Here is a 144,179-nt window from a genome sequence, read left to right on the forward strand (position 1 = left end):
GATATATAAAAGTAAACGAAAATAATGTTGAATCCATAGTTGTCGGGATAGCTGAGATGAATGGTGAGGCCCCGGATATTTTACAAGTCCAAGTTCATCCCCCTTTCTGGTGGGGGTGAGGGAATTCAGATTTAAAATAATCGAAAATAGTGTCGAAGCCATAGTTTTCGGGGTCGCTGAGATGAATAGTAACACTCCCGATTTTTTAAAACTCAAAGTTTACCCCCTTTAGGGGGAGGGGGAGTGAGATATAATAATAATAATCGAATATACTGCCTAATCGATAGTTTTCCGGGTCGCTGAGATGAATAGTAACATCCCAGATTTTTAAAGTCCATCTCCAGCCCTCTTTGGCATAGAGGGTGAGAAAGGGTGAAAAAATAAATTGTCAAAAATGCCCCCGTTTGGCATAGAGGGTGAGAAAGGGTGAAGAAATAAATTGTCAAGAATGCCGTGTGTATGTTCCAGTATGACATTCAAGTATGACTTACTACCTGGAAAACATACTGTGGGAGTAAGACGCCCCTAGAACCACTTCGGAAGCGGGTGAAATATATAATCCATGTTAATAAATAGAAGTCATTTTTGCGCGGCCTATATATACTGTACTATACATATATAAATTAGGGCATAAAAATGAAAACAGACGTGAAATAATGAGACCATTCTAGGCATCCTAGAAACTTAAAACTTGGTACCAGACAACCTGATGACTTCAGGATCCCTAGAAAAATCTAAAATTCTCAAAATTCTCTGAGAGGGACACGTTGGGAGTTTCAAATATGCATAAGAACACATTCGGTGATATTTATCCTGAACGATAACCTATAGGTTTCATGGGCTTAAATATTTCCTGAAACTCCTAATATTTAACCCACTCCCCCATATCAAGATGGCAGCACAATTTCCCAGACGAGTTAGAAAATTGAAATTTGGCTAAATTATAGCTTTTTGCCTGTAACCGATGGAAAATTTACGAGATGTTTAAAAATTTATTTTTTACCCCCCAAAAATATCGAAATATGGAGGCAATTCTAATGACGGTGCAGACCTTCCTTTCGAGGTATTTGGTGGCTAAACGGTAAGTCATATCACAAAAGGGATGGCACAATCTCCGTTCAATTTGTAGTGATCTATGACTTTTTGTCGTATCTCTATCCCTTATGTTAAATTTGGCTCTATTTCTGGATTTACCTGAATTTTGCACTTTGTACACGTATAATTGATGGTTTGATGCACTAATAGGAAAGATGGGATCATCAAATTCTACACGAATATTGGCCCACCCAGCCAAATTCTATGTTTGAAGCTGTCGCATAAGTATCTGAAAAGTAATTCACTGTGTGAAAAGCTTACACAAATTTCACCCTATTCAACGTTTCTAAAACAATCTTGCCTTTAAATAGATGAGATACGAGGAAATATCATAGGGCCAGCCATTTAGATAGCTAAATGAGGCCAGAGTCGTCTTTTTATACAATCCGTTTTTCAATATGAATGCACCGTTTAGCAGCAGTTATTCTGTAAATGAAGGTGAACATGCATATACTTCCGTATGTCGATCTACATTTATTAATTTAAGTCGATTTGTAGCGATCTAGAAAGGGGTGTTTCTTACATTGTAATTAATGCTTTACAAATCAAAATCAAATCAAATCAAATCAAATCAAATCAAAATCTCTTTATTTGCAAATGAGGTGTCTACCTCGGTGGCAAATGGTAAACTAAAATACATTATTATCAAGCACTAAATTTTAAATTAACAGGAGACGAAGAAATTTTTCCTAGAATACAATATTATACAATTTACGCTAATAATTTTTTCTATTAAACACACACATCATCCTTAATAAATTTATATTGTTTACAAAATTCTACTTATAATATCTTACAAACACAGTCAACTCATATACAGTACGGTATGTGAAATTACTTCTAATAATACTATACAACTGGTATAAGATTAAAATTAACACTGAATTTATTTACATATTTATATTTTACCCATTTTGGAACCTAAGTAGCATAACGACCTGCTGCGTCTTAACCAGAGCCCCTTTTGCCACCACTTTTCAGGGTTCCTGAAGGGCCTTCACAGCTACCGTAGCGGTCCCAGGGCCCTCGAAGTCCCCACTGTACTTCACCCCTACAGGCAGTCCCCTACTTGGGCTGTCCAAACTCCTTAGACCAGGGGATGGAATTAATTTAATCACACACATTTATTATTTACAATATCCTGCACTGGTCGAATGCCCTCTAACATTTTATTTATTATCTCTGTTGTTGTTTATTCTCTTCTTGAATATCTGTACAGATTTTGGAAAAGGATCAAACACTACCCTTGGTAAACTGTTCCACTCCTTCATGCCCTTCCCAATGAAAGAAAATTTACCCCAATCGCTTCTGCTAAAATTCCTTCTAATTTTGTACTTGTGGTCAGTTCTACCAATATAATTATTTTCCAACCGAAGCCTCTCACGGATATCTCCCCATGCTTCTTCTCCTGTATAGGCTCTATATAATCCTATAAGTCTAGTTTTCTCCCTTCTCTTACTTAAAGTCTCCCACCCAAGTTCCTTTAACATTTCTGATACACTACTCTTTCTCCTCAAATCCCCTGTTACAAAACTTGCTGCTTTCCTCTGCACACCATCTAGTTCTTTTATTAGGTATTCTTGGTGAGGATCCCAAACACAGTTTGCATATTCCAATAATGGACAAACCATACTTAAGTAACTTTTTTCTTTTAATTCTTTCTTGCATCCTTTAAGTAGTCTCATTATGACATGTAACGATCTGTATGCTTTCCCAACAATGTCATCAACATGACCCTTCCAGTGCAAATTACTTTCAAATCTCACACCTAAGTATTTGCACTTGCCATCTCTTGGGATAACTACCTCATCCAAAGTATATTCAAATTCAGTTTTAAAGCTCCTGTTTGTAAATGTTGTAACAGTTGATTTGCCTCCATTAATCTTCATATTATTTTCTTCAACCCATTCTTGGATACTTTCAAGGTCCCTTTGTAATTCTGAACAATCCTCAATGTTATTTATTTCCCTATAAACAATTATGTCATCTGCATACAATCTTATTTTCGATGTTATATTGTTCCCTAAATCATTTGCGTATATTAAGAAAAGTAACGGACCGATTATACTACCCTGTGCAATTCCCTTCCAGACTTTCTCTTCCTGTGATATATTATTTCCTACTTTGACTTTCTGAACCCTTGGATTTAGAAATGTTCTTATCCAACGTATAACCCTTACATCCAATCCTATTCCCTCCAATTTCTTTAATAATATTCCGTGTTCCACTCTATCAAAGGCTTTGGAAAGATCTATGGCTATGCAATCTAACTGGCCTCCTGAATCTAACTGATCTGATATGTCCTGCTGAAATCCCACCAGTTGTGCCTCGCGAGAAAATTTCTTTCTAAATCCATACTGGCTCCTCATGAACCAATTTTTATCATCACATATCCCTCTGATGTACTTTGCTATTAAACTCTCCAGTATTTTACAAACTATACTGGTCAGGCTGATTGGTCTGTAGTTCTCTGGTTTCCTTTTATCACCCTTTCCTTTATAAATTGGTATTATTATAGATTCCTTCCATTCCTTTGGTATCACACTATTATTTATGACATAGTCAAAGAGAAATTTTAAATAAGGCACTATATACCACCCCATTGTCTTTAATACCTCCCCAGTAATTTGATCACTTCCTGCTGCTTTTCCTTGCTGAAGCAGTTGGGATTTCTCTGAAAATATCTTCATTTGTGAATGAGAAGCTTCTTGTTTCCCTCTGTGTCTCTCCCTCTCTATCTTCTGTTACGGTTTCCAAGTCCTGACAATCTTCTACTGAATCTCGGAATTCCCTACTAAAGAGGTTTGCTTTCTCATTATCTGTTAAATAGTGTTCACCCCCTTCTCCCACCATTGTAGTAATTTGGATTCCTTTTCCTTTTTGATTCCTAATATATGAATACAGCTTTTTCCATTTCTCTTTGTGGTCATTACCCTCTTAAAGAATGCCATTCATATAATTCTCTTTTGCTTCCTTTTTCACTCTATTCAGTTCCCTCATTAGCTGTTTTCTACTTTCTCTACTCTTCCGACCTTCTTTGATTTTCCTGTTTACTATTCTACATTTTCTTTTTAATTTTCTTATTTCCCTTGTGTAATAAACAGGGTCTGAGGTCATTTTACCCTTCTTAACAGGTACAAATCTCTTCTCTCCTTCCCAAATGATTCCTTTAAATTTAGCCCAAAGTGTATCCACATTATTCCCTTCACTTATCCAACAACTGAATTGTGATTTAAGTTAAGTCCCAAATTCATCAACTTTAGTTTTTCTGTATAATTTCTTGTCTTTTGTGACCCTCTTATTAAGCATTTTTGGTACAAGTCCTACATCCATTATTACAGCCTTATGGTCACCTATTCCTTCAATTACCTCAGTTTTATCAACAATTTCCCATGGTTTAACCAAGAATACATCTAGCAAGTTATTGAGACGAGTTGGTTCTTGTACTACTTGTGTAAAACCTCCCTCCCAAATTAACATATTTGCCTGTTTCTGTTCATGGGCTTCACTTGCAGCTCCATTCCATTCAACTTCAGGCAAGTTTAGATCTCCCCCAATTATTACCGTATCATTGTTGTTTTTATGAGTATAATCTATTATTTTCTCAAATATTTCCATGTCTCTTTCCTCTCTTCCAGGCCTATATGTTCCTATAATTCCCACCTCCTTCATATTATCACAAACTAATTTTATCCCTAATATTTCATCCCTTTCATCAGTAAACCATTCATGCGAACAATAAGTTTCCTTCACCAGAATAAATACCACTCCTCCCTTTTTATCTCCTCGGTCTCTACGATAGACTGTATACCCTTCTGGAAATACTTCTGTATTACCCACCCCTTCTCTCAACCACGATTCCACTCCTATCACCACATCCGTCTCATAAGATTCCATCAATGTACCGAATTTTAATTGTTTATTTACTACACTCTGACAGTTTACCAAGAGCAATCTCAGACCTCCTTCCTCCCTAAAACTTGACTGTTGCAATTGAGTAACGTTTGACTCATGAGTTGAGAACTTCCCTGGAACCCAGATCCTTGTACATAGATCTTGATTTAAGGGTCTGGGTTTTCTGGCAAGTTTCCCTGTATGTGCCAATTTAGTGGTATGGGTTTCCTTAAGTACAGATTAGTTTGCAAATCTCTGTTGATAATTGTAGCAATTTGTCTACAGAGAGTTGCTTTTCCATTACCATTTAGATGTAACCCATGTCTAGTGAACATTTGCCTGCCAAGACCTAAAGTATCTACTACATAGACATTTCTAAAACTCTTACTTAATCTCTTGATTTTGATATTTACATCATGTACAGCTTTGTTCACAAATGAGTCCTCTAAAATGTCAAATTTCTAAACCTCAAATCAATAGTGACTCTCAGCAGGAGGGCGTCTGCAGTTATAATCAGTACTCTCCACATTGACTTTAACTACCAATAGGAATGTGGTAGTTCTCCAACGCCTGTGTCTCATTGTAATGCATAATTCCCTTCTTGATTTGACTTGCAGAAGGCTAGGGAACGTGCATTTCTTTTAAACTCTTTTACCTGATTCTCTTTATCATTAGGTATAGGTACCCCCGATTATAAACAAATTTACCCATCAAAATGTGACTGACGTTACGCATAGTGAATCGCGGCAGACAAGTGGACCTGCCGTTAACATCACAACTCTGCAACTCACACTCCACATTGGAAACAACGTCTGCGGACCTTCCTATGCTTTTTTTCGGATAACGCCAAGAGACATGCAATTACAAATTTTTTATTCACTTTATGTACAGCAATTTACTTCAATATCCGTATACATTGTAGAATATCGTAGCGAAGGACGGGTACATTTGCTAGTACTGTATAAAGAAGGAAAATTAACGCATGTCCAGTAATTACAAAGGAAATCACAACACACTGCCATTAAATATTTAGCCCTACTTACAGAGAATGAAAATATAGAACAGAAAACCTTGAACAAAATGATATAACAATATCGAGAAATAATTCATATAACTTTAATAATAATAATAATAATAATAATAATAATAATAATAATAATAATAATAATAATAATAATAATAATAATAATAATAATAATAATAATAATATACAATTCCTGGTCTCATTCCAGTTTACTGGATTTGGCATTTTGTATGGATTCAACCCAATTTTACAGCCGGATTTCCTTCCTAACACCAACCCTATGTGGAGTGATGTATTTACTACTGCGTGTTTCTGTGGTAGCTTGTAGTGTGTTCTGTTGTGTGTAGATGAAGAAGATGATCCAGTCCCCGATTCACAGGAATTAACTGTCGACTAACCAGTTAAAATCCTCAACCCGTTTAAATCCGAGGCCTTCTGAACCGAATGCCAGCACGCTGATCATTCAGCCAAGGAGTCGGGTGCTAAGCAACTTGGCACGTTCGATCCTGGCTCAGTGCGAAGGTATTTGAACGTGCCCAAATCCGTCAACCTCGTGTCTGTAGATTTACCAGCACGTACAAGATCTCCTGCGGACAACATTCCGGCACCTCTGCGTATCCCCAAAAGTAGTAAGTCGGACGTAAAGCTAATAACAATTTACGAAAAAAGGATATTCTAGAGCCATGGAGTAGAAGGTTTGAAGTGAACAATAGTGTAATAAAATAGCCCATATTAATAATAATAATAATAATAATAATAATAATAATAATAATAATAATAATAATAATAATAATAATAATAATAAAATTTAAATCAGAACAGGAAGTTGTAGGATAAACATTTGGAACAATTAAAAAAATTGGACAATCCTTCTTGTGCTAATGATCTTAAAACATGTAAGTTTACTTTCCTGAATAATTCACTTTTTTGGACGAAGGTTTTTTATCCTCCATACAGCTGAGAGTAAATCCTTTCTCATCATCAGTAGGTAGCTTCTGGATAATTCCTGGATACTCTTCTTCCTTGTGACGAACAATTGTAAGGTCTCTTTTCTTCAACTCTTTCTTCTGTTTGAATGTCAAGGATGATGTACTGGTAGTTGAATGATTGAAGTCTTGATTCTGTTAATCACTGCAGGTCTCGCTCAAATGGTCGGATCTCAGGTCCATTTCTAAGGATTCATTTGAATCATCATTTTTATTAAGATCTACTGCTTATTTGGGACGTCCAGGTTTTCTCTTTGGCTTTTCTTTTTCAGACTCAGTTCTCAAATCTTCAAATGTAATACTCTGCCCAGCAGTCACTCTTAGTTTTTTTCTTTCTTTGCTAATTTTGACTCCTTCAATGTCTTTACGTTTCTCCAGTAGGTGTTTTAGAAAAGCATCCCCTATGATATTCATGTCAAATTCCTCGAGCCTTTGAAATCTGTCGAAAAGTTCTTGTTTGTTCAGTGGATAGATACTGCATTTCCTGAAGCCTGAAATCAAATTTTGCTTCACGTTGAGAGAGATTGCTTCAATTAACTTCTTTATAAGAGAAGGAAAAATATATTTCTGGATAACGGACACTCTGCTACCATTTTCGGTTTCTCTCCATTCTGAGAGAATTCTTCGCCATGCCATTTTCATTGGTCTAAATACTGCAACATCTAATGGCTGTGTTAAATTAGTAGAATTGGGTGGCAGGCATGTGAAGTGAATATTAAAATCTGCACACGCTTTAAGAACTGTCTTACTGATATGGGAAGCAAGATTATCACCAATTATTACTTTTTGACCATCTAGTCTTTTAAAACTTCGCAACATCAGGTTCATAAACGAGTCCTCAAATATGGAATTGTCGAACCAGCCACCGCTCGTTCTGTTGTAGTGGCAATGTTTGGGCCCATTCAGTGTCCTAGTCTCCCAAGTATGCTCTCCCTTATATACAACATAGGGAGACATCAGTTCCCACTAGCACTGCCTGCAAATATCACTGATGTAGATGTTTCTGTTGTATTACAGACCTACTCTAAATACTTAGTCCCTCTGCGACAAATTACATGTTTTTGACCCGGATCATATCGCAGGTTCATTTCATCGTAGTTCCAGATGTGTTTTGTTGGAGTATTTTCGATCTCTTTCGCCAAATTGTCTTTGTATCCCTCAATCATATTTTTCTGCTGACAGCAGCTAATAATCTTTTTGTGTTTGAAGAAAAGCGAGTTGTTAGAATGGGATGACGTTCTAAAAATATTTTCCCCAATCAGGCCCTGGCATATTATTTTTAAATTTGGAGACAAATCTACCAGTCTTGACAAAGTAAATTCTTGATGGAGAACCGTAAGTCTATTTCAGTAACAGGATATCCAAATTCTGCAAGTTTCAACAGATGGCTCTTGAAACCCTCCTCTTCCTGTGAAATGAACACTGTTGGCCCTCCAATAACTGAGCTGCGCACACCTTTCAACTTTTTTATTATTGTACTGCGGGGAATACGATACTGGTCTGCAGCTTCACGTTGAGAGGGCGCTTATATCTGATGTCTTCTAGGCATTTGTTTAATGCTTCAGCTGAATGTCTAATATAGGGACGAGATCCAACCACACGTTTGTACTTTCTAGGCATGATGAGCTGAAAGTAGGAAAACGTTCACTCTACTTTTGAACCTTGGTTTGGTAAACTCAAATAACATCATTTGATTCAATTCATCAACTCCAATGTATCAAATTTCTTTCCTTCAAGTAGTTAACCTAAAATGGGGTGACATTGTTCCAAGACCAAAGTCGCCCCTTTCTAACCTCAAAATTCTCTTCTTAACTAATTTTTTAGTTATTGCAGGATATATACATTTATTCTTTAAAATGTTGGCTGCTTCTTGATCAGCATAATATTCAACACTAAATGTATACCGGTACTTACCAAATTTTTGCCACTTTTCTTGCCAACCACATATGTGAACATTATCAATCAATCAATCAATCAATCAATCAATCAATCAATCAATCAATCAATCAATCAATCAATCAATCAATCAATCAATCAATCAATCACACTACTGATCTGCATTTAGGGCAGTCGCCCAGGTGGAAGATTCCCTATCTGTTGTTTCCCTAGCCTTTTCTTTAATGATCGCAAAGAAATAGGAAAATTATTGAACATCTCCCTTGGTAAGTTATTCCAATCCCTAACTCTCCTTCCTATAAACGAATATTTGCCCAACTTGTCCTCTTGAATTCCAACTTTATCTTCATATTGTGATAATTCCTACTTTTAAGGATACTACTCAAACTTATTCGTCTACTGATGTCCTCCCACGCCATCTCTTCACTGACAGCTCGGAACATACCACTTAATCGTGCAGCTCGTTTCCTTTCTCCCAAGTCTTCGCAGCCCAAACTTTGCAACATTTTTGTAACGCTACTCTTTTGTCGGAAATCACCCAGAACAAATCGAGATGCTTTTCTTTGGATTTTTCCCAGTTCTTGAATCAAGTAATCCTGGTGAGGGTCCCATACATTGGATCCATACTCTAGTTGGGGTCTTACCAGAGACTTATACGCCCTCTCCTTTACATCCTTACTACAACCCCTAAATACCCATCATAACAATGTGCAGAGATATGTACCCTTTATTAACAATCATATTTATGTGATTACCCCAATGAAGGTCTTTTCTTATATTAATACCTAGGTACTTACAATGATCCCCAAAAGGAACTTTCACCCCATCAACGCAGTAAGTTAATTAAAACTGAGAGGACTTTTCCTATTTGTGAAACTCACAACCTGACTTTTAACCCCGTTTACCATCATACCATTGACCACCGTCCATCTCACAACACTATCGAGGTCACCCTGCAGCCGCTCACAATCTTGTAAATTGTTTATTACTCTGTACAGAATAGCATCATCTGCAAACGGCCTTATCTCTGATTCCACTTCTTTACACATATCATTGATATATATATATAATAAGAAAACATAAAGGTCCAATAATACTGCCTTGAGGAATTCCCCTCTTAATTATTACAGGGTCAGATAAAGCTTCGTCTAATTCTCTGAGTTCTATCTTCTAGAAATATAGCCACCCATTCAGTCACTCTTTTTTCTAGTCCAATAGCAAGCATTTTTGCCAGTAGTCTTCCATGATCTATCCTATCAAATCAGATGTTGTCTCCGCCAATAAAATATTAAGGGGAAACAAGCTAGTGCTGCCTCAATGGGAATTTTCCTGAAACTTAAACAGTAGTTTCAGTATGGCCAACATATGTCCTTAAAAACATGAGAGGCCTCAGAATCCACATTTCCCCCACCGACTGCAAAGGTAAAAAATATATTAAAAATTTCCCCGAGAGGAACCTCACCCTGTAGGACCAATCTCACCCCGGTTGAATAAGCACTTGAGCACACCAATATCCCACACCCTATCATTATAAATCCCATCAACAATGATGTCAACCAGCAAATCATTCTTCCAGCTGAAACTGTACATCAATCAACTCAAACTGAAACCTTCTCCACCACCACATCTCAAATGAAGCTCCAAAGAAGCCCAAGATGCCAACTACACAACAAGAAAACCGAAGACAAAATGTACCCAAACCGACCCATTTCACCTCACTGCAAGTACCATGTCACAAACCACTCCGTCCACCCAGCAGCAAGAATCTCAAACAACCACAGACACCCAAGACAAATCTTACCAAGCCTATCCCGTAGCCTCCGACATTCACACCCAAACCATACCTGTCCCTTCTCCCTTCCTCCCCCCCCATAGAACCAACAAATCAACCCAATCAGTCCATACCACCACCCAACCACAAACTTCGCAAACCACCGCCACAGCACATCCGTCCTCAAACCAAAACCAACCAAAACAGCCTTACCGCACCAAAACACATCTTTACCCACACCACATTACAAAGCCAAACTTCAATCTCGCCCACCACACCCTTCCTTAACCATACTCCGCTATAACTGTCTAAAACTCAACCATCATAGTGCCACGTGCAAAAATAAGACTAGATGCAACCGCTGTGATGGTTGATACCACCACCGCGACTGTACAGTACCACGCGTCCAGGCGACCTGCGCAAATTGGCATGGAAATCACGCAGCGACATTCCGTGGTTGCCCATACTTCAAAACTGTCATAAAACAGAAATATCGTACAAACTCACTCCAAAAATCACAGCCAGCCACACAAAAACAACAAACCACACCCCCACCTTTACTTGCTACTACCGGGCGAGTTGGCCGTGCGCGTAGAGACGCGCGGCTGTGAGCTTGCATCTGGGAGATAGTAGGTTCGAATCCCACTATCGGCAGCCCTGAAAATGGTTTTCCGTGGTTTCCCATTTTCACACCAGGCAAATGCTGGGGCTGTACCATAATTAAGGCCACGGCCGCTTCCTTCCAACTCCTAGGCCTTTCCTATCCCATCGTCGCCATAAGACCTATCTGTATCGGTGCGACGTAAAACCCCTAGCAAAAAAAATTACTTGCTACCACTACCTCCCTCACCAATAAACCAAACAACAACCTACTCCTCCTAATCCTCAATCTACTTCAAAACCAAATCCAGTGAAGTTCAGGGCCCCCTCGGTGGATCGAGTAGCCGAGACCCTGAAGAACCTAATCAGCCCCACCCTCCCCCCACTACGAATAATCCCGCAAATCCCAGCCAAGATGCAAGATCTTCCAAGCTATTGTCCTTACTTCCATAAAATAACCCAACCTTCTAAGCAATACTAACATCTAAAAAGATGAAGTACTGGCTTCGGAACGAGGCTCGGTGCACCGCTAATGCCGAAAATTTGCTGTTAAATGCTGCAATCATTAATGCTGTTTTCAAAATTAACACCGCACCCTCACATTAAATGTATAACGCAACAGGTTACTGAATGTGTAGTCACTGCACAATTATCAGAGAAATGCCCATTACCTCATCAAAGGAAAATTTCGGGCGTGGTTAGTGTTTGGATGGGTGACCATTCCAGCACGATCGCGTATCTGAAACATTAATTACTGCGTCAGCCGTACACTAAGTGAATAATCATACGTGTCCTATTCAACTGCCATTAAAAACTCTTCAATTATAATAAACATTTCACTAAGCCACGGTTAAGCAACATAGGACGTGGTCACCTATTGGATGGTTGACCAATGACCTAATTTTATTATTCACTAATTATCAACTTTCTCTAATAACTACTATAACACTCACTAAGACAATCACTGAATTATATATGGGCCCTAAATTCTACATTTCACTAAACAGCTGGGTGAGGAGCGTTTACTCGCACCGGTACCAGCAAAACTAACCAAACACCTCCTCCCGACGGGTGGAGAGGGCTTAAATTCGGATGATGGACACCCCGGTTGAAGGTATATCCTTTGTGTTTCCTCTAAAAATTTATGCAGTTTCATGCAGCACACGTATAATAGAGAGCTTAATTTATTGGATCTAATCTGTTGAAAGTGACGCGGAAGACGGCACTTAATTTATGGCGTCGCTGTTTCACCTTGACATCATCACCCAGAGCACTGTAGCAGGCATGTTGAGCTGTCCGGTATTGGTGTATTAAAGTATTTGGTCATACACCCTGCGATATGTAACGACCAACGAGCTGGTAACGACACACTATACATCAATGTGTCCGAGATTCGAGAGATAGAGCTAATTTTTGTCAGAGAGAATGTACTGTTTACTCCCTGAGAGATTTTTTTTCTTTTATTAGTTGTTCTTGCCTTATGTTTTCGTATGGTAAGTGTGGTACCCTTGTAAGATTTTATTTTATTTCCATGTTATTCTGCTCTTGCTGTGGTTTGTATATAAACTGTGCGGAAAAGTATGCTAACCTATGCGGTGTTAAGTTCTTTTTAATGTCCTTTTGGTGCTAACTTTAGGAAGGAAACTGTCTCCGTAGTAGAGGACATGTGTTTACGATCTTTTATGTGAAACTAACAGAGAATTACGAACATAAACATTTGTCTTTTTTTATTTTGACGGATGTCATCGTGTACAAACGGGAAGGAATGGCGGAGAAGTTTAGTCTAGTGACTTCGTTTGTTTGTTTCTGACAGTGATTTTGTTTCAGAAATCGTAAGTAAGGGATAATAACGATAGTCGGAATCCTAATCTGTACGTACATTTGTGTTGTACCGATATTTGAACCTGTTTTCAGAAGCAGGTCGCTAAATGTCAGGAGGAGGAACAGGCCAGGGAGCCTTATATTCTCCCCTTCCACAATCGATCAGTGATACTGATTCATCTGAAGAGGAATTGATAAGTGTAGTTCATCACAATGACAACAGGAAATTCGTAGTGTCTGGCAAGGAATCTGTAGATAAGAGGAACGGTACGACATTTTTTTATATATTTGTTGGTTTCATTTGAGAGCTATACAACTATTTTTAGAAATACTTTGTTTGTTCCTATTAGGTCAGAAAATGGGTGACTACAGGCCATTAGGACATGACACCGAGCATGATGTTGCTATCAATGGTTTTCCTGCTCGTGGACCAATCACTGCTGATGATGTTCCAATCATTAAATCGGAGGCTTCAGTTCCAAGACACTTGGAGCCAATGTCGGCTCTGAGGAAAATCTTCTTCGTTCTGTCAATCTTACTTTGCGGCTTAACAATTGTTATATTTTTATGGGTACTCCCATGTGACTGGGCAACCTGTCCATCTGCACCTGTGAAGTCTAGTTCCAGATCATGGGAGAAAACACTTACTGGAATAGGTATAGTGCTCTTCATTACCAGATAGATTGATGTGCTTAGTGTTTTCAGTAAGCCTAGACTGCATGAGAGATTCAGTTGCAGGTAATAAACTTTTGAGTGTGATTCAAGAAAAATATTAAGAGAAAGGAGAACTTTACCTTGATAAGTTTGGTATTTATTTTTCATAGTCTGTATGTGGCCTTTATAACAGCAATGGCATATGCACCAAAATCACTTCGAGTAGCATGCTTTAAAATTTAGGAATCCTACATTCCTTCTGCATGCCGTAGCCACTATTGCATGAAAGAAAGAGAAAGTAGGACATTAATATTTATCCACTTTAAAAAGAAAGAAGAAAAAGATTAGGGTTTCTATGCTGTGTAACAAATTGCTGTGTATAAAAATATCATAAATGGTAAATTTGTCATATATTTATAAATATTATTGCTAAATAAGTCAATTTTAAGAAGTCAAAATTCTAATATTAACAACTAGTAAAAATTAAATGGTGCTGTCGAATGTATAGTGGCGGTGTCAAATGGTTAGTGCATCATTATTCTGGCATGTAAAAAGAGCAGGAATGATGTGCTGAGTTACTTTCACCCCATACAGATTCCGGTTCTTTCCTGGTAGGCTACGTCTTCGATGACCGCTTTGTCAGTGTCTAAGGGCCGAATTCATAGACAATACTTATACATAAGTGCCCCTTATAAGCCAGGTTTCATTTCATATTACCTGCTTAAGTGTCCCACTTATTGCTGTAAGTGGACCTCTCACGCACATTTTAGTGACTCACTCACGTTGCAGCAAGATGAAGGATAATGATTTTGCTGAATATGTTGCATTTCATTCACAGAATGCTTTCCGTGCACACAGTAGAGATGGAAAATCCTCTCAAAATGTAATGTGACCAACAATTTGAAGGTGGTTTCGTTTTAGTAAAGTGACAGTTATGAATATTCTTGTTCCTTTGTGTGAGACGGTGAACATAACTTCTAGAGGACTCACTATCTCACCATTAATGAAGATATTGTTTTGAGATTTTATGCCACTGCTTAATTTCAGGTTATTGTTATTATCACCACCATCATCATTACTGGTATTTTGCTTAATTAATTGGAAACATGTTACAAGTTGATAAGTAATCAAGACTGTAGGCCTATGGAATAGTAAAGAACTATACTGAGTTACAAGAAAAATTAACGTGGTGCACTACCACCATTTATTTTAAGGTTGATTTGTGCTAATTATATCAGGTTAGTCAACCAGTCGTTTGCCGGATTAGGCCCTATATCAGAAGTTTCTGAAATTATGGCATCGCACATCAGAACATACTATTTACATTTTATTGGGGAAGTAATTAGGCCTATTACAATGTAACAGCTATGGATATATTTGTCAAATCATTAAAAGCGTTGTAAGGCTAGATATTCTACATTTGGATAAATATTTGTATAGGTTTGAGTACCTGGATAATTATAAACATATTATATTAAGAAAAAAATTATATTCTGGGCATTTTCGTAGTTTGCATTGTCCACAACAAGTTTTTCCCACGTCATTCATATTCTGATGAGAAACTGCATCGGTCTGTTTGTTCTATATTATGTATATGTAGGTAATTCGACACAAGTTCTTGCAGGTGCCGTCTCAGCTCGCTGTTTTGTTATCCATTCTGATAACCAAATACAATATAGATGATCTTTTAACCTCAAAAATGTCACGCGCGATATCCTTCGATAAACAAAACACAATAGATCATCCCACTATTCGGCAAAGAGACGGTAGCCAGAACTACACGATCCAGGAAGCATGGGCATAATATACAGCATTGCCACATCTCCAGTGATACTTACTGTATCACTGAGTGTGCTCTTCAAGTGCTGTCTATGAAATGTAAACTCATATAAGTGAATACTTATTATAAGTGATCCCTTATTGCACTTATGTATAAGTGCTGACTATGAATTCGGCCCTGAGACGCCTGATATTCCAACTTTATTGCCCGCAGTACCTATGCAATCTTCTTTGACTTAGGCCTTGAATATTTCTAAATGCAACAGCACAAACTCTGTTAGAGACACCGTGCTAAATGGCTTATATTATACAGGTTGAAGTCTTCGCGAAGGTCTGTTCTTCACCAATGTTCTTTTGACACCAACACTTTTTATTAGATTGTTTAAAGGATTATTTTGCAGTTCATAATCTTCAATTTCCCCCAAATCACTAAATATCTGTTATATCCTTAGCATCTTTTTGAAAACAGCCACAATGACAAGGGGGACCAACAGTTTTTGGTTTTACCATTTTCTTTGTTTTCAAACCAACGTTCTCATTGCTGGTATTTCAAAAATTTATGGGTACATTTATGTTCCAGTTGTTTTGTCGACATGATACTTCCTAGAACTATTAGGCCACAAACCTACTACGCTGGCGTAGCAGGGGGAGAGGTGATACTCCCACGTGGCGCATCCCAGATGGCGGGTAGTGCGGTCCTAACCGGCTGCCGGCAGACTTGAGGGAAATAAAATACCTCTCGCGGACCAAACACACTACCCCTGCGAGTGGGGGACGCACACATAGAATACACCCGCGGTATCCCCTGCCTGTCGTAAGTGGCGACTAGAAGGGGCCCAAGGGACTCTCAACTTGGTAGTGTGGATTGGTGACCACGGGGCCCTTAGCTGAGTCTTGGCATTGCTTCCACTTACTTGTGTCAGGCTCCTCACTTTCGTCTGTCCTGTCCAACCTCCCTTGGTCAACTCTTGTTCTTTTCCAACCCCGACGGTATTAGAGCATTCGAGGCCTAGGGAGTCTTTCATTTTCACGCCCTTCGTGGCCTTTACCTTTCTTCATCTGTTACTTCATGTTTCGAAGTGACGGATCCCTTCTTTCTTCTTCCTTTTTCTCTCTCTTTACTCCCTGTGGGTGGGGGACGCAGACAAATATTACGCCCATGGTATCCCCTGCCTGTCATGGGAGGCAACTAAAAGGGGCGACCAAGGGATTATTGTCTTAGAACCATGAAACTACTTTTGATTAGTACCATCACGCGGGGAACACCATGGGTCGCCTTTACTTGCGAGTAGTACCACTCTATTAGGTACAAAATAGGTTTGTGATTAGTATAAGCAGTGAGTTGGTTCTCCGGTGGATTTCCAGTACCCTGAGTCATACCCATGTGAGCAACACCGCGGGTCTGGGCATTGCCTGCGAGTTGTACCACTATATAAGCGACACCGTGGGTCTGTGTTGCCTGTGATTAGTACCCACTATGTGAGGAACACCACGGGATAGTACGAGTCCCTGTGGTTAGTACACCTAGGTGAGGAACCTCATCGGTTTGCGTTGGCTATGAGTGGCGCCATTGTGTGAGAAACACCATAGGTCTGCATTACCTGTACGACGTATAATACTTGTGAGCAGTACCATCATGTGTGGAACACCATGGGTCTTCGCTCCTTTTGATTAGTACCCCAACATGACAAATACCATGGTTCTACTTTACTAACGATAAGTACCATTCTGAGGGGCCTTGACCTGGATCTTGGACCCCTTTAGACATCAGGCATCCTCGATTCAGAATTATCTTTACAAGTGGTCCCTGGGTCAGTAATAGTTTTATTTATGACCTTTTTGAGTCGCATCCACTGGTTTTTGTTTGTTTTTTGTTTTGTTTTCTGGATTCATGTCCATCCATTCATTCTTCATGACATTTTTTTATTTTGGTCAGTGGATGATTTTGAACTTTTTGTTATTTCATTTCGTACCATTAGGGGCTGAAGACCTCGATGTTAGGCCCAGTTAAACAACCAGCATCATCATCATCATCATCATCATCATAACTATTAGGGCTCTTCTGCAGCGATTCATTACTATTATTACAGTATAGTAACACCATACTAAAGTGACTTTATCACTAATGAAACTCTTGTACAATAATATAGGTTTTAATGCAGTCCTCTTATTCAGTACAATGCTACTTCTTCTATGAGGGAGTCAAATTTTCATTATTGACCATTAATGTTTCAACACTTGGTATGGGCCATCTTCAGTGGATTTGACTTTTTTTTTTTTTTTTTTTTTGCTATTTTATGTTGCACCGACGCAGATAGGTCATGGTGACGATGGGATAGGAAATGCCTAGGAATAGAAGGAAGCGGCCATGGCCTTTAAGGTACAGCCTGGTGTGAAATGGGAAACCATGGAAAACCATCTTCAGGGCTGCTAAAAATGGAGTTCGAACCCACTCTCTCCTGGATGCAAGCTCACAGATATGCGCCCCAAACCGCACGGCCAACTCACTTTGAATTTTGGAGAACCCGGAACGTCATGTCAGGATGATGTTAAGAATATATGCAATATATCAAGTAAATGATATTACATCGGTCTTGGTACTAGTTTGTCACTTAGTAGCCATCTTCAGCCAAATAAAAATTAAACAGATTATGTGATAACTAAAACATATGTATACCAGATAAAGACAATGTTGCAGGAATATTTATAACATTAAAATACACATAATAACAAAAATTATGGTTATGATCTTCTTGTCATAATATGATGTCTTTGACTTAGGACTTCAGGCAAGGAAGTAAATCTGGAAATGATAGCATTAGGAATGAATAAACATACAGACAAGAAATTAAAAGGGAGAGAAATTATTTATGAGACTGACCTCTAATGTCTGATGTAGAACAAGCACTGACTTTCTGGAGGAAGCAGGCAGGCCATGTAAACAAAAGAGTGGATAGGGAACAAGCACTGACTTCTTGTAGGAAGCAGATGATGTAAACAAAGGAGGAAATGAGGGTGGAGGGGGGGAAGAAGGGAGCAGTGGGGGAGGTAGGGGCAAAGGAGAGAAGGGGTGTGTAAGGTGGGGCTGAAGGATGCAGAAAGAAAGACTGCTGCTGAAAGCGGAATTTAAAAACATTATAAAAGAAAGAATTCTTTTTATGTGAGACATGATTACCGGTACTAAAGATAGAAATTAAAAATCATATAAAATGCTTGATTTCTCTGAAATTCCATTTTGATTGAAGTTAGGATTGAAAAATAGTTCCAGATGGATAAAACAATTTTCCATAATATTGAGCAGGGGGCCTTTTTGTATAACTTTGAGAATTTGCATGTCTTGGACAAGATATGTGGATGACACTATTGTGAAATTGCAGCTGATGCCATCACTACACTATCCAATCTTAATCACATTGACCCACATATCAGGTTTTATACTAGAATCAGAGAACAATAGAAAACTCAATTAGTTACATCTAACGATCATCAGACAACCTGGTTCATTGAGCTACAAAATTTTTAGAAAACCAACGCAAACCGCTAACACAATTCATTAAGATTCCACCTGCCCATAAATGTGCAGCATACCATACTATGGTACACCACGCTTTTAGCATGCCGCTGTCTAAGAAAAGAACTTAAAACGAATTAAACACCATTCACAGTATAGCTAAATTTAATGGCTACAACAGCTCCTTTGTGGAGAAAATCATTAATAAACAGCAACTTTCAACCACCTTAACAAAAGAAAAACTCAAATAAGTTTAATAATAAACAAGTCTGCCAAATCAGAAACGTATTTAAAAAGCATGACATCAGAATAGCCTTCAAAACTTGTAACAGAAACAGATATTTTACACAATACCAATCCTATTAATCATAGCAATAAGTTCACCAAGTCAGGTGTTTATAGACTCAATTGTAACACATCTTATGTCAGTCAAACGACTAGGAGCTTCCATACAAGGTACTCAGATCATGTTAATGTCCTGAAATATTACAGATTTTCAGCCATGGGCCAGTATGTTCTAGCCAGCGTCTTGGAAGGTGTGCTTGGTACCAACTGATGAGCCCAACCTAGCACACGAGGGCGAAACGCTGGCAACCAGGAATGAGTTAGCTGGAAAATTTATAATGTCCAATAATGGGCCATTTATATTGGAATTATCAATTTACTCATTCGGGACAAATATTTCAGATTCTCTATGGGAATCAACATCTATATCATCTGATGGCCAAGCAGGCATCAATTTTTGGTAATGAGACAAAGTCTCTTGTAGTGCATTGGCACTGCCGGTGGCTCCAAGTGGTCTACGCAGCGGCCTCCACAGTATGCTCTAGCCAGCGTCTTGGTAGATGTGCTAGGTACCAACTGATGAGCCCAACCTAGCACACGAGGGTGAAACGCTGGCAACCAGGAATGAGTTAGCTGAAAAATTTATAATGTCCAATAACTGACCATTTATATTGGAATTATCAATTTACTCATTCGGGACAAATATTTCAGATTCCCTATGGGAATCAACATCTATATCATTTGAGCTTGCATCCGGGAGATAGTGGGTTCGAATCCCACTGTCGGCAGCCCTGAAGATGGTTTTCCATGGTGTCCCATTTTTACACCAGGCAAATGCTGGGGCTGTACCTTACTTAAGGCCACGACCGCTTCCTTCCAACTCCTAGGCCTTTCTTACCCTGTTGTCGCCATAAGACCTCTCTGTGTCGGTGCGATGTAAAGCCAGTAGCAAAAAAAGTACAAGACAGAACAACTTTCAGAAGATCGATACAAAATTTCAAGAGGAAAGGTAGTAACATCTGGACACAAGAGAGGAGGAAACAGCAAAGTGAAAGGATGAAGAACTATTGGAAGTTATAAAGAAGGATTAAGATGAATGGATAGGGTTACTTTCCGTGGTCCTTAGATGGCCAAAATCGAAGAAAGAAGAAAAACACAATTACAATTTATTTTTCCACATAGTTTCTTGCTTTGGAAATGTTTTTGTTCCAGCGTTTTGCTGCCCTCATCGTAAAAAGAACAGGGTCATGTCAACAGCCAGTTGCGCACAAAGTCTTTCACACTCTCGTCATCTTCAAATCGTTGCCCTCCTAGAGCTTCTTTAAGCGGTCCGAACAAATGGAAATCGCAGGGCGATAAGTCCGAGATGTAAGGAGGGTAATCAAGTGTAGTCCAGTGCATTTCTTGTAGCTTGGAGACAGAGCTGCAGTATGGGGCCGCGCATTGTCGTGGAGTAGCATAACCTACACTAAATTTTACACTATTGAGATTCTTCCACCGTTTTGATGCTTTATAAATACTTTTTTAATAAAGTATCAGAACGGTGGAAGAATCTCAGTAGTGTAAAATTTAGTGATTAAATTTTGATACGGAAAATGAAGCTGATTACTTGTAGCATAACCTGTCGAATAGGTTGATCTCGTGTTTTGCGGAGATGTGCAACGCTCGCCTTGTTCAACAGCTCACAGTAGTAAGCAGCATTGATTGTGCGTCACTCATGCAAAAAGTCAATCAGCAAAATGCCTCGCTGATCGAAAAAAACGGTTGCAAGAACCTTGCCAGCTGACAGTTAAGTCTTGGCTTTCACTGGTGCTGCCTTCCCTTTTTTCCGCCACTCCTTACTGGCTTGTTTGGATTAGGGAGTGTAGTGGTGGACCCACGTTTTGTCGCTGGTGACGATCTGACTCAAAAATGCATCACCTTCTTCCGCAAAACTTGCTGTAAGCCTGACAGACCTCCAAACATCTCAACTTCATATTTTCGGTCAAAAGGCGAAGGACCCATCTGGAACACATTTTACAGAACTGTAGGTTTTTTTGATGATCGCTTGACAGCTCCCATAATTGATTCAGACTTGTTCTGCAATTTCTGATACTGTCGCCCATCGATCGTCGTCAATAATGTCTTTAACCGCACAAATGTTTTCGTCTGTAATGTTGGTCCGAGGACGGTGATCGTGTTGTTGATTTTCCACACGTTCTCATCCTTCCTTGAACTTTTTATGCCAGGCAAACACACGCGTCCTTGACAATGTTTGATTATCGAAATGTGCAGTCAATCTCTGGCAAATTTCCGCCACTGTAACTCCTTACACGAACAAGAAATTTTATAATTATGCGTTGCGCAGTGGAGGGGTGCACATGTTGCTCCGGCATCTTGAGCGTTACTGATGAAATGGTGGGAAATATCTAACAGCATGTTCTCCCCACTCCTGACAGTCCCGCCTAAGCATACCAGAAGCGCGGGACCAGTCCTACCAACTGTTGATATTCAGGAACAAGAATCCTGTTTATATTTGATCAACCTTCGTATTTTATCTTGCTTGCTTTATTGTCATGAAATCTTTGTGTAGTATACTGTGTTTTGTTTCTCTGCTTGTTTATTTATTTATTTATTTATAGAATATGTTAATTTATTTCTGTTGATATTTTCATATCATTTGTGTGTCTGTGAAGAAGATAAAATAATGGCTTCGGGAGGCAGGTGTAGAGATTATGGATGTGATGGGACATTAAGGAATATGAGGGAAGGGATAGCAATTTTGAAGGACATAATTATGCTCTTCATGGAGGACAGCAATAAACGTAGGTCTTCCTCAATCGATGTAGAGCATATGGTTGGTAGACAAGAGGGATTGGTAGGAAGGGGAGAACTTGTGGAAATCAGGTGGGGTAATGTTTTAAGGGAAAGAAAATGAGGGCTAAGGGTTGTCATTGCGGTTTGAGTTCAGGAGAGGTATTGGTGGGGAATGAACGAGTCACTGGAGGTAGCACAGCAAAAGGAAGATCGGGAAGAGTGTTACGGAGAAAGAGCAAGGGAAGGGAAACAGAGTTGAGGATAGGAATAATAAGGTGCAACATGGTCGTGAGAGGGAGAGCAAAGAGAGGAGGAAAGATTCTACAGCTGCCAGGGAAGTAAAGTAGAACAGGACAGGAGGGGATCTAATGTGGTGGATAGGGTTGAGACTGTGGTCATGGGAAATGCTCTTGTTGTTAGGTATGTGGGGAAAGTGTCTGGAAGAAATGAAAGTAGGATAGATCATTATCCAGAAATTAGGTTAAAGCAGATGTTGAGGAAAGTAGAAGTGGAGGAGAATGGTAAGGAGATGGTGTTAATTGTCCACAGTGCTACCAAGAATGTAAGGCAAACAGGAATAGGTACTGACATAGTTGGGGATGTGTGGGATCTGTTAGGACAGCGCAGGAGTAGTTTAAGGGAATGGACATTGTTATCAGTGGGATAATATGCAGGGGAGGTACTGACTGGAGTGTGTTCTGGGATTTAAATGAATCTATGAAGTGGGTATGTGGGAAAATTTGAAGTGAGATTTGTAGATCCTAATAAGTGGGTATGAGGTAGGGATCTGTGCTGAGATGGCCTTCACTTGAACTGCAATGTATGTATAAGTTAACCCTTCACGGGTGGGGCTGTAGGAAGTGAAAAATTTGAAAACTAAAAAAAGTAATGCAAAATTTCTGGAAATTTACTAAAAACATTAAAGTATACCCAAATTATCCACATACCTTATTTAAGAGAGGAAACCAACCTCTGAAGTGGTCTGAAGACAAAATAAATATCGTCTCATAATTCTTTTAAAGTAATAAACTTCATGGTTGGGTTCCGTATTGAGTTAAGACTTAACTTAAAATGAATACAAGATTTATTGCTCCACCTTCTCAATAATTAAAATTATTTAACGTTTATCAAAACATTACAATATGATAGTGTCGAGTACTAGTTTCAGTCCGTTTTTTGGACCATCATCAGCCTAGCCAAAATTACAAGCAAAAGACATAATCTAAAAATGAAGTAATATGGATAAACAAGAGGATGGATGGTGATGGAATGACATACAAGTAAAAACCTTATACATAAGTTACAATGAGTATAACCGAAATATGTTAAACTTAACAGATGAATAAAATCATTGTGATGTCGCTTAAAATTTCTTGATGCCAAAGTCTTAAGTTGACGGTTGAACTCATGTTGCACATTAAATTCAAGTGAAATCTTAAGTTTCTGGAAAGTTCTGAGAGCTAGTTCCACAATGGCACAGAGGGAATTATTCAATATGACCAATATAGACTTGACGAATTGAGAAAGCTGGACTTGTTCTATATAGCATGAACAGTTGCTGTGTTTAAAGAAAGTCTCAATTCAGTCGGAACCCAAAGAACCTGAAGAACAAAATTAGAATTAACTCGAAAAATCTGATAAAGTACTAAGGGAGGGGGTGGGGGGTGAAATAACGAGTACTCACCTTGCGCTTTTTTGGAACGAGCTGCTGGAAGGAGTGCAACAGACAGAGTGAGCATCACGCACCGTAGAAAAGCAAGAGAGGAGAAGGGATACGGAGGGAAGGATGACATGAGTGTGGAAGGAGACGGGAGGGAAGGGGAAATGGTTCAGGACGGGTTAGGAGAGAGGGAAGTTAATGGAATTTGAGGTGGAAGGGGACCCTTAATTGATTTAAAGAAAGGGTTATGAACAGCTGATTTCTTTTTCCTATAATAGGAAATGAAAAGGTCGAATAAAATGTTGGTTTTCTCGGTAATTTAGTTAAGATTGTAGTTGGCATTAAAATATTGATCCAAATGTATGTAAAAGCTCTCAATTATGTTGAGTAGAGGTCCCTTTTTAAGTATTTTGAGTATGTCCATGTCTGTTTCAATGTTCGTGAAACTATGGTTATAATCGACCATATGTTGGCCGATGGCTGAAAATTTGTTGTATTTAGCTGCGTTAAAATGCTCAGAGTATCTGATGTTGAAACTCCTACCGGTCTGCCCTATGTAAGAAATATTTGAACATGTGTTACTTCTAATTCTGTAGACACCTGATTTTGAGTATCTGTTTATTTTATTAATATGTGAAGTGTTATGTAAGATATGCATGTTGTTGTTGCCTTGTTGTAGCCTTCAAAACCAGCAACAACAACATGCAAATCTTTGAAGGCTATTTTCATGCCGGGCGAATTATCCGTGCGGTTAGGGTCGCGCAGCTGTGAGCTTGCATCCGGGAGATAGTGGGTTCGATCCCCACTGTCGGCAGCCGTGAAGATGGTTTTCCATGGTTTCCCATTTTCACACCAGACAATTGCTGGGGCTGTACCTTAATTAAGGCCACGGCCGCTTTCTTCCCACTCCTAAGCCTTTCCTATCTCATCGTCGCCATAAAACCATCCTGTGTCGGTGGGACATAAAGCAGATTAAAAAAAAAAAAGATATCCACATGAGCTATTGGTAATGATGATAGATGATAATTTTGAAGAGTGCACATGTAGTAAATGACTTATCACTTATCTTATTCCTGACATATCCATAAAAATCTGTTCCAGAATGATAAATGATCCTTATCCTCGATATATTTGATATGTCCGATATTACTGATGTGATTGATATCCTTGATATTATTGACAATACGGAAATGTGAGGACATAAATATTTAAGATTAGGCTATTTAATTCAAGGCAACGAATTGATGCTTAGTAATTTTTCCAGATAGATCTGTAAATTTTACAACGAGAATTAATGTAGGAATAGTATTTCATTAATTTTTTTTTTTTTTTAAGTGAATCAGAGATGTGATTTTAATTTATAGGAACAGAATTTACAAAATAATTTCAGGCTTATTTTCCACTTTTCAGTGTACATAATTGTAAATATTTCTTTTTTTAGACAATCGAAGATCTTTGATTAATCGATTCAACATAATTTTAACTGAAGATAGATATTTTCTTTCCAAAGATACTTCATTTTCTTTTCTTTACTAGATTTTCTATAATAAATGAGAATAATCAAAAGTTATTGGCATTTTATATTATACTAATATAAGCAGATATTAATATAATCTACCTTAGGTTAAGTACTGCGAATTATACTACACGAGATTGATTGGCGCGGTGGAAACGTCCATCAACTTTATTGAAAAGAAATCAGCCGTCAAATACAACTGTCTAGTGATCTCTGCGAATCCACGACTTCAGAACAAAATGGAAATTGGAAATTAATCGTTAATGAGCTAGTCTGGATTTCTTCGCGACCCGCCCTGGACGCAGGAACGGCGCAATATGCTATTCCAAAAAAAAAAATCTGACAATATAAAGGTATAAATAAAACTTATTACAATCTTGTCAATCCTAGAAAACTAATCAAAATAACTGTTTATGTTATTAATCTTTATGGGATTAGTGCTTTACATTCAACTTCATTTATTTCCTTTCTGGTGTAAATCATAGTGCTCATATTGGAGAAAAAGTAGAATGCACTTTCAAGTTTTATTTTGCCCAGATAATGTTAATTTAGTTTGTGTTTGTAAAAACAGTAATATTTAAGATGATGACATTATGAGGAGGGTTTTATATCTTAAATTATAACATTCTTTCTTAAGCCTAAACTACTCAGAGAAAATCAAACTAACCCTAGACATTCATTACATTTTAAGAAATACACATTGGGTGGTGTGAATAAAAAGGAGTCTAAGCGAGTGAGCGTGTACTCGCTGAGTGTCTGAGTGTCTTCCAGTTGATGAGCTTCCACTCCACATTTGCAGTGATTAAAAATATAGAGCGGAAGCACAGCGTACACTCGAGTGTCTGGAGCAGCCACTCAGTGTCACTGATCAAGGTCGTGTACGTGCCATGTATATAACACCTTAGACTGTGATAAAACTTCGATGACTTCCGGGTAGTTCAATGCCTAGCATGGCAGACGACAGTGTGGAATTCCAGTCCGTTTTTATCTCCATTTTAAAGGAACATATAATTATGTTTTCAAAGTCACTGTTACCGGATAAGAAGCACAAGAAAACAAGTGCAATAAATGCAGTTCTGTGTGAACTACTCGCTAAATTTAACTTAGGGCCTGTACTACGACAACCAGATAAAAGTTCGGTTTAAATTCATTTGTCAGTTAGCAGCACATTTATCTGGAAGTTCGGTTGAAAATGCGTACTACGACTTTCGTTTATGTGCAATCTGGGAGAATGTTCTCAAGGTTAGCTATGCCGAAGTTGCAGAGGCAGTTACGCTCTTATCTGGGACTTCGCTCCTATCGGGGACGCTACTGTAAGAATCAAGATGGCTACACATAAAGATAAATTTACATCTGCATGATGTTGTACGAAATTTAAGTTGTTGCAATGTAATCTATGTATATATTTATAAAGTATGGCATGCTTCCGGTCCAGCTATCACAATATTCTTAAAAGATTTCCCAATCTAGCAAGTTGTTACTACTGACTATATGAGTAGCACACAAGCAAGTCAACAGCAGGCTTCATGGTTAGCTGTGGTCGTTTGGGCATTTTTTCTTGGGTTCGAGTCCCAGTAGTTTAACATTTTTTTTTTACCTTCTAAATGTTAGTTGCTAGTGTACTAGAGGTGATAGTACACATTTCCTAATAATTAGAATGCGTGTCAAAAGCGTGGGTTCTATTCCAAATCTATCCGCAACACACATATGGAGTAAAGGTATACGACATTCTTGGCGATTCGTCCGTCGAGTGAGGATGTTAAGGAGGTTATATTTCTTCGACTTCATAACAACTTGCTATTAAGTATTTACACTAACGTGAGATAAATGCTTGCTAATAACTATTCTCACATTGTATTGAAAAGAAAGAAACTGACACTTATTCAATGAGCAAACAAGAAGTTGAATTAATAATCAAATCTTCCTGACACCAACCCTAGATGGAGGGATGTAATAATCACAATTGCGTGTTTCTGTGATGGTTGGTAGCGTAGTGTGTTGTGCAAATATGAAGAGGAAAGTGTTGGGACAAACACAAACACCCAGTCTCCGGGCCAGAAGAATTAATCAGATGCAATTAAAATCCCCAACCCAGCCGGGACCCTCTGAACCGAAGGCCTCAATGCTGACCATTCAGCCAATCAGACAGTTGTTGGACGGAAATGTTTAAGGGCCTGTACTACGACTGTCAGGTAAACAGCCAGATACGTAGGCTGCAGTTTTGCAAACTAGAAGTTAAATATTTTCTTGCGTACTACCAACGGATTTTAACGGCCGTAAAACAGGGCCAAATCCACATGTGCTACACAATTCACACACAGGACCCCACAGAGGTGGGAAAAGCGGTAGAAGGAGAAGAAGAATTTCTGTCCAACAACTGTTGGTAAAAAATTACGAAACATGAAAACAATACTGAAATATAAAGTAGAATTAAAGCGTACGGGAAACAAATGCATATCGTTAAAATAATGGGAAAAGCGGCTGATGAATCTGATACAGGGGGAGAGTAACACTACCATCGGCCATCTGAATATTACGACATTAATAAATTGAGGAAGATGGTAGGCCTATAACGTAAATAACAAACATTAATTATGATGAAAATAATATATTGCCAATTGAATTAAATTTTTAAGGAGCCAGATCTGCAGGACCGGATGAGTTGGGTGTGCGGTTAAGGGTGTGCAGCTGTGAGCTTGTATCCGGGAGATAGTGGGTTCGATCCCCAGTGTCAGCAGCCTTGAAGATGGTTTTCCGTGATTTCCCATTTTCACTAGGCAAATGCTGGGGTTGTACCTTAATTAAGGCCACGGCCGCTCCCTTCCTACTCCTACGCCATTCCTATCCCATCATCGCCATAAGACCTATCTATGTTGGTGTGACGTAAGCAAGTTGTAAGATCTGCAGAAATTGTCATCCCTTCGACTTCCTACGGAGGTGTCATAACTCTGCAGACACCGGAGTTTCTCCAAATTCGGGAGTCATAGACAGAGTCAGGCCGTGATACATCTACACTGGTTGAATTCTTCCTTTCCATTGCAAGTGGCCTGCACATTAATGCTAGGGACGTCTTTTCTGTAAATGTAGTCATTCCCATGAACATGTGGCTTCTGAATTTGTACGAGAGTACAGTCTACAGTTCGGACAGCATAAGGGAAGCTCAAACATTCTTGCCTCTTAGCCCGTGCTCCCTGCATCTAGGCAACATTTGTTGGAATTTTATCTAATAATCTGCTTTCATTTCTGTTCATGTCAAAACCTGCGAAAATGTTTTTGACACAGTTCTCCGAGATGTCTTCACCAACTCCACTCTGTAACCCAGGGTCACCAACATAACGCAAGATGATTTACATTTTTTCTTCATTTGTTAGTGTACCACCTCTTGTTTCTTTGGAGTGCCCAAGGAAATGCTCCGCTAACCATTCAGCATGCTCCTTGAAAATCCACAGCCTGTTTCCAGTCATGTGACCGGGTCAGGAATTGAATGAATGAAGCGTTGAGGATAGGAATCGTGCCAGCTGCCAAAACCTGTCGCACTCCTCTGGGGCAATGATTAATGACTGACAGATGAAATATAATGATATTTTATTGGAGAGTGCTGCTGGAATGAAAGATGACAGGAAAAACTAGAGTACCCGGAGAAAAACCTGTCCCTTCTCCACTTTGTCCAGCACAACTCCCACATGGAGTGGCTGAGATTTGAACCTTGGAACCCAATGGTGAAAGGCCGGCGCGCTGCCGTCTGAGGCACGGAGGATCTTCAGCATGCTCCTTACTGGACCTTTATAACACTCTGTAATCAAGTTGAGATGATTCTCTGCGAAGTTTATATAATTTCCTTTTCCGATTAACCACCACCATTACCTCTGCCATGCTATTGAACTTGACACTATCATTTGGAGTCACCTACTGAGTTAGCTCAAGGAAACATGAGCAGGCGCTTACCGGAAAGAGTGCCTGCTTTATCTTTATTCACCAGAAATCTAGAGCGCCCACTCTGCTACTCAAGCGACTGGAGTGTGTGCTCAAGGTCACAGGTCTGCTGTGAGTGACTGCTTGCGACATGCAGTTTTTATTCACCTCATTGCGAGTGCATGCTCTAAATTCGCAAGTAAAGAGTGCGTGCTCATTTTAATTCCCACCACCCATTAGAGGCAGGCTAGCTCCAGTGTAACGAATGTCAGGCAGCATTTACCTAAGTCCAAATCACACAGATATGATCATTTAAGTTCTACTCATTCACTTATGTTATTTCATATCCAAACCAAACTACATGGCACAACAGGCCTGAAAGGCCGTAGCCTACGAAGCGATCGCTGCTCAGCCTGAAGACCTGCAGATTACAAGGTGTCACATGGTCAGCACGACAAATCCTCTCGGCCATTAACGCACTGTCAGATAGCTCTGAAATTATATTAGCATATGATGTGTACATGACAATCAAAATATACAAACATAATACAAAATATTCAAGTTGGTGACAGCATCAGGACTTCACTTTTATATTTTAATGTCCAAATTTTTTATCCATGTAATCACTTCTGGTGTTACTTCAAAAAATTCCTCCACAGAGCCAGGAAATGCACGTAGGAGGCCCTCTTGAACTATGTGCTTGATAGACTGCACTTGAGCACCACAGTCACAGCAGGGAGAATCTACGCATCCCCACAGATGTAAGGCTGCGCCAGTCCTACCGACACAACATCGGATCCTGTTCAGGGTTGACCAAACAGCACGGGGCAGACTAAAGCCAGCCAGTTTCATGCTGGGGTCGGAGATATCACATAAGCCACTGGGTGATGACATCCTCCACTCTTCTCTCCAGGCATTCCTGGGATTGAACCGAAGACATGAGAGGTCCAAAGCTGTCTTCCACGCTGGTTTTCTTGATTTCAGCCTAGTTTTAGTGTGCTGCTTTATATCCTGATGTATACGAAGGGCCTCATTCTTCACTATTCTGCACCATAAGCTATTAAGTGCTTGTTGTCTCCTTATATGAGGGGGAGAGATGTTGCAAAGGACAGGTAACCATTGCACTGGAGTTGAGTACAGCGTGCCGGATACAATACGCATTTGCCTGGCGAAGTTGGATGTCAATTAGATTGAGTGAGAGCTATTTAACCATATTCCGGCACAATACTCAGCTGTAGAATATACCATGGCCAAGGTGGTAGTTTGCAAAGTATTGTCATCAGCTCCCCATGAAGTTCCAGCTAACTTGCTCAGCAGGTTATTCTGAGTCTTAAGTTTGGCGGCTGTTTTTTCTATGTGACTTCGGTATGTCGGTGATCTGTCTAATATTACGCCTAGGTATTTTGGTGTACTATTGTATTTCAAAAGTTGATTCCTGGTAAGTAGCCTCTAAGTTGTTGAGATGGAATGCGGCTACTTCTGTCTTCGACGGACTTGGCTGAAGTCTCCACTTCCTAAAGTATTCATCCATCACCCGTAGATCTTCAGGCAGTATATCCTCAGCCTCCTTGAAAGTAGATCTCTGTACTGTTAGGTTTATATCGTCGGCATAAATGAATTTCCGAGCTGCAGTTTCTGAGATATCATGGATGTACAAATTGAACAGTATAGGGGCTATGACCGAACCTTGCGGTAAGCCGTTATTCAATTTGTGAAATCTACTCCTGGAATTTTCAGAGAATACCTGGAATAATCGATTACTCAATACATTATCAATGAAAGTAATCACCTTAAGACAAGGTACAATCTTGATGAGCTTCAGGAGGAGACCCTCTCTCCAGACAGTATCATAGGCCGCTGACAGATCAAGGCAGAAACATTTTTAAATTTCTTCTCAAAACCAGTCTCCAGATATGATGTTAAGGCAAGGACTTGGTCACTACAGTCTCGCTTGGGGCGGAACGCAGCTTGCTCTATTGGGATCAGGTGTTCAATTGCAGGAGCTATCCTGTTCAGAATTAGCCTTTCCAGTAGTTTATATGTAACACACAATAGAGAAATTGGCCTGTAGCTCTGGGGTAGAGAAGGGTCCTTTCCTGGCTTCAGTATCGAGATGATTTTGGTTCTCTTAAATACTGGGGGTACACATCCAGTGTGCAGTATGCTGCTAAAGAAGGACGCCAGCCAGCGTACAGTTGCGGGGCCACAGTTCTTCAGTAGCTCTGGATATACACCATCAAATCCAGCTGCTCTACCATTCTGAAGGGACTTCAGGCCATGTTGTACTTCCTCTGGAGAAAATGGTCGAGAGTAGATGGTATGATGTTCAGCTTCTTGTCTTAACCGCTTGAGCTCAGATCAAATTTTTCTGCTGTATTTCTTATCTTTCATGGGCCTGGATGAGGAGACAATGTAGTTGGCAATGTTCTCGAAATTTATAGATGATCGTTTTCTTGCTGGCTTGTTTGAAGAGTCCAATTTTCGGATAAGAGACCAAGCTTTCCGGCTTGAGTGAGTAAAACTGAGCCCTTCAACAGTTTTGTTCCACTTTTCTTTCCTGCCACTGTCCAAGGATGCCAGCAGTTCGGTAGCTTTCTCATGACTGTTGTCTTGTTCGTACTCTTTGTATATACGGCTAGTTTCCTCACTCCACCCAGGTATGTAATCTTTACGGAATCCTCTCGGAATACTTCGCTTAGCAGCAGCCTTGATTAGTCCCACGAAACGGACGTAGTTCTCAGGAGATGGTTTTACCCATCGTATGTTAGCATCAGTGTACGAGGAGTACAGTTTCCAGTCAGCTTTCTGAAAGGACCCTTCTCTACCCCAGAACTACAGGCCAATTTCGCTATTGTGTGTTATATATAAACTACTGGAAAGGCTAATTCTGAACAGGATAGCTCCTGCAATTGAACATCTGATCCCAATAGAGCAAGCTGCGTTCTGTCCCATGCGAGACTGTAGTGACCAAGTCCTTGCCTTAACATCATATCTAATCATGTAGGCTGAGTGGACCTCGAACCAGCCCTCAGATCCAGGTAAAGATTTCTGACCTGGTCGCGATTGAACCCGGGGCCTCCATGTAAGAGGCACGCATGCTACCCCTGCACCGCGGGGCCAGCATTTCATACCCATAAAATGGTAAAAAATGTATGTGGTTTTTTAGAAAGATTTCTGCAGTCATGCAATTTTTAAATGATCTGTTCACAGATTTGAGTAAAATTTGCTCTAATGATTTATGAGAGAGGAATGACGAAGACATGTTCAAGTGATAAAAGTCTACAACTTAAGTATGATTCTAGATCTTGGGATAAAAGTACCTATCAGCGGACTGGAGAACACAATTAATTAAATACTGTATTTACAAACTTCTGTACTGATGGCAAGAATTTTCAAAATCAACAAAGAGAAAACCTGTGAAATAAAATCTTTTCATGACTTTCAATAAAGCTAAAATGTAGAGTCTACGTTTCAGTTACATGTATCTGTTCGGAATGTTCAAGCATTCAGTTACAGACATGACCCTTATAATAAAGTGAGCAACATGATCATTTTTGAGGTACCACTGGGCCTATATTCTGCCTTTTCCTGTTTTCTGGGATGGAATTTCAAATATTTATTTATTTATATATATTTTTTGTTATTAGTGTATTTTTCAGTCTTCTTATTAAGTCTGCTAACGTGATTTTTTTTATGGCTATCCAAAGGTTTTGTGTCGATTGTTCAGTACAGTGCAAAACGTGTTCAGTTTTCACACATAAGTACCTTTTGATCTTACCACATACTTGATATTATGTATATTTATTGCGTGTGTACACAGTAGTCTGTGTATTCTGCCATTAATTTACTAGGGCGGGTGTTTTCATATGTGCGAAGTGTAAGTTAATGCATGAATTCCATACTACGATCTCCTCGTCAAGCTGAGGAGCACCCACAACATGGCGGTACGCGCATGGACTTATCTTCCCTAGTCACACACTTCTGCACAGCCAGTGGCGTGGGCCCTTGTATCTATTAAATTACTTTTCCATCAAATACCAAACTAATAATCTGGAAACAATTATGAAGCCCTTAAACACCTTCTTATTTACAGGTTAGCACTTCCAGCAGGACATCATTCCTGCCGGAGGGAGTGACAACACAATGCTGGCGGTAGTTAAATTTGCCAGAGTTAATTGCCTTTCTTGGTTGGTCGTTGGGAAACCCCTATCTTAATTCATTGGATTATCACATGTGGAATGTTTTGGAGGGGAAGACCTGCTGTAAACTCTGTGGAAGCATAGAGTCCTGAAAAAAATAGAAATGTAGTGAAGGTAGAACCCTTAATACTATTAGAAGTGTGGCAATAGGATGCATGAATAAGTGTCTTAAGGCAGAGGTCAGACATTTTCAGTTATATATGTGCATTATACTGTGTAGTCAGTAAAATAACAGCTACTTTTTGTAGTTGTTATTTCTCTGTACTCTAGCTGACTATAAATGGACAGATGTGACTGTTTATTTGGTAATCTATTATGTGTTCATTTTCTGTTTATATCATTGTTTTGAAACCTCTTGTTAATGTTCTTTATATCTGGTATGAATTTTATATTAATTAATCTCTCTTTTCTGACTCAGAACTTAAAGGCAGGATAAGCGTGGTGTCTGGTGTTGCTGGCCGTAGTCACAATCTAGTCTTCTTATTACGAGGAGATATTCTGAGTTCATTGCTGGGACAACCAAAGCCAAATGAAGAAGTTGCAGAGACCTTTCCAACCAAAGGTGGTGGGCTGTTGTCGCTGATTGGATCAACTGGTGAAGTGGCTTGGTGGAAACGACTGTATCACCTTCCTCATGATATTGACTGCTCCCTCATGGATGTCAGTGATGATGGGATCAATGACTGTATTGTTGTTGGCGCTGAAAGCTTGTTGGTGACTGTAGATCCTCTTTCAGGTACCAGACTTTTTACTTTGTATAAAAAATCTATATATATAAAGTAGCTTGTCCTGACTGACTGACTGACTGACTGACTGACTGACTGACTGACTGACTGACTCATCATCGCCGAGCCAAAACTACCGGACATAAAGAAATGAAAATTTGGGGATATATTCATATTAAGATGTAGGTGCTCGCTAAGAGAGGATTTTTGGATATTCCGTCGCTAAGGGGGTGAAAAGGGTGGTGAAATTTTAAAATGAGTGTGTCTATATCTCAAAACTTTAAATTGGTATTTAGAATCTTCATTAAAAATAAGGAAACACGTATTTTTTTGTTTTCAGACAATCCCAATAGGAGGGGTGAAAAGGGGTGAAAAATGGGTTGAATGCCTTTAGAGAATACTTATATCTTAGAAACTGAATATATTACAGACCTGAAAATTGGTATTTGGGATCTACTTTAAAAATAAAGAAACAGGTATTTTTTCGTTTTGGGAAAATCCAAATAATGGGGGGTGAAAAGGGGGATGAAATTTTTAAAATGAGTGTATCTATATCTCAAAACTTTTAAAGTTTATAGATGTAAAATTTGGTATTTAGAAATCTCCTTTAAAAGTAAAGAAACGCGTACTTTTTTGTTTTCGGACAATCCTAATAGCAAGGGTGAAAAAGGGTGAAAAATAGGTTGAATGCCTTTAATGAGGCTACTTATATTTCAGAACCTGAAGATATTACAGACCTGAAAATTATTATTTGGGATCTACTTTAAAAATAAAGAAACAGGTATTTTTTCGTTTTTGGAAAATCCAAATAATGGGGGGTGAAAAGGGGGGTGAATTTTTAAAATGAGTGTGTCTACATCTTAAAACTTTAAACGTTTACAGATGTAAAAATTGGTGTTTAGAATCACCCTTAAAAATAAAGGAACACGTATTTCTTTGTTTTCTCTAAATCCCAATAGGAGGGGTGTAAAAGGGTGAATAATGGGTTGAATGCCTTTAATGAGGATACATATATCCCAGAAACTGAAGATATTGCAGAACTGAAAATTTGTAAATGGGATCTCCTTTAAAAATATAGAAACACGTATATTTTTGCTTTTGGAAAATTCAATTAATGGCGGTTAAACAGGAGTGGCAAATTGGGGTGAATTTTTTGAAAGATTATATCTACAGAATATCTGAGAAGCGTAAAATGTTAGAGACGTAAATAGTGGGTATTTGGAATCTCCTGTAAGTGAAAAGAAACATAGGTGACTTGTCTTTGGAAACTCCACTTAAGGGGAACAAAAATGGGGTGAAATTTTAAAATGAGAATTTCTACAGTATATCTCCAAAAACTTAACATGTTACAGAAGTGAAAAATGATCATTTCTTTATTCTATTAAAAATAAAGAAAAGTGTATTTTTAGTTTTCGGAAATACAACTTGGGTAGTGGGGGGTGGGGGTAAAAGTGACTGAAAATGGTGTTGAATTCTTTTAATTAGGCTACTGATATCTCAAAAATGAGGATGTTACACACGTGAAATTTTATTTTTGGAATCTGCTTTAAAAGTAAACAAACACGTATTCTCGGAAAATCCAATGAAGGGGATTTGGGGTGTTAAAGGATAGAAAAAATTAATTGACTTAATTGTATGAGAATACATACAACTAATAAAAACTAAAGTTGTTACAGACGTGAAAATTGGTATTTTGATCTCCTTTAAAAACAAAGAAAAGCGCGTTTTGGGGGGGAAACAATCTTGGGGGGGGGGGAGTGAAAAGGACTTGAATTCCTTTCATGAGGACACATAAATCAAAAACTGAAGAGGTTAGAGTGGTGATAATTGGTATTTAGAAGATCCTTTACTATTAAAGGAACAAGTATTTTTTGCTTTAATATCACTTTGTGAGGGGGGGGGGAGAGTGTGGAAGGAAGTTAAAAAAGTGAATTATTTTTAAGGAGATACTTATATCTCAAAACTGAAGGTAATAAACGTGAGCATTTGTATTTGGAATCTCCTCTAAACATAAAGAAACACGCCTTCTTTTAATTTTTTGGAGGGTGGGGGTAAATAAACTTAACGGCGGTGGGGTGTAAAAGGAGGTGAGACCAATTGATTTTACTGTTCGTAATGTACTTATAAGGAGCCTCCGTTGCTCAGGCGGCAGCGCGCCGGCCTCTCACAGCTGGGTTCCGTGTTTCAAATCCCGGTCACTCCATGTGACATTCGTGCTGGACAAAATGGAGGCGGGACAGGTGTTTCTCCGGATACTCCGGCTTTCCTGTCATCATTCATTCCAGCAACACTGTCCAATATATCATTTCATTTGTCACTCATCGATCATTGCCCCAGAGGGGAGCTTCGGCAGCCGGCACAATTCCTATTGTCGCCACTAGATGGGGCTTTATTCATTCCATCCCTGATCCTGTCGAATGATAGGAAACAGGCTGTAGACTTGCGATGTACTTATTCTGATCATAAACCGATCATTTTTAATCTTTCCTGGGTTCTTTTTCAACAGCCATATTTTCCTTCGGAGAACGTTCTTAGATTAGAGTAGATTCTCCTGGCATATAAATAAAAATTTAAACACATTTGAAATAAACGATAGGAATGAGATTGGCTGTCAAATTGTTCACCTCTATAATAAGGTCAATAATACACGGAGGTATGTCATTCGTATCGCCAGAAATTCCGCACACTTGCCTACGCGCAACAATGGTGCTGGTCACATTGTTAGCAATGCCAATGGCAGCAGATGTATTTTACCGCCAAGTAGCGGTCTTGCATATTGCTGTGGGTTCCAGAACAAATAATAATAATAATAATAATAATAATAATGTTCTGGACCGTCGTCATATGTGCGGACCACGCTGGAAACGGGTCCTGGACGGCTAATGACGAAGAATGCAGTCCGGCCGCGGGTTCAGTAGGCTAACGCCAAGGCACCCAAGACGACACCACGACAGATCCCCTGAAGGAGTTGAACCATATTAAAAATGCTTATAGGAAAAGATGGCAAAGATTTAGGGACCAAACTAACTGGGTGGAATACCTGGACCTAGCCCGGGAAGTACGAAATCGATTGCTGGAAAGAAAGATTGAAAAATGGGACGAAACTTGCCGTAATCTATTAGAAAACGAGTCAGATCGCGAATTTTGGCGGATTCTCGCAGAAAACGAGTCAGATCGCGAATTTCGGCGGATTATATATCTAAAACAATAAGCATTCAATTATAAATTTCAGTATAATACCGTAGCGAAGCACGGGTATCTTGCTAGTATAGGAATATAGCTCTATTATAAGAAACAAATAAGGTGATTATTAAGAACAGTAGCATGATATATTGGTAGACTAGCTGATGTGCCCGTGCTTCGCTGTGGAATTTTACATTGTATACAGAATTCTAGGTTACCCTAGAAACGCGACGGGGAAGTCACCAAACGTCTTTTCTCATATGGAGACTGAGTTACGGAATTTTCATTCTAAGGGTAGGCAGTCACAATTAGGTTGGGGAGTTGTCATTATAATGGTAGACACTCACTCTCCACCTGCCTTTTTACATCCTCAGAAGGACTATTTTAGTGGTTTTCCCAAGTGAAATGAACATACGTCATTACAAAGAAGTCAGTAGGAATGGCACGATTAAATGCAATGCCTTCGTATGAAATACTCGATCAAATGAAAAACCACACATTTTCTCACTTTTAACGAACAGGACTACACTGCCGATCTAACAGTCCAAAGTTCCAGAGCTGGAATGATGAAAGCCGCAGACAGTCGTGATCCGTGAACACACTTCGTCTTTTTTCGGCAGGGAGAGGTTCGAATAGTGGCACTTCCTAGGGCATAAACTATGCCCTTTTACTAATCTGTTTCCTAGGAGTACCCGATGAGTTGGAAAATCTACTACACTGGCACCGGAAAAATCTATCTGTGGAGGCAAATTTTTCCTCCAAGCCAGAGGAGAAACCCCCTCCTCCCTGCTAATTTGGAATAAAATGAATGTAGAATGTAATAAAAAAGAGGAAGGACCTTTTCTTAAGAAACAGCTCTTCTCAGAGTTGAATTTTGAATTATTCAGTGAATTGTGGTGCTATAATTTGGAATAGGCCTAAATTGTTATTCTAGACCAGGCCATACTACTACTACTACTACTACTACTGCTACTACTACTAAGTGAGCCTCTGCCTTAAGTATGAACACTGCTCATTCAAAACAGCGCGTCAGAGTAGGGATTGAATAGCTGGAATACTATGATGAACCAGTGTGTTTCGTACCAGCTGTATCACAAAATGTATGAACCAGAGGAATGGCATGCTAAAGAAGAAATTTTTCTAACTCCCCAGCTATTTCCCGTCAATATTCAGTCAGACTGTTAAACTCGTACGCAGCAGTAATCCCATCTATCGGAGTTGAGAGGCTGCATAAGAGACAAAGAACATCACAGAAAACAATGGTCAATGTAATGTTATTGTTGATCAAAGTTATGCGCTTTCGATATTGTAGCCCTTCGCATTTACTTTTCTTCCGACTCTGAAATACCACTCTTATCATAGTCGGTACGGTAAAACTGAATAAAACATAAATGATCGGAAATTGTATTCTCTACAACTTTTGTTATGTAATACTTTTCGATAGGACCAATAACATAGGTATTTAAAAATTGCATTTTAGACGCCTTCCCCTAAACTACAATTTCATCCAGGGTGAATAAATTTGTTTATAGCTTAGACTTGTTTCTCTCCCCGACTCTGTATACCAATTTTCATTAAATTCTGTTAAACCATTTTCTCGTTGCTCAGCGCTGATATAGACTTGGCAGCAAAATTACAAATTCATGAATATCTGTGTTGTCACACCCCGAATGGTAAAAATGTTTAAGACATAAATGGTCGGAAATTTAATTCTATATAACTTTGGTTATGTAGTATTTGTCGATACGGCCACTAATAATATAAATATTTGAGAATTAACTTTTAGGCCTTCCTCTAAACTACCATTTCACTCAGCGTGAATAAAATGATTAATAGCCTAGATTATAGTGGCTCATTCTCAGACTATGCATACCAATATTAATTGAGATAGGACCACTCATAACTGAAATATTTAAGAATAAAATTTTTGTCCTTCCCCTAAACTACCATTTTACTCAGCGTGAATAAAATTATTTATAGCCTAGATTGCAGCGACTTATTCCCCAAGTTTGAATACCAATTTCCATTAAGATAGGACCACTAATAACACAAATATTTGAAAATAAATTTTAGGCCTTCCCCTAAACTACTATTTCTATCAGCGTAAATAAAATTATTTATGGCCTAAATTGTAGCGACTTATTCCCCGACTTTGTATACCGATTTTCATTAAGTTCTCTTTAGTCGTTTTCTAATGATGCGTGTACATACAGACAGACAGAAATTATCTATCAGAGTTGAGGGCACCATAAGAGGAAAAGAACATCACAACAAACAATGGTCAATGTAATGTTATTGTTGATCAAAGTTATGCGCTTTCGATATTGTAGCCCTTTGCATTTGCATTTCGATTCTGAAATACTACTCTTATCATAGTCGGTACAGTAAAACTGAATAAAACATAAATGATCAGAAATTGTATTCTCTATAACTTTTGTTATGTAGTACTTTTCTATGGGACCAATAACATAGATATATAAAAATTAAATTTTTGCGCCTACCCCTAAACTACCATTTCATCCCGGAGGTCATTAACATTATTTATAGCTTAGACTGTAGTTTCTTCTTCCCCGACTCTATATACTGAATTTCATTACATTCTGTTCATCCATTTTCTCGTGGTTCGGCGTTGATATGGACTTAGCAAGAAAAATCGAAATTCATGAATATCTCTGTTATCATAGCCGGTACGGTAAAAATGTATAAGACATAAATGATCGAAAATTTAATTCTATGTAAATTTAGTTAAGTGGTATTTATCAATAGGATCACTAATAATATAAATATTTGAGAATTGAATTTTAGGCCTTCCCCTAAACTACCATTTCACTCAGCGTGAATAAAATGATTTATAGCCTAGATTGTAGTGGCTCATCCCCCGACTTCACATACCGATTTTCATGAAATTCTCTTCAGCCGTTTTCTTGTGATGCATGTACATTCATACAAACAGATAGACAGACAGGCAGATACAAATTACAGAAAAGTAAAAAGATCATTTCCTTGTTACTGTGGACATGACCGATACAGAAATACCATTATTTTCAAATTCTGAGCAATGTACAGACAAAACTCTTATTTTATATATATAGATGGCTTATGATCATTAGTTAGGCTTATATCAAGAACAAAATTAAGCTTCTTGATGAGCTTGTAAATTGGATTTCCTTTTCAGTATACAAAGTATTCATGGCTTACTAGATTCATTTCATTTAGGAACTTCGTTTTGGAAGTTTTACCTATAATTTTCCACAACTTCCATCTGATTTTCTATGCCAAATTGTAATGTCCTGCAAATTCAGTATAGCATTACATATACGTCCATAGTCTTGCCTTGAATATTGTAACAGGATTGCCAGTGAATGAATTTTCTTTTCCTGTAACAGAGCACAGCTCAAATTCCAACAGATTTTGAAATTACAATGAATTTTATGCCCATAAATCCAAATAATTTTCAAAGTAAAAAATCAAGAATAGGAAAAGAAGAGAAAATATCCAAACAAACCTATCAAATTTATAAAACTGAAACATTTAAAAATTTAAATAAAAATAATTTTTAAAAATATGAAATAACATGAACTAAAGAATAATCTCCACCAATAGGCTATATTGATATACAGTACATTAATAAAATATGACTAAATAATACCTATACAATCTGGTTGATTCTTCATCAGCAAAGTCCACTTAAAACAAAGCATTGCGATGGCCCAAGCGGGTGTTGACGCAATGTGCAGCTTCGTAGATGATGCTAACCTGTTATAAGTCTCACACATTCTTGTTAAACTCAGAATGTGCCAATGTGCATGGGCAAAGTGGTTGACACACACGTGGAGTGAACACTTTGATGCTGAAATTTATGCTTTTCAGATATTCTGCATTGTTGATAACACCATACATTGTGTAAAAAAAGAAACTGCATTTATTCCTTCTGCATACTTAAGGACTTCCTGTAACCACTTATGTGACCTTTAGTCCTGGCATGAAGAGAATGCTGGTATTTAAAAAATAAAGATAACACAAACTTATTTGGAACCCTTAAAAGTTTATTTATATGTGACTGATATTAAGGTGTCCATATTAAACAAGCATATTCAAGTTTACTTCTAATCAGCAAACTGAGCAATAGAAGTAATGTATTTAACCCTCATTGGTGACGTGGTGTCTGACAGGTTCCTTGAAGGAGATATATGTTCACCCCTCAGCACACAACGTGAACTGACACTTTTTGTTTGCAGTACCGTCTTATCCCAATGTCAAAAAACATTTCATCATCAGAGATCCGTCCTCAGTATTATCGTTCACTTCTCAGTGTGTAGACAAGTTTTCGATTAGCTTCGTAGACACCACGTCATTTTTTTAAATGTGTGGTTTCTTAAGTTGTAGGAGGTGAACTCATAGCTTTTAAAATTTTGTTCGTAATTCAACAATGGCAGACCGCGGTAGTCCATCTCGAGCTATAAGGCCAGAAGGTCCTGGGTACAAAAATAAAGTAACAGAATGGTTAGGTACAGAATTCATTGATGTGGACAGTGACTTTGCTATTGAAAGTGATCATAATACTGACTCGGAAAAAGGAGGCACAGGTTGTGAATGTGAAGATCAGGGATCCACAGAACAGCATTATTACTATGGTAAAAACTGTTAAATGGCCCGCTAAAGAACCTACTAGAAATGTGCGCAACCCGAGCCACAACATAATTCGCTTACTTGCGTTACGTGCTCAAGCAAGAATTGGCAATCAAATTGACTGTAGAAGTGCTTGCAATTTTATATTTGCCAGGGAAAATAATCTGTTATATGTCAAAAAACATAAGGTTTAGTGCCCTAATGTCAAAATGCAGAATATGAGAGAGAAATACAAGCGGATGGACCATCCCGAGATTCAGGACACTGATAATATAGAAATTGAAGCTTTTCTAGGATTACTTCTCTGCACTGCTTTCAGATAAAACAGTGAAGATATTTCTGCAATGTTTGCTGCAGATGGAACCGGCAGAGAAATTTTTCGCTTCATCATGTCTGCAGTTTGACAATCCTGAAGATAGGACGCAAGGACGTACGCCAGACCCTACAGTCGCAGTGTCTGAACTTCTAGAATTGTTTACAGAAAATTCACAGAAATCGTGACAATGTCAACGGTACTCCTGTTTTTCATATTGATAAAGACAATGGTGTGTGAAGTGTGTTAGGCAGTTTCTCTTTCATTTCCACAAGATATGTATAGCATGTATATGATCGCTTCTTATTTTGGACACTTAGGGCCGAATTCATAGACTGCACTTATATATAAGTGCCCCTTATAAGCCAGGTTTCATTTCATATTACCTACTTAAGTGTCCCACTTATTGCTATAAGTGGACCTCCCACACACACTTAAGTGTCTCACTTATGTTGCAGCAAGATGGAGGATAATGATTTTGCTGAATATGTTGCATTTCATTCACAGAATGCTTTCCGTGCACACAGTAGAGATGGAAAATCCTCTCAAAATGTAATGTGACCAACAATTTGAAGGTGGTTTCGTTTTAGTAAAGTGACAGTTATGAATATTCTTGTTCCTTTGTGTGAGACAGTGAACATAACTTCTAGAGGACTCACTATCTCACCATTAATGAAGATATTGTTTTGAGATTTTATGCCACCTCTTAATTTCAGGTTATTATTATCATCACCATCATCATTACCGGTATTTTGCTTAATTAATTGGAAACGTGTTACAAGTTGATAAGTTATCAAGACTGTAGGCCTACGGAATAGTAAAGAACTGTACCGAGTTATAAGAAAAATGAACGTGTTGCACTACCACCATTTATTTTAAGGTTGAATACTTATTGTAAGTGATCCCTTATTACTTAAGGGTTCCACTTATGTATAAGTGCTGACTATGAATTCGGCCCTTAGGCCGCTTTTGTTCCAAAATATGCAGAAAGGGATATATGTGGGAAGTAAAAACTTTGCCTCGATTAGTGAAAACATGCAAACAAGTATAATACGTGATTCGAGTGTGTATTGGACGAAAAATAAAGTAAATAAGACAAATTACGAATATTTTGAATATTTCTGAATATTTTGTATGTGTAAATTAGTCCATTGCAGGTTTTTGTAGTTCCGTGAATGTGTGATAAATTTATGTTTTCTCAAATAATTTTGTTTCAGTCTGTATAAGAAAATAGTTTTAGAGCCATTCAGAGGCATATGAGGAATGCTGATGCACTTTTAGTTCAAACGTAGATTTCTTCTTCATAAAGTGACGTATACTTGGATTCAGATTTTTTTTTTTTTAATTTGGTGCAAGGGAGTTGGTAATAAAATGTGTTAAGACATTCCTTAAAATATGCCTTTTCGATATAAAATGAATAAACCTTGCCTTGATGAAATTTAATTCCATTAAAAATGCTCAGATTATAGACGTCTCTCAGGCACCATATCACCAGTTATGTTCCTTCAGAATATGTCACTAGTAGATGGTTAACATCGTATCGTTCAATTCTTCACATCTTTAATGATAAATCCATATGTCCTATATACTTCCCTCATCATTGTTTCAGTGTGGATATTAAAACAGAAACTCCCATTGTTAAAATAGGAAATTCGCACTCGCTCAACTGTATGCGAGCTCGAAGAAAAGTAGTACGTCACATTATTTTTATTTTATTACGTTTAGAGAGTTTGGAAGAGAACGTAATCAAATTAAAATATGGTTATCATACATACCAGTGTATGTATTTATATATATGCTTGTTTATAACATAGTGATTAAATAACGAGAAATAAAGGCACATGGTGTGGTGTAATACAGGAAGTCTTCTCATAGTGGGAGAAAGTCCCAAGCTGTACAGCGTGGAGATGAGGTGTTGCATCTTGCAGCTGTCATTGAGTCAGTATTAATAGTGAGAGAACTGGAGCAAGAGGTAGGACCATCGCGTGTAATGAAGCACAAAAGAGGAAAGCCGCTCAGAAGTGATCATTGGCAGTGCATTGTGAATGTGTTCAATAAACTAAGTGAACAGAATCCCGGTTTATTCGTGTATTCAGAAGTTCAGATCTTCACACTGTTGTCGTATACAATGCGCAGCACTGTACGTCCGAACACAAGACGTTGACGGGGTGGATGTTGGTACTACACGCTCAGCAAATCACAACTCTTTCTTTTGGGGGAGGCGTAGACATACCATGTTTACATCTGGATTAAACAAAGGTTTTTTTTTTTTTTTTTTTTTTCCAAGAAAATGATACAACAAAACATTTCTGATAGTGAAATGCAGGTTATGTTAAACTCCTTGAGTGCCACGTTGATTATATCAACTCTTGAAAATTATGCAGGAAGTGCCGGCGTTGATATAATCAATGCTTTGTTAAACTTGACATAGTTCCTTCTGTAATCGCTAGATGGCACTAACGCCATGCTTTCTCAATAGTAGGGTCCTTTAGCTTCCTCATTTGGCCACTTGGAAGAGTCTGTAGTTATTTTGCTTTTGAAATATTAAATTGCAAAAGAACGTAATAAAATGGCTGAAAGAAACACAATAGATGATTAGTGGACAGTCGTGAAGAATGACATCAGTAGGGCTGCTGAAGAAAGGCTTGGATGAAAGGTAAGATCAAGTAAGAATTGGTGGGTAACTCGGGATATATTACACTTGATTGATGAACAGCTACAATACAAGACTGCAAAAAATGAGGAGAGCAGAAAAGAATACAGTGAGGAGAGCGGAAAAGAATACAGGTGATTAAAGAATGAAGTAGATAGAAAGTGCAGGTCAAATAAGAAAGATTGGCTGAAAGAGAAGTGCAAGGATGTTGAAGGTTGTATGTTTGTAGGAAAGGTACATGCTGCATACAGGAAAGTCAAAGAAACCTTCGGAGAACAGAAAACTAGTGTATGAATATTAACGGCTCAGATGGAAAACCACTTCTAGGGAAAGAAAACAAGGCACAAACATGGTAGGAACATATTAAACAATTGTATTAATAGAAAGAAGTATATGGTAAGGTTCTGGTACAAGAAGAGGCTGTTCATGGCTGATGAAACGGGAGACCCATTGTTGAGGTCAGAATTCGACAGACCTATGAGAGACCTAAATGTGAACAAGGCACCTGGATTGATGACATACCCACAGAATTACTGACTCCCTTAGGAGAAACCAGCATAGTGAGGTTATTCCTTTTAGTGTGTAAGATATATGGTACAGGAGAAGTGCTGTCTGATTTAGGGCTGGTTCTAACATCTGCTGGTAAAGTGGCTGGCAGCTGCCCAGGAGGTAAACTACCTGGGAGTGTAAATCAGCTGGTATTTTGCCTTGCGTGCAACCACCTCCGCGCAAGCGCTGGGTAGCTACCCGGAGCTAGACACCGATATACGGAGTTGGCTACACTGATTTTCAGTGACTTCTCGCCTTCGAGTGTTGTGCTATCTATCGTCAGATGTATGAAGCTCATTTAGATTGTCTTATTTTCTTGTGCTTGCATCTGTTGATTATCACCAAAAAGCCTAATAGGGGGAGTCTTGAGAGTTATGGACAACGATTAATGTCAAGCTTTCGTGATTTTAATCTATGAGCTTCAAAATCAATACCTAATTGGGATTAAAATCTCGAGAATACATTTTCTTACACCTGTTATAACCTGTCATGTAAGGCAGCGTTTTTGGAAAGTATTCTCGTACTAGATTGGTCAAGCCGCTCGCTCCATAATAGAAGGTACACCGGTTTTCATCGTCTTTCTAATTTACATTTTAAAATTTATTTTCGTTCCCTGCCGTTCTTCTTAACTCTCTTTTACGCGCTTCCATATACGTATATACACTCACATCTTCCTTACGGACTTACTGCCTTTCAGCATTCTATCTGCAGGCTTCTGTGAATTAAGTATCTCCAGGATGCTCTATTTGCAACTAGCTCTGTGACCTCGTTTAGTTCCACATGCTTCCATTTATTGATAATGCATTTCATTCTAATGTTTACTTTATGAAGATAAAGTTGGAAGGTCCTGTTAGAGAACTAATAGGGGTAAATATCCATTCATAGGAAGAGGAATTCGGGAATGGAATAGTTTCCAATTTCATCGAAATCATTTACAAGAAGATTATGTAAACAACTGGTAGGTAATTTGCTACCTGGGCGACAGTCCTCTATGCTGTATTATTCGTAACATCACTTTCTATAAGTAGCACACATATAAAGCATTTTCCTAGTAGACATAATATTGTGATTAAACATTTCAACATTAACAAAAGAACATATGAAAAGAGGCATACAGATTAACACAACGCTGGTAATGAAAATGAAAAGGATTCATCATAATGAAGACTCGAACCTGCATACCTCGTATTATGAACTGAGTGCATTAGGAAGCTTTGAATAATTGGGATACATACACTGAGTTATACCTTGTGTCTGAAAAAAGAAGTAGAAAATTAAATCCCATTTGAAATTATTTCCAAATAGGTTTTGATTTTATATCCTTTTAGAGTTTCGCTGCGAAAGCTTGACGTGTAAAATGAGTTCCCTGCGCTACCAGTGCGAGAGGCTGGTGTGACCATTGCAACTGAAGGGAAGCATTAATGTTCAAAATCCTGCAATAAAGTATTGATCACTGTTACAGTATAATGCTTTTTTTCAGTATACTAAGCTAATTTGAGTTGTATGTCACCAGAAATACAGCTAATAAATGATGTTCAGCTCTCAAAACTTGCCTGGCAGGTAAAGTCTTATCGGGCCCTCGAAGTGGCCGATAAATTATGCGCCGGGTAACTACGATTTATGCTGCCGATAGCACTACCTGGGAGTGGTTGAACGGAAACATCCCTTTATGCGGAGGGCAAGTTACGCGCTACTTTACCAGTAGGTGGTAGAATCGGCCCTTAGACAGAATGTTATACGTAATGCCAAGGAAGCAGGTGTTGATAAGTTTGAAAACTACTGCGCTATTAGTTTAGTATCTCATGCTTGCAAAATTTTAACATGTGTTATTTACAGAAGAATTGAAAGACAAATTGAAGCAGAGTTGGGAGAAGATCAGTTTAGCTTCAGAAGAAATGTAGAAACATGTGAAGCAATCCAGACTTTACGTCTGATTGTAGAAGATCAAATTAAGGAAGACTAGCCCACGAATATTGTAGTTGTAGATCCAGAGAAGGCATTTCATAATGTTGATTGGACCAAGCTATTTGAAATTCTGAAGTATAGTTGGCAAAAGTTGCAGTGGTAGACCAAGGTATGAATATAACAAACAGATTAGAGTAGATGTAGTAGTTATGTAGAAATGAAAAGGTTAGCACAGGATTGGGTGGCTTGGAGTGCTGCATTAGACCAGTCTATGGACTGACGACACAAACAGCAACATTATTATCATCATCATCATCATCATTATTATTATTATTATTATTATTATTATTATTATTATTATTATAATAAAGGATAAAGGTTGAGTTTGTGAATATGTTGGATGGGACAACAATATGCGCTATGAATAGGGGTATATGGTGGCTGTAGTTCATTCACAGGTACTTGCAGATTATATGTTGGAAGGCATCTCTAGTAAAAATGAGAGAGAGGTGTGATGATGTATTTGATAATAACCTCACAACTTATGTTAAAATGTCAGAATTTCAGTGTAAAATTAGGATTGATGCTAGCCTTTGTTTTATTGCACCAATTTATATGTGTAATCTTTGGTTTTGCTATTCCAGGTGCCATTATCTGGCATGTTCACAACCACACTCTTGAAGATATGAATGCTGTGAATATCTCCTTTCCTTTGGTCCTGCCTGATTTGGATGGAGATTCATTGTATGAGTTACTTGCTACATGCAGTTTATCAGAGAAGAATAGTTCTGGATACAGTTTGGTATCAGAACCCAAAGTGTCGCTGCACAATTATATGATATTAATATCAGGAAAGACTGGCAGGGTACTTGGCCATCCCCTTGAAATGAAACATTGCTTTAAAATAAGTAGCTTAGTTCTAGAGAGCGATGGAAATGTTTCTTACACCTGTCAGGACTTCAAAGGAAAAGGTAAGTTTTTCAGTTACTGTTTTTATCTTTAGTTGTAAGAATTGTGGCACCGGGCAAGTTGGCCGTGTGGTTAGGGGTGCGCAGCTGTAAGCTTGCATCCTGGAGATAGTGGGTTCAAACCCCAATGTTGGCAGCCCTGAGGATGGTTTTCCATGGTTTCCCATTTTCACACCAGGCAAATACTGGGGCTGTACCTTAATTAAGGCCACGGCCGCTTCCTTCCCACTCCTAGGCCTTTCCTATCCCATCGTCGCCATAAGACCTTTGTGTGTTGGTGCGACATGAAGCAAATTATTTAAAAAAGGGAATTGTGGTAAAATTCCCCGTCTGTAGAGACTCTTAAAGCACAGTGAAATAAGGCAGTGGTTCCAAAACTAATTGTGATTACTTCTATGGTGCCCTAGATGAAAAATGCTGGTGTGATTACAGAAGTTACATAAAAGTACCTGAAACAATTATTATTGAACTCCATAAAAAAGTAATAAACAGACAGTGAACAATCGCATGATTGAATAAATTAAAATCATAATTTGTGAATGGGTAAGCCTTTTTCTAATTGCCAATTTTATCAAAATCTCAGAATTGGACAGTACACTGCCATCCTTGTTTTCTTCTCTACGTTGATTTTCACCCAGTACTTACTCTTAATATGTCCGGCCGGTCCAGTCCACTATGGTAATAGAGTAGACCATACAGCCAACGACTCTACACCGAGTATCAGGTGGCGAGAAATAACTCAACCCGCTAATGATGACCAACCCAATGGCTTCAGGCAGATGAGTTTTCTTAGGTGGGGTGATCGTTCCCGCAGTGTAGGAAATGACACGAGAACCCATCAAGCAGCATCTGTCCCCAGTGTAGGGGGACTGCAGAAGGCATCTGTACTCGATGTTAGCAGTGACCTCATTACTTGCTGGCAGGAGCTCTAAAATGCCTTTGGGAGTGGCGAAACCATCATTATAACAGCTTAAAATTAGTGCAAATATTGTGAGGCCTGGGAAAATGGAATAGATGTACCAGTGGAAGTTAAAGAAGTAATGTATGACGGATATTACTTATCTGTGGTGACATATGCAGCTGAAACGAAATTCCTGAGAAGTATGGTACAAAAGACAAGGAGGGATAGGGTGAGAAATGAAGACGTAGTAAAAGAGCTAAAATGCAGAAACTAAATGACAAACTGGAACAGAACAGATTGAGGTGGTTTGGACTTTTCAAGCAAATGAAAGAAGAAAGACTGCCTAGACAATACTGGAAAAACAGATGACAGGGAAGAGAGGACAAGGAAACCAAGATTATGATGGGTGGACTCTGTGAAGAAGTATTTGACAACGCAAGCTGGACTGGAACACTGTTTTGGATTAGGAATGATGGAGAGACGGGACGAAGTGGAGAAGAACCATATTTACCCCTACTCAGTGTCACCTGGAAAAGGGGAATTGATGATGATGATGATGATGAAGAACCATACCTGGATAAGGCAACCTGGATGGTCAATTTCTCCTCTTGACTTCCTTTTTTTCGGATAATTTTAGGTTTTTCTGTCACTCAAAAGCACACATTTTGTTTATTTACAGCCTTATCAATGTAAAAATATGTTTCATGAGAGATTAAAAAGTTATTTGCTTTATAAATGCGGTGTGTCAGTTGTTGAAAAACAACCTATATTCATATCTGCACACACACACACACAAATAACTTTCTAAACTCTTTAGTGAAATTGAAGCAGCAACATGTTCTTTTGTTGATGACCTTCATACAGAACATTTCCTAAATTATTAAAATACACCACAATTAAATTGTTCTAATTTTCTCTCTCTTTTTTATGACAAAACAAGAAACTTTGCTAACTGAACAGTTCATTATATTTCTACACCCACTTAACCATGTATTTCTGTATACTTGGGAATGTAAAAAATATGTTTTACAGTTTTGCCACCGGTTTTATGAAACTGAATGCTATTGGGTAACAATACCATATATTATTAATATTAATAATAATGGTTCATGGTGTGGGTTACTGTAGTCACTTCCTAGTTCGTGAACTATGGGCGACGGCTGAGTGGCCGAGTAAGTGGTCCTGAGAGTCGGGATACCAGTTGCTGCGGAATGGGAGTGGGCATCTTGGACATAATCTGAGTCATGGCCCTCCTTGTGCTCAGGTGGCTAGGACTGTACGATCCACCGGTGGTCCATAATCCGTTAGAGGAGTGATCCTCACTTGGACTATGTGTAAGTAAGGTAGCGTCCTTCTTTATGAATTTACCGAGCTCAGAACATTTTAAGCAAGTCTCGGACCTATGGGAGTAACGGAGTCCCACTTCCATTTGACAGGCGAGGGACTCCTTGGAAACAACTTTGCGAACGAAACGGAATTTGATGGGGAGTTATCAATATTAATGGAGCTTTTGGAAGAAAGAAAGTAGAACTGGCTGAATCAGCTAAGAGGATGAATCTGGATTTGCTAGGTGTAAGTGATATTCGGGTAAGGGGAGATAACGAGGAAGAGATAGGAGATTATAAAGTGTACTTGAGGGGTGTTAGAAAAGGAGGGGCAGAGTATGGGGTAGGGCTTTTTTATCAGGAATACCATTGCACGCAACATAGTTTCTGTTAGGCACGTAAATGAGCGAATGATATGGGTAGATTTGTCGTTTGGAGGAATTTGGACGAGAATTGTGTCCGTGTATTCACCGTGTGAGGGTGCAGATGACGATGAAGTTGACAAATTTTGTGAAGCATTGAGTGACATCGTGGTCAGGGTCAGCAGCAAGGATAGAATAGTGCTAATGGGCGATTTCAGTGCAAGAGTTGGAAATAGAACTGAAGGATACGAAAGGGTGATGGGTAAATGTGGGAAAGATATGGAAGCTAATGGGAATGGGAAGCATTTGATGGATTTCTGTGCTAGTATGGGTTTAACAGTTACGAATACATTCTTCAAGCATAAGGCTATTCACCGCTACACATGGGAGGCTAGGGGTACCAGATCCATAATAGACTATATCTTAACCGGCTTCGAATTTAGGAAATCTGTTAGGAATGTACAAGTTTTCCGGGGATTTTTTGATGATACAGACCACTATCTGATCTGTGGTGAACCAAATATCTCCAGGCCTAGGGTAGAGAAAGTGAAGTCTGTCCGCAAACGAATAAGGCTAGAAAATCTCCAGGATGAGGAAATTAGACAGAAGTACATGGATATGATTAGTGAGAAGTTTCAGACAGTAGGCAGGTTCAGGGTATAGAAAGAGAATGAGTGGCATACAAGGATGCTGTTGTAGAAACAGCAAGGGAATGCCTAGGAACAACTATGTGTAAAGATGGGAAAAGGTGAACATCTTGGTGGAACGATGAAGTGAGAGCAGCTTGTAAACGTAAAAAGAAGGCTTATCAGAAATTGCTCGAACAAAGGCCGAGGTAGACAGAGATTTGTATGTAGATGAAAGAAACAGAGTGAAGCAAATAGTTGTTGAATCCAAAAAGAAGTCGTGGGAATATTTTGGTAATAACCTGGAAAGGCTAGGACAAGCAGCAGAGAAACCTTTCTGGACAGTAATAAAGAATCTTAGGAAGGGAGGGAAAAAGGAAATGAACAGTGTTTTGAGTAATTCAGGTGAACTCATAATAGATCCCAGGGAATCACTGGAGAGGTGGAGGGAATATTTTGAACATCTTCTCAATGTAAAAGGAAATCATAATGGTCGTGTTGCAAACAGCCAAGCTCATGGGGAGCAGGAAAATGATGTTGGTGAAATTATGCTTGAGGAAGTGGAAAGGATAGTAAATAAACTCCATTGTCATAAGGCAGCAGGAATAGATGAAATTAGACCTGAAATGGTGAAGTATAGTGGGAAGGCAGGGAAAAATAGCTTCATAGAGTAGTAAGATTAGCATGGAGTGTTGGTAAGGTACCTTCAGATTGGGCAAAAGCAATAATTGCACCTATCTATAAGCAAGGGAACAGGAAGGATTGCAACAACTATCGAGGTATCTCGCAAAAGCAGTTTTCACCTGTCACCCACCCTTCTCTGCGCAACCCCCTTTTGCGTGTCAGTTGTCAGAACGAAGCAAGCTCATTCTTTGAGTTATAGTCATTGGCATGTAAGCGAATATACTAAAGAGCAAATATCGCCGCTCTATTCTCTTTTTTAATGGATCATCACTGCTACCAACTTGCTAGTTACATATTAAAATCAACAGACATAAGATCAATAATGGAGATTCCCTTACCCAAGTAAATGATAAAAGTCAAGATGAAATAAATCAAGATATTCATAATCAAGTCCATTTTCAAGCTCAGGGAAGAATTAAGTAAGGAAACACCCTCTGTCACCCTCACTCACTTTAAGGTTGTCGCTTAAGTGGGGCCAGTATCCAGTAATCAGGAGATAGTGGGTTCGAGCCCCACTGTCGGCAGCCCTGAAGATGGTTTTCCGTGGTTTCCCATTTTCATATGAGGCAAATGCCGGGGCTGTACCTTAATTAAGGCCACGGCCGCTTCCTTCCAATTCCTAGGCCTTTCCTATCCCATCGTCGCCATAAGACCTATCGGTGTCGGTGCGACGTAAAGCAAATAGCAATTTAAGGTTATATATTTTAGCCTTTATTTTGATATACGCAGTACTGTAGCCGTATTCTTGAATAGACAGATACGTTTTGAACAACACTACCTGTGTTTGGTGTAAATAATTCAGCTCCGCCATTGAAATTTGCTATTTCTTGTTGGACCGAGGTGAAATCACGCTTTAATAATACACATAAGCAAAAATATAAGAATGCACAAGGACTATGTCTGCAAACAGTACCAGTCAAGACAAGGTTACATTGATAAGGAAACTTCCACCCATTTCAACTGATTCTCATTATGTCAAAAACTTATCATAGAAACAAGATAAAAACAAATTCTTACCCTTGAAAATGTTGCAAGTCATATTATCATCATCATATCACTGCGGTATACTGTATTTACTCACGTATTAGACCCCCTTTTTTCCCCCCACTTTTGCAGCCAAGAAAAGTAAAGGGGAGTCCAATATGCGATAACCTCAAATTGTATGCAGTGAACACAACTTCTAGGCTATAAAGAGCTATAAATTGTATATGTAAACATTCTACACTATTCTTTAACAAACTTTTTTTTTTTTTTTTTTTTTTTTTTTTTTGCTAGGGGCTTTACGTCGCACCGACACAGATAGGTCTTATGGCGACGATGGGATAGGAAAGGCCTAGGAGCTGGAAGGAAGCGGCCGTGGCCTTAATTAAGGTACAGCCCCAGCATTTGCCTGGTGTGAAAATGGGAAACCACGGAAAACCATCTTCAGGGCTGCCGATAGTGGGATTCGAACCTACTATCTCCCGGATGCAAGCTCACAGCCGTGCGCCTCTACACGCACGGCCAACTCGCCCGGTCTTTAACAAACTTGAATGTATTTAAGTTATATTGGCTATTTTTTTGACGGAAGGCAGTATTTCTAAATGTAAAGACAATACATGGTTAGCACGACTTTTAGGCCTACATATAAAAGTAAATACAGTCAGTTTTAATTACTGTTATATCACATTATTCGTTACATCTCATTAATTCCTCTGATGAGGTTGACATCAGAAAGGGCATACGGTCGTAAAAACTCGCTACAAAGATTCGTCTCGCGTCATACTCGATCCCATAAAGAAAAGGGACATGGGTATCCTATTATTATATTTTGCAAAATTGATACAAAATAACTTAATAGCCAGTCATGTGTCCCTGTCATTTGAGCAGTAGGCCTACCACACAGTAAACCTTATCACTGCTTTCATTCTAATTATCGTCCCGCGCTGCCAACTTCTCTGCTACCGGCGTGTCACCATTCCAAGTGACGTCATCTTCACTGCCATCTCATCTGCTATGCACTGCAATCGAGAGCATTCAAGGTTCCGTCGTTTTTAACCTTTTAAAAATAGTTTTATTCCCGACTATAGAGTCCAGATGATGTGAATCTAATCCCAAATGGTTTCTGGAGATGGTCTCTGATATTCCCAGCTGGTGTGTGTATAGCAAAAGCCACTCCTTCTGAATAAAGCCTGTAAAAAGCGTGCCAAAGCACCAGTTGATAACTAGCGTATGTTAAAAGTTGTACTTCCGAATGTAATGCATAATGACTGGAAGCATTCTTTTGATAACTGCAGCTGTTAAAAGCAGACACTTAATTTTTAGGATCCGTTTTATCATCATGATGTTTAATTTTGTACGTTCGTTGTCTCAATTGTTTTATTAATGCATACCCTTGTATGTTTTGTTTGGTATCTACAAAAATCGTAAAATTGAGCGGGAACATAAAATTATTATTATTATTAATTGTTAAGTACGTTGGCGAACAATCATTATGATTGTGTAGTTACGTTTTAAATCTACTTCTCTCCATAAAGTACATATATTGGCCCGAGTTACGAGATATTAAACGATCACTTTGTTAATGATCTTGCCTGCTATATTAATAGCAACAACCATGAATATTTCTCAACTAAAGTAAACTCGTTTCCTCATCCCAAAGTGGTGCAGCTCTTTTTAGACGCTCCGAGGGGAGGAGAGTTACACGTACCATTTTTACCGCATATCAACCTTCCTGCCATTCGTACGGTACAGTACCGTGAATCGAACTCAGACTCCTAAGAACGGCAGCAAATTGTGCTAACCATTACGCTGTCGGACATTCTTAACTACAATACACAGACATATAGCATGACTGATGCATGCTTGCAATACGCGGGTCGGACACGAAACTATTCACCTATTTGTGCGACGTCATCAGAGCTGCAATAAGCCTATGCTACGGAGACGGTCATTTCTTAACTATGAAACACAGATGTACTGCATAACTTTGACGCGTGTTTTCATTGTGTGGGTTGTACGGACGAAACTATTCACAAATTTGTGTGATGTCATCAGAGCTACAATAAGACTTGTACCCGCTTTGGAGCGGAATCGTTGTTCTTCTCTGGCGAGTTAAGTTGGGGTTTCTTGTATGCAAGATTTATTTTTTCATTTTCTTTGTCTCGGAAATCCAAGGGGGGAGGGATCTAATACACAAGTAAATATGGTATATATAGATACTGCCTGCTATGTCTTCCTATTCCAGTTCCTTGTAGATGTTTATAATAGCCTTCTGAAGAGAACATCGTAGAAGAGATGACATTGCTTCCCTTTTTGGAGGAGTTCTTGCAGATTTTCCTTGCTTCTTACACACTGTAATTAAATTCTACATGGGAATTGGATGAAATAAGGCCGTATTAATAAAATGCTGTGTTTGTCATATTACAACAACTATGTTATTAAATACATTATTCGAACATGCCACACTTACCTGGTATTATCCAGATTGATTTACAATCTTACAGAAAAGTGTATGGTTAGCAACACTGAATCAAACCCATCAGTTAAGAAAATAAATATAAATCACTTACCTTCAATATTATTAGGGGAGAAAGAGTAAGGTTGTTCCCTTAGTGTACTTGCGTACATGCTGAGTAGTATACCAACTGGATCTTAATATCGCTGTTAACTCCCTTCCCTGCATGCATTTCAACAATGCTAAATTGTCCTTTTTTTTTTCACAGTGAATGTTAATAAACATTTATGTAGATAAATTATGAAGTGCAGGATGATCCTCACATGGAATAATCACCACTGCACCATGAAGCAACAACCAGTAATGAAGTACAAAGAAACAGGCAGTCCTTCCTCCAGAAGTCCAATCGCAGTTACGGGATAATGCCATCTAAAAAACCTGTTATTACTCTTTACACATCAAGAAATATACATTGATGCTTTATGAAAATTTAACTTTAAACATATTACTTAAAGGCATATGGGACTTTTCACCTAAAATGAGACAAAATGCGTTTTGTATATTTTTTGTTAGGACTACAGGACACTTTAGTGAAATAAATGACAATCCCATTAAACGGGGATATCTTCTCACTCTATGCTAGGTATCTTCATTTTTTTCGTTTTTCTCTTCTGGTCAGAGTTTTTTGCTTTACGTCGCACCCCGGACACAGATAGGTGTTATGGCGACTGCAACGATGGGACAGGCAAGGGCTAGAAGTGGGAAGGAAGCGGTCATGGCTTTAATTAAGGTACAGCCCCAGCATTTGCCTGGTGTAAAAATGGGAAACCACAGAAAACCATTTTCAGGGCTGCCGACAGTGGAGTTCAAACCTACTATGTCCCAAATACTGGATACTGCCCGCACTTAAGCGACTGCAGCTATCGAGCTCGGTAGGTCAGAGTTTAGAAGGATGGTTATTTAGTTGTACTTCCTCATAAATAAATAAATAAATAATCACCACCATCTTACGTGTTTTCTCATTTCATTGATCTTGAGCAGGGTCCTCATCTCACCCTTCTCTGTTCCATTAGTGTTGTGTTTTGGGACATAGGGTTTATTTCTTTCTCCCTTTTACATTTAATCATAGCCATCTACTCTAGTTTGCAGAGTATCTAAGAATGTTGCAAATGATGAAGAAAACATAAGTTGAAGTGATAACAGTAATGATTACAATAGCACTTCTTGTCTCGTGTGTCCTCCTTGGCTGGACTCTAAGCTCGCTGTTACTAACAATATTTTTCCTTACATCTTTCAACTTGCATTCATGGAAATATTCAATAAAATGACTAGTTTATTGTTTTGTGTCCAGTTGTTTCATGAAGTGAGGAAAAGCTTTTTGTTTTAAGAAGTTGAATACTTTTCACAATATATAAAAATCTGAGATTCTCTGTATATAAGACGACCGGGCGAGTTGGCCGTGTGCGTAGAGGCGCGCGGCTGTGAGCTTGCATCCGGGAGATAGTAGGTTCGAATCCCACTATCGGCAGCCCTGAAGATGGTTTTCCGTGGTTTCCCATTTTCACACCAGGCAAATGCTGGGGCTGTACCTTAATTAAGGCCACGGCCACTTCCTTCCAATTCCTAGGCCTTTCCTATCCCATCGTCGCCATAAGACCTATCTGTGTCGGTGCGACGTAAAGCCCCTAGCAAAAATGTATATAAGACGTAATGATATTGTTTAAACATAGGGATCTTACAAGAAGAACCAAAATTTAGTTCAAAATGACACTGCCTGCTCTTCTACGCTTCTGCTAAAGATAACTATGGTAGTACTCCCACAACCATTTCGTAATTGTAAGTCTACTGTTGATCCTTTCTTGAAACTTGTAAGGTGATCCCAGATAATGTCTTAAAATAAATGAAATTATCAATATGTATTTTACTAATAATTAACCTTTCCCGGGTGCAAACCCACATATGGGTTACCTGTCCGTATCCTCGCAGGCGGAAACCCATATATGAGCTTGTACAACACTTCAAAATTTTACCGGCTTTCTGAGTTCAAATAGTAATACGAATAGTCAACAGATTACATAAGCTTGCACTTACAAACATTTTAAAGCCGAATTGTGGCGTTACAATTATATTACGCACATTTCTTTGTGAGTTATCAGCTGAGTTTGTTGATCGTGCATAATTGCAGAATACTGTGGTTCGTATTTTCCAGTTTTTTTCCACGTTTTTGGCTAAATAGTTCAAAGGAATCTAATCACAATTGATGAGATAGTTGATGAAAAGTGGCAGTGGAGTGTCAGAATTGTCATTTAGCAACAGTGAAGGTCGTCTCCCAAGATTTCTTGCGGCAGCGGTAGTGAATGCAAGGGTGGCACAAGTGATCATACAGGCAATAGTGCACGTGCACTCAGTGCTTCCTGGGCTGACGTGAGTAATTTTGATCTGTCCCATCAACTACGATTCCAATATATAACATTCAGCGGGAGACTATAATACCATCATATTTTGATCAAGATTCTGATCCACTAGAGTATTTTTATCTTTTCTTTTGATGATGAAATTTTTGAGCTAATTACGAATGAAACTTGTATTCAGGGAAACACAAATAAGAAGAAAGCAACATCCCAGACTAAAAGGGCAAGAATTGCATCATGGTTTCCCCGAGTGTTTCAGACATGGAAGCCTTTATTGGTGCGGTGACTAGGGTTCTTCTTCTTCTTCTTCTTCTTCTTCTTCTTAGTGTGCTGTCTCTTTTGTATGGTATTTATTCAGTATACATTTATTATTACAGTATCAGCATTATTTTTAGGATTTTTTTTTTTGTTGTTGTTCGTCTCTCTTGTTGTATTTTGTCAGTGAATTGTGATTACAGTAATAGAATAACAATTTTTACAAAGTTCATTATACTGGAAAAAAATTTTGGTGACACTTGTGCAGTTTTTGCAGTAACAAATTCTCGTAAAATAATAAAAATTTGTTTCTGGAGCACATCAGTGCTGAAATTCAGTGAAACCTGAAATATATGTTGTTCTTATAAACTAATGCATACTTTAGGATACTTTTAGCAGTATTTACATCACATTATTGTTTTCCAAAAGTACCCTTAGCCCACGGTCGCAAAACATTGCCGCCCACGAAGGGTTAAGTTGTATACAAAAAGAAGGAACTTCAATAGGGGCAAATATTAGAATAAACACAATGAATAAATGAGGAGACAGTTCAGTACCTTGTTGTACACCTTATCTTGGCTCAGACCATTCTGTGTACGCATTAGAGATGAGGGAAGAAGATTCTTGGCCCAGCTTGAGCTGAGTTTGCTTCAGTGGCTCAGCTCTTTTCGAGTTTTATGTTTAGCAGGGGTTGCTTTGTGGCAGGCATTATTCTTGAGAATGATTTCCAATACACTGACTCTGTCACAGTGAAACAAAGAAAGAAAAGAACAGCCTTAAACTATACTGAGAGTAGTACTTTCAAAAGACAGCAGTTCAATCAGTCAGCAATGATCTGCATTTAGGGCTGTTGCCCAGGTGGCAGATTTAAACATTTTCAAAGAACTTGGAAATTTATCGAACATGATATGTTCTTGATCATGATCTTTAAACCTTTTAATATTTTACATATAAGCAAATTATATGATGGAACATATGAAGAAGTCAGCATTTATTTGAAAAGAGGGTGCCACATTTGATGCAACAATTTCACATATACCCACTGCATTCTTCTTGGCAAGATTATTACATGATGCCCTGCAGCATCATACAACCTTCAAGGATGGACTTTTCCTTTATAATGTTCTTTGATGTCTTTGAACTTCATAATACATATTTGGCCATATTGTGGTGATTCTACAAACTTTTCATAAATGAACTCTTATATTTTGTTTTGATTTTTCTTAAATATCATTATTGCTTCCATACCTCTTCTTCTCAATTGTATTAATGTTAAAATCGTTCCTCACATCTTTATTTTAAAGGTCTTATAATCTTATTTAAGTGTTTTTTGTTGTTTTTTTTTGCTAGGGGCTTTACGTCGCACCGACACAGATAGGTCTTATGGCGACGATGGGATAGGAAAGGCCTAGGAGTTGGAAGGAAGCGGCCGTGGCCTTAACTAAGGTACAGCCCCAGCATTTGCCTGGTGTGAAAATGGGAAACCACGGAAAACCATCTTCAGGGCTGCCGATAGTGGGATTCGAACCTACTATCTCCCGGATGCAAGCTCACAGCCGCGCGCCTCTACACGCACGGCCAACTCGCCCGGTATATTTAAGTGTTTGTAGTGTTTATGTGTTGATGATTGCTCCAAGTGCCAAAACATGTCCACTATTTTTTCATAAATAATCTTTTGAGATTATAATGACGTGTATTGATTAGGTGGTTAAAACTATTGTTCTAAAGTTTCCTATTAAATTTAAAAAGAAAGCTTGATGCAATCTTTATCATTACGAAGGAATATTTCACCATGTGTGTGACAGTAAATAACTTGGTACAGTAGATATCCGCACAAGAACTATATTATCGATTCCTTCAGGTTGCTATGAAAGAAAAGTAAATCATCTGCATTATCAAGGTGCTGTTTTGATGAATGTTTCTCATTAACTACAAATCCTGCTATACTGAATGCACATTCACTGTATGAACTTGTGATTGGAACACAGAATTTTCTTTGTTACACATTCTAGTTTGGGAAGTGCAGTTTCATAAGCCTTTCACCAGGCAGTGATACTATCTTTGTGTAACAGCTCATCCACATTTGCAGTTACCAAACGGTAAACTATAATTTCTCTGTCTTTGCTGGAGGATGTTTCTTTGCCTTTTTAAGAGAAATTTACCCATTTAGAGAATGGCCCCTTTTCGTAAGGTGTAAGAAACATTTTTATCCATGATGCCTTCATCCTCTCTGCCTGTGGGCAGATAACAAGTAATTAGCTGTGTGCAGAAGAAAATTCATACAAATTTTATATTTGACTCATTCTTACCTGTGTTGGGGCAGGTTGGAGACCCCTTTTATTGAATAGGAAGTTATAGATCTGGTGGGTTTTTTGTGTGTGTGTGTGTGTGTGTGTGCGCGCGCGCGCGTGTGTGTGTGGTTGTTGTTGTTGTTGTTGTTGTTGTTGTTTTTTTTTTTTTTTTTTTTTAATAATATATATAAAAGCAGTTCACAGAACTCTGGTCAGAGGAACAATTAGGTGATAATAATCATCCATAACAAATTTCTCGTTCAGAACCTGTAATGCTTGTGCCTTTGTGGCTTGCAATTCAGTGAATTCTGTGTCGCAGACATTCACATGATCCTCAAGAGTTTTTGCTCAAAGAAGTACTTCATGAATTGTTGGATGCTGATCTCCATCAAGATAGTCAGCGGCTGTTTTAAGAGGCTCAAGTAAACCTGTAAGTTTTTGGAGGTGATTTCTATCAATAATTGAAATATCTCCAGAGCTGTAGATTTGCTCTTGTTTCTGTCGTACAAAGATGATAAAGCTTCTCTTAGTCCATTATTTATTTCTATTGACATCAGAGAAATTAATTTTGAACAACACTAACATCCACTAGTAGATTTTAAACACCTCAACTGGGTGAATTGGTCATGCGGTTAGGGGTGTGCAGCTGTGAGCTTGAATCCGGGAAATAGTGGGTTTGAATCCCACTGTCAGCAGCCCTGAAGATGGTTTTCCATGGTTTCCCATTTTCACTCTAGGCAAATCCTGGGGCTGTACCTTAAGACCACGGCCACTTCCTTCCCACTCCTAGCCCTTTCCTATCCCATCGTCGTCATAAGACCTATCTGTGTCGGTGCGATGTAAAACGAATTTAGCACCTTGATCAGTAGCAAATGTTGCTTTCTAATTCTCAGAGCTGCTGCTGCTGCTATCTATCTATCTATCTATTTACCTATTTTATTTATTTAATCTGACCCAAATTGGGTTTGCCTAAGGAGTAGAATTTTTTTCTTTCTTTTTACATACAGTACAATATTTAATGTCTATTCTAGCCTATGTGTCATGACATAATTCATACAGATAATTTTGGAGAATAGCTACTGAATATTGGTTACAATATTTTCTTGGGCTCTCGTTTCCAAGTTGTAATACACACCTTAATTTCAGCTGTAATATTCAGTCCCGTTTTTGGGACAGCTGAGGATGTTCCTAAGGAACGAAACATATACTATTAGTTAACTTGTTTTAAGCAAATATACAGTATCAAAAAGGTGGAAATTCTCTCTTTTATTGTATTCTTGTGGTCCCTTTGGAATAGCCGAACAGACATTTGATCTTGTAATCCTGCTCTTTTCTTACCTAACCTGACAATTATGCTTTTGTAATGTGAAATGGCTCAAGTTTGATTTTGAAGAAAGGAACCCCTTTCCATAGTTCCTCCACTTCATATACAAGGCAGCAGATTGAGTACTGGAATGCCTCATCTGCTAGTTGTACTATTCTGAAGGTCTCTTTCTCCACCAAAGCTGCTGTTAAGGACTTCCCCATAACTCTGGCAAGAGGCCCCAACAAAGTGCTGTTAGCTAGACCAAAGTTTTTTAAAGAGGTTTTACTCCTCTATTACTCGCCCTTTGTCCTGGTTTGTGACAGGCAGAGTTTGGCCTGTGATATACTGGGCTCAGGTTGTCAGGCTTATGACTAATTTACGAAGGTATAAATTGTAACAGCACGCCATGAATGATCTAACTGCTTGTCAGTCTTTTGGGTGAGTGGTGATATCATTTGTAAGTCTTGGTGCCATCTTTTTGATCCCTGTCCATAATATTTAAAGAAAATTTAATCATCATCATCATCATCATCATCATCATTTCCCTTTATCCAGCTGTAGCCGGGTAGGGGCAAATATGGTTCCTCTCCACTTTCTTCGGTCTTTCCACCACTCCTCCTCCAACACTGTGTCCCAGTCCAGGTTTCTTTCTATAATGCTGCGTTGGATGGTATCCTTCCATCTCAATCGTGGTCATCCACGGCCTCTCCTTCCTTGGATTTGCATTTCCATCACCTTTTTTGGCATTCTTTCGTCGCTATTCGCTTTATGTGCCCAAACCATCTTAGTCGGCTCTTCTCTATTCTGTCATTCATTTTTTCCACTCCAATTTCTTCCCGGATTTTCTCATTCCTTATTTTGTCTCTTCTACTCTTCTGTATCATACTCCTCAAGAATTTCATTTCGGCTGCCTGTATTCGACTCTCATCCTTCTTTGTCATTGTCCAAGTTTCTGCTCCGTAAGTTGTTATGGGTACGTAATACATCTTGTACATAGTATCCTTTGCTTCCACTGGCACATCTTTGTCCCATAACATATTTCTTACACTATGATAGAAACAACTTCCAGCTTGAATCCTTTTACTAATCTCAGCATCCAGTCGAGCATTATCCATTAATTCGCTCCCCAGGTATTTAAACCTTTTTTCCACTACTTCCAGGGGCTTGTCTGCAAGTCTAATCTGACCTTTCCCTTCTTTCTCCCCTCTAGTCATAACAAGAGTTTTACTCTTTTCTACACTTATTTTCAATCCACATTCTTCAATCTTCCCATTCACCACATTTAACTGTTCTTGAACCTTCCTGTTGTCTTCTCCCCAAATCACAATATCATTTGCAAATATCATGTTCATTTCTCTTCCTCCATATGCTGCTTTTGCTGTTCTCATGATGTCATCCATTACTATTGTAAACAGGATTGGTGATAGAACACTTCCCTGTCTCAGCCCACTAGTTATTTTGAACCAACTTGTCCTGCCAACTTGTGTTTGCACGCAACTACAACATTCCTTATACAATGCCATTATCATTTTTATTAATCCCTGTCCAATTCCTTTTTGCACCAGACTGTCCCAAACTTTCGTCCTAGGGACACTGTCATATGCCTTTTCAATATCAATGAATGTCATCACCATATCATTCCCGTACTCCCAATGCTTTTCCATTAGTTGTCTCATAATGAAAATGGGTTCTATTGTTGACCTTCCACTTCTGAAACCAAACTGATTTTCCTCTATCTGGTTCTCAACCCTCAACCTTATTCTACTTTCCAGTATCCTTTCCATTATCTTAGCAACATGGGATATTAGAGTAATTCCCCTGTAGTTCTTCAAAACTTTATCACCTTTCTTGAAAATTGGGATGATTATTCCTTTTTGCCAATCCTCAGGGACCTCCTTTTCTCCCAGACATTCCTGAGAACCCGATATGTCCACTGCAGGCCTACAGCTCCAGCTGCCTTTATCATCTCTACTGAAATTTCATCTATTCCAGCAGTTTTTCCATTCTTCATCTTTCTTACTGCCATTTCAATTTCATTCATTGTAATTTCTTTATCCATTTCTTCGTCAACTAATTGCCTTTCCTGGTTGTCCATTGAATGACTGTCATCCGTTCTTATGTTCAGCAGCTTCTGAAAATACTCTCTCCATCTATTTCTTATTTCTTCTGGCTTTGTTAAAATTATGCCACCTTCATCCTTCACAAATCTGGTGTTTACTTGATCTCTCTTTTTGTTTCTTAAGATACCATACAGTAATTTCTTGCTGCCCTGCGTATCATCTCTCAATGTCTGTGTGAATAAGGCCCAGCTTTTCCTCTTTTCTTCCTCCACTACTTTCTTGGCCAAATTCTTTGCCTCCACATATTTTCTACTTTCTTCAGTCTTAGATGTTTTCCATGCTTTCCATGCCATTTTCTTTTCCTTCACTTTAATCTTTACCCATCATTCCACCAGTGTGTTTCTTTGTCTTTCACATTTCCTGATGTTCTACCACACACCTTTTCTGCACATCCAACCAGTGCTTCCTTAAATCTTTTCCATTCCTCTTCAACATTCCCCACCTCTGTCCTGGGTACCAAGGGTATTATTTCCCTTTGAAATTCTTCTTGTATGCTTTTCTCCTTCAACTTCCATACTTTAATTCTTTTCTCTCTTCTTAATTGGGGTTTTTCAATCTTTCCAACTTTCAATTTTCCTATCACAACTCTATGATCTCCACCAAAGGCTTCTTCAGGCATGGCTGTTACATCTACAAGGTTCTTCCGGTGTTCTTTCTCTATGATTATATAATCAATCATGGTCTTTGTTCGTCTGTCTCCCCAGCCATACCTTGTAATCTTCTGACTGTTCTTCTTCCTAAACCAGGTGTTTCCAACAATCATTTGATTCCTCATGCAAAAATCCACCAACAACTCGCCTTCTGGATTTACATTTCCATATCCAAAGGGCCCTACAACATCTTCCTTTCCTTGTCTTTCCATTCCAACTTATGCATTTAGATCTCCCATCAATAGTACTTCCTTATCTTCTATCTGTCTCTCCACTTCCTCTAAGAAGTCCTCTAGATGTTCATCTATGCAACCAGTTTGTGGGGCATACAACTGAAATAGATCTTTCACGCCATTTTCAAACTGGAGTCTCATCATCATCATCCTATCACTGACGTACTTTGTATATTCCAGATATTCTTGGATTTCTCTTCTAAGTATGATGGCCACTCCATTTTTTGCTTCAGGTCCTCCGCTGTAATACAGCCTGTATCCTTCTCTCAGAGGGATCTCCCCTGTACCCCTCTTCTTGGTCTCGCACAGTCCAAGTATGGCTATATCTTTTTCTATCATGAAGTCAACCAGTTCTTCTGTCTTTCCCGTCAGTGTCAGTACATTAACTGTTGCAATTTTGATGTAGTTTGGTGCTGGTTGCCCATTTTTCACAGTTCCCCCAGCACCTGAAGAGCTGCGCGTCGCTTTTAGCAGGGGACGCCCTAACCTTTTCCGAGGCACCATATAGGCTATTGTTACGATGGGCTCGCCACACCCAAAGGCATTTTATACCTACTGCCAGGTTCAAAATTAGGCTGGCCCTAACATGGAGACAGACGCCTTTCGTAGCCGCTCCTCTGGAGTACAGACGCTGCGGGTATGCCCCTTCTGCCATCTCCGCCGTACCGAAGTCCACCTTCTCCGCCATAGATGCCGTAGAAAATTTAGTATCGAGTAATATTTATGTAATGAAAAGAGAGAAACGTATAAAAATACATTAGAGACAGGAAGTTAGGTCAAGTATAGGCACTTACAACAAAAGATAGGCTAAACACAATGACAGAAAGAGATAGACCATTTAAACATGAAAACAAAAAAAATAGAACAAAGTCCACATCTTCACACATTGCTATCTTCTTAGTTTTGATCTGTACTTGTCAATCACAACTCTTCCAGAGTAATTTTTTCTCAGTCCTCAGTAATCTCTTTTCTGTTTTCCACTTTTATCAAGAGTGCAAACATCCATTCTCATAGGGCAGATATTTTTGAGATATCACTGCCCTAGTTTAGAATTAAGACATCTTAAAAACAGCTGTTTTAAGATAGGAGTATTTAAGCATTTTGTTTCTATGCTGTAATTCAGGAAATATTTGGAGGAAACATTAAGACATTGTTCCCGGAACTTGAACAACCTGGGATTGAAATTAGTAGAGAACCAGATAGGGAAAGAGTTACGCTATATGCCCTTGTTTATATCTCAAAATGTCATTTTTGAAGGTGTCTTGGTATTCAGCCAGGGCAGTCATATTTTCAGACTTGATATGGGAAATGTGAGATAATGCAAAAGCTCAACGTACACAAGAAAAGGGAACAACAAAAGTGAGTACAAAGAACACAGGTCAAAAACATACAGGAGCAGCTAAATGAACGTAGCACATGAACAAAAATGAACGAACCCTGTGTTGGCTATTAATGGTAGCGAAGTTGTCTTATTGTGACTGGAAGCATCTGTGTCATTGTATAGATCACACTGAAATTATTATTATTATTATTATTATTATTATTATTATTATTATTATTATTATTAATAATAATAATAATAATAATAATGTCCAATGCAAATGAACCCTATTTTACAAAGTATTTTAGGGTTATAGTTGAAATATACCATTATAAGTTAAACATAATGATGGTGATTCTCAGAATCAGTTTTTGAAAGATGCGATGAATGAAAATTAGGAAATGTTTGTAACAGCATTTCTGTGTGAAAATATGGTATAGTGGTTGTGAGAGTTGAATATTACAGCAGTTCAAATGAGAGTCCGAATCAAATCTTGCTCTTATGAACACAGGACAGTCAAATACTAAATGATCAACTGTTTATGAGAAATATAAAACCTAGCTCATTGCAAGTGTCTGACAGGATTGAGAACATATCTTGAATCTAACCTGCTGGACTCACATGTCAATATTGTAGCATCCTGGGCAGGAAATCTCTGTTGAAAATTCTAAGGTGAAGTGGTTTATTTCTCTGAAAATCCTACCTAGTCTTCAGTTTAAAAATTGATCTTACATTTAAACTTGTCGAAGACAGAAATTTTTGTATAATGGTACCACTATCTCAATATTAGTAGCCTTTGCACAAACAAACGGTCAAAGTGTGCATTATTTTTTTTTTACTTTTATGGGAACCTTATTCCCATTTCTCCAGAAGAATATTGAATATTATTTTGTCTAAGGGATCCAGAGACATTTGAGGTGAACAGCTTAGGTCCATTGCTGGTTGCAGTTATTCATTAAAGTCTGTTTCCCCACCCCCACCCCCATATGATCGTCTATCTCAGTCCGAATACTACAGAAGTATTATTATTACTCTATATGCTTTGTCACATGTCACGCACCCTGCATTAATACAGGTTATCAGGCAATGTATTTTCATGCAAGTAAGTGGGGTTGAATATCAAGGTAGGGTGATCCAAACACTTGATGTGAAAGATAACATAACTGTAGCAATAAGTTGGTTCTTCACTTCCTGTGAATGTTGGATAGTAACATCAGAGTAATTGATTTAACTATTGAAAAAGTTACAGAAATATATGATGAAATGAAAAAGAGCTTTGTTTCACTTGTTCTTTTGTTTCTTTTCAGACTCTACAAATATAATTTTGATTCAAGAACTTTATACGAAGGCAACCCTGAAACCATTACCATCTAACATAAATTTTACCCAATTTAAGAACCAGTCCTTGAAGCAACATGTAATATTGAATAGTTATAAAATGGGTGGTCGACGACTAACGCTTGAGAACTTAGGGCATTGCCCGTCTCACTGCAATACAACTGTAAGAATATTTGATGAAAGAGCGAGTCGTGTGAATGAAATGGTGTGGAACTACACTGGAGAAAATACCTATGCCATGATACCAGCAACTTTGACATTCAACAAACGATCTGCCTTACCAGGAGATACAGCTCTAGACCAAGTGAGTGGCTTTGTTCTGAAACTCTGGCATTGGAACACAGCCAATATTAGGCATGTTTCTGTTGAAGGCAACAGTCAAGATGAATCATCTACTAAACCATTATATCGGAACCGCCTTAGGAGGGAAATAACTTCGGAGACGTGGCCTCGATTACAAGATTATCCTAATTCCAGCACTAGAACTTCACGTAGTGTTCAGCCACCATTTGCACAGAATCTCAAATGTCCTACTCTATCCAATATGACTATTCATCAGCTGAATGAGCGGGTTGTATTGATAACCTTCAATGCCACTGACATGCACATTGTGAACACTAGTCAGAGCGATATCACCCAGCTCTGTACACATCCAGAAACTGCTGGTGAACATCCTACCTGCCAGCCAGATCTCACCTTTCAGGAGCAGTCATGTGAGTGTATACCTTTTGTTATATTTTGCAAATGTTGTTGGTCCTTCAATTAAATATCTTAAATTAATTGGCATTCATTTACAAAGCATTGATCAACCAATATTTTATATTCAAGCTGCTAATAATTTCTTTCTCTGCATCCATGTAATGCGTAATTGCTTCAAGAATTCTTCATCTTGAAGTGCACTTGACCGAGCTCGATAGCTGCAGTCGCTTAAGTGCGGCCAGTGTCCAGTATTCGGGAGATAGTGGGTTTGAACCCCACTGTCGACAGCCCTAAATATGGTTTTCCATGGTTTCCCATTTTCACACCAGGCAAATGCTGGGGCTGTACCTTAAGGCCACGGCCGCTTCCTTCCCAGTCCTAGCCCTTTCATGTCCCATCGTCGCCATAAGACCTACTGTGTCAGTGCGACGTAAAGCCATTAGGAAAAAAAATGAAGTGCACTTGAAGTGTAAGAACCACTTTAAGCATTATAGTATTTGTACCATTTATCTTATTATTTATTGCAAATGTTAACATCCTGAAATGGTAAAACTATTCTCATCACCAGTAATACAAAATCCAAAAGTTTCATTCACATTCTTGTTAAAGATGAAAAGCAATAGTGAGGGAATACAAATAGTTATGATAAATTGTTGAATTATAGCATTGCATTTTTTTATCATGTCAGAAGCAAAAAAAAAAAAAAGTATACAGTATATATTATAGATTGGGATTCTTTGGACATATCATGAGGATGCAGGACTTGAGACTTCTGAAACAACTAGTACAACACAATCTCGTCTCAAAAAATACCACAACAGGATGTAAATGGATCAGAGAAGTAAGAGAGGATCTGAAGGAAATAGGCCTTACAACAGAAGACACCAAAAATAAGATAAAATTGAATACAAAACTCAAGAATACAAACCTCCGCTTTACCCTTACACAAAACAAACCAACAACACGCACATTTTCAACTGAGGAAAGGGCACGAAGATCGGAGCGTCTGAAGAAGTACTGGGAGGACCGCAAAGCCCGAACAATCCCTTCAAAGAGACCTGAACGACGGACTGACTAAAGTGATCCTATGTGGTCATAAAAGAAGAAGAAGAAGAAGAAGATATATTATAGACTACGTTATGTGGTCGCAGGGTTGCACTTTTGTAGACCAAATGCTGGCCACTTGAAGTGCATTTGTTCTTCCCTTGAACAAGTCATCCTCTGTGCAACTGTCGGGATAGTTGGTACGTTACAGGAAGTAGGCTGTAGTCTGTTCTCCACAGTCACAGAATGTGGAATTAACACCAAATTGTTGAAATTTGTCCTCCAGCTCGTGACACCTGGACACAATCCATCAAGAGTTTTTCAAATCACCCATTTTGTTGTGTTCCCAGGAGGGAGCTGTTCATTTGGTATCAGTCATTCATTTAGATGTCAATTTCTGGTCTAATACCAATATAATAGTCCGTTATTGGACATTATAAATTTTCCAGCTAATTCATTCTTGGTTGCCTGCATTTCGCCCTCGTGTGCTAAGTTGGGCTCATCAGTTGGTACTAAATTTACTCATTCAGGACAAATATTTCATGTTCCCTATGGGAATCAACATCTATATCATCTGATGGCTAGGCAGGCATCAATTTTTGGAAGTGAGACATAGTCTCTCATAGTGCATTGGCACTGCTGGTGGCTTCAAGTAGCCTATGCAGTGGCCTCCACGGTATGCACTAGCCTTGCGTCTTGGTAGGTGTGCTAAGTACCAGCTGATGAGCCCAACTTAGCACATGAGGGCGAAATGCAGGCAACCAAGAATGAGTTAGCTGGAAAATTTATAACGTCCAATAACGGACCATTATATTTGTATTATAAATTTACTCATTCAGGACAATTATTTCATGTTCCCTATGGGAATCAACATCTATATCATAATTTCTGGTCTGTCGCTCTTGAATCCTTGTTTGCCATGATGTTTGTGCAAATGTCTCAGTAAATCTAAAGAAGCTCCATCTTGATATGAGACGTTGGCAGGTTGGCTGATGTCCTGACAGAGGATGACCTTGAGATATCATGGCTTTGTTCTTCTTTTTCCTGGCAGCTGTTCTCGATGGATGTCAGGAGGTGCTAAAGCTGCAAAACAGTGGAGCTTTTCTAAAGGTGTGGGATGTAGACAGCCAGTGGTAATTTGGCTTGTCTCATTGGGTGCCACATCTACAGATTTGGCTTAGTAGGATTTATACCACACTGGGCATGCGTACTCAGCTGCAGAATAGCATATCGCTCCATCTTGATGGATGCCCAGTGTTATGCCAATCAACTTTGGTATAATGTTATTTCTACCAGCAACTTTTTGCTTGATGTTTGAGCAGTGCTTTCTGAACATCAAAGCACAGCAGAAAGTAACTCCTAGGTAGTTAGGGGTAATTCAGTGTTTCATTGAATTGTCTTCTGAGCTGCCCTCAAAGTTCAAAAAGCTTATGTGTTCTTAAGATGGAGAGCACAAGTCTGCATCGATATATATGGTTTTAGCTGGTTCTTCCTATAGTAAACAGTGAATGGGCATGGAACTACAGACAGCTTCTGTTCGCTGAACTCAGAACTGTCTCCTTGAGCAGTGATAGTGCGATCATCGGAGTAAGTGAGATTTTCTGTTTCATCTGGCAACGGCTGATCATTGGTATAAATTTCGAACAGCAATGGTGCACTCACTCTCTCTTCGGGCAACCTATTCGTTTGTCTTCTCCATCTACTTTTTTACCCTGGAACTCAACAAGGAAAGTCACGTTTCAAAGCAGGCTTCGAATAACGCTGATAAGATGGTAGTCCATCATGATGTTACAGACTTTTTCCAGGAGAAAGCGATAATTGTAACCTACCGAGAGGTCTATGAACACAGCTCCTGTGTACAGCCTTTTTGAAGCCATATTCTACATGCTGAGTTAATTTTAGTACTTGTGAAGTGAAGCTCTTCCATTTTTTGAACGTGGCTTGCTCTGAAATTAGAAGTGCCTCTATCTTGTCCATCAGTCTATGTAAGGTAAGTCTCTCCATGAGACATGGGAATGTTATAGGCTCTGTTGATCATACTATATGGTATTTTATTTATTTATTCATATTATAAGCAATACATCATGTATAAATTAGTTAAGAATGAGAACAATGATTAAGTAACTGGTAAAACACACTAGAGGTACATTCAGAGTAACAATTATGTCATATCATATCGGACCAGAATTCGGTGAGATCTCCATCATTTGGTGTGGCCTTCACTAAATCTTGCATAGTGCAAACAAGAGGGCGGGAGTTTCAATGAACGAGATGCGCCATGGTTTGTTCTTCTCCACAGGCACAGAGGGTTGACTTGTCAGATAGACCCCACGTCTTCATATTGATCTTAGATCGACTGACCCCAGACCGCAGCCTGTTCAGACTCTTCCATGTAGACCACGACTCTTCATAACCGGCTGGAAGAGTTTCAGGTGGATTGAGATGAAGGTTTCTGGATCTCCAGGAAGTGTCTTGATGATTGAAGTGGATCCGAAAGGCATTCAATAGAATGTAGAAGCATCATTTAAGTATTATGATATGGTGCCTTCTTATGGGAGCTGGGGTGTGTAGAGTCTGCCCCAATGGTTGTGGAAGTCTGAATAGGTTTTCTAAATATTTTAAAAGTGATATGGTCTTCTTTTCTAGATATCGTAAGGTCCACGTTATTAAGTGATTGTAATATCATTTTACTATTGGTTGAGCGTTCATCCAGCACCGCAAGGACATCGTCGGCATACCTCGTCCAACACTCAATGTTGTTTATATTACTAATACTTGTGTAATCAAGATGATCAATAAAAATCTTGGCCAAGATCCCTGAGGCCAGCGAACCCATGGGAAGACCATATTGTAAATTATGTTGAAAGTGAAGAATTGTTGTTGGGAATAAACTCCAAAGTGCTCATGAACTCTTCAGTATTAAGAATGCCTAAATTACTACTAAATCACAGGTTATCAATTAAGTAATACGCGGTTGCCAGATTTTCAGGATTTACGTAGGTAGTTCTCTTCCTTGTACCGTATTTTCACTATTGTTATTTTCCAAATTCATATATTCCTCATCATTAGATGTTCATTTCTGACCATGTATTAAGCGACATACTTCCATAACTTGTGTACACCTGCTATGCATCCCCTCCCCTAATCAACTCACTCATTATAAGCAATAAGTTTCATATTGATCCGTACTGAAAAACAAATTAGGAAGCAAAACACTAAAAATTGACCCACCCATTCAGTATTAATGTAAGAGGTACATTAAATTGGGACTAGTTTTGATCTTCCCATGAGATCATCTTCAGCCAAAAATTATCCAAAATTGACAAGTAATGATATAGAAACATTTTTTTTTTTTTTTTTTTTTTTTTTTTTTTTTGCTAGGGGCTTTACGTCGCACCGACACAGATAGGTCTTATGGCGACAATGGGATAGGAAAGGCCTAGGAGTTGGAAGGAAGCAGCCGTGGCCTTAATTAAGGTACAGCCCCAGCATTTGCCTGGTGTGAAAATGGGAAACCACGGAAAACCATCTTCAGGGCTGCCGATAGTGGGATTCGAACCTACTATTTCCCGGATGCAAGCTCACAGCCGCGCGCCTCTACACGCACGGCCAACTCACCCGGTCATATGAATGTTAAAATAAGGTTCTACAACAAAATTCAAATTGACAGTCTTAGTTGCCATACATCATCGATTTAAAATTGTCACAATTCTGTTTAAAAAAAGTTGGGTTAGGTAAAGATTCGCTTTCTTATACTTGTGTTTTGAAATAATTTAGTACAGAATCACATAAATAAAAATTTGCATTGTGATATATAGCTTATGGAATTTGCTGTTGCTCATTTTGAGTAAAAGTAAAATTATGTCACAGTACAGTTTCAATATCTTAGGCTTGTGGTTTGAAATAACTTAGTACAGAATCACATAAACTTTGCATCGTTACAAGAATGCAAAAAAATTACGAGGGCAAAAAAGAATATAGGCGATTAAAGAATGAAATGGATGGAAACTGTAGGACAGCTAAGGAGAATGGCTGACGGAGAAGTGCAAGGATGTTGAAGGTTGTATGGTCCTAGGAAAAGTGGATGCTTCGTAGAGCAAAATCAAGGAAACCTTTGGAGAAAGGAAAACTAGATGTATGAATATTAAGAGTTGAGATGGAAAACCACTTCTGCAGAAAGAAGACAAGGCAAAAACATGGCAGGAACATATCCAGCAATAGTATTAAGGTAAAGATGATGTAGTTCTGGAACAAGAAGAGGTTGTTAAGTATGATAAAGTGGCAGGCTCAATTTTGAGGTTGGAATTCGACAGAGCTTTGAGAGACCTGAATAGGAACAAGGCACCTGGAATTGATGACATTCCCTCTGAATTACTATCTGCCTTAGGAGAAATCAGCATGGCAAGGTTTTTCCATGTAATGTTCAAGATGTACAAGACAGGTGCCATCCGATTTTCAGCAGAACGTTTTTATACCTATTCCCAAAAAAGCCAATGCTGACAAGTCTGAATACTTTAATATCTCATGGCTGCAAAATTTTAACACGTATTATTTACAGAAGAATGGAAAGACAAGTTGAAACTGAGTTGGGAGATGATCAGTTTGGCTTCAGAAGAAATGTGGGAAAACTTGAAGCAATCCTGACTTGATTGGACCAAGCTGTTTGAGATTCTGAAGGTGATCAGTATACAATACCGAGAAAGGAGGATTATCTACAATCTATACAAAAATCAGTCTGCAGTGATGAGAATCAAGGGCTTTGAAAAAGAGGCAGCAATCCAGAAAGGAGTGAGGTAAGGCTGCAGTTTGTTCCCTCTCCTTTTCAGTGTTTACATAGAACAGGCAATAAAGGAAATCAAAGATGAATTTGGAAAGGGTATCTAAATTCATGCAGAGGAAATCAAAACCCTGAGATTTGCTGATGTTATTATCTTACTTGACTCTGCGAATGGCATGGACAGAGTCTTGGGGAAGGAATACAAGATGAAAATAAATAAGTCCAAAACAAAAGTAATGGAGTGCGGTTAAACAAGGTCAGGTCATACAGGAAATATTGGATTAGGAAATGAAGTCTTAAAGAAAGTAGATGACTGTTGTTCTTCTTTTCTTCATGGGGCCTCTAAATATTAGTTCCTAATTAGCGTCGACCTCTTAAGATCTTTTGCTACCATGTTTTACCTTCATTCTCACCTAGATATACCTGCTCCCTTCACAAAGCTGCAGGTTGTTCTTATTGGGTCGTCTTGGATTTTCTCTCTCTCTCTTCACCTGGTAGTCCTAGAGTGGAGAGGCTCTGATTCTGCCCAGCGCCTCACATTCGAAAAGTATGTGTTCAGCTGATTCCTCTGCTTCATTGCATTTCCTACATATATTGTCTCATTCAATTCTATGTAGGTGTTTTTTCAGATGGCAGTGTCCTGTCGATACTCATACTACGCATGTTATATTTTCTTTGCTGAGTTTCAACAGTTCTTTAATATGCTTCTTGTTTGGTTCTTTTATTAGTTCCTTTGCAAGCCTGCATCCTGGAGTATTCTTCCAGTTCTCCATTTGTTTCTTTTGTACCCATTTTCCTATGTAGTGTCAGGCTTGTCCATAGGAAATCCCGCATACAGGTTCTGGGCCTACAAAATGTGTTTCTGCCTCTTTCCTGGCTAGTTTATCTGCCTTTCCATCTCCTTCTATACCCGCATGCCATGGTACCCATATTATTTTGACATTGTTGTACTTTGAGAGCTTCAGGAGAAGTGAATGGCAATACCAGACAATTCTGGATATCCGGACTGCTCCTAGTGCCTTAATGGCCACTTGGCTCTCCATAAAAATGTTCTTATTCCTATAGTTCATTTTCAGATTTTCTTCAAGATATGTTGAAATATCTATCACTTCCACTTGAAAGACTGTAGTGTGTTTGCCGAGGCTCATCTGGATTGATCTCTCAGGTCTTCCCCTGTTGATCCCTCCTCCTGTGGCCTCCTCAGTCTTTGAGCCATCAGTCCACCACACCGTATCTTCTTTTTCAGTATTCCATCTGTTGATATCCCAGTCTTCTTTTTTTATTATCTGGGTCTCAAACAGTTTTTGAAAGTTGTACTTTGGTATCATATGATCAGAAGGCATGTGTAGAACTTCCTCTGTTATTACTCTGTTTATTTTACAGTGTCCTAGATTGTGTCTTTGTGCATTCCAGCACTCTGATTGTGCCAATCTATATGAACTCATTCTAGCCTGTCCTTTTATGAAATTGCATAGTGATGGGTGGTCTAGGAAAGTATTCAAGGCTTCTGTTGGCATAGTTCTCGTAGCTCCAGTTACGGCTATGCATGCCATTCTCTGTAGGCTACCCAATCTACTATTGACTTTTCCTTGGCTTACATTCTGCCACCAGATGATGGCAGCATAGGCCATCAATGGTCTGATGATCATTGTATATATCCACATTACCACTGATGGTCTTAGCCCCCATGTCTTCGCGGCGGCTCTTTTACATGCATACAGCAAGTTCTTGGCCCGGATTATGTTCCTTTCTATATGTGGATTCCAGGTTAGATTTTTATCTAACACTACACCTAGGCGCAGTGCCTGTTCTTCCATATATAAATCTTTCCCAAAGAGCTTCAGTGATCTCTTTCCCTCTAATTACCTCCTTGTAAAAGGGACCAGAGTTATCTTGTTCGGATTGACTGATAGTTGTTCTTCCCGACACCAGTTCTCCACAAGGTTAAGTGATCTTTGCATGAGGTCCTGGATAACACTCATCACCTTACCTCGTACCACAATCACTAGGTCATCTGCGTATCCTTGTGTATGAAAACCTTGTTCGTTGAGCATAGCTATGATTTTGTTCACCACGAGGTTCCACAGCAGAGGAGAAAAAAACTCCTCCCTGAGCACAGCCTCGGGTGGCCCTAACTATCAGCGTTTCTTCAGACAGGGTTGGTTTTATCATCCTTCCGTCTAACATCGATTTAATCCATTTGACGACGGTTTTACTCACCTTGCTCTTTTCCAACGCTTTGATCATAGTCATAGGTTGTATTGCTGAAGGCTCCTTCTATAACTAGAAATGCCGCCAGTGCAATTTCTTTATATTCTAGGCTTTTCTCTGGTTTACATACCAACTGATAAAGTGCTACTTCGGTGGATCTGCCAGGTCTATATGCCAATTAATTTTCATGTAACGTTGAGTTCAGTTGCACCGTTCTTCTGATATATTTATCCAGAATTTTCTCCATTGCTTTCAGCATGAAGGAGGTTAAACATAATGGTCTGTATGCTTTGGCTTGGGCCCTTCCAGGCTTAGATATGAATACTGCTTTAGCTTCAGACCATGATTTCGGCACATACCCTAAAGCTAGACTAGCTCTGAAAAGGTCCATCAGGGCATTGACTAGTATCTCCCATCCTTCCTGTAAGGAGTATCGAAAGTATCTCATCTGGCCCGGAAGCCTTTATAGGATGAAACGTGTCGATTGCCCATTTTACATGGTTATGTTTTATTATTCTGTTGGCACAGTTCCAGTCTGCTCTTCAAGCTCCTGTCTCTGTTCCAATCGTTCCTTCTTCTGTCATCTCCTCAGCCTTAGGAGAGTGACACGCCTTTAGTATCTCCAGCGTGTCCCTCCCCGCCTGAGTAAATGTCCCGTCTGGTTTCTCCAGTGTCCCCACTTGATTTATATGGGTTGCTTTCAGAAACTTTTGGAGCCTTGCTGTTTCAGTGTGTTATTCCACTTTCTCACAGAACAGTCTTAAAGATTTTCTTTTTGCTTTCCGTATCTCTAGGTTATACTTGGTGAGTTTCCTATGATATACATCCCACATACTGTTTGTAGATGATATTCTATACAAAATCCTAAACTCTTTTTTTCATTTTGGTTAGTTTTTTGTTCCACCACCTTACTTTCTTTGAGAGAACAGAGTTCATGGAATGAGTCTATAATGGCCTCTTCTAATTCTTTCTGTCCTCTCACACTAGTTGGAATGTTTTGTACAACCTTCCCTAGAACTTCTCCGTATCTGTCCCAGTTAGTTCTTCTTGGGTCTCTTTAGATCTCAATCCCACATAGTCTCGCATCTGTTGCAAATTGGATGTGCTGGTGGTCTGCAAATGATGGTTCCTCCAGCACCTTCCAGTCTTCAATAAAGTTTGCAATACGCGTAGTGCTTAGTGTAATGTCTGTTACCTCCCTACGATTTTTATTTACAAATGTAGGCTTATTTCCTAGGTTTAATATCATCAACTCAGTTCCAATAATAAACTGTAGTAAAGACTCACCTCTTGCATTGCATTTCATGCTGCCCCATGCCGTATGGTCTGAATTTGCATCTGCTCCAAGGACTAAGTGTTCACCTTTCCTCTTTGCGTTGCAAATTAGATTCCAAGCTTCTTCTGATGGGGGCAGATTAGTTGAGTCATATGGGAGGTATGCAGAGCCTATGGTTATTTCTCTGGGTCCCTCCCAATTTTCAAGTTTAATCTTGGCCACGGTTAAGTCCCGTGAACAGTATTCCTGCAACATAAGACATTTTAATTTCCTGTTCACAAGAAGACATCTTCGGGGTATTTCCAATGTATCGTACATCAGCTTGCCTCCAGATTCCGTTAGTCCTGCTACTCTGCCCTTGACTACCCATGGCCCTTGAATAAGGGCTACGTCAATAGCCTCGGACTTGAACTTCCTGGCGAAATTGGCCACAGCTGCTTTTTTATGCTGAAGATTGGCCTGAAGGACCTTCAGCTCCATCTTTATCAACATTGGGTTTCGTTTTTCCCCTGATGACTTGAATCTTGATCTGCCCAAATCCGAGCTTAGCCTTAAGGCTTCTCATTTTGAGCTCTTCAAAGTCTTTCACCAAGGGCTAAAACGACTGTCCTTCCTGTCTTATCGATTGAAGTGTCATTCAGCACTCAATTGGTTTTTTATAAGCTTCCATATTTCAATCAAGCATAGGGTTTTTGCCCCTTCTTGGGTCCTGAGCGTCGTTCTCACCATCCGTGATGAGGCATACAGCCAGACATTGTCCTCCCGCAACTCAGGCTCTCCATAGCAGAGACCACGCCATTTAGTCATCCATCCAGCGGTCCGCCCCTAGCCTGAACCTAGCCAGGCTTGTTCCCCCTTCAGTAGGCCTACTCACGTGGTTTCCACTTGGCATTATCATGGCTGAGGTCACTGCCATGACTTTTCCCCTAGGTTGGGATCGCCCCTTTCCCAACCCACGGCTCATCCAGGCTACGTAGAGCAAAGTGATGCTTTGGTTCCAGCACCCCGCAGTGAGCCTTCACCTCAGTCACCAGCCCCACTTCACCTGAACCACCGTATCACCCATGTGGAGGAACCATGGATGCCCCTCTAGCATGTGTGGGCGAGGCTTCCACTTCCAAGCCTTGACTTGGGCTAGTAACAATATGACTATTGTTACTTGGATAGTAAAATAACTAATGATGGCAGAAGTAAGGAGGGCATAAAAAATGCAGACTAGCACTATCAAGGAAGGCCTTTCTTAAGAAAAGAAATGTGATCACCTTGAACATTGATTAGAAAGATGCTTTTGAAGACCTTCATCTGGAGCGTGGCATTGTATGGAATTGAAACATGGACGATGACTCAAACACCAACAATACATAGCTTATGGAATTTGACCCTTGCTCATTTAGAGTACAACGAAGCCATGTGGCATTCCATTAAGGACGTCTTCATATGTTGGAAGAAAGTACGAAATCGAGTGAGGTTTGTTTTCAATTCGGATCAAATTCATAAATTTGTCTGAAAAAGACAGTAGCAAAAAATTATCTGTCGGGGGTTGAAAAATGGGAAAATATGGCTGAGTTGATATGAGGCTTGCCCGTAGTTGTGAAGCCCAAGGTATGTTGCAGGTGCCATGATGGAAACGACAATAACATGTCAATAGTACGGACGTGAGTGAAAGGGGAGGGAGAAGGGGAAGGTGAGGCGTAGTTATCTAAGACGGGGCTGAGGGGTGTGGAATGGTAGATAGCTGCTGGAGGGGTAAACTAAAGGTATTACAAAGGAGGGGGTTCTGGTTACTTAATTTTTGTTTATCAAGGATTGGAATTATGAGGACGAATAACATGTTGGGTTTTTCAGATATCTCGTTGAAATTGAAGTTGGGTTCGTAATACTGCTCTAGATCGATGAAGCAATTTTCCATTGTATTAAATAAAAGCCCTTGTTAATCACCTTGAGAATCTTCACATACTATCCGATTGATGTAAATTTATGATTTAAGTTCCTCCATATGTTGTCCCATGGCAGAAAATGTGTTGTATTTTACTGCATTGACGTGTTCTGTGTATCATGTAATGAAGCTTTTGCCAGTTTGGCCAACATGGGCACTCACAGCTACTTTATTTGAGGCGCTGGCCTTCTGAACCCAGCTTGGCATGTTCGATCCCGGCTCAGTCCGATGGTATTTGAAGATGCTCAGATACGTCAGACTCGTGTCCCTAGATCCTGGAGGACTAAATTCCGGCACCTCAGCATCTCCAAAAACCATAAAAGTAGTTAGTTGGAAGTAAAAAACAAAATAACATTATTATTTCTTCAAATTCTTATTGCCGGGCTAAGTGGCTCAGACGGTTAAGGCACTGGCCTTCTAACCCCAACTTGGCAGGTTCGATCCTGGCTCAGTCCGGTTGTGTTTGAAGGTGCTCAAATACGACTGCCTCGTTTCAGCTATTGGAATGCTAAAGTACATTTGTACAGTGTCGAATGAATGGATGGAATTGTTAGCTTGAATTCTAATGTGACTGACTTTGTCATCTGATTCTCTAGTAGTCTTATTGGATTTATTAGCAAGGAAGCAGTAGTTTATTTTCAAAACTTTTGGATAAATCGGGATTTTTTTTTATAATGGGCTGGGTCTTGATTGGTCGTATGGGATGCCGGCTTTATGGAATTTGGTGAGTGCACTAGTTGTGGCTAAGCCTGGATTCATATTAATGAGATTGTGTTTTTGGGCGATTAACAAACAAAATATACTCTTAATGGTTTGTTTGAGTTGGCATTGAATCTTAGGTATACGATACTTTTTAATTATAGAAAAAGAGCTGTCTGAAAAGAATTGTTTTGTTTTTTCAACATATTCTGCTTTATTCATAATAACAATAGAATTGCCCTTGTCGGCCTTTGTGATGATAATGTGTACTTTGGTAATTTTCTTTTTAAGATCCTGAATTTGCTTCTGTGTGACAGTCATTATTATTATTATTATTATTATTATTTATTATTATTATTATTATTATTATTATTATTATTATTATTATTATTATTATTATTATTATTATTTATCAAGGGGCAGTTTGCTAATGGTTAATTCTGTTTCAACTATAGTATTAATAATATTGTCGGTCATATTGCAGTTGGGCCAGTTGTGTTTAGGATATTTGCTTAATATTGAAGCTTCTATGTTAATTAGAGCAATATTAGAGAAATTAGTAATGGGGGGGATGAAACTGGGTAGACATGTCATTGGTATGGTGTCTCATGGTTAAATCTGATGTTACCTTTGAGCTTTTCAAACTAGTTAACTTTTTCCAAAACTTGCTATTTTTGAGATAAGATAGTTTGCAACTTACGATCAGTGTGTGAAAAATATCCCATTGGGCTTTAGATAAATTTCTTTTGGTTTCAAGGTGTCTCTCATATAGTTTATTTTTAAGACGGGGCATTTTCCTATATAAAAAAATTCATCCTTAAGCCATATTTTGTTAGTGCGAGTTTGAATCCTAGCTGTTTGGAATGAGGGTCTATGTTTCTTAAAGTAGTAGTAGTGGTAGTAGTAGTAGTGGTGGTGGTGGTGGTAGTAGTAGTAGTAGTAGTAGTAGTAGTAGTAGTAGTAGTAGTAGTAGTAGTAGTAGTCAGTCCATAGACTGGTTTGATTCAGCTATCCATGCCACCCTATCCTGTGCTAACCTTTTCATTTCTACACAACTACTACATCCTACATCTGCTCTAATCTGCTTGTCATATTCGTAACTTGGTCTACCCCTACCATTCTTACCACGTACACATCCCTCAAAAACCAACTGTACAAGTCCTGGGTGTCTGAAGATGTGTCCTATCATTCTATCTCTTCTTCTTGTCAAATTTAGCCAAATCAATCTCCTCTCATTAGTTAGATTCAGTATCTCTTCATTCATGATTCTATCTACCCATCTCACCTTCAGCCTTCTTCTGTAACACCACACATAAAAAGCTTCTATTCTCTTTCTTTCTGAGCTAGTTATTGTCCATGTTTCACTTCCATACAATGCCACACTCCAGATGAAAGTCTTCAAAAACATCTTTGTAATTCGCATATCAATGTTTGAGGTGAACAAATTTCTTTTCTTAAGAAAGGCCTTCCTTGCTTGTGCTAATCTGCATTTTATGTCCTCCTTACTTCTGCCATCATTAGTTATTTTACTACCCAACTAACAATATTTATCTAGTTTCTTTAAGACTTCATTTCCTAATGTAATATTTCCTGCCTCACCTGACCTTGTTCGACCGCACTCCATTACCTTTGTTTTGGACGTATTTATTTTCATCTTGTATTCCTTCTTCAAGACTCTGTCCATACCATTGAGCAATTTCTCTAGATCTTTTGCAGAGTCAAATAAAATAACAGTATCATCGGCAAATCTCAAGGTCTTGATTTCCTCTCCTTGGGTTGTGATTCCCTTTCCAAATTCCTCTTTGATTTCCTTTACTGCCTGTTCTATGTAAACATTGAAAAGGAGGGGGGACAAACTGCAGCCTTGCCTCACTCCTTTCTGGATTGCTGCTTCTTTTCCAAAGCCCTCGATTCTTATGACTGCAGATTGATTTTTATACAGATTATAGATAATTCTTCATTCTTGGTATCTGATCCCAATCACCTTCAGAATCTGAAATAACTTGGTCCAATCAGCATTATCGAATGCCTTTTCTACATCTACGAATGCCATGTACATGGGCCTTTCCTTCTTAATTCGATCCTCTAAGATGAGATGTAAAGTCAGGATTGCTTCTCGTGTTCCTACATTTCTTCTGAAGCCAAATTGATCTTCTCCCATCTTTGAAGGTGAAGTGTTCTGCCTTCTTTGTATGTATGAATCAGCCCAAATCAGTGTTCCTTTTTTTTTCCTTTCTTTCCGCTTGAGAGCATAGAGGCTTAAATTTCTGCTGCATTCTAGCGGATGTTTCGTTACAGGATGTTTCCTTATGTAGATAGTGTAAATACCATCTTTTCACTGATTTGAATTTTGATATCATCTAGTGTGAATTCCTGTAATTCTTTTAACACCTTGTAACCTCTTGCAACTCATCATTACTTTACTCGCTGTCATTTTTAAATACGATATTGCATGGCGCAGAAGGATGGCATGGTGCAGTTTGAGTAAAATAGAAGAATTATATTTTAATAAATCTGACGATAACAGCACTACACTAGACCGTACTGCACAAAGTGACAGTGGATGCATAATATACAGAATAGGAGAGCATGGTGTGCATGACCAGGTGATGGATGACAAAACACGCAAAAGTATGCACCGTCTTTCTCATAACCTAATCATCCCATTAACCTGGGATTTGTGCTAAATGAATCTTTGAACTATTGTTCCCGGTTCTGCTGCTCAAAGTTCCCAAGGCAACAATTATCCTAGTTTTCCTTGCATTGCGAAAGAAACCATGCAAATACAAGAACATCACTTTCATTTCGTATAAAATGTGGAAGGTCTCTTCTCCATTACTAGACTATAAGGTAAATATAAAGTCAGTGAATGTAAACTACATTCTTTTGAGGCTCTACTGTAAACATTTGAAAATGATCTGAGCTAAACTGTTGTAACTCCTTTGCTCCCACCAGTTGATATACACTGACTTAGCAAATGTCATGGGATAGTCACCTAATAGCGTGTGTGGCCTCATGTGGCCCTGTGAACTGCAGTGAGACGCCGTGGAAGTGAGTCGACAAGTCCCTGGTAGTCCTCTGGATGCAGATATGCTCTGCATTTTCTTAGGGCTCACATCTGAATCACGTCCGTCGCTGGGTAAAGCGGCACTCAGATGTTCTCCGTCGCTGAGGGATTAAATAATATTGCTGGTGGTAATATTAGGTGACTTGCTGTGTGTATGGCCCAAGTTGATGTATTCCTTACTAATGGCACCACAAACACTATGTGCCCAGTCTGTTTAAAATGCCATCACTCCCCTGTGCTGGCACAATTTAGACTCAGCGGTGTAATCACACTTCTGTCAGTTTTTGCTATAAAATTATAAAATTTTATATACTTATTCTACAAAAACCCATCTATCACATGAAATATGCTAATATTCACATCAGAACTGGCTGAGCACACATGCTTATGAAACATTGTCGCTAGGAAGTACCACCAACCATTGGTAGAAGAAACATGACTAGCTTTCATGCAGCTGAATTAGGATGTTCGCAGTAGTACCCCTAACAGCCACAGAGACACACAGATGTGGTATAATATTAAGGAAAGGTGGAGGAATCCTGCACTGGATAATACCACTCATTGTAATATTTCTGCATCTGGTGGGCAGAATTGAGCTCTAATCTGTGGTTCCGTCTGGTGCGTAGCTTTGTAATGACACCCTCCCTTGCTCCCACCATTTGATATACACTGACTTAACAAATGTCATGGGATAGTCACCTAATAGCGTGTGTGGCCTCCTCTGGCCCTGCAAACTGCAGTGAGACGCCGTGGAAGTGAGTCGACAAGTCCCTGGTAGTCCTCTGGACGCAGCTGACACCAAATCGTTTGCAGAGCGGCCGCCAATGCTGGTCTGTTCGTGGGTGCAGGATCCATGACGCAGAGCTTGCGTTCCAGGACATCCCAGATATGCTCAATAGGGTTCATATCGGGGCTCCTGGGTGGCCATGGCAGTCGTTGGACCTCTGCTGCATGTTCCTGGAACTATTCTCGGGCGACGTGGGAGCGATGTGGTGGCGCATTATCATCTTGAAACACCGCTGAACCGTCTGCGCGCTGGAAGGCCAAAAATGGGTGGAGATGATCTCCGAGCAGCTCAACATACCGCGTGCCATTCAAAGTCTCTTCCAGAACAACTAGGGGGCCCATTCCATATCAGGAAAATGCACCCCAGACCATAACAGGGACACCAGCGCCCTGGACCACACCTTCGAGGCAGGCGGGATCCATCACTTCATGTGGTCTGCGCCATACACGGTGCCTCCCATCGGCATGGTGCAGTTGAAATCGTGATTTGTCCGACCATATCATGTTACGCCATTGTTCCAGTGTCCATCCCTGGTGACTGGCGACAAATGCGCGTCGTTGTGCCCGATGACTTTGGGTTAACAGTGGCACCCATGTGCGGCGGAGGCTCCCATACCCCATAGAACCCATGTTCCTACGGATTGTCCACTGGGCGACGTGTCTAGCACGGCCTGTGTTGAATTGAGTTGTGATTTGTTGCACGGTTGCCCATCTGTCACTATTGACAATCTGTCTCAGATGTCACCGGTCACGGTCATCGAGGGTGGCTGGACGGCCGGTCGTTTGTCTGTTGTGGTCGGTGACACCCACATTCAACCATTCACGATACACCCTGGACACGGTTGATCGTGTGAAGCCGAATTCCCGCACCACTTCCGAAATCGCACTTCCCATCCGTCGGGCACCGACCACCATACCCCGTTCGAATGGTGTCAGCTCACGACGACGTTCCATGTTACACCTGTCACATGCACAGCCACTGCTCACAAGGTCTCCTATACAACTGCCGCTGGCACAGGGGGCGTGTAGTGCGCAGACAACACACCTGCGCATTAGTGCTCCTCTATCCCATGACATTTGCTCGGTCAGTGTATACTTGACATTATGAGAGGAGTGGTTTTGGTTTAATTCTGAATCATTAAGGAATTTGTGACGAGCAATGTCATTTATGTTATTTCTTAAGTTAAACTGGGGAGTTTAAGCATTATTTCACACCCAGTTTCATTTGCTTCATGCTTCATAAGTTATTTGAGGTTTTGCGCTCTGGAGTAATACCAGTCACTGGTTGTGGGGTAAAGCCACACAGTGGATGATTGTGCGGTATTACCACATTGCAAGAGTCAGTTATGTATGCATCCGTTTTCAAGTCGTTTTTATGCAGATGCTGCAACATTACATGACGAAATTAGAAAGATCCCAGTGATCAGGGGAGCAATGAAGGCTGCAGTTCAAGCGATCTGATCAGGGCATTCTAGTAAATAAGTAGGATGATCCTTTGATATTCCAGAATCCACTCGCTATGACTGGTTGATAAATAGGTGATAGAAAAGATGTCCATGCTGCAACAGTGCTCGAAGAAAAAACCTTTCTAAGATTCCACGAAATAGGTCTTGATATCAACATCAGTAAATCCAAGTGCATTAACATTGTGAACGATGTCCTCTCAGAAACCCCCCATGTTACTTAGTGATGGAGTAAATCTTCACCAAAAGTGGCCACACGGTTTGAGCCACGTAGCTATCAGCTTGCATTCGGGGGGATAATGAGTTCAGACCCCACTGTCAGCCCTGTAGATGGTTTTTTGTGGTTTCCCATTTTAACAGCAGGCAAATGATAGATGGTGTAAGGCCATGGTCGCTTCCTTCCCTTTAATAGTCCATTCCTATCCTATTGTTGCCATAAGACCTATCTGCTTTGTTCCGACGTAAAGCAAATTATCAAAAGAATTATAAATGGGGCGGACCATGAGATGCCTCAGAGTATCTTTCTATGATGAATGATCTTTAAATTTGAAATCTCCCTGGTGACACTCCCAATGCTATGCTATACTTGGACAGAAAATACAATGGTTGGGTCTGTTTAATGCAAGATAGGAAGTATTTCTTCAGCATATCATCTTGCATGAAAAGCTGCTTTCAACATCTAATAAGTACATCAATCAAACTCGTGACTTGGTTCATGAAGCTTTAACCTGCATGCATCATCTTGGCTTGGAAGTAGATATGGAAAGACTTGCCATGGATAGCAGTCATGTCAATGTTCATAAAGCTAGAAAAGAGTTGCGAGAAAGAGAATTTCAATCCTGGTGTTCCTTCCCACGCAAAGGGAAAGGTATCATCCTTTATAAGAAGTCCACCTACTGATGGATGGGTGAACAAGCTTGAAGATCTGAACCCGTGGGGAGTGAAAAGAAGCCATCAAGATGACATCTAACATCATTGCTGTTAGAACCGTACCTGACAGGGCCCAAAACAATAACCACTGTCGGCGATGCCACGGTGAGTATGAAACACTTGCGCATTTTGGGATCTTGTTCGTGTGGCAAATCACTACATAATTCAAGGCACCATAAAATAAGGTCCGCCATTGCTGACACTTTTAAGAGAAAAGGGTTTTGTTGTTCATGGAATCTCGGAAATGGGTAGCACGAGGCATATTGACATGATAGCCATCAACCTTGATTTGAGAATAGGTACTATTATGGGACCAACTGCAAGAACCGTCACACCTCAAACAACCATCTGATGTGCACATTGAGAAATGCTCCCTTCACGAAGGCGGATCAAATATAAACAAGAATTATTTTTTTTAAACTTAAAGCATCAACCAAAACAATACACATAGAGAGAACACTTTTCTACATAGTGCCCTGCCTTTGATACACATTTTCTTCATCGGAATGGTAAGTTTTTGATGCCATCCTGATAGAAAGAAGAGGGACGTGTGCGGAGCCAGTTGCACACGAACTCTTCTACACTTGCATCATCATCGAACCGCTCTCCTCCTGGGTCTTGTTTGAGTGGTCCAAACAAATAGTAGTCGTAGGGCGATAAATCTGGACTGTATGGAGGGTGTTCCAGAGGTGTGCAGTGAATTTCCTCCAGTTTTTCCCACGTTAAAGCAACAGAATGCGGCCTTGCATTGTCATGGAGAAGAATGATGTTTCGGATCGGTTGCCAGCATCGCTTATTGCGATACGCAGCTTTTGCTTCATCCTAAAGGCGACAGTAATAGGCTGCATTGACTGTCCTTTGTTCATGAAGAAAATCCACCAGCAAAACACCCGCAGAGTCCCAGAAAAAGGTTGGACGCACCTTTCCAGCAGATGGGCGTGTTTTGGCCTTGACCGGACCTGCTTCGTCTCTTCGCCACCTCTCTGTTTGCTTGCCTTGACTCTGGGGTGTAATGATGCACCCAAGTTTCATCACAAGTCGCAGTATGATGCAAAAAATACTCTCCTTCCTCCTCATAGCGACACAGGAGTCTCTGACAAATTTCCTGGTGTGAATGTTTTTTGTTTCTGGTCGAGGAGACGAAGAACCCACCTGGCAGACAGTTTTCTGAAATGGAATTCATCTCGGATGATAGTTGTTGTTGTTATTATTATTATTATTATTATTATTATTATTATTATTATTATTATTATTATTATTATTATTATTATTATTATTACGGCTAAAACAAATTGCAAAATTTGTATTTCCCAATCTTCACCAGTTATGTCACGAATGGCAACAATGTTGTCTGCAGTGATGCTTGCCCACGGTCTCCTTTCATGAGGTTCATTTTCCACAGTTCCTCTTCCTGCCACAAATTTTTTAGCCCACTCATACACTCAAGTCTGCTAAAGTGTTTCTTGCCCAAACTGTGCGCGGAGCCATCTGAAAAATTCGGAAGGTTTGGTGCCCTTTTTTATGAGAAATGTTATAATGATACGTTGCACAACAGACATGTGCACCTCTTGCTCCCTCATGGTGTACTGAAGGAGCCCAGCTCCCCATCGTTGTTTGCGCGCGCAAACCCCTTCTCCAGACACTCCCACCAACATTTTGGCAAAGCGTGCCTCATCCGCCTTTGTATAATCCAACAGTTCTATACTATAAGTCAAAGTATCAACTTGACAACATTCAGGTTTGATGATCAGTGCGAGGGGTACAATCCCAGGATTCTTAGCAAAATTTTCCAAGAATTTTCGTCTGGACAATGCCTTTCTTCTAAAATTTACTGCTCTAAAAGGCTCAATTGCAATCTTATGCAACAGATAGTAAATTACAAATTAATTTTGTAAGATTTTCCAAACCCTCTTATTTTTAATTTTGAAGTTTAGTAGGTTTTCTTTGTCTTACGGCAATCCCTGAATTGGGAAAACATATTGTTTGTTATCAAGCAATAAAAATAAAATGTTCCTAACCAATGTGTATTGTCGAGTTATCGTGTACTTCCATGGTATAATGAGAAATTTGTCATTTCTACTTCAAAAGGCTAGAGTTATGCATGTTCTTGAAACAATTCAGGGCCTATTCCATGAAATACCTAGATGCTTACACATGGGTTAGAAATTCGCTCTTGAACTTAAGTTTGTGTCATATGTAGATTTGAATTCATCCAACATAGTATTTTGCTTGGTGGGTTCATTGTTTTCTTTATTTTCTCTTTTGCAGTGTTGATAGCAGACTTGGACAGAGATGGTTCTCAGGAGCTCATTTCATACCTCACTACTTTTGTATTTAACAAAGACGTGGACAGTGCTGCTGTATGGAAGCTGCAGTCAAAAGTACGAGTTATTCGCCTGGAATCAGAGCTTCCCAAACTCTATGAAGCTGTAACTCAACAGTAAGCTTAGTTGACATGTGATAATATATGAATGTATATATAAAATTTCCTTTATCACCAGATTGTTCTGTTTTTAAATTACATGTACAGTTAATGTCACAGTGAGTGGTAATCTTGTTTCTTAGTTACCACTGTGAATTTCTTTCCTTATATTTGCTTTCAGAACAGAATATTCTGCCTCTCTTATACTCTGATAAAATATTAGAAAGGTATATAGGCCAATTATATGTGTAATGGTTTACTTCAAGGATGTGTCTTGAGGTCAAACATATCAGGAGTTTTATGACTGTGAATATGTGTATTCTATGTTGACATGCAGAGTTGTCAAGTGCACATTTGTCTAGCTATTTAGTACACTGTATTCTTGGTGTATGTAAGTGAGATTATTGTTCAAGTTGTTGATTCTACAGAACTTGCATATAATAATAGTGCCTGATTTGTTTGTTATGGAATTGAGAATACATGATAAAAGACTTTAAGGGATCTAGACTAAGGTGGAAGTATGGGAGACTAGTGATGAAATAGCAGATCATCAAACTCTGCATAACACAAATGACCTTGAAGCTGAGAGAGGTTTCAATCCAAAGAATATAGATATCTAAGTACAGCAGATCATAAAGATTGTGATTTGAGTATTCTTGTGATATTAGTGCATAGTAATTCTTTTCTTCTTCATTAGTGTGGTCATTTTGTACACATTGTGATAATTTTATTTATATCTTGTATTTTTGAAGTGTAGATTAATTAGATGATAGTTTCCAGTGAAAAAAATAGATTTTAATGAATAAATCATGACATCACAGTTTTATGTTTGGATACATTGACATTTTTTGATAGGTAAAAATGGAGGGAAAATTTATGTAGGTGCCCCTAATTATTTGGTTAACATTTTATAATTGAGACAGTTAAACATTGTGTTGGTGTTTATGCTAAAATTGTTGAGGAACGGATATACGTACAAAACTGTTTACTCATTGTTTACGTATAACTGAAAAGAAATATTGGCTAAATGAATAAACATGCATGCTTTATATTTCCCTTTGAGGTGCCAATGTATGTGTCATGATTTCTTCAAATATATATATATGTATATACACACATACAGGGTGAATCACCTAAAACTTGCACCCCAAATGTTTCTGAAATAGAAGGTGCTATTGATGTGCTGTTTTTATAGAAATGAAATGTAACCAAAGGCTCATAATTGTAGCCCATACGCAGATTTTAATAATTATTAGAATGTGTATTTATTTTAGGAAGTTAAATTTTTCAAATGAAACCGTGCCTGTTGACATTAACCAAATATAACTGGAGTAAATTAGAATGTCAATGGTGGGTTTTGTTTTTTTCAGTAGTTAAGAGCTATCATAATTTGAAAATTGTAAATACTGGCAGTTGTCTGCTCCATGTTTTAGCACTAACTTAAGAAAAAGGAAGTAAATAAACAAATTCTTTTAATTTTGAAGGAAAAGAAGAAGAAGATGATGATAATTGGTCTTCGAAGATTGTGTTTAAAATTTCGACCACGAGCTTCAATACAATTTTCCAGTCTACCCTGTAATGATGGATGCACACATTCTAGCATTTTGTCAGAAATGTCATTGCATTATTTTCATATCATCTGGTATAGTCGGTATGTCCATGCAAACAGTGTCTTCTAGCTATTCCTAGAGAAAAACTTCTAAAGGGGTTAAATCTGGTAAATGGACCGGCCAAGGTACAAGTCCCCTTCGTCCAATCCAATGATTTGGAAACAGTTGGAAACAATTTGGAAGTACATAATGCACTATGAGCTGGACAGCCATCATGCTGATACCACGTATTGCTCCTAGTCTGCAGTGGAATGTCTTCTAACATCTGTGGAAGTGGGTCTGCTAGGAGGTTGAGATACTTTCAAGAATCTAGTGTTCCTCCCATGAAAAAAAGGGCCTATCAGCTGTTGGTTCACTATTCCACATCACACATTTTAAACTCCATAGACGCTGACATCCACCTGATGAAGTCTCTGGGGATTGTTTACGGACCAATTGTGTGTGTTTTGGAGGTTTGCTTGGCCATGATTTGTAAATGTTGCGTCATCACTAAACAAGATACATGATAAATCTGGTGTGTCTTGTCTTAATGCCCATGTACAAAATTTAACACGATTCTCAAAATTGTTTCATTGCAGCTCGTGATGGAGAGAGGCATTATATGGATGGAACTTATGACAGCGAGCGGAGAACACATAGTACACTTGCCTGACTCACACCACTTAGTCGTGCAATTGCATGGGAACTAACGTGCGGATCTACAGCAACACCAGCTAGAACATCAATTTCACCATCTTCTCCAGTCACTCTGTTTCTGTTACATTTTCTGGGTGTTACAATTCCAAATTCCCATAATTGGTTAAAGAGATTCACAAATAATTTTCAAGATGCGTGACGTCTTGTGGGATATCATATCACATACTAAGCAGAAGAATGAACAGCATTCTCATTACATTCTCCATACACCGTTAACATGTCTGCATTTTCCGCATTGATAAATATAATTTTTGACAGTGTCCTACTTCTTGAACTATCATAAAGGAACTGACACGGAAGTTGCAATGCAATCGGTGTATTGTAAAGGAAACAAATATAAGAACACCGTAGCCTCATAACTAAGCAGTTGAATGAAGCAGACGACTGTCGGTATGTACAATTTTCAAACTACAATAGCTCACTTGTACTAGAATCCGGAAAAAGAACCCACCGTTGACATTCTAACTCTAGTCTTGGTTACACTTCATTTCTGTGGAAACAGCACATCAATAACACTTTCCATTTCAGAAATCTCTGATGTTCAAGTTTTAGGTGATACACCCTGGATATGAAAGTTTGTTTAATTTTTAGGTAAGTTGCGTTCATATGGTGGAAATAAGCGAGAAAGAGATGTAAACTTAAGAATCAGATTTTATTATATATCTGATCCCATTTTTCTGTGATCATTTTTATCATCTTGACAATTAGTAATAGTTTAATAACTGAAAACCCCATCACAAGGGCATTTATTTATAAAAGTTATTTATCATTCTGAGTCATTCGATAACATTGTAGACAGAATTTTCTATCATTGAATTTTAATATTCAGAATTGTGATAACAATAAGCACCTATTAGTTTTTACTCAAATAGGGAACTGATAGGGACACTTTTGGGGAACTGGCTTTTAAGTATGTGCCTCCTCTGAAAAGCATTGAAAGTTCCAGTACTAAAATTAGTTTTAAAAATTAGAATTACACAGTATTTTTTAATTTGACAAATACTCCCTTCCCCTTTATTATTAGGAAAGAATGGGACAATGATGGGGAGAAGGTTTTTTTAAAACATGGTCGTGGGTTTTTTTTTTTTTTGCTAGAGGCTTTACGTCGCACAGACACAGATAGGTCTTATGGCGACGATGGGATAGGAAAGGCCTAGGAGTTGGAAGGAATCGGCTGTGGCCTTAATTAAGGTACAGCCCCAGCATTTGCCTGGTGTGAAAATGGGAAACCATGGAAAACAATCATCAGGGCTGCTGATAGTGGGATTCAAACCTACTATCTCCCGGATGCAAGCTCACAGCCTCTACGCGCACGGCCAACTCGCCCGGTCATGGATTTTCAATGGAGCTAATATCCTCTTTCAGGAGAAGATGAATTTGCACCCTTATTATTTTGCACATTAAACCTAATTTCAAGAACAGGTTTCTGAATTTTTCCTGGATAGTGCATTATTATTTTTATTGTTTGATTTATGCAAATTCAACTTTCACAATTCTGACACTGTTCTCTTCACAGTCGGTGTCTTTCAAATGGATATCTGATTGACATCATTGTTGTTTAGTGGAATTGCCATTCGTTAGCTTCATGGTCCTTTCCTAAATTCTACTTTGCATCAAACAAAAACACACTTTATTTTGAAGTAGCCTCACTTTCATTGTTTTAAGGCTTCTATTTCAGGTTCTGCCTTTTCAATATTGCTTATTAAATTCTTATTTCAGCATTTCGTTCTTCCATGGGATGGTTTTTACACATCGACATACTGATTTTTATTATTTGTTCAAGACATCCTTCTGTTTTCCAGATACTGGCTTTGATCCCAGTGAGGTCTGTGGCATTTGAGGGTGTTTAAATGATACACCTCCTTATTGGCATCTGGAAAATTAAAGAACTCTTGCTGGGCAAAACTCCATCTCTTTAATGTCTCTTCAAATCTATAACAATTGAAGGGACATTAAAAATGTAAGTTTAAATAGGTCAGTAGTTATTCAGTCACTTCAACTTGTCATTTCCAAACTCTTGATGAGACTCTACCACTCTCAAGTAGAGGAATACCTGTACCATTCCCAATGGTATTAACAGCATTTGGAGCACTCGCTCACTTGCCACATTCTGTTGAAATCATCTGACACTTGAATTTTGTCATGTTGTAGGCACATTGATTCTTCAAAGAGAACAGACTCCTATTTTATCACAATGACAAGCAGAGTCTGAAAAGAGATATTTTTCATACAATTATTTCAGGTTGTCTACAAACAACATAATTCCTAGTTCTTGTTAACCGGGCGAGTTGGCCGTGCGGTTAGGGGCACGCAGCTGTGAGCTTGCATCCAGGAGATAGTGGGTTCGAATGCCACTGTCGGCAGCCCTGAAGGTGGTTTTCCGTGGTTTCCCATTTTCACACGGCCGCTTCTTTCCCATTCCTAGGCTTTTCCTATCCCATCATCACCATAAGACCTATCTATGTCGGTGCGACGTAAAACAAATAGCAAAAATAAGTTCTTGTTAAAGCAGCTCTTCATAAACTAGCTGCCTCTGATAATCATAATGAAAGCGCTTATCTGTATTATCGTCAAACTCTAGTTCATTTTGCTTCTTCCTCTGCAAGGTCCTACAGACTCTTGGAAATGCTATGTAATTTCTTGACATATTGCCTGTGACGACTTAAATAAACTTGTAAGCCTTGAAAAAAAAAATTTATCATGATGTTAGGAAAAGTATTACTGGAGAGGAATAAGATACTGTCTCATTCCTCCCTGTTGTACAGTGTTCTGGAGTTCTTGCTATGTGTTGATTTCACATTAAACATGCTGTAATGAGATGTTACTTAATCTAATATAACTAGATATATGAGCAATCTAGCAAGAAAGTGATTTAGCAAAATTTCACTGTCAAAACACTTGTTTCAACTCCATTGTTAGGTAAAAAAATATTACCAGATGTATAGCATATTAAATCCCTTTAAGTATTGCTCTTAATATTTACTTAGAGCAGTATATAATATTATTTCACTTTGAAAGTCTCTTCTTTTAAAAGTTATTCCTATAACAGATGTCATTTTATCGTCAAAGACCTATCATTCCAATACATTGTGATATTTTTGAGCTTATAGGCCTACTGATTGTCAAATAGGGAACCTGGCGTAGTGAGCACTTATTGGATTGATTAATGCCAATTATTATTCTTAATACACAGCAAGATAGTTATATCTTTTCCTTAGAGTAAAATTTACTACTGCATCCTCCCTGCAGTTTCTGTTGTTTTCCTCCCACTTTCCATGGATATTCTTTCATTATTTTGTATTTGGGAACTAAATTCTGTACATCATTGTTGCCTTTTGAGCCGAGAGGTTTTTTTTAGAAATTGTATTTGAGGTGATGTCCTCTTTTATGTTTGATGCTTTTCTTAACCAGTGAATCTGCTATTTCTCTCCAGTTTAACAAGGGAGGGAATTCACTGGAATGCAATTGTTTTTCATGAAACCTTTGGTGTTCAAGGATCTTTCTTGTGGTGTGTTTTAGTTTTTAAAACATTTTATTTTTTATTTTTTAGAGAAGCACAGTTGCCACTTGTAGACACAGAAAATTATAATACTGTAATTAAATCAAGGCCGGGAGAAAGTGTCCCATTCTTTCTCTATTTTTTTTTTTTTTAAGTCTTGACCTATGCCTTATTATGTTTACTATGGACACTTCCTGATTGAATGTAAATTTATCTTTCCTTGGAGAAATTCTTGGTAACTTCATTTAGGTCAGAAATTTACTGAACTGAAGAAAGTCTCTAGATGATATGATTTGAATCAGAGATAGTGCCTGGAGACTTTTCACATCGCACTGCTGAGAACGTTATTTGTAATGAGCTTTCATTCTGTACCTTGTTGTTATCAGTTTTAGGTCTCGTAATCTAATTGTTAAACTTCTGTTTCAAACAATCTACTTCAATTTTTGTTTCAAAGGTATGTTGGTTGTTAACTATGAGTTTGTAAAGACCAAATGGATTCGAGAAAATTTTTGGAGGGCAAGCAATAATCTTGGTTCACTTCAGTAAAGTTCTGTCTAAAATGCACTTATGAAGAAGAATTTCTCCAAGGGAAGATAAATTTACATTCAATCAAGAAGTGTTAATAGTAAAAGAATCTTTGTTGATAGGCAGCAGTGCAGTCAGAATATTGAAGTGACACCATTTAACACAGTCTGCTATCCAGTAGCTGAGGCTATACAATTATAAATATTACTATTTACCGAGCGATTTGGCCACGCAGTTTGGATCACGTACCTGTGAGTTTGCATTTGGGACATTGTGAGTTTAAATCCTGTCAGCAGCCCTGAAGATGGTTTTTCATTTTCACACCAAGCAAAAGTAAAATTCCCCTTCATTAAAGGAAAACAGAACTAAAATTGTATATTTGTTCATTTCGACCTCTCTTATTTCAATACCGGTATCCACATGTTTCTAAGCAAAGCCGTTTTCTAGAAAGAGCCAATACAAATATTTCTACTCCAACTTGGTGACATCACGTCACCCGAGATGTATCGCCACGTAGCTGTGTCACAGTAATAGCTACTGCTAGTTTGAAAATCTGCATTGCTTTGGCATAAGTTTCTTGTGCTTTGTTGTTTAATAATTTTTTGTTTCCATGTTTTGCACATTAGTTCTTCTTTGTATAATGGTACAGTGTACAGTAGTTTTAAATGTGATCAATATGCCAGTGTGTTCTTTTTTTGTTTGTTATAATAAATGTGGTCTTTCATCCTCATGTATAATACTATTTTTCCATCAAGGAAAAACTTCCAAAAGTGCATAAAATATGGGTTAATTGCGCAGGAAGCCTCCCTTAAAAAAAGTGTCTTCATTCCAGAAAGAATTTGGTTTCTGATTTACTAAACATCAATAACCCTGAAATGATGAAAGTACATCTGTCCAGGAGGGCAAAAGCACATCTGTCCGAGAGAGCATAGACATAGCAAATGTGAGTGCATATTAGGATGCAAACCGTACAGGTGTCAAATATCTTGTGATGACATTAACAAATGTGACTCAGACATGGATGTGGAATCACCATCCTCAGAAGTAGAACCCAAGCATCATTTTTCAGAAGAAAGTTGTAATAACGACGGCGACGTGGGCGATCACAATACCTGTATGAAAGGGGGGGATATTTTCTGTAGTATTTGTATTTCTTGAACATTGCTTTTCTTGGTTAAACTATGTTTTTTCTGCGATACTTCAATGTTCAGGACTCGCACAGAAAACAGTTTCAGTTGTAAAAACTCATTGTACTAACGGCTGTTTTTTCCTGGGCATCTATAAGTTTTATGTTCTGTTCTTGAAGGCAATATCTTTCTTGCATTGGGTATGTATTTGTGGGGTTTGAACTTCTCCTTAATGAAAGGTTTTTACAAGTAATTTATTTAGATTTTTTTTTTTTTTTTACAATGGGCTTTACGTCACACTGACACAGATAGGTCTTATGGCAACGATAGGATAGGAAAGGGCTAGGAATGGGGAAGGTACCAGCCTCAATAAGTTTCTTAAAACTGGTATTTTTTCCAAATCACTCTTTTATAAACTTGTGAAAATTTTTTTCCTACAGTATACCGTTCTTGGCTTTGGAAAGACATATTGTGAGGCTGCTCTGAAAGAAGATAATTTGTGTATATCAGATGACTGACAGTATGTTTCACCTTGATTCTTAACTTACTTGGTCATGAATCTGAAAACAAAATATTAGATTTTATTGTTGTGCAAAAGGGAACCGTGATTGGAGATTTGGAAAGAGCAGCTTGTGAAAAACATTTTAACTCAATGGTAAAAAGTTATTTTTCTTGGATTGGCACACAGGAATCAGGTCTCTCATGAAAACAAACTTCAAAAATAAAATTCACGAATTTGATGTTTGGCATGTAGCAAAATATTTCATGAAGAAAATCAATAATAGCTGTGATAAAGTTCCATTCTGCAAGAATGGAAACGTTCATGGTGCAGTAATTATTGTGGTCTTTGGCTACTTGTGAGGGAGATAGTGAACTTCTAAAGAGAAATGTTTCGTTCAATTCTTCGACATACAAGCGTGGACCATTATATTGGTATTATACAAGCAATCTCGACTCCTGGGGAAAATGTGAAAAATTTCATTCTTTTGCAAAAATATTTCTTTACCATACAGTGTACTCTTCTTCGCTTGTGGAGTAATGAAAAAATAAAAAGTATGGCATGGATAAAGAAAAGAATTCCTGAGAATATAGTATATTGTCGAATATTCTTCAGAACAAATGATTCTTGGGTGACTTGGAACATGTTAATCTCTTTATTATCCCACAACCAGCCTTGAATCTTACCACAACGAAAGATTTTTTTTTTTTTTTTTTTTTTGCTAGGGGCTTTACGTCGCACCGACACAGATAGGTCTTATGGCGACGATCACGAAAGATTTGAAGTATATTCCAAAATAAATACATTTCTCATTTCAAGGACTATCCATTAGTTCAGTAATAGCTGTACTCAACTACAGCGCCATTGGAATAACTGTAGGCTATAGTGTAGAATTGTCAAAGGCATTAAATGAATGGATTTACAAAAAGAAGTACACAAGAAAGTCTGTGTTCAATGGCAAGAATTGCTTAATAAAATTATATCTGACATACCTAAAAATAAATCCACAGAATTTGTGATTCCAGAAATAACAGACAGAAGTGACTTTCCAAGAAACATGGATTCTCTGAAAAAACAAAACAGAGCACTAGTGAAGCTGAAAGAAAACACTTTTCTCGATTAGAACTTAAAGTAGAGTAACCAGTAGGCAGTTGCATACGGGGGAAAAATATAAAATTTGCCACATCCTTATGCCAGTTAGATTGACTAACACCTACTTGTGAGGTAATTTTTGTAGGATGTTTGAATTGTAAGATGTTTACCTTTACACTTGTCAAAATGAGAATGAATTATGGCTAAATCCTCAATGCAATGATAACTCCCTCTACAACAATACTTTTCCTAGTCTGCCCAGTATCATTCTTTCAAGATTTCACTGTATTTACTTTTCTTTTAAACTACTGAAGTTCTTAATAAACCCTCCTGAATCTAATGTTTTTCCTTAACTCAAAAGAATATAACTTGTTGCATAAATATGGCAGTTAGACTTAATAATGCCACTATCATGAATTAGACAACTGTTTACTTTCAATTTTGTCAAAAATTTTAGAGAATTTTCCATTTCCTCTTTGTTAAACCACTGAAGTTTTTAAGAAAGTTTATTGAATTTAGTGTTTTTAATACTCAAAAATTCACAATTTGTTACAACTGTATCATCATCATCATCATCATTTCCCAACTCCAGTTTCCCAGGTGTGATGTGCAAGCGCTCGCCATCTCCTGTCTTCATACATCTTCTGTTCCAGTACATCCTCCCATTTGTGTCCTCTCTCCTCCACATCTGATCTTACAGTCTCTATCCAGCGTTTCCTTGGTCTTCCCTGTGGTCTTCTTCCTATGAGATTAAGGTCATAATATTTTCTGGCAGGTCTTTCCCTGTTCATTCTCATTATGTGCCCATACCACTGAAGTCTGTGTTTCTTTATGACACTGGAACCTCGATACCAACTACTTTCCTATTCACTTCATTTCTGATCTTGTCCTTTCTGGTAGTTTGGTTCATGGTTCTAATGAATCTCATTTCAGTTGCTTGGATTCTACTGAAGTCTTTGTTTAGTAGGTACATGTCTCTAAATGGTACTTGAGGACTGGTACCAAGTAAATGTGCTACATGATTGATTATTTTTGCTTTTTGTGGTCTGTAATGTGGGTTAAATGGACTAATGCCTACAGTCTCATGAATTAAGACAACTGTTTACATTACATTCTCATCACAGTTTAAGAATACATATAACCTCCTTTCATTTATTTGTTATGAGTTATTTTAAGTGCCCTGGTCCTCTCTTACATTTAGCCACATTTCACAACTGTTATCTACAGATACATTAACTCATAATCTAGCAGAGTTGCATTACACTAATACTTGCAGTCTTGCATGCAGAGAAGAAAGTCTCTTCAGTCTAGTGTTTTTGAAACTAAAAAATATAAAATTTGCCACATCCTTATGCCAGTTAGATTGACTAACGCCTACTTGATCATATATAATGAGAATGAATTGAGGGATGTTCCACCATTCAACACAACGTATAAAACATTATATTTATTGAGAGAAAACCGGTTTCGATTCTCTTGGAATCATCATCAGTTCGCGATAAATAAATAAAAAAATCAAAGGATCCTAATAACAATCAACATGAAAACTGCCTTAAATACATTTGCAATGGTTGACATAAAATACATATGACCATAAAACATATTAGTATTTACTGAAAGTTCTTGGAGCAGGTCACAGATAACTGCAGACACATATGACAAAAAAACACATATTTACAGAAAGTTCTTTTGAACTAATATGTTTTATGGTCATATGTAAAATTTCATAAATCTAGCTGCATTTTCCCCAAAGTAGAATTCCGTATTGAAGATACACTACTCTTGGTAGTTTACTTGAAATAAAGTCTATGTGAACATTCCAGTTCAAGTATGAATCTAAATGTATTCCTAATAATTTCACAAGTTAATTGTCATGATTTACTTGATTTTTATTTAAATTAAATATAATTGACTGAGTCCTTTTATCATTTAGCGTGAATTTGTTCGCAGAGAACCATTCAACCGTCATATCCAATGTTTGCTTACATAGCACATTGAGTTCTTCGACTATTTTAGCCTCATTTAAAATAGTAGTATCATCTACATATAAAATCAAACTGTCATTAGATTCTGTATTATCAGGCAAGTCATTTATTTGAACAAGAAATAGAAAAGGACATAAAACTGAGCCTTGTGGTACTCCGTGTTGATTATGAAGTTCAGTTGATCAAATTCTTCCCACTTCAACCGCTTGCCTTCGCTTGCTCAGGTAGGAAACTATAATGTTCCGCTGTTCATCACAATCAGACGCTTTGCTGAGATCACACAGAGTGACATGTGCAAGTTGTTTTTTAAAGCTGAAATAACAAGTTGCAAGAGGGATTCTATTGCTTCAATTGTTGATTTACCTTTGCAATAGCCAAACAGATTCTCTCATAGAAGGCTATTAGATTAAAAATAATCTCCTAGTTGTTGTGTCATTACATAGCCTACTCTAAAATTTTACCAAAAATAGGAATAACTGAAACTGCTCGGAAACTACTGGGATCGTTTATAGGGCCCTTTTTGAAAACGGGTTACCTTTGTATATTTCTGGCTACATGGGAAAACCCCAGTCTGTAAGCAATCATTTATAACAGTGAGAGATTTAAGAATATATGGAACTGTACAGTCTTGAGGAAGTTATTTGACATACCATACACATCCTTGCTATCAGAATTTTAAGTTGATCACTGTACACTTAACTACATTTTCTTCAGTAGTGATCTTTTCAGTTTTGTTTTTTTTCCTTATACTATCCAAAAAGAAGAAAGAACCATATCAGCCATTATTTCTATGATAGCATTTGGAATTTTAGGGGACAAATAAGAGGTATAATATTATAAAAGTCTGTAAAGAGGCCAACTTCTAATTTACTTCATTTGTGACCATGAATTGTATCATTTCAAATACAGATTCTAGATAATACCTGTTTTCCATCAACACCTTCTCATTTACTAATGTTTCTGTTTTCTTAAATAAAACTCTTTCCATTTGCATATAGCCTCAATGTGTGCTCTTGATTTTTCATGACCGTAGTATCTCTTTCCCGATTCTGATGCTTTCTTCATGTTACTGAAGCCTGTGAATGTAATTCAGATAGGGATTAGGAACAGTATTCTTGCCGGAGTGAAATAACTAGTAGACTTGGTCACTAGTGGGAATTGTACTAAACGAGCAAAAGAAGTGTATTTATTCAATTTTGTCATATCCGTATGTGATATGACACATTATTCACTTCAGTATCTTTATGTGGTATAAAAAACTTTTTGGTAGCACTGCTGCTTCTGGTTCTGGGTATCAGAGAGCTTGAGACTGAACATAAAACACAGTCTAACCACATACGTATAGTGCTACTGTCTCACACTGCACTGTGCAACACAACATTAAACTACATTTTATTAGATTACTGTGCAAAATAAACTTTTAAGAAATGTACTATTTAACACTAGTTTTTATAAGTTTCACAGGCTTTATAATGCACATACAGTACATACAAACTGATCAGTTATGACAGTCACTTGTGAGGACATATAGTGCAGCTAGGACAGTACTTGCACAGGGGCTGTTCTAGCTCGTTAACAGTTCCCTGTCTTCTGCAGTTTCATAGCTACTGTAATATATTTCTTCAAGGGTATAAATTTATTTAAAGAAATATAACATGATTATTAAAAAATGAAAAATGTTTGTTTTGCACATTATTTGCACTCAGTACCTACTATATTCAGATGAAACTAATTTGTATACATTTTCTTGGCTTGAGAGGTATGTATTTCAAAGGAAACCTGCCTCTATCCTCCTTCCTCAGTCTTTCATTCTCACTTCACTATGTCTCAAGCTCTCTGGGATATGCTGTAGTGCTGTTTGACTTTGCAAGTGCCATAAACCATTCAGCTTATTTTTTATTTTTGTACTTGATTTCATTTAAAGCAGCTGTTTTTTTTTTTTTTTTTTTTTTTTTTTTTTTTTTTTTTTTTTTTTTTTTTTTTTTTTTTCCTGTATCAACAAGTTCTTCAAGTGACTGATTCTGATCTTGTTTATTGGAATATTTTGAAATTTTCCCCTCTGTTTACATCTCCCTAATGTTAGATTGATGTGCTATACTCGATTGGTAAGCGGGTATCAGATCAGGAATATAGTATTCATATTGACTAGTCATACATGATGTCTGTAATTTAGAATTTTGTAAAATCTTAGTGGAGATTATTTTCTATGTACATTAAGAGTTTTTATGAAGTGGCTGTGAACAAATGTAGCTACTATTTCTTGTGATTAAAGTCTAATTAATTAATGGTCCTGTATTTACTATATGAGCCTTTTTGGGGCATATATTTCTCTCGCTATTGAGTAGAATGAATTGTTTTGATCTGTATGATATGAAATAAAATATCCTCTAATAAATGAGCAAGACTACTTATTCTTATTATACCTCTTAGTAACCTTCATTTGGTGTATTCATTTGCCTGGCTGAGTAGCTCAGATAGTAGAGCGCTGGCCTTCTGAACTCAAGTTGGCAGGGACAGTCCTGTTTCAGGCTGGTGGTATTTGAAAGTGCTCAAATACGTCAGTCTCATGAAAGTAGATTTACTTGCACATTAAAGAATTCCTATGGGACAAAATTCCGGCACTTCGGCATCTCCGAAAACCTTCAAAGAAGATAGTGTAATGTAAAACCAATATTATTATTATTGTATTTATTTCATATATTGTAACAAAATGTATAAGTTTAGCAGATGGAATTGCTTTGAATTGTAAATAAGCCTGCAAAGACAATGTCAGCAGCCAGTGGATGTTGCTTGTATTGTATTTTAGCATATTCTATGGATCTCAGAACTACTGTAAATTGAACATGTTTGAATACTGATTAAGTGATTACTGTCCATATTCTGTTTTGTGGTGGTGGTGGTGGTGGTGGTGGTGGTGATGATGATACACCTTGCTGTTTCTATTTTTATTTTTATTTTCTCTCTCAGTAGTAGAAAGTGCTCTAACACAGTAATATGTTTGTTTTAAATAGTGTTATGAAATCAGAGTAATTAAGTGGTATCCTCTACCATCAGTATGTAATCTGTATTCAGTAATAAATCAGTGTAATTAAGCATGTATCTATCATCGCTATGTAATCAGTGTTCAGGAATATATAAGCAGCATCACTTACAGTTCTTTTAAACATTATGTTATTAACAAATGAATCTAATTTTGCATGGAATAGGCCTATGATATTAAAAATATAGACACAATGATGTCTTCAAGTTTAAATGGAATTCAAGAAATGGAAAAAAAAAACAACCACTTGCAATCTTAACAATTATTATGGTCTGTTATCTAAGACTTATGAAAAACTGTCTTCCATTTCTGTATCCAATAGTCTACATTTCGACTGAGAGTGAGCGGCTTTCTAGACTTTGAAGAAAACCATAATTTACCTGAAAATTATTGCTGTCTAAGCAGTGACAAGAATACTGGTAACTTTCTCATTATTCAATGAGTGTTCATAAAAGGATTGTAAACAAAAATAATAATTTAACTCACATAATGTAAGTTATATTGTAACATGCATTTATTGTTTTGATGTTTGATTAGAGATATATTCTGCTTCATTTTTCTCTGTAATCTTGATAATTTCATCGTCAATTTTCTCTTAAATTAACAGTTACTTTTAGTTTTCGGAAGCACTTTTGTTAGAATAGATTACAAACTTCATAAATAATGAGTACGGTAACATTATATAGGGTGGTCAGAAACAACGTGAACTGAGTATATGAGCATTAGAGGGTTGGTCACACTGATAAATAGTTCAAAAAATTTAATTTGATATCTCGCACTGTTGTCATGTTATCAGCTGCTGAAGTTAGCCAATTACATTGCTTTGCGGGAGAATTCAAATGAGCTTCATGAGGCATTGTTGCTAAATCTCCACATGGCTTAGGCCGCGTGCACACCGAGCGCGCTTCGCATAGTGTGTTGCGTGTTGCTCAACGCTAAGCATAACCAGTGCTTTGTGAGTAATCCAGGTGTTCACACCGTCCGCGCTCTGCTGTGCTGAACGCCTACCTTACAGCTAAGCGAAGCGCCAAACAACGCGCAGTGTTGGTTATTTGCTTAGCGTTACCTAGCTTGTTCTGAAGCTATGGAAGAAGAAATTATTCATGCAGTGTTTCAATGAGAAGAAATATGGAACCCAAGACACAAAAACTATAAAAATGTAACTGTTTTGCAAAATAAGTGGACTTACGTATCTACAACAGTTTTATCGCATTCCTACAGTAAACATATACAGTAATATTACTTCTACTGTCACACTTTACTGGGCTTAACATTGTGACAGGATGAAATTGCGTATGTATTTTAGGTCATAAGTGTCCGAGGAGAAGTTCGGCTGGCCAGGTGCAGGTCTTTTGAGTTGACGCCCGTAGGTGACCTGCATCGTGATGAGGATGAAATAATTATGAATACACACATACACCCAGCCCCAGTGCCAATGGAATTTACTAATTATGATTACAATTCCGACTCTGCCGGGAATCGAACCCGGGACTCCTGTGACCAAAGGCCAGTACGGTAACCATTTAGCCATGTAGCCGGACACTTTGTGACAAAGTGCATAGAATCTATAATTTTGCAAATGGAGGTTGGTAACATGAAGAATATCACTCTGCAGGCCAGGAGTGGGTTTGGAAGTAAATATGATATTTGTCACACATTTACTTCACTTTTGTAACGATGATAAATTGTGTATGCTAATTGTAACAGTATTGTAAAATACTATTTATAATTATTATATAAAGAGCGTGATTTAGCCGGAAATTTAATTTCCACGTGTTTGCTGCACGGTGCTCCTGGACAATTGGGAAAATTTAATTTCTCCCAATACTTCCCTGCTACTTGTCGCCACATTTCAGTTGTAGGGTTTGGAAGGTCAAAGGTATTTTTTGTCATTCTTAAGTAATCCTAAAATTTATCGCGATAAAGTCTTGCATCTCTGTGCAAACGATGGAATTCTACGAAAGTAATTCGTTCTTCATTAAATTCATGAATCCACTTTCGATTCTTCTTTCTAATTTTTAATTTTAGGTGACTGTTATCCATCAGTAAACTGTTTCTAGTGTACTTGGATAACGGCATTAGTTTGTGACGACCCTAAAACGCCTCGCGCCGATCTAAGCTGAGAGCACGGCGTAGAGTTTTCGGTGTGAACAGCAAGCACGCCTTGCGCTATGCATAGCATTTCACGCTACACGCGACACACTATGCGAAGCGCGCTCGGTGTGCACGCGGCCTAAGACCGGCTTGAGAACCATGCCGAGAAGTAAGCATCAAACACGTCATAGGTTTCAGCTGATGTCACTGTAGCGTACTTGCTATGAGGCAATCTTATCAGCATGGAGATCCGTGTTCAAATCCCTCCCCTGGAAAAGTTTATTTCTTCTATTGGTGTTCTTAGGCCAGTCATAAGCCATGTGCAGATTTAGCAACACCACCTCGCAAAGCCCATTTGAAGACACCCACGAAGCAATCTAATTGGCTAACTTAAGCAACTGATAACATAACAATGGCTCAAGATATCTTTTTTTATTTATTTATTTATTTATTTACCAGTATCATTATTACCAGTATGACCTACCCTCTGACGCTCATATACCCGGCTTGCATTGTTTCTGACCCACAGTTAGTGTACAACTGAAGACTAATAGGGGGTACGAGTACCCACAGGTCTACACGACATAGTGTTTTGGGGTACATGAAAAAATGTACAGTGATTGGGAAAAAAAGTAGTTTCAGTAATGAAGAATATCATAAGTCCGTAAGACAAAATGTGTACAAGTCAGAAGTTGTGAAATTAATTAATTGTAGTGATAAAGGATTTTTTGATTATTTAATTTCCAAAAGTGTCGGTGATCCTTGAATTGATATATCGGTGGATGTGCTTCTGCAGTGCACCCGCATCACTTGCCATACTCTCAACGTGATGTGTCTTCAGCTCTGCTTATTGGCGACTTCCCACAGAAGAGAGTTGGCAACCCTATTTGTGATTGAATATTCAGATGAAATTGAGAGCTGTTACACATGCTGTGTCTGAACTGATGTTTTTGTAATAAGTGTAGGTTGTGTGTTCCAATTCTTCAGTTTTAAACGTAATATGGATCAGTGGTTAAAAACTGGTACAGTGAGAAACACTAAGACTAATGTAGAGGTAGTGTACCCTTCTACCTGTCCTGGATTATGCCTGGCTAAGCCCTTTTGTATCAAGATCATGGAGCATCTAAATGGCCCTCTGAATCTAACTAAAACTTATTCTATAAGGACAGGATCAGAGCCCATAACTGTGAATGGGAACTGTATCAAAGTAAGCGATAAAAATCTAGTTTCTTATTCTAAAAATCAAACCCAAGTAATAAAAGAAATATTTATTACTGTACAAAATCCCATTGAAATAACATGGGGCTACAACCCCTCTGTGATTAATTCATTAACTCTTGTTTCTTGGAAACTGGGATACGTTATCACACAGACGCGGATAACAAATAAGTCTTATCAACTTTGGTCCGGAGACCATTAATCAACAATATGTTTATATAAGAGAAAGGAATAATTTTTTGCATCCAAAAGAAATTCTCCCTACTTGTACGGGCACGTCATATTACATAACCAAGCAAATGCACTCTGGATATGGGACCATCCCTATAACCCTCAAAAAGACAGATTCTAAATGTTATGGTCGCGGCCATGACAGCACAGATGGGAAGATCTTCAAATGTGCACGGTGCTCTCAACCAAACCATGAACATATCAACAAATACAACACACAAGCAATACATACATGACATGGAAATTACCAAACTCAACATCAAATCCATCTTGCCTGCAGTAAAATACACATGGGGCAAATAACATCATAATAGGCGCGCAGGCCATGAGCCCTTGCACTCTTGGCCTCAAGGCTGGTCAGCCGGGCTTCGTCTTCGGTCCAAGCAATGACTCCTATAGTTAAGACATCCCATTTAATTATACAAGCTGCTGTATGGCTCATCAATCTACATAACTGGGGTCTACCCTCAGCCAGTACACCCCCACAAAAAAAAAAAAAAAAAACACACATTTAAAAACATCGTCTGCAGTATTTCATCCTGCATATTTTGTATACTTCCTCAACCGATTCTCGGCAATTTATTAATTCCATTAACTCTATTCTTGGTGAGTGCATCAAAACTCAATTCGCTTTCTCAATAGTGGCCCTGGTCTGGTATGACCACAGGTTACATTACAGAACCATTCAACCCCTTGTCATTCAAGAAGACCCTCATTATTCAAAGATGCACAATTGTACTTCCTCATCTGCAACAGTATCTGAAAATATTGTGCACTACAGAAGATGTCAAATATACATACATGCCCTGAAATTAAATGGATGCCTTCTGTTCTCTATCCTCCCAGTTCAATCTTTAATATGGGTCTAAAGACCTTTACACAAGATGACTATATAACAGTACACAAGTAACCTATTATCTACGACAAATTAAAATCTGCTGATCTCGCATAAAACAATCCTGATTTAACTTAATATCTCCATAAGGCAGGCAGACCATAAAGAAAGAAAATCACCTTTTCTAAAACTTGCATACCCAGCCCCATTCCATTTAATAATGAATAGACTTTGCTGTGATGCAGTGGGAACACTTTATAATAACATATTTGCAAAACTAGCTACAAAAAAACTAATCTCTTACATATTTAGTTGATTAAAAACTTACCTGTCTCCTTGTCATGACATGTCAGCCCTTTTAATGCTGCCCTTATCAAGTTGGCCCATCATCGTGCTGGTGACGATGGTTGGACAGGTCCTGGCTTCCATCCTGGTGATGAATATCATACTAGCATGGCCATCTATCTGGAATGTTGATCTGTCTGACGCTATGGTACAAAGAATTATAGAATGATCACTATCTCTCGGCACACATCTTTGTTAAATTCTGCATCGCTGGAAATTACTCTGTGTAAATTGTTCTAGGGCATTTTCCATCCCTGCTGAAGGAACCCTAGTTCATCCCCTCACTTCACTAAAATAGCCTACTGTAATGGATCGGCTTCTCTAAGTATCTTTCTCCGTTTCACTACTTCCACTATATTAAAATGTTCTGCTAAGTATTTTTGTTTTTTCATTACGTAGAGCGATTCATTCACCTTGAAACTTTTTCACATACAAGAGTAGGGACGCTTGCCTCCCAGGGCTTATAAAAACTGATTCACTCCACCAGCCTCAGGGGAACCCAAAAGTTACAAACAGTTTCAATTGTGCAAATAACTCACACATTGCTCTCATGCCTTTGATTACTGTATTTTTTAATATAGTGGAAGTAGTGAAATGGAGAAAGATACTTAGAGAAGCCGATCCATTTCACTTTATGATACACTATAATTTACTTCTTACTGGGCGAGTTGGCTGTGTGGTTAGGGGCGCACAGCTGTGAGCTTGCATCCGGGAGATCATGGGTTCAAACTCCACTGTCTGCAGCCCTGAAGATAGTTTTCCGTGGTTTCCCATTTTCACACCAGGCAAATGCTGGGGCTGTACCTTAAGGCCATGGCTGATTCCTTCCCACTCCTAGGCCTTTCCTATCCCATCGTTGCCATAAGACCTATTTATGTCGGTGTGACGTAAAGCAAATTGTAAAAATTTACTTCTTCATTTTCAATCAAATAATATTTGTATAAATCAACCCAATACTAAAGATATCACACTTCTCCATGATACTGTAAGCCCTGTATCTGCCCAAATTTTCTGTTCAACAGTTGGTTAGAGTATTTCCCCGATTTGAACTTGCAGCGCATCTCTCCCGTAAAAATATTTCCTTATCTTTTTTGTGCATGCTACCTTACACTCTCAACTCTTGTTGCTTTTGTCTGCTACACAGAGGAAACCGTGACTGTCCCCGCTGAAGCCTGACAGTTTGCACCTTGGGAAGTATCTTTAATACATAGAGTACGGCGAAATTCAGTCCTGGGGTCGCTATTTGATACAGTTCAGTAGATGTAGAAAGGTATCTTGCAGAAGGATCTTCACAGGAAACATTGAGTGACTCAGTGCAAAAGAATGTAGCGACACAGCCTTCAGTTCACCAAACAGGTTAAAAATAGAAAATACTTAGATGCATACCTAAAGTACAATGTCCTAAGTCGCAGTGTGCAGTAAAATGTTATTTAACAATAACATGAAACCTCCATTGCTCTTATGGCATTTACAAACAAAACATGACAGCTATGCCCTATGCTTGAAGACCAAGCAAAATACAGTAGCTCAACAATAATATGGCATCTTACTTGTCGTCAGTTAACAAAGATAATGAAAATACATTTTAATTTCCTGTCATCCTCATCGGAGGGTCTGCCTTACAAGGGCTGCACTCGGCTAGAAATAGCCACACGAAATTATTATTTCCTGTCATATTTATATTGCTAGAAGTAGTAAGAATCATGCTATAGCCGAGAACTTAATATATCCTTGTATTAAAGATGCCGTTCAGTGTATGGTTGGAGAAGAACATGTGCACATAATTAATACTAGCCCTCTTTCAATATCTCCAAGAATCCAGGATACGTCTGATGATGTTGGAGAGACAACAATAAATAGAATTAAAAAATAGTAAATTCTTTGTTCAGGTTGACAAAAGCCACAGATATATTTAATGATATTTAATGATATTTAATGATATTGATTCCTGTTTCAGAGGGAAAGACATAGCTGGTCTAATTGTTATGGACTATATATTGATGGAGCAAAATTTATGTTGGCTATTTACTCCGGTCTGTGGTCTTGGTATGACAGTAGCACCCAATATAACCTGGAGTCGCTGTTGCATCCAGTATTGGAGAGCGTTCCTGGAATGAAAGATGACAAGGAAGACCAGAATACCTGGAGCAAAACCTGCCCTGCCTCCGCTTTGTCCAGCACAAATCTCACATGGTGTAACCAGAATTCGAACCATAGAGGCCAGCGCGCTCCCACCTGAGCCACAGAGGCTTTCAGGCTCTTGCATGCTTATCAGATATTTTATTACAAATAATTCCTTTGAAGAAGAGTCCTTAATTGAAGCAGGCCAGATTCTTATCAATCAACAAAAAAGAGAAATTGATCAAAGTTTCAACTGATTCTACTTTGAAAAGGAAATTTAAAGAGAAAGCTCTTATTATGTTTTGGCAGACATCAGTGCAGAATGCAAACTACTTTCTGACAAGGCCCTTAAATTTCTGTTGCCATTTACAAGTATGGAGCTGATGGAGAGGTTTTTCTTTACGTATACTTTTATAAAAAAATTAATACTGTAATAAGCTAACTGCAGTTCCAGATTTAAGATTATATTTTACATAATTTGATACAGATTTCAAAAAAATATATTCTTCAAAACAAGCTCAAGGACCTCACTGAATGTTGGTTGTGTGTTTTGGAAGTGCATAAGAAAATATATTAATAAATTAAAATGTATGGAATTTATTGTAATTTTCACCACTAATGCAATGTAGTTTTTCTGTTCGTAGTGTATTATCCTGAATCCATTGATATTTCATTTCAAATACATAGAACCTATGCAATTTTTATCTTATTATTCAATTACTTTTTACCTCATAATTGGATAATTTATCTGTAGTTACAACATTGTAAATTTGAAACAATAGCCTATTTACCAATGCCAAATATTTTGCTAATATGGGGTGCAATTCATGCAAAGTGGTTTCCAGAGGCTATGCAAGTGAAAAAAAAAAAAGGTTGAAAGCTGCTGGAATAGGCTGACTAATCTTCTGTGGAAGTATGGTAGTTTACTACTTTTGATTTCTTTGGTAAGGTCAGAAAAGAACATACAGTGACATTAAAACTATAAGAAGAGCCAAGCTGGTTTCTCAAATGTGTTATCATTAAAATGTATTGTTATAGATTTTCTTTGGCATGTGTTCAGAGAACCTATATTATCTAATTTTGGCCATTATTGATATAAAAACTCCTACGCAGATGAGAACATAAGAAGTTAATTAAAGCAAATTTGGAGGTCTACTGGTTTGACTTTTCTGGCGCATCTTGGAGGGCTGTTATCTAAGATATGATAAACCAGCCTCCATTTCAATATCGAATGGTCTACATATTGACTGATAGTGAGCAGCTTTCTAATCTTTGAAGGAACCATAATTTACCTGAAAATGTTCCTTTCTTTCTAAGCAATGACAAGAACACAATATTGACAGGTGGATTTATGAAAAGTGTGTGAAGTCAAGAAATGGTGTAATGAGCTAATTGAGGTATCAAAGAGAAGAGGGCACTCTGCTTGCACTTGTATAGCACATTATGTCATATTGTGAACGGCTACAAAGTTATTGAGTTGTGTATTCTATATTAAATCGATCTCGGTCAGTCTTTATGCATAGTGTGTTATGTCCTACGCTAGTGATGGGCAGTATGAGACGGGATCTATTCCTCAAGACTAGCACAGGCACCGTTTCTTGCGAGAAATTTTGAGAGATCTTGAGAGCATTATCTCCACATTGAGTGGCAAGCAGCTTGTTGTAGGCCTACAGGTAGGCGGGGCTGAATGCTGTTTGTGCCAAGTACGCGAATAGCCAACCAGAGACCTTCTCCATTCTGTAAATGCGTGTCAACAAGTGACTAGGGTGTTCATTTCTTCCATTTCTACAGAGGTCTATTTTGAGGCAGTATAACTTAATTATAAAGGATATGCATTCTGGCATTGTATGCAGCGGTAAGTACATGAATGAGAAGGCTAAATGCAGAAACTGACAGCTACTGTAGGTATACCTACCTGGATACTAGAGGCGTGAATTATTTGAACTAAAGACGGGCAAGATGCGCCTTGCTGCATATGCGACCACCATTAGGCATGAGTGGAACATGTAATCTAAGATGCCTGAATTTGCTCCAATTCTTTCGACAGGTTGGTGTATACCTATTAAGGAAACTATTTAAAATATACTTTTAATGATTTTCATCAGTGAATTCAAATTCCTTCATTTGACTTCACTGATGAAGGGAATGCATATTGCTCCTGAAACATATGATAGAATAAATATTATTTTTCTAATCATTAAAAGTGTATTGAAAAGGTGGACCCACATGAACTATTTTAAATAGTTTCTTTAATAGATTTAGACAAGTCAATACAGGGTCAAGTAAAATACCTATTATGGTTAAGTTTATCAACAGGTAGGTGTACATCGGTATCAGACCCCACATTCAATATCATATGACCAATGCTTGTGTTTACCGATATTTTGGTGGCAAAGGAAATAATTCCTTACAATATTATACAGTATTCGCGTCATAATTAGGTATGATATAGATGTTGATTCCCATAGGGAACCTGAAATATTTGTCCCGAATTAGTAAATTTATAATACCAATATAGTTGGTCCGTAATTGGACATTATAAATTTTCCAGCTAACTCATTCCTGGTTGCCAGTGTTTTGCTCCATTGTGCTAAGTCGGGCTCATCAGTTGGTAAATAGCACACCCACCAAGACGCATAGCTAGTGCATAGGTTATTTGGAGCCACCAGCAGTGCCAATCCACTTTGTCTCATTACCAAAAATTGATGCCTGCCTGGCTATCAGATGATATAGATGTTGATTCCCATAGAGAACCTGAAATATTTGTCCCGAATGAGTAAATTTATAATACCAATATAAATGGTCCGTTATTGGACATTATACATTTTCCAGCTAACTCATTCCTAGTTGCCAGTGTTTTGCCCTAGTGTGCTAAGTCGGGCTCATCAGTTGGTAAATAGCGATTGGGTCATATTGACTGGTAGATACTTCTGGAATGCTGACGTTCAGTTCAGTACTGGAGTTTTAATCCAGGTACCTATGCAGGGGCACCACGGGTAGGAATCAGCTTCACTCCCAATCGCTATATTCAGAACAGTCTTTATCAAGACCAACGCTAACCATTATATCTGTAAATATTGAAGGTTTATCTCCATCTAAACAAGAAATGTTATATCAGCTTTGTCAAACGTACAAATGTGATATATTATGCCTTCAGGAAACTTGCAGGGATGAGCAACTACGGTCCTCAAAAGTAGCGGGAATGTGACTTGTGGCCGAGATTCCTCACAGACAGTATGGCAGCACTGTTTTTGCCAAACCAAATTTACAAATTTTGTCTGTTGCGGCCACCATTGAAAATCAAATCGAGATAATAACTGTGGAATTCAGTAACTGCAACGTTTCGGGTGTCTACAAACCACCAAATGTAGATTTCTCCTTCAAAACTCCAGATAACTACTACAAGCAAAAGACAAACTTTGCGGTTGGAGACTTCAACAGCCATAACAGTGCATGGGGATATACAGATGATGATAATAATGGAAAAGCTGTGTTAGAATGGGCTGATGATTTCCAATTACAACTTATTCGTGACCCCGAACTACCTCCATCTTTCAACAGCAGTAGATGGCGACGAGGCTTCAACCCCAGACCTGATATTTGTGAGTGAACACGTGGCACAGCAATGTGTGAAATCAATGTGCAACCCCATTCCAAATACCCAGCATCGGTCCATAATGTGTCAACTTTTCTCAGCAATTCAACCAATAAAGGTTCTGTTTCGAAGAAGATATAATTTCAAAAGAGCTGACTGGCAGAAGTTCAGCTCAACTCTTGATAAAATAATATCAGATATCCAGCCAACACCAGAGTTTTATGATCAGTTTGTTGAAGCTGTGAAGGAAGCTTCCCGAGTTTCCATACCACGAGGATGCAGAGTTAACTATATACAAGATCTAACTTCAGACACAGCTGCCCAAATGAACACATATATTTCACTGTTTCCGGAAGATCCACTAAGTGAAGACACTATCTCAGCTGGAAGGAAACTGCTTTCCTCAATTGCAGAGGCAAAGAAAGATACTTGGATCAAACTTATGGAGGAAACAGACATGTCAAGGGATAGCCGAAAGGCTTGGAAGCTTCTCAAATGACTTAGCAACGATACAACCAAGGGACCAGTTCATGCAAATGTTATGTTCAATGTAGCAAAAATGGAAAAGCGGCAGGATCAGATGACATCACAATAGAACAGATAAAACACTTCAGAGGCATGGCTCTTAAACTTCTTCAACAACTGTTTTACTTCCCTAAAAATACCAAAAATATGGAGAAAATCCAGGGTGATCGCATTTCTGAAACCTGGAAAGGAACCTTCGGACCCCAAAAATTTCAGACCAATCTCCTTACTCTGCCACCTGTACAAAATAATGGAAGAATGCTGCTCATTCGCTTAATGGGAGTAGTAGACAAAGTCCTAATCCCTCAGCAATGTGGCTTCCACCCAGGAAAGAGTTGCACAGCACAGATTTTACATCTAACCCAGCACATTGAGGACAAGTTTGAAATGAGGAAGATCACTGGTGTGGCTTTTGTGGATCTCTCAGTCTTCTACGATTCAGTAAATCACAGGATACTATTACACAAACTTTATAGAATGATTACAGACATCAAGGTAACCAAGATGATAGCTACTCTCCTGGAAAATCGTCACTTTTTTGTTGAATTCCAAGGACGCCGAAGCAGATGGAGAAATCAAAGGAATGGACTACCTCAAGGCAGTGTACTGGCTCCTATTCTTTTCAACATCTACACTAATGACCAGCCATTACCAGACAATACTAAAAGCTTTATCTCTGCTGATGACCGTGCACTTACTACTCAAACTGATACCTTTGATGAAGCAGAGATCTCTTTAACTGCTGCATTAGAAGAGCTAGGTACCTATTATGAGAAAAACCAACTCAAACAAAATCCAGCTAAGACTCAAATCTGTGCGTTCCACCTGCGGCATGCACAGGCCTCTCAGAAACTCAAAGTACTCTGGAAGGGGAACTTACTGGAACACTGCTTTACACCAAAGTACCTGGGAGTTATGCTGGATCACACATTAACATATAAAAAACATTGCCAAAACTTAAAACAAAAGATAGCTTCTAGAAACAACATTCTACAAAAATTATCAGGAACAAGTTGGGGAGCACAACCACAAACAATTAGAACAACAGCTCTAGCTGTATGCTTCTCTGCAGGAGAATATGCCTCCCCGGTTTGGTACAGATCAGCTCATACGAAGCAGGTCGACATCGCTCTAAACGAAAGCTGCAGGATCATTACTGGATGTATGAAACCTACACCCGTTGAGAAGGTCCAACTTTTAGCTGGTATTGCTCCCGGTGAGATTCGTAGGGAGGTAGCAGCTAACAAAGGACGGCTCCAATCATCATCTTCAGAAGCACACCCTCTCTACGGATACCACCCAGCCACACAGAGGCTCAAATCTAGAAAAAGTTTTCTCCGCACATCAGTTAACCTTGAGGGGAAAGCAGAGAATGCTAGGGTCAAAATATGGAAAGAAAGAATCAACCACCTTTCCAAATGGATAGAGCCGAAGGAAAGTCTTCCTTGTGGACACCAGGAGAAGTAAAAAAAAAGTAAACTCATGTCCTCATCCCGAGGTGGTGCAGCTCTTTTCAGGCACACCCCCATTGGAGGTGAGCTGCATGTACCATTTCAACCACTTACCAGCCCTCCTGCCATTCTTAAATTTCTGGCAGTACCGGGAATCGAACCCGGGCCCCCGAGGACGGCAGCTAATAACACTAACCGTTACGCTACGGAGGCGGACACCAGGAGAAGTGGACAGTATAGAAAGCCCTTAACAGACTCCGCACAGAAGTCAGCAAAGCAAAAATAAATTTGCGGAAGTGGAGTTTCTCAAGTGATTCATCACTTTGTGATTGTGGAGAGCAGCAGACGATCCAACATCTATGTCAGTGTGTTTTATGTCCTTCAATGTGCACTATGGAAGACTTGATTGCAGCCTCCCCCAACGCTATTGACGTCGCCCAATACTGGGCAAGAATTACCTATCTCTTGAACTGTTGCTTTATCTGTGACTGTATAATAGACCTGTATATTTGTATAGTAGGAATATAGACATCATGTTGTGTTTTTTTTGTTGTTTTTTTCAATACTGTGACTGTATAATAGACTTGTATATTTGTATAGTAGGAATGTAAATACCATTTTTATATATATATATATATATATATATCTGTAAGTAAGGTTAATACTTCTGACACGAATAAAGAAAGTTGGTAAATAGCACAACCACCAAGACGCATGGCTAGTGCATACCGTGGAGGCCACTGCGTAGGCTGTTTGGAGCCACCGACAATGCCAGTGCACTATGAGAGACTGTGTGCATTGGCACTGCTGCTGGCTCCAAATAGCATATGCAGTGGCCTCCACAGTATGCACTAGCCATGCGTCTAGGTGGGTGTGCTATTTACCAACTGATGAGCCTGACTTAGCACACTGGGGCGAAACGCTGGCAACCAGGAATGAGTTAGCTGGAAAATTTATAATGTCCAATAACGGACCCTTTATATTGGTATTATAATTTGGTATTTCGGTATACAACAGTGTAATGTGTAATTCTGTCTAATTGTACAAGGCAACTTTAAGGCGATGTCCGAAACGCAACATGTCGTGGATGTAGGTTATTTTGAAGAGATGCCATATAGCACAGCCTGCTGTGTCGTTTATTCAGCAGAAGTGAAATATGTTGAAAAACCACTTGTGGGATGATCCAGCACTTGAAAACACATAATATTGCTGAAGGGGAATCGTCACAGAGAACACCTCCAGCCCGGCCTGCATCACAAGAAGCAATCTTGTCCACAACAATCACAAGGTATCCAAGTGGGTGTTCATCCTATCTACAGTTATTCACAAATTATGCAGGGTTATACAGGTAAGATGTCCACCTCAAATAACTCGTGAACCATTTAAGATACTGATATTCCATTTTCAAATGAAAGGAAGATTAATATCATCCACAGAAATAATAATAAGTTAATTTTTAATTCAAATAAAATTAATAGAATTATGTATAATAAGGCAGGTATTTACAAATGGACATGCCAAACAGGTAAGCAGCAATACATTGGACAATGAGGAAGAAGTTTATAAGGAACATGTTAATGCTGTTAAACATAAGAGATGATGATGTTGATGTTTGTTGTTTAAAGGGGCCTAACAGCTAGGTCATCGACCCCTAATGGTACAAGATGGAACAAAATGACATGATAATTAAAATTTTAAAATATACCCACTGACTAGAATTTAAAATAAATGATGATGAAAAATGATTATGAGATTAAAACAATCAGTGGATCTAATTTGCAATGCCTTATTTTCCAATAAAATGATAGAAAATATAGGTTACAATGGAATAAGGCATTTTCTTGAAGTACAGAGAAATACAGGGTTATTACAAATGATTGAAGCGATTTCACAAATTCACTGTAGCTCCATATGGTCACGAAACTCAACAGTCATGTAGAAAAAACTCAAAAAGTTTTGGTCTGCTGAAGTCGCACTTTAGATTTCTGCCACGAGAACGCAGCAGCAGTCAGCAGTGCGCAGTGAGACAAGATGGCGACAGGAGAAGAGAAAGCGTTTATTGTGCTTGAAATACACTCGTATCAGTCTGTCATAACAGTGCAACGACACTTTAGGACGAAGTACCGTAAAGATCCACCAACTGCTAACTTCATTCAGCGATGGTATATGCAGTTAAAAGCTTCAGGATGCCTCTGTAAGGGGAAATCAATGAGTCGACCTGCAGTGACTGAAGAAACAGTTAATCATGTGCGGTCAGATTTCACGTGTAGCCCACAGAAGTCGATGGAGAGAGCAAGCAGAGAACTGAACATAGCACAGTTGACCGTTTGGAAAATGTTACGGAAACGACTAAAGTAGAAGCCTTACTGCTTACAATTGCTACAAGCCCTGACTCCCGATGAGAAAGTCAAACACCTTGAATTTTCGGCATGGGACAACAGCGTATGGAAGAGGATGAGTTTAGTATGAAACTTGTCTTCAGTGATGAAGCAACATTTTTTGTTAATGGTGCAGTGAACAGACACAATGTGCAAATCTGGGGGGGTAGAGAATCCTGATGCTATTGTGCAGTACATTCAAAATGCACCAAAAGTTAATGTTTTTTGTGAAGTCTCATGGTTTAAAGTGTATGGCCCCTTCTTCTTCTGCAAAATATCTGTTACAGGACACGTGTAACTGGACATGCTCGAAAATTGGCTCATACCACAACTGGAGGACAGCGCGGACTTCATCTTCCAACAGGATGGTGCTCTACCCCACTTCCATGGTGATGTTTGTCAAGTCTTAAACAAGATATTGCCACACCAATGGATCGGTCGTGGTGGTGGAGCTGATGATCAGCAATTCATGTCATGGCCTCCACACACTCCTGACCTAACCCCATGTGATTTCTTTGTATGGAGTTACATGAAAAACTCGGTGTTCACACCTCCTCTCCCAACAAACCTGCCAGACCTGCATGCTCGCATCAACCGTGCTTTCGAATCCATTGATAGGGACATGCTGCACTGAGTGTGGGAAAAACTTGATTATAGGCTCAATGTCTGCAGAATCACTAAAGGGGCACATATCAAACATTTTTAAATGTCAAAAAAAAAAAAAGAACCTTTTTGAGTTTTTCTACGTGTGTGTAAAGCCTTGTGACAATATGTCAAATAATAAAGTTTTTGTAGAGCTTTGGAATCGGTCAAATCATTTGTAATAACCCGGTATATCATTCAAGTTAGAAGTTAAAATATCACATTAAAATATGCAAACACAAACTAAAATAGAGTCAGTGGGATAAAAGCCTAGTTAATAAAAATACACTAATACAAAGGACATTATTACACACTATAAAAAAGACCACTATCCCACATAAAACGGATGACGACATCTGCTGACTGCACTTCATCTCCTAGGATGAGGGAAATGGCACTCAGGAGTTGTAGACTACGGCGCAGATTGGGCAGGTCCACGCACTCCGTAAGGATGTGTACCACGGTTAGATGACCACCACAAGTACACACACGGGAGGAGGGGAGCGTTCCCTTTTCAGTAGGTAGGAGTGCATTACTATGCCATGGCCAATCCAAAGACGACATAATAGCACTACTTCTCTCCGAGAAGCCTGAAGTGAAGTCTTCTGTACCTTTGTAGTTCCTTTTTATCACTTTCAGCTTATTTGGGGGAGGGTTGGCCTGCCATTTCATCTCCCAATGAGACATAACCAGATATCTGTGCTGAGAGCGAATGTCACTGGCTGGAACCCTGTAAGGCAACAAGTACAAGGTAACAGCCTCCTTGGCAGCCTTATCAGAAATGGTCCCACTCTTCTTCTCCACTTCGTATTTCTGTGTTAGGCAACTTCCTTTTTATACAATCTTGGAATGCCATTCTTTTATCCTCCTCCTCCAATTCCCAAATCATGATTTTTGGTTTCTTCTTCAGTGCAATATCAAGGATTTTTACTTGTTTTAATTCCACAATTAATAATCTGTGATCACCTTCCATATTTTCACTGGGGATTATCTTCGTATTCACGACGTATCTTCCCCATTCTCGGTCTGTTAATTTAAAATTGATGAGTGCTCCATACTGTCTATCCCAACTATGAAGTGTGTTCAAAAAAAGACCGAATTTTGTAAATTGCACGCAAACCGCAACATTGAGCGAGTTGTGACTGTGGCGGCGCCTAGCGGCAACTTCTGACAACAGACCGTTGCTTTCCGCATTCCATTGCCTGCATTATCAGTTGAGTTAGAGCCTCTGAAGTGATTGCGTGTGTCACATGTTCGTCGAATTCTATAATGAAACAGCTTGAGGAACAACGCGTGTGCGTGAAGTTCTGCTTCAAAGTTGGGAAAACGTTTGTGGAAACATTTGAAATGTTGAAGCTACCATATGGGGAGGAATACATGAGTCGTACACAATGCTACGAGTGGTTTAAACGTTTCAAAGACGGTAGAACGTCTGTCACTGAAGACCCTAGGCCTGGGCGACCTTCCACATCAACAGACGACCGCCATGTCGAGAGAGTTTGTGAAGTGATTCGTGAAAATCGTCGTTTGACAGTCCGAGAGGTTGCTGATCAGGTGTGCATCAGCGTAGGATCATGTCATGCAATTTTAACCGAAAAACTTCAGATGCGGCGCGTCAGTGCTAAATTTGTCCCTCGTTTGCTGACTGACGATCAAAAAGAGAACCGAGTCAGCATCAGTCAGGAAATGCTTGCTAACGCAGATGCTGATGACAACTTCCTGAAGAACATCATCACTGGAGATGAGACGTGGGTGTACGATTACACTGTCGAAACCAAAAGGCAATCATCACAGTGGGTGGGGAAAGGTTCTCCTCGACCGAAAAAAGCACGAATGAGTCGTTCAAACATCAAGGTGATGCTGATTGTGTTTTTTGATTGGAAAGGCATTGTCCATCACGAGTTTGTACCCCGAGGCCAGACAGTGAACAAAGAACTGTACCAGAATGTTTTAACGCATTTGAGAGATGCTGTGCGCAGGAAGAGTCCTGAACTGTGGGAAAACAAATCCTGGATGTTGCACCATGACAATGCGCCAGCACATGCCTCTCTCTCGGTCCGCAGTTATCTGGCAAAACACCAAATTCCTGTTGTGCCCCATCCGCCCTATTCTCCCGATTTGGCTCCAACAGACGTTTTCTTATTCCCCAAATTGAAAACCACCTTGAAAGGACATCGTTTCCAAGACATTGAAGAGATCAAGGAGAATGCGACGAGGCAACTTCGCGCCATCAAAGAAAGTGCATTCCAGGAAGCATTCCAAAAGTGGAAGAAACGTTGGCAACACGCTGTTGATAGTGCAGGGGACTATTTTGAAGGGGACAGTCTGTGAAATGATGTAAGCTACATAATAAAGTTTTTCTAGCCACAGTTCGGTCTTTTTTTGAACACGCCTCGTATATCGGCTGATTTTATGGCTATTCCTCTTCATAAACCATGTGTTCTTTATTATCAGGGCCCAGAACATTCTCGTATCCCATTCTATCAGTTCCCACATGGGCATTCAGATCTCCCATTATCATGATCCCATTTCTAACAATGTGTGTTTCCAGTTCATGGAGGAAATCTCTTTTTTCTTTCATGCTATATCTTGCCTGTGGAGCATACCTCTGGGAGATTACTGGTGAAGATGAGGGCTAATGGACTAGATAAAACAGTGGTTGAATAGCTGGCTAAATTTCTAGAAAATAGAATTCAGAGAATTATAGTGTAGTGAACTTGTGTACTACTACTACTACTACTACTACTACTACTACTACTACTACTACTACTACTACTACTACTACTACAGTGGTATCTGATCCTGTAATATTAAGAGGACGGTCCCACAAGGCAGTATTATTGGATGTTTATGTTTCCTTATATACATAAATGACAGGAGTAAAGGACTGGAATTACCGATAAGGCTATTTGCAGGTGATGTTATATCGTATAGAGTAACAAATGAGTTGCAGCAGTAAGTGACTACAAGAAGACCTAGACAAAATTATGAGATGGACAACAGACAATGGTATGATTGTAAACGGGATGAAAAGTCAGGTTTTAAGTTTCACCAAGAGGAAAAGTTCTTTCACAAGGGACACCTTTGTCCTCGAACGCTTGGAACCACACGCAACCTTGCTTAGAATAACAAGCAATCATAAACAAAACAGTGGTGTGCGTCATTTCCATGCAAAACGTTGCATTCTACCTCGAGTAACATTTGAATGGAGGGATACAAAGTAACAATATATCAATGTCATAGGAAGGAAATTATATGTAATTTAATGGCATCAGTGTATCATTATATTTTCAATCAGCAGCACCAAAAACTCTCTGCTTAAAGTACTTATAATAGCACAAAACAGACATATACAACAGTACCACACACCTGAAAGTGCTTATATTAGTCCTCAAAGTGCAGATGCGGGATTTCAATGAAGTGGTTAAAACAAAGTGGGAGAGAACAATGCGCACACCTCACTAAAGCCACGTTATCACATTCCAAATCATTTTCGCATTCACTCAGTCCAATATCAAAAGCCACAATAATTACATTTTCAAATGATGATGTTGGTATGTCAGTGTCATAACCTGGCTTTCACCAAGCATATTGCAACATAGGCTTATACATATGTGCAGGAAATTGATTGTAAATCACAGAGTGAAGTTTCACGATGAAATAATGATCATGTACCTTCACTTGTGGTTTTGCACCTTGTAGTCTTACAAAATCAGTAATCCTTCTGATATAGAGTTAATATTGCCGAAAGAAGTAAACATCGAGGGGTTGGCAATATTTTGTTGTTTTCGGTGGCAATATCTTCAGCGTAACATCTTTGTTTGGAAAACTTGCATCTAGAAGGGTACGATCTGTACGACCTGCCCAGGAATCACAGAACAATAGGCTCTTTTCATTTGTTATATGTTCACCAAGGACTGAAGTTAGAAAATTTTTCATGTGTTCTTTAGTCATTTTTCCACTTTTGCTTGCCTCCACATGAATGTTTCGTGGACAGGTTGTTGCAAGTTTCTTTAAAATATTTGGACCGAAAGTGCTGTGTGTCTCTTGAAAACAGATGTACAACTTGTTTGCTAGTCTGCTTGCCATCAATTGTGTAGCTGTGGGTAGAGCTATGTACAGACTGCAACACACTACCTGTAGTTTTTTCTCCTCTGTAGGACAACGTTGATGTTGAAGACATTTCATACTGGATTCTGGTCACTGTTCCAAACATTACCTTTCTCCACATCCTCCTCTGTTATAAACATGTTCACTTATTCCACAAACTGTTGTGCCTTCTGACGTATAATATTATCGTCTTCTATGTCCTTACGTGTGACAAATGTAGTAATATGCCTGGCTGAAATGCCATATTCAGCCTTGAGATGGTAGATAAAGGAAATGGAAGCTTTGAAATTGACCAAGCCAACGATTTTAGACTCTTCTAGTGCCCACATCTGCAGATGCCAATAGTGAACTGTAGATCCATACCTACTTGCACCATAGCTTGTAATTGCGACAGTCTGTTTCCTTTGAAATGAGCACCTGCTCCCCATTTCCTAGACACATAATTTAGAATTAATGTGCAATTTGATTTACTTTTGATGCACTTACAGCGCTTCATTAGTTTACTATAGGAATTGAAGCCACAATTGTAATAGTCCTTATAAATGTTCTCTAGTACGCTGTCATCAATATCTTTTAATACGCTGGACCTCATCTTTTTGGGTGGAGAGAGTTCGTACTCATTTTGACTTGACTGTTCCTGTTGCTCTGGAGATGAATGGTGTGTACTGTTTGAAGAGCCAACTTCAGGTTCAGGTTCCTCCTGTCCTTCAAAATCTGTATATCTATCCAGCGTAACGTTGTGTATTTCTGTGTCATTGCCATTATATTTCTGAATTATTATGTTATGTAATATATCCGCGAACTCCATATCCTCAGCCCTGATGTCATTTCCATATTCAGCACGTCACAACTTGGTCCCTAATATTTGGACCACATGCGTAGGATCAATTCTCTTCATGATATCACTGCACTGTACACAGTTTACCTAGTAACTCGCCTGCAAACACTCCAAGAGACAAATACGTACTGCAGCTATACCACTCACGCAACTGAAGCACTGGTTAGTGCAGCTACACTATGCCACTGTCTAGTGGCGCTAGCAGATAAGTGCGGAGTTTTACATGGAAATGAAGCACACCACTGTTTTGTTTATGATTGCTTATTATTCTAAGCATGGTTTCGTGCGGTTCCGAGCGTTCGAGGTCAAAGGTGTCCCTTGTCATTATTAATTACTGTGTTATTGGGGCGATAGTACCTCGTGGAGATCACTGTAAGTATCTAGGTGTTAATATAAAAAATTATCTTCATTGGGGCACTAATATTGACGAGGTTGTTAAGAAAGGTTACAAATCTATTCACATGGTTATGAGAGTATTTAGGGGTTAGAATGGGCATATAAGTCTGTGGTAAGACCCCTACTAGAGTATGGTTCCAGTGTATGGAACTTATACCAGGATTACTTGATACAAGAACTGGAAAAGATTCAAAGGGGTGTCTCTGAAAACTGTAAAAGTAATTAATGGGACATAAAGCAAATAACGTTAAAATGATTTAAGATCCAGAGGAAAGCAGCACAATTTGTTCTTGGTTATTTCTAACAAAGGAGTAATGATGTTATAAAAATATTGCAAACTTTGGGCTGGGTAGACTTAGGAGTAAGGAGACAAGATGCTTAGTGGTATTGACAAGGCAGACATAAATCTTTACCACTGATTTTTCAGTGCTGTTATTAGGTATGTCAATATGGACTAAAAACAAACCATAATGATTAAAATAATAAATATGTGGCTGTCATGTGGAGAGATGGCAAGAATAACGTAAATAAATAAATAAATAACAAATAAGCTTGAGTGGAGCTTTTAAAAGTAGGAGAGATCATAATATGAAGATGAAGTTGAAATTCAAGAAGAAAAATTGGGACAAATATTCATTTATAGAATGAGGAGTAAGGGACTGGAATAAATTATCAAGCAAAATGTTCAATGAATTTCCAAGTACTTTGAAAACATTTAAGTTAGGTAAACAATTGATAGGGAGTCGGACTCATTGGCTGAATGGTCAGCGTTGAGGCCTTCGGTTCAGAGGGTCTCTCGTTTGATCCCCAGCAGGGTCGGGGATTTTAATCGCGTCCGATTAATTCTTCTGGCTCGGGGACTAGATGTTTGTGTTTGTCCCAATACATTCATCTTCATATTCAGACAACACACAACACTATCAACCACCACAGAAACGCACAATAGTGATTACATCCCTCCATAGAGGGTTAGCGTCAGGAAGGGCATCCGGCCGTAAAACAGGGCCAAATTAACATGTGCAACACAGTGCGCACCTGCGACCCCACAGATGTGGGAAAAGCAGAGGAAGAAGAAGAAACAATTGATAAGGAATCTGCCACCTGGGCAACAGCTATAAATGCAGATCATTGATGATAGATTTTTAAAAAATTTGATTTTATTTCTTCCACAGATTGTTTGCAGCTACCATTGCCTGGTGCATATATTTCTATCTACATAATCATACTGCTAATCACAATCTTAACATCAGTTGTTAAGGAAGGCAGCTTGAGTTTACCCCTGTTGTAAAATTCTTTGGAGTTCAGCTTGATTGGTCTTACTTTTAGAGCACGTTGTCATTCTGCAGTATGAAGGTCAGAGCCAGGAATAATCTTCTACACATGTTATTAGGGTCAAGCTGGGGAGTACATTCAACAACTGTACAAACTATGGCTCTAGCATTTTCTTTCTCTACAGCTCAGTATGCTTCTCCTGTATGGATCAACTCTGTCCATTCTAAGAAAGTGGATATTGATTTGAACGACACGTGTCGTACAAGTTCTGGCTGCCCCAAACCAACAAATGTTGAAAGACTATACCACACTTGTGGCATAGCACCACCTTCAATCTGACAGCAAGTAGCAGCTGAAACTGAGAAACAAAAACAAGATGTGGACAAATGTCATCCTCTCTATGGTCATGAAATAGTACAACAGCATCTCAGATCACGGAAGAGTTTCATTATTAACACCAGCCACACAAAGAATACAGGAATCAATATCAGCAGCTATCCAACTGGAATTGGCAACAGAAGGAACTCCAGCACATACTTCACAACCTTGGCCTGTCTGGAAGACCCTTAATTTGATAAGAACTGGAATGCCTAGAAACAAGGCTAGACTCAAAAGATGGCATTATACACAGAATGGCGACTGTGACTGTGGTGCAATTCAAGATCTTGAGCATCTATTTCACTGTCCAAAGTGACCTGTGGAAACCCAACTTGAAGACTTCATTACAATCTATATACTGTATATAAAATAAGAGTTTTGTCTGTACATTGCTCAGAATTTGAAAAGAATGGTATTTCTGTATCGGTCATGTCCACAGTAACAAGCAAATGCATTTTTTACTTTTCCGTAATTTCTGTCTGTCTGTCTGTCTGTCTGTCTGTCTGTCTGTCTGTCTGTCTGTCTGTCTGTCTGTCTGTCTGTCTGTCTGTCTGTCTGTCTGTCTGTCTGTCTGTCTGTCTGTCTGTCTGTCTGTCTGTCTGTACATGCATCACAAGAAAACGGCTCAAGAGAATTTAATGAAAATCGGAATGTAAAGTCGGGTGATGAACCGCTACAATCTAGGCTATAAATTATTTTAATCACGCTGAGTGAAATGGTAGTTTAGGGGAAGGCCTGAAATTTAATTCTCAAATATTTATGTTATTAGTGGTCGTGTCTTAATGAAAATCGCTAGACAAAGATGGGAAATAAGTCGCTACAATATAGGCTATACACGCTGAGAAAAATGGTAGTTTAGGGGAAGGCCTAAAATTTAATTGTCAAATATTTATTTTATTAGTGGTCGTATCTTCACGAAAATTGCTATGCAAAGTCGGGGAATAGGTCGCTATAATCTAGGATACCAATAATGTTATTCGCACTGAGTGAAATGGTAGTTTAGGGGAAGGCCTGATACGTAATCTATATATAAAATAAGTGTCTTGCCTGTGCATTGCTCAGAATTTGAAATGAATGATATTTCTGTATCTGTCATGTCCACAGTAACAAGGAAATGCAATTTTTACTTTTCCGTAATGTCTGTCTGTCTGTCTGTCTGTCTGTCTGTCTGTCTGTCTGTCTGTCTGTCTGTCTGTCTGTCTGTCTGTCTGTCTGTCTGTCTGTCTGTCTGTCTGTCTGTCTGTCTGTCTGTCTGTCTTTACACGCATCAATAGAAAAGGGCTGAAGAGAATTTAATGAAAATCGGTATGTAATGTCGGGTGATGAACCACTGCAATCTAGGCTACAAATTATTTTATTCACGTTGAGTGAAATGGTAGTTTAGGGGAAGACCTGAAATGTAATTCTCAATAAATAAGTTATTTATGTTATTAGTGCCAACGGCTGTAACTGTTTTGAAACACCGGATCCCGTGAGATCTCCGAATTTAAGCAACATTGGGCGTGGTCAGGAGTTGGATGGGTTGCCACGCGCTGTTAGTGGGGGGTAGGGGAATGGAGGAGCGGAAAGGAACTGGCCACCCTACCGCACGTAAACTCCGGTTCAGGAACACCTCTGCGGAGGTTTGGACCTGCCTTCGGGCAGAATAACCCTTACCTACCTATGTTATTAGTGGTCATATCAATAAATACTACTTAACTAACATAACTTTAGTTATATCGTAAATTAGTAGTAGTTATGTAAGAAGTTATTAAATTTCCGATCACTTATGTCTTATACATTGTTGCCGCACCTCATATAATCAGAGATATTCATGAATTTGGATTTTTGTTACTAGGTCCATATCAGCGCCGAGTCACGAGAAAATGGGAAAACGGAATTTAGTGAAAATCGGTATGTAAAGTCTGAGAATAAGGAACTACAGTCTATGATATCAATAATTTTGTAAGACACCCTAATATCACAGAGTCGAAAGAAAACTAATGTGAAGGCCTGCAATATAGAAAGCTCATAAACTTTATCAACAATAACATTACATTGACCATTGTTTGTTGTGATGTGTTTTTTGTCTTCTGTTTCCTCTCATCCCCGATAGATAGGATTACTGCAGCGTACCAAGGTTTTTTTAATTTGCTTGACATCGCACCGACACAGGGAAGGAAGCGGCCTTGGCTTTAAGGTACAGCCTGGTGTGACTGGTGTGAAAATGGGAAACCACAGAATACCATCTTCAGGGTTGCCGGCAGTGGGGTTCGAATCCTCTATCTCCCGGATGCAAGCTCACAGCTGCGCGCCCCTAACCACACGGGCAACTCGCCTGGTCGTACCGACTGTAACAGCCTGCCTGTATAATGGCGGGAAGTAGCTGGGGAGTAAGATAACTTTCTTCTTTAGCATGCTATTCCTCTGGTTCATACATTTTCTGATATATCTGGTACGTAACACACTGGTTCATCATAGTATTCGAGCTATTCAATCCCTACTCTGAGGCACTGATTGGAATGAGTAGTGTGCATATTTAATGGAATAATGACAGAGGAGTGTTCACGGCAGTCTGCGACCTGGTTATTCCAGCTCTGGAACTTTGGACTCTTAGATCGGCACCGTAGTACTGTTCGTTGAAAGTGAGAAAGTATGCGGTTTTTCATTTGATCGAGTATTTTATATGATAACATTGCTTTCAATCGCTACATTCCTACTGACGTTTTTGTAATGACCTATGTTCAATTCAGTTAGAAAAACCACAAAGTCAGTCTTTCTGAGAATCCCGTTGCGAAGCACGGGTACATCAGCTAGTCAATGATAAAGCTGTTGTGGCTGCTTCATTCTGGAGCATTTTCAACATTTGAGGATACTTGGATACATCATTTTTTTTAAACTCATGTTTTGAAATTGACTGTACCACTTGAGTTAAGAATACCTACTTAGATGAGAGGTAATATATCAATATTTAATATATTCTCAGTTCAATACGGACCAAAAACATGAAATTCATAACCCTTGATGATGTAGCTTACCAGGCAAAACAGAAAGCCTTTCAATATCTAGGCCTAAAATTAAAGATAGCTAAATTGTTTATGCTTTAATATGGCTGATGATGACCCCTAGGTGGGTCGAAACTAGTTCCATGTAATTTAAAATATTGTAAATACATATTAGTATTAAATAGGTGGAAACCTTCACTCTGTTACTGAGGTAATATATATTGTTTGTGTGTAATGCAATACATAAATCTTGGTCAAGTTGTGACTTCATGGAATTTCTAGTTTTGTTACACACCTGGCATATTACCACTTTCCCATCTGTTATAAAACATTCCTCAGTATTCCAAAATTATCTCAATTTTGACTCTAGACCAGATACAATTGGAGCCATTTCTAGGAAGTCTACTTCACAAGTTAACAGACTAAACAGAACACCACTAATATACACTCATCAGCCATCACAACTTAACTGGTCAGTTGAGGAGTGAGGATGTAACCTGGAAAGTCCATGTGCCATTTTCACTCTATTGTCTTGTCTCTGCCACATTATATGCTTTCTCTTGTGCCTTAAGTTTTCCTAGAAAAATGTTTTTGTATCTCACACAATGGTATTTATACTTACCTGACTACCTCATTACTCATCTTGCCTAATAAGCCTCACTTTGGCACTACCATTGGTTTTTGTGGCTTCCCTATAACTGCATAACCTTTGGTGATGATATTTGAGGATCCAACCAGCCTCTCGGCTTATGACTTACCAGAGAAACAGGCAGACTTACCTAACGCCCGACTAGATCCCATTTGTAACATTGCAATGCACCTGGCCATCCCAGATTCTGAGAAAGGATTATTTATTTATTTATTTATTTATCTATTTATTTATTTATTTATTTATTTAGCACCACACTAAAGGAAGGGAAAGGACAAAGATTGGGAAGGCAGCAGCTATGGCCTTAATTAAGATGGGAACCATGAAAAATCATCTGCCAACAGTGTGGTTCAAACCCGCTATCTCCCGAATGCAACCTCTTAGATACATGACCAGCCACACAGCCAACTCGCTCAGGGAGAAAGGATTGGTGCTTTTATACAGAGTTGAGGCACTCGAACCTAATGTATTTTATAGATAAAGGGTTGGAAATCCCAATTTCAATGGAACTATTCCTTCAAAGCAACTTTAGCAATTGAAATATTGTCTGTACGAAAGGAAATTAGACAATTATTTTAACACCCTGAAAATAAAATTGACTGAAACTTTTTAAAATTAGAATAATTATGTACAAAATTATTAGATTCTTCACATAATATGTTAAATATGCAATATTACTAAGAACATCCAAAAAATATTTAAAAAGAAATCCAAGTATAATCGAAATAGACTGTCAACCTATTAGACCATATTACGTACATATACACTAATTATAAACTATAAATTTCATTTTTGTTCTCTGCAAATAACCTCAGCCTTTGTGGGTGGGGTTAACTTCCACTAAGTAACTAGGAGAACCTGACCCCTACAGAGCGCGTCCCCAGGTGGCAGATAGGGGGTCCCTACAGTACATAGGGCTAGTCGAAATACCCTATACAACCCGTGGACCAACAGGCAGCTCAGTTCCTGGGGGCTTTAAAATACTGGGACACCCACTCTCCAGGGGTCATAAATATGGAGGGCCCTTGCCCTGGGTTATGGGTGAATACCTCAATGGCATCTACGGCAGAGAAAATGGACTTCGGTACGGTGGAGATTGTGGAAGGGGCAAACCCATAGCGTTTGTACTCCAAAGGAGCGGCTACAAAAGGCATCTGATTCCATGTTAGGGGCGGCCTAATTTGAATCTGGCAGAAGGTAATAAAATGCCTTTGGGAGTGGTGAACCCGTCGTACAAACAGCCTATAAAATGAGTGCTAGTGAATCGAGGCCTCGGAAAATGCTAGGGTGTCACGCTGAAGTGATGCACAGTTCCCGGTCCTCCGGGGGAACTGTGAGAAGTGGGCTACCAGACATCACAAGAATCAGTATCATCATTGTCATGACTTTGAATGGCAAGGTAGAAGAAATGATAGAGTAGATGGAGAAGAAAGACATAGAAATAATGGAAATAAGTGAGACAAAATGGAAGGGGAAAAGTCAAGAAGAATTGAAGAAAGGGTATAGATTATATTGGAATGGAGAAAAGATGGCAACAAATGGTGTTGGTGTTATATTGAGAGAAGACCTAGTGCAATATGTGGACAAAATTGACCAGATCAGTGACAGGATTATTAAAGTTGGACTTGAGAGTGGAATCAAGGATTTTATACAGATTTATGCACCCCAATCGGACAATGCAGATGAATGTTTAGAAGAGTTTCTAGAAGAACTGGAAAGTTGTATTGAAGACAAAGAGGTTGTAATAATGGGAGATATGAATGCACATGTTGGAACAGACAGGCAGGGAAAAGAAGAGATAATTGGCCCCTATAGTTATGGAAACCAAGATGAAGAAGATTTGGTAATAGATTTTTGTAGAAGGAATGAATTAATTGTTGTCAATACGTGGTTTAGAAGAAAAAAAACCTCACAAAAATAACTAGATATGGTTGGGAAGATAGAAAGACAAATACAATGATTGATCTTATTCTGGTGGAGAAGGAGAAACGTAGACAACTGGAAGATGTGACAGCAATGCCAAGAGCAGATTTCGAAGGAGACCATAAAGTGATGGTAGCCAAATTAAGACTTCGTAAAATAATGAAGTTAATAGAAAAAAGGGAAAGAAAAATAAAAAGATGGAAGTTAAAAGAGAAAGAAATAACAAAAAAGTTTCAAGAGGATCTGAAGAAAGAAATTCCCAAAGATGACGTGAACAGTGTGGAAGAGGAATGGACATGTTTCAAAAATGGATTTGTAAAGTGTGCAGTAAAAACCTGTGGAAGACTATTTAGGGAGGAAAAAGAAAAAGGAGACTCCTTGGTGGAACAGCACGGCAAAGGCAGCAGTTAAAGAGAAACAAATGGCTTGGAGGAAGTGGATAGGCAGCAATAGTACAGAGAATTGGCAGAAATATAAAGAAGCCAAAAGGCATGTAAGAAAATAGTACAAGAAGAGAAACGGAAGAGCTGGGAAAGTTTCACAGAAACTTTACAGGAGGATATAAAGGTTTTGTATAGTTTGGTGAAGAATAGTTTATGAAATAGGGAAGACACAAAATTTGTAAATCTGAAACTGGGCAGATATTGATGCAAAGAGATGATATACTAAAAAGATGGGAAGAATACTTCTCAGAATTGCTAAATATTAAATACAGTGTGAACTGATAGATGAGAAGGAGCAAGAAGAAACAATGGGGAAAGAGGAAGAACAAGAAAAGGAGATATCTATGTTAGAAATAGAGGAAGCCATACAAAAGTTGAAGTGTGGTAAAGCAACAGGAGTGGATGAGGTAACTACGGAAATGATAAAAGCAGCAGGACCAATAGGTATACATTGGCTGTATAGATTATTTATAATAATATGGAGGAAGAAAGAGATCCCAGAAGAGTGGGGAAAGGGTTTAATTTCCCCGATATTTAAAAAAGGTGATAAAAAGGAAAGTAGTAACTACAGAGGGATCACCCTTGTTGCCCATGTAGCTGAGATATTTGAGAGAGTATTGGAAGGAAGACTGAGGAGGAAGCTAGAAGGAGAAATGGAAGAAGAACAGTATGGTTTTAAGGAAGACAGATCAACGTTTGACCTGATCTTTACATTAAGACATATGATGGAGAAAAGATGGGAGTTTGGAAAAGACATAGTGATGACATTCATTGACATTGAGAAAGCTTATGACAGTGTGCCCAGACAGCTGGTATGGGGCAAATTAAGGTAAAAACAAGTTAACAGAGTGGAAGTGCAAATAATAAAAGCCATGTACAAAAATTGTGTTAGTAGTGTGAAGACTATTATAGGAAAAACACAATGGTTTAAAATTGAAACTGGTCTCCAACAGGGAAGTGTATTATCCCCCATAATATTCATCATAGTCATGGATGAAATTCATAAGAACCTTAAACAGACATTGGGAAGACAGGCAACAAAAGCCATGTTGTTTGCAGATGATATAGTGATATGGGGCGAGGATGAAACGGAAGTACAAAAACAAGTAGATATATGGAATCAAAAGATAAGAAAAATTTGGGATGAAAGTAAGCACAGAGAAAAGTAAAACAATAGTGATGACAAGGGGAAGGAAGGAAGGAGGGAAGGAAGGAAGGAAGGAAGGAAGGAAGGAAGAGGAAAGATAAAACTGAATGGTAAAATTCTGGAAGTGGTTAAAAGTTTCAAGTAGCGGTATTTGGGAAGTGTGATCACAGACGATGGAAATTTAACCAACGAAATTGGAAAAAGAATACAACAAGCAAACAGCTTCTACCAGAGTGTAAGGGGTATTTTGTGGAACCAAGATGTCCCGAAGAAATGTAAGAAAGTATCATATTCAGCCTATTATGAAACCATGCTAACCTATGCAGCTGGATCGTGGACTATAAAAAAAAGAGAGGAGAGTAGAATACAGGCAGCGGACATGAAATTCCTAAGAGGTATCGAGGGCAAGACTAGAAAGGATAGAATTAGAAATGAAGAGATAAGGAAAAGGGCAGGAATCTTGAAACTTCAAGACAGGATAGAAATAATAAAGCTAAAGTGGTATGGGCATATGATGAGAATGGGAGAAGAGAGAGTGCCAAAAAAATGTTTCAGAGAAGTTAACAGTAAAGAGACCACGAAGAAGACCCCGAAAGAGGTGGACAGACTCAGTGTGGCTGCTGGACTAAGGAACTAACCTGTGGCTCGAAGCCCAGACGCTAGTGGACCTGAGCTGCACCAGACAGTGACAAGAAGGATTGATCCCCATAATAACAGACAAGCGCAAGGAAATTGGTTATGACTGCATGACACATATTCCTAACTAACACAACCTCTGGATTTTTCCATCCCACATCCTTGCATGTGCTATCAAAATATGTCAGGTTTTACATGCAGGCTCTTTCTCTTTCCGCCTATTTGGTTGTTCCCTGACTCTTAATACCACGCCTTAACATCACTTTACGAACACAAACCTTGCCTGGTAACGCGTCTGACGTGCAAACAGGCAGGTTCTACTGCAGTACCTTTCCTACTCTTTCCTGCTATATATATTTTTCTTAGAAACTAATAGTATGTCCGAGGCAATGTAGATTGAGCTGATTGCCACACGGGGGGGGGGGGGGGGGTGCGGACTTCGGGGGCCCCTCCGAAGTAAAACAAAATTGGGGTGGGTTGGTGGGTCCCTGGCCATGGCAATGGACTAGTACTAGTCAGGCAGCTGTACTTGTTGGTACATTTTCGAAAGAGCTTTGTCTAAGCTGAAGCACTTCTCAGTGCTCGCTTTCTCTTTCAGGAGGACCAGGATGACTACGGGAGACAACGGCGAGGGCCGCCAGATGAAGTGGGTAGCGACCGAGGTAATCATTGGACGCCTCCGAGACCCCTTTAGCCGAGTGCCACCAGCGCCGGAAGACAGCGTGGAACCGAAGACACCGACACCAGTGCCGGAGCAGGCGCCGGAGATCAAGGTAAAGACAGCTGCACAGGGAGGGGTGTAACCCCCCTAACGGCTTCTTCTTCTCCGAGGGCTGCACGGAGCCAGAGTACATGGTGCTGCTCGTCTATTACAGGCAGGGTGCCTTGTACAGAATGCGGCGCCCTCTCCACGGAGGCAAGATCACCTCAACGACAATGTACCTGGAGAGTTTTCTATCAGGAGGCCTCATCATCAGGCATCACGACCATGAGCGGATGCGCGATGTGGAGAACGAGCTCTACTCTGTTTCAGGTCGTCCGACTACCAGAGAGGGACGGCGTGCCAGGGATGAACGCCGGCGCCCTCAGGAGGAGGGCCGAGACGGAGACCAGCTCAGCTGCCACCCAGGACGGGCCGATGGACGAGGAATAAGGTGGTTAATACCAACTTAGTCCTCCCGTCCACCCCGGAGACCAGCGATGCCCCCAAGGAGGTAGAACATGCCGCCCCCTGGCACCACTCCGAGCGGCTCAACACTGAGAAGTGAACGCAGACCAGGGCCTACCACCAGGGCGCAAACCAGGAAGGCGCTCTAGATGGCAGACGGCAGCACAGCAGGAGAGGAGGACACCACCTTGCGTTCGGACTCTGCTACACAGGCCCGGCCTGCCAGCAAGTCTGTCATGTTGCAGACATTGATGTGCGCCCCTCAGGACAGAGAACGCAATCAGGTGTCGCCAACGACCGACGCCGCCGTCGCCAGCCCAGGAGGAGGGAGAACCTGGCGCTGCAGCGGGACCACCCACTACCCAAAAGTCACCAGGCCAGGAGGAGGGACACCAGGACGAGGCCTCCTCCCCCTCCAAGCAAGGACCAACGCTAAGAAGCACACGCCACCCACGGACAAAAAGAAGAAGACGACACTGTCTCAGCAGGAGAGGGCCGCCCAGCCGCCACCCAGGACTGCCCCCAGGAGAGCAGTCGACTGAGGAGCCAATCAGGAGAGGACCTCAGCGGGTAGGGGCAATCAGGTGAGATAGGAACGACCCACTCAGCAGCTCTTGCAGTGTTTCTGCTGTTTGAGGTGGGGCCACCGTCAGGATAGGTGTGGGCTCTTAGTGAGGTGCAACCGTTGTGGGGGTGATCACCACTACACGGCCTGCGCAGCACTTAAAGAGGCGCCGGTGTGCACCAACTGCACGGGGGGCCACCCGGCCTCTCATCGCAGTTGCCCTGTGAACCGGACCATGGCGCGGGCAGAGAGGAAGGAGGCCCGGCGTCATGAACCACCCCCATCCAGGAGACCCCGTCCAGGCGGGCTTGGCCTCCTTCTCCGGGATCTCCACAATGGAATTATTGCCCGCCTAGCAATTCCGAATGGAAAGTTCTAAATTCCCATGGAGGGAATTAGATATTTTTTCACCAATAGAGCATGTCAAAAATGACAAAATTATATCAGATGTAAGGCTTTTTCAGGCGTTTGCTCTATTAACCAGCGTTTCGTCTTAGGTCTGACACTAGACTCATCAAAGTGGGATGTGTCAGACCCTACCCACTGACACTGGGGTGTATGCAGGTGAACTTATCAGGAGCCCTTATAAGAGGCACAGTCTGATAACTGCATACGGGAGATAAATCTCCACAATGGAATTATTGCCCGCCTAGCAATTCCGAATGGAAAATTCTAAATTCCCATGGAGGGAACTAGATATTTTTTTCACCAATAGAGCATGTCAAAAATGACAAAAACATATCAGATGTAAGGCTTTTTCAGGCGTTTGCTCTATTAACCAGCGTTTCGTCTTAGGTCTGACACTAGACTCATCAAAGTGGGATGTGTCAGACCCTACCCACTGATGCTGGGGTGTATGCAGGTGAACTTATCAGAAGCCCTTATAAGAGCCACAGTCTGATAACTGCATACGGGAGATAAATCTCCACAATGGAATTATTGCCCGCCTAGCAATTCTGAATGGAAAATTCTAAATTCCCATGGAGGGAATTAGATATTTTTGTCACCAATAGAGCATGTCAAAAATGACAAAATTATATCAGATGTACGGCTTTTTCAGGCATTTACTCTATTAACCAGCGTTTCGTCTTAGATCTGACACTAGACTCATCAGAGTGGGATGTGTTAGACCCTACCCACTGACGCTGGGGTGTATGCAGGTGAAATCAGCAGCCCTTATAAGAGGCACAGCCTGATAACTGCATACGGGAGATAAATCTCCACAATGGAATTATTGCCCGCCTAGCAATTCCGAATGGAAAATTCTAAATTCTTAATACCATGCCTCAACACCACCTTACTAACACAAACATTGCCTGGTAACGCGTCTGACGTGCAAACTGGCAGGTACTCCTGTAATACCTTTCCCACTCTTCCCTGCTATCTCTTCTCTTCTTAGAAATAATAGCATGTCGGAGGCAACGCAGATTGGGTCGATTGCCACGCGGGGGGAGTGGACTTTGGTGACCCCTCCGAAGTAAAACAAAATTGGGGTGGGTTGGTTGGTCCCTGGCCATGGTAATGGACACATCTCTTCTCTAAAAGGAATTCCACGTAGGTTTTGCATGCTTTCTTCCACATCACCTCCTTTTAAACTTGCGTGAATACGGCTAGAGTTTTACAAAATAGTTTCACTGTAGAACAACTAGCATAAAGTGAAGATATGCCTGAATCAGAAATGACATTACGAGCACAAGGATGAATTGAATAATTTGACAGTCCGACTCATTGGCTGAATGGTCAGCGTTGAGGCCTTCGGTTCAGAGGGTCCCGGGTTAGATTCACGACCGAGTCGGGGATTTTAATCGCATTTGAATAATTCTTCTGACCCGGGGACAGGGTGTTTGTGTTTGTTCCAACACTTTCCTCTTCATATTCAGACAACACACTACACTTTCAACCACCACAGAAACACGCAATAGTGATTACATCCATCTATATGGGGTTGGCGTCAGGAAGGGCATCTGGCCGAAAAAGGGCCAAATCCATATATGCGCCACAGTTCGCACGCGCAACCCCACAGATGTGAGAGAACTTGTAGAAAAGAAGAAGTATTGAATAATTTGACACATCTTATTTGGATAACTTCAGTCGTGAAATGTCACTCATAGACAGATACGCCATTGATTTAAGTAGTCATTTATGGCCATTACAATTTCCGGTGTGGGATTGTTTGCTAGGCAGGAGACACAAGTGGGGAATGTAACGTTTTGTTCAATTTTTGGAATAGGAGTTGTCTTTGTTATGTAAATTGTTCACACTGAAAGATAATGTGGTTAGCGTCCCCAATGGCGTTCTCACAAATGCATACCAGTGAGTAATTTAAATTAAATCTAAATTTGTAGGCGGGTGTGAGAACATGGTTCAAACGGAAGCGAATGCTGGTGGTGATATGCCGACGTGAATATATTCCATTATAAAACGAAGGTCGAAGACAGATGGAAGGTTGTATATTGAAATAATAATAAAAACATTTAGCTCTAGCCGATCCTTTTCAGACATCCTTCCATTCCTGACAAATTGTTTCTTTGATGAGAGATTGAATGTAATTAGCAGGAACAGCAATATTAAATTTTAACCCGTCTCCCAAGCCAGCATCCTTAGCGAGTAAATCAGCGCTTGTATTGCCAGCAATCAGGGGCAGTGCGTGGTATTGTTGCAGGGTTGCACCACTCCCAATAATTTTGCACATCATTTGTCGTCTTTTCTTCTAATGTTTTAGTTTAATAAACCTAACATGTATTCAAACCATGTTAAAATGGCCCACCTTCGGTCGTTCGCTGTACTAGTGCTTCGCACCGGACCAACAAACGTTGCTGGCTTCGAATCAAACTTAGGGGGTTTGCTTTCCTACGGCAACTCCCTAGCGGACAGCATGGCGCAATGTACCTCAGCACGGACGAGCCTAAGCCTGCATAGCATCAGGTAGCATGCTCACCAGTATCGGCGTCAGGGAGTTGCTCGAGACTAGCAAGTCCCCTACCGAGAAACAGTTCTAAATGTCCCCGTTAGGTTGTGCCACTCTACGAAGATTACTTCATTACTACTTTCTCTCCTCTCGCAAAGGTAATTCATTTCCATTTTATTAAATTTACAAATTTATTTACGTTGCACCGACGCAGATAGGTCTTACGGCGACGATGGTATAGGAAAGGTCTAGGAGTTGGAAGGAAGCGACTGCGGCTTTAATTAAGTTACAGCCATAGCATATGCCTGGTGTGAAAATGGAGAACCGCGGAAAACAATCTTCAGGACTTCCAACTTTGGTGTTCGAACCCACTATACCCCGAATGCAAGCTCACAGCTACGTGACCCTAACCGCACGGCCAACTTTCTGGGTAATTTATTTTCCACACCATACCAGACCACCCACAATATTACCAACATCTTGCTTCAATGAAAAACAGGACGGCAAATTTTCAATTCAAGTGAGGCAAAAGTAACTGTGCCATGCTGAGTGGCTCAGACGGTTGAGGCGATGGCCTTCTGACTCCAACGTGGCAGGTTCCATCCTGGCTCAGTCCGGTAGTATTTGAAGATGCTCAAATACGTCAGCCTCGTGTCAGTGGATTTACTGGCATGTAAAAGAACTCCGGTATTTCGGCGTCTCCGAAAACCGTAAAAAGTCGTTAGTGGGACGTAAAGCCGATAATATTATTAAGAGTACCGTAACTGTAGTTACAGTGTATATTTAGCCTCTTATTTCCTCGGTTGTAATTGCCATATATATTACAGTTTTAGTAGGAATGTAGTTCATTACTTAACGATAATAGAGTTTCTTGTTATTTCTGTAAGCTATAGAAATGTGAGACTGAAAATGTTGGTGCAACACCCAGCTCCAGATACCACCAGCCGCCACTTCCAGCAATATTAGAATGGCCTGGACTCCAGTCTAGGGTAATATCCTGACTGTTTTGTTCTAGTTCATATAATATTTTGTTAATATTACGTATATACCGTGGGCTGGGAATTTGAGTGGATTGTATTCGTTTCAAGACACTCTGTGGATCGGAAAATAGAACAGCCTTCGGTATAGCGTTATGTTTTATAAATAGTAAGGCCTGTCTAAATCCGAAGGCGTCAGCTGTAGAGATAGAGGCATATTTTGTTAATGTGAATTTACAGGACGTTTGAGAGGAGGATATATAGTAGGCTGCTCCAACGCCTAGGTCATTTCTAGAACCATCTGTGTAAATACTTAATGCTTCCTTTTTTTACAGATAGGCATACACGAATATGGAAGGAGATAATTTGAGAATATTGATGGCCTTGATTAGAATTAGATCCAAAATGCGATATGATAAGTTGCGGTTTATAAAATGATAAATAGTATGGGAATGAATAATTAGGTAGGGATGGCCATTGAATTATGTGGGTACGATAATCACTTATGAATTCAAAGGCTCTTGATAGGGCAGGGGGTTTTCAAATGGTGTTCGAGTGTTTCTGAAAGTATTGCAATAGGAGCTGTAATTTAGGAAAGAGTGAATATGAAGTCAGCGAGATTCTTCGCATTAAAAACTTGTTTGATTGAAACTTTCTTCGTAGTAATAATGGCATTTCCCCAGTTTCCACCAGCAATGCATTAGTGGCCGTTGTTTTTAAGGCCCCAATGCAAAGTCGTAGTGCTTGGTATTGAAGAACATCCCATTTAGGTACGAGGTTAGCAATGCCATATTACAGTAAAAACATCCATAGTATAACCTAGATTGGTGTTCTGTGATCTTATTTTATTTGTTATAGATTGTAAGGGCAGTGACTGTATCCACTCCCCATTTCCTCCTTACTATGGCTTGTATAATATTCATAAAATTAGTTGAGATTGTATGGACTCGAAATGATATCTCCAATTTAACTTATTATCTAAATATATACCTAGATATATATAGGTTGTACGGATCGGAATAACTGAAGTACTGCATTGTATGGGAGAATGATCATAAATACGTTTATTGATGAAAACCATGGCAGTACTTTTCTCTTGCGAAACTTCGAACCCATGTGCTATTAAACAATTGTTTGCAAGTTCGAGTTCCATTGAGATGTTTTGTCTGGCTTCAAGTACAGTACTTTTAGTATCATATCTTAAAATATCATCTGCATATGTAATAATACGTGCGCCGAGAGTGAAATGTATTTCTAGATCCTAGAGATACATGGCGAACAATATACCAAATAATACATCACCTTGAGGTAATCCCTTGGAAGAATATCTAACGGTACTAGGCTGCCATGATGATTTAATGTGTAGGCATCGATAATATAACAATTGTCACATTATAGTGATAAATGTGTTAGGAAAATGCATAGCCTATCCCTAAATATTTGGACTAATACATGAATATTAACTTTATCATATGCCTACGTAATGTCTAAGAAAACCGCAATAGTATCATGCTTTCTGAATCTAGCTAAATGCGATCCGTCAAAAATATATTCAGAGCCTCAAATATGCATTGTCCCTTAATAAAGGCAAATTGATATTTTGGCTATAAGTTACAATATTCCAGGCACCATAGTAGGTGACTTAGAATTATTCGCAGAAAACCGTACGAATACAGGATCCCAAGGTTATTCCTCTATACTGAGCGTAATCATTACTTCCAGTTTTGTGCTTGTCAATTGGTACCAAGGTAAATTTATTACAATCCGGGCGGGATTTTGGCTGACGTTAAAACCGAATCGAAGTGAAAATCCACAGCCTGTTTCCAGTCAATGATAGGGAATCTGCCACCTGGGTGACTGCCCTAAATGCAGATCAATATTGATTGAAGCTTCATTCTAGCGGCGAGGATGGAAATTTTGGGGGAAATTATTTATGAATGATTAATGAAATGAAATGTTACTGAAGAGTGTTGCTGGAGTGAAAGATGACAGGGAAAACCGGAGTACCCGGAGAAAAACCTCTCCCGCCTCCGCTTTGTCTAGCAGAAATCTCACATGGAGTGACTAGGATTTGAACCACGGAACCCAGCGGTGAGAGGCCGGCGCACAGCAGACTGAGACACAGATGCTCCTAAATCCGAATCGAAGTAATTGATTAAAATATTTTGAGCTTTATCTTGTACCCTAACGGGCTTCGAATGGAAGACCTACGCATAATAATGCCTCAGCGTAACCTGGTAAACAATCACGGATGAGACTCTAATGAAGAGCGGCCCGAATTGCCTACACGAGCTTCGAACCGCTCCCCTCCTACTTTCTGTGGTAGCCTCGGTAACTCGAGCACTTCTGGGGTGGTTACGTTCGAAAGAAGAAAAAAATATTTAAGATGGAGGCTTATCTAACATGAAAGTAGGATTTCTGGGTTCAACTGTCTACTGGATATTGCTTAGCACTGCTAGAAATGGCAAGAATCATGTAATGGGGTTACGAAGACTAATTTATTCTCAATTGTGGCATAAAAGGAAACAGCCCTATACAATGAATTCACCGCTTACGGGAGGAGAAAGAAAAGAAATAAACACTTCAAACTGACTCGCCTGAGGGCGTTCATTTAGCACAAAGGTATAATTGAGGTATGACGACTAATATCGTCTATCTTTCCCTCATTAATTTCGTACCTTAGTCGTTAATTTTATTCTTCTGTCGATCACACCATGTAATATAAGAAGATGTCCCCTTACATAATACATTCTATTCTTAGCACGTAATTAACCGGTCCCTACTCTACATAATTGACATATTAGAAAAATATTTACATAATACACAAAGAACACGCACACCACTGAGCTCGACTCCCCGGACTCCGTAATCTGGCACAAAGACGGCCAACGTTGGACATCGGTTCTGTTTGAACTCAAAGAAATACACACTAAACACTAAACACAATCATATATACACATCATGCATAAATGGGGCCATTCCTGAAAGAAAAACATGGTTATCAATTTCTTCTGCCCCGGCGCAAGCTTAATAGAAGCTCGCACAAGGCCGACCATTCTGACCTGGGCTCGAACTGGACGCCCTCCGACTGAAAGGTACATGTCTGAAAATCCCTAACTATCCGTGGCCTCATACTACCGGATATTGGGAGAGTCTATAATTATTTATTAACTACCCTCAAAATCATCGTGATATTATCACTTACACAAGCGTTCTTAGCCGAACCATTGAAACACAAGACACAGTGTGAAATCCAGAGACCAGAGCCTTTAACTTCAATAACTCGGTACACTGCTCTGCTACTAGGGGAGAGAAAAAAACGAAAGGCAAGGTCATTGTGTGCAGCTGCGCTGGATTCCTGACCCTTCACAATTATAACGGCCAGTTCTCCTCTCACGGATACACATATTTCTTGCCCACTTCATTTATTTATTCCATTTATTTCATGACTGGGCCACCCCTTCAATCCTCTCATTACATCTCATATCGCGTATCTTAATTCCTTGGGGTATAGGGCTGTCATGATTCCTCTCTCGACCCTTCGTTTCACTCATCGCAACAAAAATATATGTATTCTGACCATTCCTTAAAGCCTCCGGTTTCTTCGCATCTCACACTGGTTACGGACAAAAAACATTAGCCTACACACACATTCTGGTCACATAATCAATAATCAAGGGAAATTGCATATTGTCCCTCACATAATTTACCTAAATAACACAGTTCTGTACCTCTCTCAGCCGGAACTTCTTCTCTCTTGATGTTCATGCCTTAATTGTACGTATCAGCTAAGCATGCATTGTCTAACTGACCCATGAGCTCCCCAGCATATGCGATAGCCATATTGGACACTAAATAACAACCTTTGGACGGGGTATTCCTTGTTCATCAACACTACTGTTCCATCCCACCTTAGGGTAACTCGAAATACTCTTCTATCCTTGTTTCCTATACTTGCTAGGATTTTATTCAAATTAATAATAACTACTCCTCATGAAAAACTAACCACTAAGAAAAAATGGGTTGTCCGGAGAGTTAGCTCCCTTGAATTTACGTTATCATGACAAAGAACAATAAAATTTCCATATTAGGACATGCATTATTTACATCATTTATGTATTACAAAAAACATATCCTATGACCCCGCTTACGCATTATCGTGCTAAGAAATTAAAAATGACATCATTCATCTGTCTGGTGGCCGTTTTTCATTCCACGGGAAAACCACGGTAGAGTTTACTGCTCCATCACCTCGGCGCTGGAGACGAGTGTGTTATCCTTCGATCCTGGTCTGCAACCGTCCGTCATCCTAGTTGGCTCGTTTACTGCTACAATCTTAAAATAATCCAAAAGGGGTGTCAACTCCAGAACTCGTCATACGTTCCTCTGTCTACAGCGACACACACACACAGAATTTACACAAGAATTTTCCTTATGCAGGCATGTCATTCTAATCACAAGCGGCACACATTCACAGAATGAGTCGCATGGCTCATAGGACTCTAGGACACTGACTCTGAATAGCGGATTGGATAACACCGATTTATTAATACCGCGCACTCATTTAGACCGGCATTGTTCATAGCCGACACCCGCTACTCCTTCACAAATTATTAAGGCAGCCTAATTAATTGGCACGCGGCACTGAGACACTTGCCTAGGCTCACTTGGCTATTATTCGACTTCCTAACTATAATTCACAAGATTTTCATAATTCACGGCCGCGACGGACACAATAACTTTGTCTTTGTACGCGGTCAATAGATTGCGGATGGTAGACTGTAACACAATGTAACACACTGTCCTCTCAACTTCTCTCTATGAACTATCCTCAGCGAGGGTCGGTCCGGCTTATATTGTCTACGTGCCGGAAGACTGGGGGTGTGGGTCTTTCACGGTTCATTAAGGAAATCGGCTCCTTTCATCCCTGGAATTCAAGACATTTAAATGGTGCGTATTGTAACCCTCTACTTTCTCTTTCATTTGAGCCAGGTGTGATCGGACTACGATCGGCAGTTCTTACGTAATTAGGCTCCCGCCATTGATTAAATAACTAGCGTCCGCTTGGAGGCTGAGTCATCTTTCAGCGCATTTCTTGGCTTGGGAGACACTCTACATTCACATGTGTTAGTAATACATTAGAGCTGGACATCTAGTGACCTCATTTCACCCCTTGAATAAAGTATTCCATATTTTCAGTCTGGAATACTCAGAAAATTCAGCTTTATTCATTGGTGTGCCTCCCATAATTTTCCAGAGTCTGGATCAAAAATATCATATCATTTTACGCACCAAAATTCGATCTTGGCATCCGCGGAACGTGCATAAAAAACCGGAAGTTCCTTCTGTTAGTGTGGAACCCTGATAAACTAGGCCACACCGCT

General features: G+C 39.1%; 1 protein-coding gene across 1 annotated transcript; it reads left to right on the forward strand.

Moving 5' to 3' along the window:
- Nucleotides 1-12,902: 12,902 nt before the first annotated feature.
- On the forward strand, nt 12,903-88,915 carry LOC136869123 (uncharacterized). Its single transcript, XM_067144826.2, has 7 exons — nt 12,903-13,098; nt 13,181-13,354; nt 13,438-13,743; nt 33,818-34,135; nt 48,001-48,327; nt 67,553-68,296; nt 88,740-88,915. The coding sequence occupies exons 2-7, from the start codon at nt 13,195-13,197 to the stop codon at nt 88,913-88,915; spliced, it is 2,031 nt and encodes a 676-aa protein (XP_067000927.2). The 5' UTR covers nt 12,903-13,098; nt 13,181-13,194.
- The last annotated feature ends 55,264 nt before the right edge of the window (nt 88,916-144,179 follow it).

The sequence above is a fragment of the Anabrus simplex genome, chromosome 1 (assembly GCF_040414725.1).
Source record: "Anabrus simplex isolate iqAnaSimp1 chromosome 1, ASM4041472v1, whole genome shotgun sequence".
NCBI lineage: Eukaryota > Metazoa > Arthropoda > Insecta > Orthoptera > Tettigoniidae > Anabrus > Anabrus simplex.

Bases quoted from the DNA above. Each gene is read 5' to 3' on its own strand.
- LOC136869123 (XM_067144826.2), top strand. From the start codon at position 13,195: ATGTCAGGAGGAGGAACAGGCCAGGGAGCCTTATATTCTCCCCTTCCA. The intron at 13,355-13,437 runs GTACGACATTTT...TGTTCCTATTAG, and splicing joins ATCTGTAGATAAGAGGAACG to GTCAGAAAATGGGTGACTAC. The intron at 34,136-48,000 runs GTACCAGACTTT...TTGCTATTCCAG, and splicing joins GACTGTAGATCCTCTTTCAG to GTGCCATTATCTGGCATGTT.